Source organism: Pinus tabuliformis, chromosome 1_1, assembly GCF_031772625.1.
Source record: "Pinus tabuliformis cultivar Carrire ecotype Pingquan chromosome 1_1, CPIR1, whole genome shotgun sequence".
NCBI classification, from domain to species: Eukaryota; Viridiplantae; Streptophyta; class Pinopsida; order Pinales; family Pinaceae; genus Pinus; species Pinus tabuliformis.
Window position 1 is genome coordinate 368,606,635 of NC_142297.1, and position 144,179 is coordinate 368,750,813.

A 144,179-nucleotide genomic window follows, 5' to 3' on the forward strand; every position below is an offset into this window, starting at 1 on the left:
AGATGGAGCCAAAACTGCTCTTTGAGTGGGTTCATAGTGTTAACAACACTGATGCATGAAGTCTGGGAACACATTCACTTGTGGAAGATAATAGATGGGCAAGTTGGACTCCCAGATACCCATGTCATCAGCACCGCTTATGTGTTTTCTTTTTAGCTCACAAACGGTTTCTATGTGATATTTGTTGCTTATTTCAACCGTTTCTTTCATTTGATAATCCCTGTCAGCAAGGGCCAACCATTCTATGTTCTTATGTGGGGCATTCAGGGGTGCAATGTTTAATGCCACAGGGGCCTCCATTGCTTAGTTGTCACTTGGAGTTGAATTGTACTTGACTTTTGAACAAAGGTAACACTGAGCAGTGAATTTTGATGGATAAAGTAATTTGCAAAGAGAAAAGGGGTAAATTGGGTGAAACAGAGGTAAAATGCTGCTGAGAGAGGTGAAAAGGATGAGCTATAATGCAGTGGTTCGCCTTGCGAAGTGAGAAATGCTGGACAAAGGGTCTGAGCTAAAATGGTGCAGTGAGTACGGGAATTGAACGGATTTAGAGCCAGGACGCACCTCTGATAGACTTTTGGCTTAATTTTGCAGTTACAGGGAAATTGACTGGTTAATTTAAATTTTTAACAGTGGAGGACTCAAAACCAGGTTGCGCAGAGAAATGGTAAATACCTGGCAATTATGCAGCCGAGGGGGTGCTGACAATGGTGAATCCGCGGCGGCAGCAACCGAGGGTTGAAATTTCTGGAGGTTGGCGAAAACGACGTAAAATGGCATGCAGGCGGCAGAAAACTCTTCCAATGAAAAATGAGGAAAAACATGACTTTTGTGCGAAATATGGAAAAAAATCGATTTTTGGCACCTTTTTATGAATGATGTCAGCATGACATCATTGGGCAGGTCCGGGTATGGCGGAATGACGTGGTGGCGCGTGACTGGGCTGAGGTGGACGAGTGACGGGGCGGCCATGTCGGATTGATGGGTAAATGGGAGCTAACATGACTTGCTAACGTAACGCTGACGTGGGCTGGAAAGGAAAGGCGGTAAGCGGTTTTATTGGACCGCTTTTGGTACGGGCCCGGTATTTTTCGGAAGCCACCAGATACAATAAGAAACTGACATGCGCCCCAGGGAATACGTCAGCCGACTGACAATTTCGGGCGCTAAATGTCGGATGGCGGAGGTGGTCCGAAATCGCCGAGGACCGTCGGATGGGAGGGCCCAGATCCGACGGATGACGGACAGTGAAAATGCCAGCGCGATACGGCGGGACCTGGCGACACTTTTAATTATTTTTTTGTTTTTTGGTAAAATGCGCCGAGATATAAAACATTGGATAAATGGCTAAAGTGGGTTTTTGCAAAATTTATAAAACAATTGGGAGAAACATGAATTTACAATTTGTAAGGTGGGTTAGGGCTATTAAGTCAACCAAATGTTAATTTAATCCCCGAATACAGTATGAACATCAATTTACATTAGAATTCGACTTCATTATACTTTTAGACTTTAGGCTATATGGCTAAATTTCCCAAGGGGAGGATATATACACATTTTGGGATTTTTTGCATAAAAATGCTATAATAATAGGGGAAAGGGAAAAGTTAGGGAGTTATATAGTAAGATTAGAAGTTAATATGGATTTAAAGTGTGAAAGAAGAACTGAAGGCTAAGTTTAAGAAGTAAACTTAGGTTTGGAAGCATATGAAAGTGAGGAATGATTTTACATAGGAAATGTGGCTTTCTTGTGTGATGGACACCAACCCTTTGATTTGATGTTTCTCAAAAGAGAAAGTGATAGCAGGACTTTGTTGGGAAGAACCCAATGGTCCGTGGAGGGATGTTAGAAAGAGATTTTATGGGGACAAAGGGGAAATTAGACATGCTTCCATATTTTGTTATCAAAATGCTGAATAGACAGCTCTGTTCTTGCCATTATAAACTGTCTTTGTCAAGCTAACACATGAAGAAAATGAGGCTTTGGCAACCCCTGTCTACCTACCCACCTTAGTACCTAGCATTTTTTGTTACTTCAGGGAGGGTGCGCTTAGACTTGCAAACCCTCAATTGATCTTTTCTTTTTCTTTTCAAATGATTTGCTATCTAAACTACCCTTATCACTTCCAAGGGCCCAGATTAAGCAGTTGGGCGCCTTTGTTCTCTACCTAACTACTAATCTACCAAGCTTGAACTGTTTGGATAGATTCTTTTTGTCTATTCTATAACATCAATTTAAACATGGCATGATCCAGATTACACTGTTGGATCACCCAACAATAAGTAGGACATCAACAAATATGGTTTACAGATGTGTTTTTACACACAAATATGGTACCTTTACATCATCAAAGCAGAACATATTTGGAATTTCCCCTGCCAATCATGATATATGAAACCTATTGGTATAGGAGGCTAACAGTGGCTCCACTTGGGGATGGTTTTTCCATATTAAAGACCAAGAACAACATGTCAGAATGCCTTGGTCCTTGCCCTTTGCCAAAATCTCGAACTTTTGCTTTCTAGATGACCAAAACTGGAGCTTTGCAAGGCAAAACAAAAAATCTTGAAGTAGTACCTTTTCCCTTGATCATTCCCAAAATTTGCGAAACTGGAACTATATTTGCCTGCTGAAAATAAACTACTAAAAACAACTATTAATGTACAAGGCAGCCTTTGGTTATATACATGCAAAGTAGTCAAAATAGTGCTTTAACATTCGGCCATTTACAAGGCCCTCTTCAACCTCAGTGCCATCCAGATTTTTAAAAAAATATGTGTTGTTTCCTTGCACTGCTTGAATGAGAAAGGGCCCTCTCCAAAGGGAATCAAATTTGCCATGCTTTCCCTTGTCCTCTCTTCTTGAATCCCATTTAAGCACTCTATTCCCAATGAAGAAATCCTCTGCTTTCGTCCTTTTGTCAAAGATTTTCTTGAGTTTCTCTTGTAAAACCTGAACTCTGTTGTACACTTGGTCTCTAGTTTGCTGCAAACATATGGTTTGGTTAATTCTTCTTTGTATATCATTGGGCTCAGCTAGAACTTCTTGAAGTAACTTGATGACAGGAACCCCTAGTGATGAGGTAAACTTGGCCTCCATACCGTAAACCAACTCATATGGGTTGGTCCCAATAGATCTCTTGGTCGTCAATCTGTCTGCCCATAAGGCATTTACAAGCTTTTTGTGCCATTTTTTCTTGTTTTCCTCCAATATCTTCTTGATGATGTTAATAAGGCTCTTATTAGATGATTCAGCTAAACCATTGCCTTGAGGATAGTATGCTGTGGAGTGGCCCAAAGTGATATGAAACTTATGGCAAAAGTTGACCATTTTCTTGGATCTGAAGGCAGCAGCATTGTCTGTAATGATCTTTTCAGGGCAACCAAATCTAGACAAAATATTAGTTTCAAGGAATTGAATGATAGTCGAGTCATTTGCTTGTCTACATGGAACAACCTCAATCCACTTGGTAAAATAATCTGTGGCCGTTAAGATCCATTTGTGCTGACCTGAAGATGAAGGATGGATTTCCCCAATAAAATGTAAGCCCCATTGTTGAAAAGGCCTCTCTGCTGAAATGGGCTTAAGGGGTAATGGTGGCAATTTTCTTTTGCCTCAAATATCTGACACTTATGACATGAAGTAACAAATTTCTTGACATCTGCAAATATAACAGGCCAATAGTAGCCAGCCCTTAATATCTTATCCACAGTAGATTTCCAATACAGATGTCCTCCACAATCCCCTGCATGAAAATCTCTCATAACATTGCCAGTTTGATTCACAGTTAAACAATTAAGCAATATACCTTCATGATTTTTCCACAATAAGGCACCATCTGCAACACAAAATTTAGAAGCTTTCATTCTTAGAAATCTGCTTTTAGTTCTGGACAACCCTGGGGGAGCACACAGGTTTCGCAATATATAACAAATATCAGCATACCAGGGGGATTGTTCAAAGGCTATATTGATATGTGGAGTCGCCAGCTCCCGTTCATTGTCCAGTTCATTGATGTCTAAGGCTTGAAAGTTTGTTTCAAACATTAATTTGGCTAAACCCTGTCCTTTTATCAGCTTAGTGGGTTTTATCTCAATATCATACTCAAGAATGCTAGCAATCCACTTGCCTCTTTTTCCTTCTAGCCCTTCTTGAGTCAATATGTCTTTCACAATATCATTTGGCACAATAGTAGTGACATGAGAGTATAGAATATAAATTATAAAATATTTAATGGCCTTAACCAGGGCATAGGCCTACTTTTCCATGATCTGATACTTCAAGGGTGCATCTCTAAGGGCTCGGCTGGAAAAGGCAATGGGCTTCTCATTACCTTTCTCATCCTTCTGCAGTAAAACAACAGCGATAGTATGTTGGGAGGCAAAGGAGAAAATAATGAAGTCCCTATCAAATTGGGGGCTTGTCAGAACTAGGGTTTGTGTCAAGGCGATCTTGATGCCCTCAAAGGTCTGTTTGGCCTCCAACGTCCATTTCACTTTGGAATCTTTTTTCAACATGTGGTTTAGTAGCCTTATCAATTCTGCTAGGTTTGGGATAAATCTTCTTAAAAATTTGATTTTTCCCAAAAAGGCTTGCAATTCTTTTATATTTCTCCGTTGTGGGACTTCTAGAATGGCTTGAATTCTGTCCGGATCAATTCTAATTCCCTCTTTTGAAATAATATGACCTAGAAACTTACCCTCCTCTAGACCAAACAGAGACTTCTTGGGATTTAAGGAAATGTCATATTTCCTACATGTCATAAATATTTGCCTTAGATGTCTATGGTGCTCTTGGTCTGATTTTGAAAAAGGGGTGAGGTCATCAAGGTAAACAACTAGGAAATCATGTGTCTCCTTGGCAAAGGAAATATCCATTGCCCTTTGAAAGGTAGCTCCTGCATTTTTCAGTCCGAAAGGAATTTTGACATATTTAAATGTTCCCCATGGGGTTGTGAATGTTGTTTTATCCTGATCATCAGGGTGGACCAGGATTTGATTGAAGCCTTAAAACCCATCAAGTAATGAAATTCTTGAAGCCCCCACCACTCTTTGGAGGATGTGATCCATTTTGGGTAAGGGATAATTGTCTTTGAGGGATACTTGATTCAAATTTCTTAAGTCAACACAAAGCCTAATTTCACTTGTTTTTTTCCTTGTAGGGACAATATTAGAAACCCATTCTGAAAATCTAATGCGTGCTATAATACCTGCTTCAAACATTTTTTGTACCTCTTTCTCAATTAAAGGGAGAAGAATCGGATTAATTCTCCTTAGTTTATGCTTGAAAGGCTTTTGATTTGGTTTGAGAGGAATAGTATGTTGAATGACTGAAGTATCATAGGATTTTAAGTCCTCATAACTCCATGCAAACACATCTTGGAACTCTTTAAAGAGGTCAACATACTTTGGCTTCTGATCAGGGGGCAAAGACATTGATAGTTTTATTATCTTGGGTTTTGCAGTTGTTCCAATGTTGCATTCTTCAATGGCAACATTTAGGGGCTGCATCTTTGGTTTCCTAGGAATATCATTCGAGTCAAAAATGTCTTCCAAAGGAGTCAGGCCTGTGGGTAAAAAATTGTCTTTTAATTCTATAACTTCAGCCTCTGCTCCAGCTATTTCATCAAGATTGACTTGTTTAAGCTCTTGCACATTCTTGTTATCAAAGGTTGTTGGATGAAGTATTTGGCTTGCTGTTTTAGCTGATATAGTTGTTTGACCTTGATTGCTTTGTTGTTGTGAGTCATTTACAACATCAACATCAATATTTAAACCTGAAAATTCTTGTTGCAAAGTTAAAAAGTTGTTTATCTGTGTATCATCTTCAATTACTTTCCAGTCTTTGACATTGTTTGGGACAGAAGGTCTGTGCTTTATCTCAACTGTAAAACAATGGTTGCGTTCAAAGGGAAATTTGCAAGTGCTAGCAAACGTAGCCAGACTATGTGCATGAAGGTTATGAGTTCTGGAAATCTTACTAAGTTGGAATTCAGTAAAAGTGTTGAGTATTTCAGTAGCAGCAGATCTGTATGCTCTCAGTCTGTTGTCATTAGTGACAAAACTTCCTTTCATCTGTTGGATAATCATGTCAGAATCTCCCAGAATTGACACTTTTGTTGCCTGTCAGGATTTGATTAATTTGAGCCCTAGTAGGAGGGCTTCATACTCCGCCATGTTGTTAGTGCATCTGAAATTTAGCCTATAGGCACGACCCTCTGCATGATTGTTTTGCCTATTGTGGATCCATACCCCTGCTCCTGCTCCTAATCTGTTAACTAAGCCATCAAACTCAAGGTACCAAAGGATGCCTTGATCTTGGGCAGTATTAGGAGATTCAGTTGAATTTGGAATGGACAATTGAGATTCTTGTTTTTTATGTGATTTATCTTCTAAAACAGTCTCAAGGTTTTTGGCAGCTGACTGCTCAATTGTGAGTGTTTCTTGTTCCAGGACCAAAGGTTTATCATCAGCTATAGGGCAAGCATCATCATTAAACAGGATAAAAGAATCCATGTCAGAATGAATTGCATAAATAGGAACGTTTTGGTGTTTATCCTCACTACTCACCACATATTTCATCAATGTCTCCCTATACAGTCTCTGTGGTTGCCCAAAGACTGAAATAGTGGCATCGGACATGTCTAATTGAAGGGATCCCTGGAGTTTGGCTCCCCAGGATCTTGATAATAGCATCCCATATTTAGGTGGGATATCAACTACAACCACATCCATCAAGATGGTTTTGTTTGGGTATTGGACTAGAGAAACACACAAATCTTTGATTAGGCCCAAACATTTGACCTGGCTGGAGTCAAATGAGAATAAGTCCTTGTATGGTCTTGTAATGTCCAAGTTTAGTTTCTCCATTATAGATTTAGGCATGAGGTTATGTGAGGCTCCTGAGTCAAACATTGCATTATGCAAAATCTTGTCATGGATGTGTAGACTGACATAAAAGGGTAGGACACCTGTATTTATTGTTTTTCCATCAACTTCTGGTCCAAAAAGCAACTCAGGTGTGTCATCCAGTACATTAACATCATCTCTATTATCAGACATTTTAAGGGACTTTTCAATTTGCTGTTTATAAACATCATGTTTGGCGAGTTCTGAGAGAGGAATGGTTATCTTCAATTTGGCAATCTCTTCCTCAAGATCAAAGGGTTTTTCAGATTGAATTTTGTTTTTATGAGTAACAGACTTTTCTTTTTCAACTATGTTTTTAGTGACTTTGTCGTGATTATCAATTTCCTATTGGAGTATTTCCATTTTGGAAACTTTATGAGGGGTATTATCAGGGTTGTCCTGTGGAGAAGATGCTACCCACGGCTGCTTTTTTGCGGAAAATACCTTAGTCACATCTTATACTGTTACTTCTTTTGGGTCTCGATTTATTTTGTCAACTGTTTCTACAAGGATAGCCTTTTCCTTTATCATCTTGGGCTGTTTGGTATCCTTTGTTTTGGCAGGTTGAGGGACATCTATGATCTTGCTTCTTAACTTATATTGCTTGTGAGCTTCATAGACAGTTGTGTCATAGCCTTCCTTGAAGTCAAATGACTCCCCAGACTTGGTTTGAAACTGTTTGATATCATTATCCTCCTGGTCTTCTTGTGTTAGGAAAACCTGCTGCTCATCATTTAAGCCCATCAAGTTGATGTGAGTGTCATCTATTGGCTCATTTGATGTTGATGCTTCAGTAAATTTTTCTTGGAAGGGAGGTCTTATGTCTTGCTCCAGGCCAGCCCTACCAGCACTTGTGTTCTGGGTTTTCCTAAAATTTGGGTTCCTTGTAGTATTGGACTGTTGTCCTTCCCATGAAGCTCTTCTCTCTACACTTTCTACTCTGTCTCCTAGTCTTTGCATGCCACTGATAATAGCATCAAGCTTTTGCTCTAGGGCTGAGGGTTCTTCCTTAAAGGTGGTTCTTCTTTCCATTCTGGCCCTATTTCTTTTGGCAATTAGGTTGGCTTCTACACTAACAGCAACATTTTGCATGTCTGCAAGAGTTTGAGGGGCTCTTTCCTTTAGCTGGTAGGCCATATCTAGGTCAAATCCATCAGGGAATTTATACAAGGCAAGGTCGGGTGGAGGCCTTAAATTCTGTGGTATTGCATTGTAGACATTATTGAATCTTGCACAATATTCCAGGACAGTCTCCTTTGGGCCTCTTCTAGTTTTGTCATACTCAGCTAGTATGTGCAAGGGGTATTTCTTTTTCTCCCATCTGTTGGTAAAGGATTGATAAAGCTCATCAGGAGTAGTTATGGAATTTGCAACAGGATTGATAAAGCTCATCATCTATTTCATAATTCTCGAAATAGTCTTGCATTTTCTTGGTATGTTGAAGGGCTGTGGAAGAACCAGTGCTATCAAAATATGTGATTTTGGACTGGTAATCTTGAGGTAAAGCCCCAGGATTAGTAGGTAGTTGCAAGGGCGCATATCTATTAGCCATATTCACAGGAACAAAAGGAACTACAGGAACAAAGGGGACAACTGGAATAACGGGGATAATAGGAGTAACTGGAAAAGCAATAACTGCTGCAGTGGTAGTGGTAGTATGTGTAGGAAATGGAGGTGTAAAAGGAGTACTTTGAGATGTGGATGATGAGAAAGGGGAAGCAGGGGATGAACGAAATAAAACCTTGACAGGTGTTGGAACACAACTTGGGTTAACTGTTTCGGTAGTATTGTCTGCAAAATCTTCTATTTTCTCTTGCTTCCTTAGGATCTTTGGGATCAGGTTCGGATTTTCAAAAGCAGCAGAAGGATTTGGATCTAGGTTGGACCTTGTATAGCGAGAATTCGTTTTGGGAGCCATCTTCCGATTATGTTTTGGTATTTTCTGGGAGTGCTTTTAGGAGTAGCAAGGAACTGATCGAATTTTGAAACAGCTGTATAAAACTTAAGACTGAATAAAGATTGACTGACACAACTTTTATATACTCCTGCAAATGCAAAGCAAAAATAGTTTCCAAGGCTTTCTAGCTATCATTCAGAATTTATATACAGGAATAGGGAGAAAGCAGCAGTTCTAAAAAATTCGTTTATGCTCCCCAGTGGAGTCGCCAATAATGTTATCACTCAGGTTGTTCCCTTTGACTCCTAAGTGAATACGGTCGAGGTAACCACAAACCGATCTTTGGATTGCAGGTCCTAGCCTACCTGCAATCAGAGAGGGCTCTCTCTTTCTGATTTAGCTTTGTTTTGGGAATTTTAGGCTAGCTATGAAACACTAAATTTTGTTTGAAGTTTGGTTGAATGGTATCTTCTAAACAGGGGCATGCAATATTCAGAGAGTTTTATTCCATTGGGCAATGGGAGTCTATGATTGTATGTTGCTTGGAGTATGTGATAAGGATAGTGTCACTGCAGAGCCAGACAGGTATTCATGAAACAAACTTTAAATTTAAAGGAAAAACAGTCAGAACCCACACAATGAAAGGCAATGAAGATTTCTTTCACTGTGAAAATGAGAATAAAGGGTTGAATGCTATTCAAGAGCAATTAAGAATTCCTGAATAGATTTCACCATGGAAAAGTTAGAGTAAATGGGAGCATTTAAGAATTCCACATTTATAACTAGTTCTGAAGAAAACATAATTAGCAACAAAGATTGAGTTTAGGGTGCCTCAATGGACAAATCCTGAACTATTCTTTTTCTTTACTGCTAAGAGTACTAAACATATAACATAGATGGTTTCTGTAAACAAAGAAAAGACAAAACACGAGTCAGAGGAAACTTATTGCATCACAAGATAACACGGGAATCCTGCAGTAGCCAACAATCTCATCACAACATGTCCAAGCAAAGCCAAATTGAAAAGACCAACAACTTATTTTATTCAACTCTGAGAAGATACAGCAGAGCTCTCCAGAATAAAATCAACAATCCCAAATAAGTTATGTGTGGGGGTATATATACAAAAGTGTTTCACAAAATATCTGAAAGATGAGTCATTAGCTCATAACTTTCTTACCAACTTTTCAAAAATAGTAGATACAACAGTTATTTCCATTAAAATAGACAAACAACAACTGTTCATTTCTGTCAGAGTTCTTTGACTTTGCAACTAACTGGGTCCGCCGAGTGCTTTGCATCCATTTCGAGGAATTTCGCCTTTTGCTGCTTTATCATGGCGTGACTGCTTTAGCCCCGTCATCTACACTCTTTTTTTTTTGTGCCAAGTCACTATCCTTGTTATCCAGCTGCTCTTCCTATTGCCTCCCAGGTAGAATGAACATGTGAGTCATTTGAAAATGCTGACTCGAAATTGATCAAAAAAGACTATAAACAAAATTTGATTTATTAGAGCAATGTTTCTATCATGCCTCTCCACCAATCTTCAGTAGGCAATTGGTGTCTCTGTATTTTAATCAGAGTCTCATCAGATTCAGTATATTTGTAGTAATTTGGAGGTGCTTCAAAAAGGTGCTTGATCTCATGCTCAATAAAAAACAAATTTTCTAACTTCTCATAGAGAGTCTGCCCAGATGGGGGCCCTGTTTCCTCTGAAATGCTTGCAGATGCTGCTATTTGATTTGTTGCATAATTGTTGACCCTCTTGGCATAATGTTCATGTGATAATAATCTTCCTGCACTAGTTACCAGGCTGGGAAGACCTCTGTTATGAAATGCTGTGATTTTTGCAATAAATTCATTTACCTCTGTCTGCATTTCTTGACACCTTCTGTCCAATCTCTGCACATAATTTCTTAAGGTGAGCACCCTCTTTATTAGTAAAATGGTATCAGTCCTATCTCTGATACCCATTCCTGCTAGCTGAAGGCCAGTGCGATTATTAAGGAGTTGAATCATTCTGTTGGCTATTTCAGGCATATTCCCTAAGGATGCCCGGGCTCTTTGATTTTCTGCTTTTGCCTTGCTTAGGAGATCCATTTGCTCATGGATAGTTTCAATGGACTGCCATTGGTCTGTAATGGATTGACCAATGTTGGCCCACAGAATCTTCTTGATTTCACTTATAGTTTTATCCAGAATAAGTTCTTTTTCTAACTCCTTTATCCTTTTTTCAAGAGCTCTTATCTCTCTTACCCTTTCAGCCAAATTCTGCTTGGATTTGTCAGATTTTTCTTCAAGTTTGGCTAACTTTTCTTTAGCCTCTTTCAGTTCAGCCATCTGTACTTCTAGAGCTTCAAGCTCCTTCATCATATTCTGCATGCTGAGGCTGGGTACGTGTTCTGATGATGCTACCTGTGTTGTCACTTCCGATGCTGGTGCTGAGCCTGAAGGGCCTGCCTCTGAAGTTTACCCAGAGGGAGGAGCTGGTGGAGTTATTATTTGAGGAGTATCCTCAATATTAATGATTGCTGGTTGTGGCTGAGGTGCTTGCTCTTCTTGCCTTTGCTTTAGGGTCGCCTCCAAAGCACCCTCTGTCTCTATCAGCCTCTTATGTAGGGCTAAGAGCAAAGCAACCACATCTTCATCTTTCTTTTGCTGGACAACACCTTCAATCTGAGGGTGAAGGGTAGGTGACAACTTAATTTTCTTTCTCAAAGCTGCTATGTCTTCATCCTTTTTCTTCATTAATGCTTGCACACCCTTAGGGTCATTTGGATCATGTCCAAGCTCTATAATAATTTCTTCCAAGGACTTGATTCTGTTGTCCTTGGCTTGAGATGAAGCCTTCTCTAATTCTAACTGGGCAGTAGTATTTTGTAGAGAATTCTGCAATCTGTGTGCTAGTAGAGTTTTATCAGCCAATGTAGAATAGACCATTTCCCCTGTTTGCTTGTGTAGCTCGATCTGGTCCATGGGGTGGATGTCTTTGGCAAAAACTTCCAAGTTAGTTCTGATGTAGTATGCCACTGATTGAGGTCGCTGCATGGTAGGACTAAAATGACTGAGAATCATCTTTCCTTCTTGAATATCATAGGCTAACATGAGTCTCTCTTGATTGTTTGGTGCCATTCTGAGCAGCTGGTTATAGAGCTGGTATCTAACCGGCTCATTTCTTGCTTTTATGTCTGTGAACTGCTTTTTGATGCCTGATTCTGGTCTTGATTGTTTCCCTGAGCAACTGACCTCCCCTCCTTGCTATCTCTCTTGCTCCTGCTAAAAGGAGCTGGCTGATGCTTCTGCACTAGGAGGAACCATGCCCATAGTTTTTCTTTCAGGCATTTCCTCCTCAGAGAAAGGATTGAGTCTTTGCCTTTTCTCATTTGGCTGATTTGTTGAAGTAGTGAGAGGAGTTTCCTCTTGCCTATCTCTTTTCCTCATTCTTTCTTCATTTGCAGGTGTCTATAAAACTGTAGTTTCAACTGTTACCTCTTGCCTTGGAGGGATTTGCTCTTGGGTTTGCTGCTCTGTGGAGGTAGGTGCTTCAGCCATTTCTTCTTGCTGCTCTACTTACTGCTCCAAATTGGGAAGTGACTCCTCTTGTTGTACTTCTTTTCCTTTAGCTATGTTTGCTGCCTGACCAGTTGCTTTGGCAGACTGCTGGGGAGCAGTGGACGATGAAGCATCTACTCCAAGATGCCTAGGAGCTGGTGAGGAAACCTGTCCAAAATATTCCAAGTCAACTGCTTTTTCTAAATTATTAATTGCTCTTTCTGCTAATTCTTCTTCAGCATAATTCTCAACTAATGTGCCTTCTCTCCACTCTAGTTGGTTAGCACATTTTTCAATTTGAGGAATGCTAAAGTGGTCATAGCTGGCAAGCCTGTATTTAATTTTCCTAAGGCTAATGAAACGATTGGGATCATAAGGTGCCCAATAGAAACTTGTTTGCAGCAGGAAGCTCTTTAGGATCTTGTCTACCTCTCCCCAAGCCTCTTCCCTCTTATTAAATATGAATGGACCCAGTTGGTGCTTAATTTTCAGCTGTGCTTTCTTATTTTTGCTATGGAAATGTACCATGTCTTAATTGCCAAATTGCTGAAAGTATTCTATGGCAAAAAGTCTCATGGGAATGTACTTTGGCAATCTGTATGGGGCTAGCTCACAGCCATATACTCTGATTACTGTGTGGTCTTGGTAGAAGTACCAATCTCCAATGCTATAGTTCTTTGAAAGCTGAAGGAGCTTCTGCATTTCATCGGTGAGTCTAGGAGGAGGAGAACTCTGTAGCAGGGACAAGGCTGGATGAATGAATAGATCAATGAACTCACAATAGTTGTATGGAGAGTAAAAGATATGGTGACAGACTGGTGTCCAGAATATCACTAACCTCCTGTTTCCTTTTGCATCCAGCTTTTTAAGAAAAATTGGGAAATTGTCAGGCTGATTGTATAATATCAAATGATATATGTATGATGTATATTTGAATACTCTCTCTCTCTCTCTCTCCAAATTCATGAATTTCTCATGAATTCTATCAGCAATGAATGTGGCATAATCATACTGGATAGCAGGGGGCTGTCCTGGAGTAAACATGGATAGCATTACCAAGATTGTTTCATCCACATACTCACTGGTATTGTAACCCAGGATGTAGGATATCATATCCACTAGCAGCCTCCCTGTTTCATTGAACCAAACATGTAGACAAGGAGGAGCTTGCCGAGGCTGGTAATCTGGCTGCATGAACAACTGGCCAATCCTTGTGACCACTGAGCTGGGCAGTTTGGTACCTTGTTTGAGCAGAAAATTCATAGAAAGGGGCACGAGAGGTTTAGTTGGCTCAAAGCTTAGCATCTCATTTATGGATTGAGGAGTGATGTGAAATAAAATAGTCCCAGATGGAGCCAAAACTACTCTTTGAGTGGGTTCATAGTGTTCACAACATTGATGGATGAAGTCTGGGAACACATTCACTTGTGGAAGATAATAGATGGGCAAGTTGGACTCCCAGATACCCATGTCATCAGCACCGCTTATGTGTTTCCTTTTTAGCTCACAAACAGTTTCTATGTGATATTTGTTGCTTATTTCAACCGTTTGTTTCATTTGATAATCCCTGTCAGCAAGGGCCAACCATTCTAGGTTCTTATGTGGGGCATTCAGGGGTGCAATGTTTAATGCCACAGGGGCCTCCATTGCTTAGTTGTCACTTGGATTTGAATTGTACTTGACTTTTGAACAAAGGTAACACTGAGCAATGAATTTTGATGGATAAAGTAATTTGCAGAGAGAAAAGGGTTAAATTGGGCGAAACAGAGGTAAAATGCTGCTGAGAGAGGTGAAAAGGATGAGTTATAATGCAGTGGTTCGCCTCGCGAAGTGAGAAATGCTGGACAAAGGGTCTGAGCTAAAATGGTGCAGTGAGTACGGGAATTGAACGGATTTAGAGCCGGGACGCCCCTCTGATAGACTTTTGGCTTAATTTTGCAGTTACAGGGAAATTGACTGGTTAATTTAAATTTTTAACAGTGGAGGACTGAAAACCAGGTTGCGCAGAGGAATGGTAAATACCTGGCAATTACGCAGCTGGGGGGATGCTGACAGTGGTGAATCCGTGGTGGCAGCAGCTCAGGGTTGAAATTTCTGGAGGTTGGCGAAAACGATGTAAAATGGCATGCAAGCGGCATAAATCTCTTCCAATGAAAAATGAGGAAAAACATGACTTTTGTGCGAAATATGGAAAAAATCGATTTTTGGCGCCTTCTTATGAATGACGTCAACATGACGTCATCGGTCAGGCTCGGTTACAGTGGGATGACGTGGTGATGCGTGACTGGGCTGAGGTGGACGAGTGACGGGGCGGCCATGTCGGATTGACGGGTAAATGGGAGCTAACATGACTTGCTGATGTAACGCTGACGTGGGCTGGAAAGGAAAGGCGGTAAGCGGTTTTATCGGACTGCTTTTGGTACAGGCCCGGTGTTTGTCGGAAGTTACCCGATACAATCAGAAACTGACACGCGCCCCAGGGAATACGTCAGCCGACTGACAATTTCGGGCGCTAAAGGTCGGACAGCGGAGGTGGTCCGAAATCGCCGAGGACCGTCGGATGGGAGGGCTCGGATCCGACGGATGATGGACAGTGAAAATGCCAGCGCGATACAGCAGGACCCGGCGACCCTTTTAATTATTTTTTTGTTTTTTGGTAAAATGCTCCGAGATATAAAACATTGGATAAACGACTAAAGTGGGTTTTTGCAAAAATTTATAAAACAATCGGGAGAAACATGAATTTACAATTTGTAAGGTGGGTTAGGGCTATTAAATCAACCAAATGTTAATTTAATCCCCGAATACGGTATGAACATCAATTTACATTAGAATTCAACTTCATTATACTTTCAAACTTTAGGGTATATGGCTAAATTGCCCAAGGGGAGGATATATACATATTTTGGGATTTTTTGCATAAAAATGCTATAATAATAGGGGAAAGGGAAAAGTTAGGGAGTTATATAGTAAGATTAGAAGTTAATATGGATTTAAAGCGTGAAAGAAGAACTGAAGGCTAATTTTAAGAAGTAAACTTAGATTTGGAAGCATATGAAAGTGAGGAATGATTTTACACAGGAAATGTGGCTTTCTTGTGTGATGGACACCAACCCTTTGACTTGATGTTTCTCAAAAGAGAAAGTAATAGGAGGACTTTTTCGGGAAGAACCCAAAGGTCCATGGAGGGATGTTAGAAAGAGATTTTATGGGGACAAAGGGGAAATTAGACATGCTTCCATATTTTGTTATCAAAATTCTGAATAGACAGCTCTGTTCTTGCCATTATAAACTGTCTTTGTCAAGCTAGCACATGAAGAAAATCAGGCTTCGGCAACGCCTGTCTACCTACCCACCTTAGTACCTAGCATTTTTTGTTACTTCAGGGAGGGTGCACTTAGACTTGCAAACCCTCAATTGATCTTTTCTTTTTCTTTTCAAATGATTTGCTATCTAAACTACCCTTATCACTTCCAAGGGCCCAGATTAAGCAGTTGGGCGCCTTTGTTCTCTACCTAACTACTGATCTGCCAAGCTTGAACTGTTTGGACAGATTCTTTTTCTCTATTCTACAACATCAATTTAAACATGGCATGATCCAGATTACACTGTTGGATCACCCAACAATAAGTAGGACATCAACAAAAATGGTTTACAAATGTGTTTTTACACACAAATATGGGACCTTTGCATCATCAAAGCAGAACATATTTGGAATTTCCCCTACAAATCATGATATATGAAACCTATTGGTATAGGAGGCTAACAAGAAGATCGATGCTCCTAATGGAATGCAGATGATCGAGCTGAATGAGACACCTAAAAATGAAATGCAACAAAAGAGGTTTTGATCTCTGACAGAGGGCTGAACAGACCGACTCTAACATTGGCTCCAATGGGGATGGTAGCTCCTTGGAGGTGCCAAGAACTACAGATCTCTGGGAAAGATAGACAGTGCCTTTGTCCATTGGGCTATGGAGTCCATTATTTTGACAAATTAGCACAAGACTCTTGACTTATTTATTGACTGAAACTTGACTCAAACCGACTCAATTATGAAACCAAAATGACTGAAAAACTGACTCGACAAACTGAGCCCAAAACTGAAATCTTTCTTCAGAATTATAGCCTTCACTTCGGGCCCCAGACTAAAGAAAAGATCATAGCACACACTTGCAATGAAACTGAAATAAAATGGTATTTACAGTGACAATGTAAACAACAGAAACAACTCAGAAATGATACCGCTTGAGCAGCCGACCATTGACCGGCCCTCTTGGACAATCTTCCCTGTTCATCTCCTTCAGAAGAAAGGCATTCTAACCCCGATATGATGCAATCTTAAAGGGACCTTTCCAGAGATTTTCAAACTTACCGTGCTTGCCCTTTTCCACATTCCTTGCATCCCACTTTAGCACCACATCATCCAACTGAAATTTGTCTGCCTTTGCTTTTATGTCATAAATTTTCTTAATTCTTTCCTGCAGCTTGAATGTGTTTTGAAAAAATTCTTCTCGTGTCTACTCCAAATGGATCATTTGATTTAGTCTTCTCTGTATAGGATCATATTCACTACCAGCCTCCTGAAGAAGTTTGACTATCGGAGCTGCGAGAGAGGTAGGAAACACTGTATCAACTCCATAAACTAGCTCAAAGGGGGACATACCAATGGATTTCTTCTGACTCACTCGATCTGCCCAAAGTGCATGGACCAACTTCTTATGCCAACTCTTCTTGTTTATTTCCAGCAACGTTTTAATGATGTTGACCAAAGATTTATTAGAAGACTTCACCAATCCATTGCCTTGTGGATGATAAGCGGTTGAGTGCCCCAAAGTAATGTGATATTTATGACAAAACTCAACCATCCTTTTTAATTTGAAATCTGTTGCGTTATCAGTGATTAACTTATTTGTGCAACCAAAATGAGACAAAATATGATTCTCAAGGAATGAAATTATTACCTCATCTGTAGCCTTCCTAGTGGGAATTGCTTCGATCCATTTCGTGAAATAATCTGTCGCCGTGAGGATCCATCTATGCTAACCTGAAGAAGCAAGATGAATTTCACCAATGAAATCCAACCCCCACTGCTGAAAAGGGGCACTCACCTCAATGGGCTTAAGCGGCAAAGACTGTACTTTCTGCCTTCGTTCAAAAATATGACAGTTATGACAGCTCTTGACAGTCTTAAAAACATCAGCAAACAATGTCAGCCAATAGTATCCAACTCTCAAAATTTTATTTCTCGTTATTTTCCAAAAAAGGTGACCACCACAATCTCCTTTATGGAAATCCTCCATGACCTGCTTCACTTCTTCTTCCACCAAACAATTCAACAAAACACCACCGGGATCTTTCCAATAAAGTGCAGAATTCAAAATACAAAACTTAGCAGCCTTTAAATTGAGAGTTCTACCTTTGTTTCTAGCCATACCAGGTGGTGGGGACAAATTCTAAAGCACATATATGATATCTGAATACCACGGAGAAAGAAAAAATATTTCAGATACCTGAAGTGACGAACCTTCCTCATTCTCATTGGACATAGCAGCAATCAAATTTATGTCTAAGACATGAAACTTCGATTCAGCCATTAACTTGGGCAATCCCTGTCCTTTAACAAGCTTTGTGGGCTTTATCTCCACATCATACTCCAGCAAAGCTGCAATCCACTTGCCTCGTCTTCCTTCTGGATCTATTTGTACCAAAATATCTTTGACAGCAGCATTAGGAACATAAGCCAAAATATGAGAATGCAGAATATATACCCGAAAATATTTCAATTCTTTCACAAGTGCAAGGGCTTGCTTTTCAATGATGTTGTACTTCAAGGCTGCATCTCTTATAATTTGGCTAAAGAAAGCAATTGCTCTTTCGTGCTCATCTTTTTTTTGCATTAATAAAGCGGCCATAGTATGCTCCGAAGCAAATGAAAATAGTATAAAATCCTGAGTGTAATCCGGGCTGATTAGAACTGGAGCTGAAGAAAGAGCCAATTTTACTAGATTGAAAGATTTTATAGCCTCTTCACACCACTTCACTTGGCTGTCCTTTTTAATCATGTTTGTAATCTCTCTTAGGTGTTCAACAAGATTAGCCACAAAGTGACGTAAAAAATTCATCTTATTATTAAAAGATTGAATCTCCTTCTTGTTCCAGGGAAGGTCAATTTGCTGAATCGCCTCTACACGTGCTGGATCAATACGAATGCCATATTTTGAGATAATGTGTCCAAGTAGTTTGCCTTCATCCATGGCAAACAAGATCTTCTTCGGATTCAGTGACACACCATATTTTCTGCACTTTTGAAAGACAATTTTCAAACGATACACGTGTTCTTCATCTAAATTAGAAAACACTGTCAAATCATCAAGGTACACAACCAAGAAGACATCCTTCTCATTTACGAAAGCCATATCCATTGCCCGCTGAAATGTGGCACCTGCGTTCTTCAAACTAAAAGGCATTTTAGCATAATGAAAAGTCCCCCACGGAGTGGTGAATGCTGTTTTGTCTCGGTTGTCTTCATGGACCAAAATTTGGTTATATCCAGAATAACCATCGAGTAGTGACATACGAGATGCTCCAACTACTCGCTGAAGTATGTGATCCATTTTTGGCAGTGGATAATTATCCTTCAATGAAACTTTGTTGAGATTCCTAAAATCAATGCACAAATGAATCTCGCCTGTCTTCTTTCGTACGGGCACCAAATTAGAGATCTAATCAGAAAATCTGATGGGAACGATGATTCCTGATTTGTACAAGTTGTTTACCTCCTTCTCAATTGATGGCAACAATTTTGGATTTAGCCTTCTCAACTTTTGTCTGAAAGGTTTCTGATTAGGCTTAATAGGAATAGTGTACTGAATTATATTGGTATCATATGTCTTCAAGTTGGAATAGTCCCAAGCAAACACATCAACAAAGGATGACAACAAACTGATATATTTGGCCTTTACCTTTTGTGGTAATGCTTTGGACAGCTTTACCATCTTCGGATGTTCAGCTGTTCCAATATTCACCTCTTCAACTCCCTTCTCTATTGGCTGCAATGTTGGTTTGCGAGCTACATTATCGTGATCAAAGAGTTCTTCTAAAGGTATCAAGCCTTTAGGAATAATATTATCTTTAAGCTGCAACACTACCATTTGATTGATCTGCACATCATATTTTCCATCATCATGTTCTACATCAATTGAGGTATATTTAAGCTTACCTTTGTTTTGCAGAAAATCATCAATCTCCTCGTCATCTTGGAAAACTTGCCAATATCTCTGATTGTCCAGGACAGTCGGACGATGTTTCACATGGATTTCAAATTTATTACTTGAGTTCATAGGAATCTTCAAATTACTCGCCGCCTTAGCAAGTGCATCTGCAATACTATTTTGAATTTGAGGCACACACGTCAAGGTATAATCAGAAAACAACTTCAGGATATCTAGAACAACATTCCGGTATGCCCGCATCCAAGGATGCTTTGCTTGATATTCACCTTTGACTTGCTTAATCACCAATTTGAAGTCACCATATATAGCAATCCTCTTAGCATTCAACTTTCTTAGAATTTTTAGGCCAGCAATCAAAGCTTCATACTCAACCCCATTGTTTGAACAATCAAAAGCAAGCTTGTAAGAACATACCCGCACATTACTAGGCACTTTGTTCGGAGCAAAAAAAAGGACTGCATACCCAAATACTAATTCCAGCACCATCATTTCCCACTTCTCCATCGAAATCCATGGTCCACAGACCATCTTCCTCTTCTTCTAAGTGCTGAAACTCGGTTAGCTTTGTTTTTTCTGCTTGTTGTCGATTATCTCTATCTGATTGCTGAATAGTATTTTCCTGCTCTTGTCCTTCTTTCTTCAAAACTTCTCTGAAATTCTCTACTATTTCTGAAATATCATCTGCTACAACTAACTGACTATCAATATCATTGAAACTATCTGAATATAAAAAAAAGACTCTAAATCAATATGCACATAATTAATCGGATGATTAATTGGTTTCTCCTTGCTTGTAATCATGTATTTCATTTTTTGTTCTCGATAAAGTTTTCTCATTTGGCCAAACACATGAATCGTTGCATAGGAGAAATCTAGTTGTAATGTCCCTTGCAATTTTGCTCCCCAGGACCTGGAAAGAAGCATACCAAACCTGGGAGGAATGTCTGCCACAACAACATCCATCAAGACATTCTTCGTTGGAATTTGATCCAAACTTACAACCAAGTCTTTAATGAACCCAATACATCTCACCCTGCTAGAATCAAATGAATAAAGATCATGGTATTTCTTAGTGATGTCCAAACCCAACTTCTCCATAATAGCCTTCAGCATAAGATTGTGGGAAGCGCCGGAATCAAACATAACATTATGCAGCACATACTCATGCAATCTCAGACTGATATAAAGAGGATGCACATCACTATCTGGAGACTCACCATTTAATGTTGGTCCAAAAATCAGTTCTGGTTGATCATCTTCCACACTCACCATATTAGACATTGGGTCAAAATTCAAAAGTGTAGAGACTTGACCTCTATAATTGTTGTTCCTCATTAATTCAGTCAAGGGAATGGATACCTTCAATTTAGAAATTTCATTTTCTAAACTAAAAGCAGAAGTCTTTTCTACCTCTTTAGCTAGAACATCTTTTCTTTCAGCTTTATCCTTTGATACAATGGGCTGATTCACTCTTTCATTTGCTGGTGGAGACTTGCTAGGAGTAGGATCAACAATTTCCTTTCCTTTCTTTGGCACAACAGGTGGCTCATTCTTAGATGTTGGAATTTCCTTTCTCTTCTGGATTGGATTGATGGGGACATTTCTATTTCTAAGTGAATACTGACATTGCTGGACAGACAAAGCATTCATATAACCTCTCTGATACTCATCTGACTCCTCTTCAAGAGCTGTGTCATTTGCCAAGATAAAATCTGCATCCTTCTGTACAGCTGAATTTTCTGCATACTCATCATATTCAGTGATAAAGGTGGCATATCATCAGGAGTAGAGAAGTGATTTTCTTCTCCTATTACATTGTCTTCATCATCAGATTCGGGACCAACAAAATTCTGCTGAAGAGGTGTCTTTATTTGTTGTTGTTGTGGTGCCGATTCTTGTGCTCGCTGCTCACGCTATTTGATCCTGAATTGAGGTTGCTACTGGCCATGGAAATTAGGATTCCGAATCTGCGATTTAGGCTTATCAAGTGTTAACCTTTCAATCATCTTTTCTACCTTGTGGAGCACTTGGTCTGAGGTAGAAGCTTCTTCCTTTATTGAGACTCTCTTCTTAGCTTTCAATCTAGCTCTCTTGTCATTCAGATTTGCCTCAACACTAACGGCAATTTTCTGCATTTCTTCTAAGGTAGCCGGATCTCACTCTCTTAATTGATAAGCCATGTCCGGATCAAAACCGTCTGGGAACTTAAGAAAAGATGACTTTCTAGATGGCCTTAAATCATCAGGAATTGCATTATAAACCGCATTGAATCTAATACAATAGTCTTGCATGGACTCACCGACATTCCGCTTGATCTTGGTATATTCAGAAGTGATTTGAAGAGGATATTTCTTTACTTCCCAGCGATCCAAGAACTGTCTTTGAAGCTCTTCTAATGTGGGAATACTTCTAGCTACCAAAGCTCTGAACCATTTTCTTACCTCACCGCTGAAAGTTTGCACGAATAATCTCATGGTCATGTTTTCTGCATCAATCTCATGAAGATCGAAGAAATCTGTCATTTTTTCCACATGTTGCTGAGCTGTGGTACCATGAGGAGTGCCATCAAACAAAGGAATTTTACTCTGATAATCTACGGGCATGTCATCCAAAACTTGAGGCAGCGCGAGAGGTGCAAAATGAGTAGCCATTGCTCTTGGTGGATTTGCAATCAGTCTTGGTGAAGTTGGGGGAGTGGGTGCAGCTGATGTGTGAGGTGTATGAGGAGGTGTATGCGGAGGTGAAACAATCTTGGGTATTTTAGGAGTAGAAGGAGTAGATGGAGGTGATATGACTGTAGATTTTTTATCAGAAATAGTAGGCTGTGGGGGAAGGGTAGGAATGAAAGGAGGTTCGGTGGGAATTCTTGAACTAGACGCAATTGCGGATGACCCAAGGGTTGTAAAAGCAGTCTCTAAGAAATCAGCAATATTAGAATCCGTAATTGAAGTTTGGAGCTAGTTAAAAATGGAATCATCAATGGATTTATTAGCCCTTTCAGTTTCAAGATTTCGAACAAACTCAAGATTTAACACAGTGGAAGCGATAGTGCTTTCAGATTTGGTTTCAAACAAAGACAACTCAAACTACTCATCAAATTCTTGATCCTCAAGATACTCAAAATCAACAGGACATGGCTGAGCTTTCAACACGGGAATGATAGAACTTCCTTGGCAAACAATTCTTGGAATAAGGTTAGGATTTTCATAGACAGGAGGGGGATCAAGATCCAGATTTGCTCTTGTATGTCTTCTAGAAGCCAGTGTGTTATTATTTCAAGAAATCAAAGGGACATAAACAACTTGTTCAGCCTATCAAATTCTAAACTTATCATCCAAAATCTTAGAATTCTCAGATGTACTAGGGTGATTAGCATGTCAAGTGTCACGATTACAAGCTAGACTGGAGATTGAATGAAGCAGCGTTTATCTACTTCCGCTAATGTAAAGCAAAAGTGTTTCAAAGGCTACCTGGCATAACTTCAGGTTCCATCTGTAGCTTATAAAACAAATGACATAAACAAGCAAACCATTTTCATCCCCATTATGGTCGCCACGATGTTAGAGCCTAGATTTGCCTCAGGCTGAAAAGGCAACGTTTTAGGTCCACATCAAACCACGCTTAGCCTCGTAGCTAGCCGTACGAGGACAGGAGAGGGCTCTCTCTAGGTCAATCAGCAAAAGATAATCAATGGGGCTGGTGATTACTAAAATACAAACTAATTTTAGGCTAGGTATGAAGTGAAAGGATTTGATTTGATTTTTGAGGGTTTTTGTTGGAAAAAGGGAAAGGCAAAGTTGGCTCCAGGGATGAGGCCTAGTTTTTGCAGAGTTCTGATTGGGGCAAGGAAGGAAATCGTTTTGATACTTTGGATTGAATGAACGGATGGATCAGACTGGTGAGGGGCTAAGGAGGGCAAGAAGGTGTCAACAATCCTCCTCAAACAGATGAAAACATGTAAAGTTAAACAAAATTTCAAGGCAGAGCATAACAGTCCAATGAATTCTACCTCAATCACTCATTTGTTTAATTTCAGAAGAAAAGAGAAGGGAAAATGATACACATAAACATTAGTGAACTTACAATTACTTAGAGAAAAACACCATCAAAACATTGAGCCGCATAGATCCCAACAAGTGCGGCAAAACCCTGGTCTTTCCTTTGCCAAAATTGCAGAAATGAAATGTACAATGGAGTGCCAAGCAATCCCAAGTATCCAACCATGAAAATGACTGAGAAATTACATGATATAGACAAGCCTAACTACTTCCCATGCCTCTAGGGGTCGAGCTCATCATTCTAGGAGCTATTTGAACCAATTCTAAACAAGGAACTGAAATCTAGGCAATCAAACAACTTGCCCCTATATGCTAGGAAACTGATTCATTCATTTAATTTTCACTTTTTAGTGAATGAATCCTCTAGAACAAGTAAAAATGTTCCAATATTACATCATGGTTATCAAATTACATCATGAAAGATTAAGAGTAACATCAAAAAGAAAAACTGGTCAAAACTGGGCGAATTTCTGAGCTGAAGAGTGAAAATGAGGCCAAATTTCTCTATGCACCACGCCCAAATTCTCTATGCATCGCGCCACTTTGGAGCTGAATTTGAGGCCCTTCCCCAAGTCAAAATTGAGCCCAAGATAGCTTTTTGGAAAGCCCTACCTGTCTACTTTCCAACCCAAGTGGAATTTCTGAATTTGGATGTCATTTTACTCTCCAAAACATCAATCTCCCAAGGTTGCTTCCTGTGTGTCAAAATAAGGGCAGTGAGGTCATTTTTTGAGTGTTTTTGACCTCTTAAGTGCTCAAAACCTGCCAAAATTTCTTGGCCATGCACAAGAAACCATAATTTTTCATGCCAAATCCAAAAATTTAAAGTTTTTGAGATTTGGAGCCCTCTAGCAAAAGCAAGCGCCACGTGGCGCGGTGCACAGGGAGGCAAAACCTATTTTTTAGTGCAAAAAATTTCAAAATGCCAAAAATTTCTCCAAATTTCTTGAAATTTGGGTTGGACCTTATCTATCAAGTGTCATGCTAAGCCAAAGAATCTTCGGCCAATATCTGAAGAAGATCATGCTCCTTCTGCCTCTTTTGCTTCCTTATTGCCTTCTTTAATTTTGCGTTTAAGTTTCTTATTCGTGCCTTGCAAACCTTGTTCCGTGCCATGTAGTGGAAAGCCATGTGTCTCAGCAATAATTTGTCCTTATCGGACTTGCCCAGCCTATTAAGATCCCTGTGAAGCTCTGAAAAATTCACGAGAGATAAAATCATCCCAAGTGATGCCCTGTAATCCACGCTGATGAACCACCACAATCTTGATGAGAGCAAAATGATAAACACTGTTAAGTTGCTGCTGAGGGGTCTTGTGCTGCACAAGGGTGGTCATCCTTTCTATATTTTGACATATGAAATAAGGAATGTTCATCATCCGTACCTGCGTGAAATGCATCAGTAACCTGATGTGATAAGCATACAAGCGGGAGAACCGTCCCTCACAGCTGAAATACTTCATGATTAATTTCATTAGTGGAGCATATTAATCTTTAAGATATCGGAAAGGAAACACTCACTTGAGCTGCCTCAAAAAGCTAGGCTTGATGTACGGCTCATAGTTCTGCCGGTCAATTTTCTACCTCTTGTTCCATGGTTCTCCAATGTTTGGTATGCTAGTTGATAATGAAATGGAATCTGGTGTTAGTGTGAAAGTGACACCAGCTAAAGTGGCCTGATCAGCATGTAAATGCAGTACAAACAGATGAGCCAACTCATGATGAAATTGAACATTAGCAACTTTCTTACAAAACTCATAACATGACTGACGCTGGAAACAAGAGATGGCAAGATGGCAAGCCTGTAATTCAGTAAGGGTGGTTGTTTCTTCTCTGATATGTCTGCCACCTCTATGAGGCCTCCGAGGTGCATGTCCCTCCATGGGTGAGTCACTTTGGGTCCCCACTTCATAATCAGATGAATGACCGGATGACATAACTGCTAGTATACAAATTGGCTTGAAGAAACAAGTGCTGATGTATGAAAACTGTGTTGGACTGCCTTTTGGTGATGTGCTTGACCTCTGTCACCAAGGGGAAACAGTGAAACAAGGCACTGTTAGGGGAGAGGAAATTAGTGAGGGATTAGGGGCTATTGTGATAGTTTTTGTTAGGGAAATATGGGAGGGTTTGGGGGTTTATGTATAGGATTAGGAATTTTTGTATAGGGTTAGGGTTTGAGGTTTTGGGTTTGAGAATTTGGGAGAAGGAATTAATGAGCTTAGGGGGATAGGAAAACCTAGGAAATGATGAAAACAAGGGACAAATGGGATGAGGGAGTGAATTTTGGTGACAAAATCGTGATTTTAAAACCCTAGCAACAAGTCTCCTTGAGGTAATTTAGGAGGTAGGGTTTGATTTTGTTTGAACCATTACCATCCATCAACCACCATAGCCTAGCACAAAATTGGATGAAACACAAAGATGAAGCCTCTACCTGTCAAATTCGTGCAAGTCCTTGGCGATTTGGAGGAAAGGTTAGCAGTTTCGGGCATTTTAACTATATGTGCCACGCAGCATACCCAATGCACCGCACCTCCCCGGTGCGTCGCGCCTGTGTAAAATAACACTGCGTGTTCGCTCCCAGTGCGCCACGCCTCAGCAGTGAGCCGCGCCTCATGCTCAGTGCGTCGCGCCGTCGATTTACAACAATTTTTGCCCAATATCCTCACTTGTTCACAAAAATCGATTGGTGTTGCTTCCTCTTTGCTCTTGGAATGCAAATGAGCTTTCAAAACTTGGAGACATGTTTTATACATTGGCTTTTCAAATTAATTTTGCCAAAGGCCCACTTTCATAATGTTTTGGATTTACTTTATCTTTCAACTCTGTTTTTGGACTTTTTCACTGCTTTTTCACTTTGCAATGAGCGAAATGACCTGAGCTTGGCTTATCTTTGTAGGTGATGGAGCTTCTAGGCTAAGGAAAGAAACCAGGGTGCAGATGAAGGAATTTGCAATGACGAAAACAAAATTTACATGATTTTTGTACAAATAAGGCTAAATACTCTGTTTTTTCCTCAAAATAGAGTTTTGAGGAAAAACACATTTTGGAAAACTTGTTGATGAAATTTATTGATGTTGAAACATCCTAATGGACTACTGGCAATTTTTGAACACTCTGATACATTTTTTGACAAAACCCTAATAAAACCCTAGACCTAAGCAACCATGAAATGCTAAAGACAACTTATGCAGTTTTCAAGATAAAAAGACTATATATGTTTTCTTAAATGATGAGCCAGCAGGTAGATAACATGAGGGGAATGACTGACAAGGCCCTTCCATCATAAGATTGATGCTCCTAATTTAATGCACATGATTGAGCTGAATGAGACACCTAAAAAAGAAATTCAACAAAAGAGGTTTTGATCTCTGACAGAGGGCTGAACATACCGACTCTAACATCTTGATCATGTGATAATGAGTTGAATTTGAGCATGCGAGAAAAAAAACCAAGCACAAGGGAAATAATGATTCACTTTGCTTGATTAGAGGCACCAAGAAAGGATGAAAGATGAAACCAAGGTACACCATCCTTTGGACTACTGTCCTGGAATAAATGTGTTGATGTTAACAAAAGCAAGCCCACCAGATTTTAGGCAATTATGAATCCTCAACAAAGGCACAAGGATCATATTATTATGGCTAATAAGGACTAACACCGGGGATGATAATTGGAAGATATGGGGACTCGTGGAATTATGATTTACCTTGTCAGTGCATAACATGCAAGGTTGACCTCGTAGTGACTGACACAATTCCATAAGGGATGGTCAATTACTCAGACATAGGATTTTCCAAGTTACATGAGGATAGATGGAGGTCAAATATAAGAAAAATGGGATGAATGTGACACATAGGTGGATAATATATTGTAACATGATTCAATGGGACTTTGAACAGACTCCATAGATGTAGGGGTGACTCATCTCTAATGCTTTGAAGAAAGGTGACTATATGATGCTTCCACATGGGAAAGGCCCACAGTGTGCCATAATAGAATGAGTAAATAGTGATTACTCATGACAGAACTTGACTCATAATTCTAAAAGTTCAAAGGAAAAGTTGTATGAGAGTACATGTCACTCATACTAAGAGATTTGATTTAATGCACCAAAGTTAGACCTCATGGAAAAAATGGATTTGTGGCGAAGTTTGAAATTACGAGAAACATGGAGACCCTTTGTAGAGGTCGGTGAGGGAATTCCAACAGTGATGATGGTTTGTCGAACCAAGCAACCATTTACTCCTAATGGCCAAAAAAAACTAGAGTTTTTCCTATAAGAGGCTTCTTGCCCCCAATTCCAATTCATTTGTACATTGATTTGTTGGAGAATTTAGAGAAGAGTAAGAAGTACTAAATCTTGGTGAGCTTGTAGCAGAGTCTTAAGATTTCAAATCTATGACTTAGTAGGTGGCCTTACTTGTCTAGAAATGGCCTTAATGCCTCTTGAAAGGATGGTTTCTCATGAAGAATTTAGGAAAGAAGGTTGTCCATTTAATTTATGAAAAAGAAACATTATGTATGGAAAAGATACAAGTTAAAAGATGTTTATTTTTAAAATAGACAATATCTCCTATCTCTCTCTCATCCCAATCCCAAAATCAATAAGGAATATCATTTAAATTTAATGCCCCAAGCTACATTTTTAAGACATAGTAAGGATTCTTAAGAAAATTACCCAAAAGGTAACACAATTCTTGTTATTGTTAGACCTATGCATTAGGGATTTCTCTAACATCCACTTTAACAAGCATCTTTCCATGTGCTCAATATTCCCAATAAAAATAACATACTTTGTGGTGTTGATGAGTACTTTCTATTAAGTTTCTACTTTTATGGATCTTTGGGAATTCCTAAACATAAACTTCTTAGACTAAATAAGAAGCGATCAATTTGTAATATTCTCTTTTTTGTGGATATGCTTAAAGTGGACGGAATCTACCCATGCTATTTACCGTGGTAGTTTCCCATGGCATTGACCCATGGTATTTTCCTTCGCTTTTCGAGTGAAAATAATAAAATAATGTCTCTAGAGATTCAATGAAGCATATAAAAGGGGATAGGAGCCTAACAATGTAATCATCGAGAGTGATTTATCTATTTTTCTCTTGTTGAGAGCTTGTCAAGGCAAGTTCTAATTGATCCCAAGGATGAAAACCCCATGGGAGTAATTTCTCTAGTGGATCCATCGAGGATCTAAGATTGTGCTTCAACATCTTTAATTTCTCTGTTGATGGGAAGCCATACATGCCAAGGCACGAGCTTTAGTAGTGCTTCTGTGGGCATGTAATTTTGTTTATATTTATTTACATAAATAAGATGTTGCATTCTCAGATCTTTATTGTGTTGGGTGTTTTTACTGCAAGAATTTTATTAGAACACCTACAATGTACCAGAACGGATTAAAATTTTGATGATTGGGAAATTACAGTGGTATCAAAGTTGTGCATCCTACCGGCCTGAGGGTTTTATTGGAAAATTCTAAATTATTTGCAGGGTTATTTGGAGATTTCATGCAGGGAACTTTGGTGGAATTTATGCTCACGTTAGCCAACATTTCCATCTTCAATGGTATTTCGTATCATCCTAGTTGGTTCTATTTTTCGGTTGATTGGAAGGAGAATTTTCTGCATTATTTTGAGAGTTATTATTTTATTGCAAACAAAACAGAAAACAATACTTTGCCAAATTTTTTGATTCGAACTGGGTCTACTTTACCATATTTATCCATTCAAGTTTACGGGGTCGAGATCGAACCCCTATCAGATCTGAGGGTCTCTTTTCAATTTTATTGCAAGGTTGTGAGATTTGTTGTAGGAAGTTCTATCATCTTGACTATAATTTGATTATAGGTCTACAGAAATCCAACAGAAGAGTTCATCTCCTTCTAGTGGGTCAAACACCAAGGGCTCAAAGGCTAAATTCTAAGCACAAGTATCATATCAGATTATATCTGTTTCATTTCAAGATCAATGGTATGAATATATTTTTGTAATCTATATTGGAAAGAGGCTGGATCAGTTAAAGCTAAGGAGGAGAACTTGCCTTTCGATGCCATTTTTAACTTGCTCATAGATCTAAAGTGTCTCCTTGAAATAATTGTGGATTGATTTCATTGGAGGTAAAAGAGGTCAAATTGCAAAGGTTGGAAGGTCGAGTTTCTAAACTTCATCCCAAGGAAGAATATAAATTGTTTAGTCAAGCTCATCCTAGGATTGAGGTTGAACCCATAGCCAAACTTGGAGATTGATCACTTGGAGGCCACACTTCTCTTCCAAATACTGAGGGTTTCAAGGACCCTTGCTCCACGCATTTTCCAAAATTCTTTCTCTTGTAGTGTTTTCTTCTCTAAGATGTACGGAAAGAACCCACTTAAGACTGTGGATGATAAACAGTATCAATAATACAAATGGCTACGAAAAATTATAGATCTGCAACAAATGATAGAAACAAAACCTGTGAATGTCCTAATCTATGCCACAATCATAGTTAAACAACAAAAATAAACAGTAGTAACTCAAATAATCCAATGGAAACTATATATACAAAGAATAGATTTTATTATAACACTTGTGAAGGGAACAAATAAATGTTACCTGTCCCCCTCTATGGGATGGGTTCTTGGCTATCCTCAAACATTTTCATCTTCTTTAGAGTCTCTCTCCTCTACAACGTGAAAACCCAACAAATAAAATGTTTGAGCTTAACAGGAACTCAAATGGCAGAGAAATGGAGTGCATCACTGAAAATAATCAGAGTTACAATAGTGAGTGCGACAATGAAAATAGTCAAAAGTGAATAATGAATGGAAAACCCTTCTATTTATAACAAAATATTGAGTTATCCTCGAATAATGAGCAATAATAAAATATTATTAACTGCATTCTTGGAATAACCACTTGGAATATTTTATTGTATTTGGTTAGGAGGGAAAAAATATTTAAACTTTTATTTAGAAATAATAAACAAATAAATGATTTATTTATCATCTCAACAAATTGGTTAAGGAATAATAAATAAATAATGATTTATTTAATTTTTCCCAAGGGATTTTTCAAATTTGACAAGGAAGAATAATTGAACAATGGTTTAGTTAATTATTCCTAGAAGGAAATCAAATAAATAGTGATTTATTTAATTATTCTACATGAGTTTAATTATAAATTACTTAACAAAGGTGGTTTATTAAGTAATTTTTTAGTGAAAGAAATTTTACTATTGTAAAATTCACTTTACATGGTGTAGTTCGATCCATCTAGTAAATTAGGCTAGATGATCAATATTTTGGTGATAACAGATTTCCCCCCAATGTACGAGTGTTAGGCAGAAAACATATTACGGAGAGAGAGAGAGAGAGAGAGAGAGAGAGAGAGAGAGACCAATACAACTGAATCAGGATGATATGGACAGAGGGGGCATACATATACCCACCGAGACCTCAATGAGGCGGGGGAGGCATACATATACCCATCGAGATAACTTAGTACAAAAATAATGGTGTGCTGAGAAACATCAAACTGTGCAATGAAGTACATGCTGAATGGTACATGACATGTTGGCATAACTGAGTCAGAAAATAATACAATGTGTCCCATTTATATAATGCACATAGAAAAATATGAGCTAGGATTGAATATAATATGAACTGATTACATGAGATATAATGGCCCTTCCCTCAAAAAATGGGTTGGAGGTGTTAGCCTCCTGCTGCAGCAGGTTAATCATCTTTCATGATCGACATTTTTACATGCCAAATATGTCATACTATGCATGCTGCAATGATCCATATTTGCTACAGATGGCCAAAGAAGTGTCCATGAGAGTGTGCTAGTCTCACTGCCACTGCTGTGTTCCAATTTTGATAAGCAATCCATTTTTTGGTTTGAGGCAGTTTTTCAGTTGGAGGACTTCAAGCGAGGCATGTCTAACTCCTCCCTTCTTCCTTTTTCCCCAAGTCACTCACTAACCTCCCCTAAAGAGGTCAAGATCTGCTTGATACTTCTTAGTTTCATCATTCTCCATATCATTTGCCTTGGTGAAGATCTGCTTCACTCAAGGAATGTTCACACTTCTTCTATCAGTCATTTTCCCCCATTTGATACCCTAAGACATCATACTTAGTGGTTTTTCTCATCATTGTCATATTAACTATTAACTTTACTATGTAGCTCCCTATCTATTTCCCCTTCCCCTACTAAGGCTATGTATATTACTCCCCTATATACTTATCCCCTCCCCCTGGTTGAAAGATAACCATATACATCCTCGGGAATTACTAAGTGTATCAGAAACTCAGCAAGAACCCACACTGCCCTCCTCTAACCATCTTTCAGATGCATTTCAGACTCCTTCTGATGCATAAAGCCCTTCATCACTCTATAAAACCCCTCTAGTGCTTTTTGATTCCTTCACAAAGCATAAATTCTCCTTCACATGTTTAAAAATCACCCCTTTTATCTTGGTTTGCCTTTAGAAGGCATGAAACCCCTTTTGCCCACTAAACCCCTCTCAAAACCACATCACTTTCCTCTTAAGTGCCTTTGGACTCCTTTTCGGGCCATCGGACCCCTTCCGATGTCGTAGAGATCTATTCAAAGCACTTTCATCACCCCTTCGAATTCATTTACCTTTGCATTTTAATAAAATGCATGCTCCGATGAGAAAAGGCTCTATTTGTTCCCCCTCCGATGCGATTTCGATATCGGGAGGGGAAAGTGGCATGTAACAAACATATTTGGCATTTCTCCGAAGGCAGGTGCCCTCCCTCTGATGCGATATCGATGTCGAAGGTCGGGTGATAAAATGTGTTAACTCTATGGTGCATTGCCGAAAGCTCCGGGCCAGACCCAATTTCAAATAATAAAGGGCCTATATAGCTTTTCGGGTCCGATGGTGTTTCGGTGATTCTATGTGGACACTCCCATATCCCTGCCGATATGCGATTTAGCGCTAGCCGTCGGATTAGGCCCCCAGATCAATGGCCCTGATTTCATCGCAGCATTCCCCATGTATCGCTCTGACTGGTGGAGCCGAAATAATAATAAAGCATGGTATATTAGCATTTCGGGTCCGCAAACCAAATTCTTGTAAATCCACTGATATGACATCACCGATGGGCCAGAAGTGATTCCAAATAAAAGGAAGGGCCTATTGCATTTCGGGTCTGCGCAGTTTTGGCGATTGTTTATGTGCCACCCTATGGTCCGCCCCGATGCAATATTGCAATGAGATCTGGGCCGTTGGATCGGCCCGCGCCGGATCCAATGGCCAGGATTTAATGATTGCTACAGTGTCCACTTAAGCGCCAAATTTTCACAATTTCGCAGTGTTTTGAGAGCATTTTCATATTATGATAAAATGGCCATTGTCTAAGGTTTGTGTGCGGTGCTCCCGCCCGCCACAACCAATAAGGGAAATCATACATCCTTAAGCCATTTAGGATCGCTCCAAGCCCAGTTTTGCTCCAGGGGGCCAGTCTCGGCCTCGGCACAGTTGGCAACACTTTTTCCTCCTGTTTGCACCATTTTTCAAAAGTTTAAGGCTAGTTTTGATCGGCCAGAGCGCCGATAGCATTCCAAAGACCGCGGGAACCATTTGCAGCAGTGTTTTTTTTTTGCATTAATAGGTAGAATGGGGCGATGGGACAGTTTAAAGGGTATCAGTGATAAGAAAAGGCCCAGATTAAGTACCAAAGTAGATCAGGAAGTGGTAGGAAGTATCAGTGTTGCTTTTCGAAGAAGATGAAGGCAAAAGGGGCCCCAGCAGTTTCAGAAAGACATCATGGAGCTGTAATGGCTCGCCAACTTGCAATTATGGCCATTTAAGGCAGGAGGACTACTTGAAGACACAAAGAAGGGATTTTAAAGCTGATTTACTGCAAAGGCAATGTATGAAGCCACCTTTGGGCAACACTGCTCAGCCCATGCGCAGTTATCACACAGAGGACAACGCATGGCTCAAGGCACTCTTTCAGTCCATTTTTGATGCCAGCTACCCAGCTCAGCTGTTTTAATATGTTTTATGCATTTATTTCCAGCATAGATTAGGATCAATGACATTCACTGAACAAGATCTCTTTTGATCTACTTTCAGAGATATTTTTTGAGATATTTTCCCCCTTCACAGTTGTTCAAGGGAAGTCTGTAGCTATGTTCTTTATATACCACCCTCTGCACTGTTTTAAGGGTTGGTTGGTTGTATGACTCCTCTAGAGACTCGCTCTGTATCTGATATAATTTCTTTAATCAAAGACTGCTAAAAGCATGGAGGGTGGACTGTTTGATGTGTTGTTAATGGTTGAAGAGTGGATGATGGAATTCATGTGCTGCTATATGGATCAATAAGTGTCTCTCACCTCTGTTATCTCAATTTCATACATGCTTAAATCACAAAGCAAAAGATTGGCTTAGAATTTGCTTGACTGCACTCTATGCTCAGTTTCTATGGCTTCTTAACGTTTTCTTCTTGATTTAGGTATAAATATGAATTCCTTTCAGGCTCATGTTGGACCTATTTCACATATGAATGACTGTTGTCTAAGAATTCTTAGCTGCTCCTAGATAGAGTTCATTCATCTCCACTCTCCTAACCTGATTTAGAGACTCTTTGTTGCCTCTCATTCCTTAGCCTCCAATCCATCTCTTTTAGCTTGAATATTGTTTCATGAGCAGCTACCTTGCTCCTCATTCCTCTTGTGACCAAGAAAATGCACCAGCAGTCTCACTCCATAACTCCATGCCCAATGGTTTGAACTTATCATACTATGCATTGCCTCTCTACTTGAAAGCATCCTCCTTCCCACCAAACATAAACAAAACCCCCTTGAACTCATTAGCTAGCCTAATATCATCTTCAACAAAGCTAAATCATAAAGAGATACCCCTCTCTGACTGCAGGTAGGCTAGGACCTGCAGTCCAAAGATTGGTTTGTGGTTACCTCGGCCGTATCCCTTTAAGGAGCTTTAGGGACAACCTGAGTGATAACATAATGGCGACTCCACTGGGGACCTGAATCATTGGTTTATTACTGTAAACCCCCAATTTTGACCAGTTTGCCTTGTTTTCTGGAGAAAGTGTTCCTTTTCTTCAGAGCTTCTCATGTTTAGCTCTGATCTGTGACGGTGGACAGAGATCAGGCACTTCAAGGTTAATTCATCCACCTGGCGACTCCACATCATCCTCATAATAAAGACTCCACTGGAGAAATGAACCCAAAAGAGATATATGAGCAGATCAGGCTTTTGACCTGGATTACTATCCAAGAGGTCATGTTTTTTCTCCATAAAGTTTTGTTGTGTATATTGTATTTTAAAGACGATTCTATATCAGATTTTTATGTTTTTCCTTTGGAAAATCTTGTTGAAAAGCCTCCTTGCACATTAGAGCAGCAGTCTTCAAATGCTGTTGAAGATCATCATACAACCAAGGAGGAACCAAAAATAGAGCCCAGTCTTACAGTTCCTGTATATACTCCTGTGTCTCATAAAGTTCCTGATAGATATAAGCCTCTCATTTTGCCTCTTGTACTTAATCCTCTGCCTGCAAATCATCCTGAGTATCTCCCTAGATTTGATGGAGAGAATGGTATTACTGCCCAGAAACATATCCAGGATTTTGAAGACTATCTTAATATCTTTGAAGTGGAAGAAAAAGATGTTAGTCTTAGACTGTTTGCCCTTTCTTTGCAAGGCGAAGTTAGGACTTGGTTTAAAGCATTACCTGAGGCCAGCATCTCTAATCTTCAGCAGTGTTCCAAGCTCTTCCTTGATAGATGGATGATTAAAATCAATTTCCTCTCACTCATCAAAGAATAAAATCAGTTAGAAAGGCGTCCAAATGAATCTGTTCAGCAATTTTCTGATCGATTCAATCAAGTTTATCTTTCTATGCCTTTGAATATAAGACCTCCCCCTGATTTAGCTCTATTGCACTATCCTAGAGCTTTTGACCTAGAGATGGAATTCCGTTTGAGAGAAAGATGCCCATCCACTTTGAAACAAATGCGGGACATAACAGTGGACATGGAGGCAAATCTGAAGATGAGGGAAAAACAGCGCAAGGCAGAGCAAGAAGAAAGACTTCATAGTGTGTTACAAAAGTCAGAAGAAATGATGCAGTTGATCACAATGAAAGTAGAAAGTTTAGAGCGCCAGGACACATCTGTTGTGTAAGAGGAAAGTAGTGACATTCACGAACAAACCTACCACAAATCAGATGACATATTCATAGAGCCATATGTGAAGGAGGAGTCTCCTGATATACTATGTGAATATAATAGCTTCTCTTCTTTCAACTGTCTGCCCAAATATGATCTGTATGATGATGATTATGAGCCTAACGACCAAATCAGCCTTGCGGAGGAATCAGATCCTATTTTGGCAGGAAGCGAAGTTCAGGCTCAGCAGCTTGAATGTAATGATCAGCTTGCCCAGTTCAGCTATGAAGTAAAGGAGGAAAGCACAGAGAATTTTGATATCAGCGAAGGAACTTTACCTTTCTGTTTTGAATCTTTTCAATTTATTAAGGAGAACTATCATGCAATTAATAAGCATTTGTCAGCAAGTCTTGTTATTGACTGCCTGGAGGATGATCAAAATATAGTTCCAGATGCATCGCCTCTAATTTTGTAGCCCCGAAGAGCCATCAAATATCAGATTCAGGAAGACTCTGTAGCAGCACCTGAGCAAATAAATCGATTCCCTTCCCTGCCGCTTTGTTTTCAGCCATCTCAGGTATTTGAAGAAGAAGAGTAGCAACCTGCGCAGATCAGTCAGGTTCCAAATGAGCCTGTATATAATAAAGCGCAACCACCTTTGCAAGTTTTGAATGACCCATCTACTGGCAGGTAGAATAATGAAAGAGATCAACGCTCTTCTCCATTAGTAGGCTGCAAGGCTCAGTATCAAGTTGTTAATGATTTCTCTATTTCAAAGCATGATAGTTGTCCCAAACTTTTGTACAGTTCTTTATTTCGGCCCAGAAATTGTATATATATGTTGCAGGATAGTTTTGTACAGTGTTTAAACATAGCGAAGGAGGTCAGTAGCTTCCTGATCTTCTCAAAGATTAACAAAGCCATATCAAATTGCAAGATCTCAGTTGGTCTCACCAGCAAGCACAAGCAGCAAAGCCCACTCATGTTTTTATTGCTTAAGTGGCTGCATTGGCTATTTCACCTCACCTAACAGCAAAGTAAGTGCTGGTTAGGGTAGGTAGGTAGGTAGGATCAATAAGCTAGCCAAAAGGAATTTTGCAGAATACAGAAACAAATGAATACAAGGCAGTTTGACCTGCTGTTCTTGGCTTTTCACAAGGAAAAGCCATCCCCAAGTGGAGCCACTGTTAGCCTCCTGCTGCAGCAGGTTAATCATCTTTCATGATCGACATTTTTACATGCCAAATATGTCGTACTATGCATGCTGCAATGCTCCATATTTGCTACAGATGGCCAAAGAAGTGTCCATGAGAGTGTGCTAGTCTCACTGCCACTGCTGTGTTCCAATTTTGATAAGCAATCCATTTTTTGGTTTGAGGAAGTTTTTCAGTTGGAGGACTTCAAGCGAGGCATGTCTAACTCCTCCCTTCTTCCTTTTTCCCCAAGTCACTCACTAACATTCCCTAAAGAGGTCAAGATCTACTTGATACCTCTTAGTTTCATCATTCATCATATCATTTGCCTTGGTGAAGATCTGCTTCACTCAAGGAATGTTCACACTTCTTCTATCAGTCATTTTCCCCCATTTGATACCCTAAGACATCATACTTAGCACTTTTTCTCATCATTGTCATATTAACTATTAACTTTACTATGTAGCTCCCTATCTATTTCCCCTTCCCCTACTAAAGCTATGTATATTACTCCCCTATATACTTATCCCCTCCCCCTGGTTGAAAGATAACCATATACATCCTCGGGAATTGCTAAGTTTATCAAAAACTCAGCAAGAACCCACACTGCCCTCCTCTAACCATCTTCCAGATGCATTTCGGACTCCTTCTGATGCATAAAGCCCTTCATCACTCTATAAAAGCCCTCTAGTACTTTTTTATTCCTTCACAAAGCATAAATTCTCGTTCACATGTTTAAAAATCACCCCTTTTACCTTGGTTTGCCTTTAGAAGGCATGAAACCCCTTTTGCCCACTAAACCCCTCTCAAAACCACATCACTTTCCTCCTAAGTGCCTTTGGACTCCTTCCAAGACATAAGAATACCCAAATCATGTAAAAACCTTCAAAAAATTGAAAAATCCTCCTTTTCGGGCCATCGGACCCCTTCCGATGCCCTAAAGATCCATTCAAAGCACTTTCATCACCCCTTCGAATTCATTTACCTTTGCATTTTAATAAAATGCATGCTCCAATGAGAAAAGGCTCTATTTGTTCCCCCTCCAATGATATTTCGCTATCGGGAGGGGAAAGTGGCATGTAACAAACATATTTGGCATTTCTCCGAAGGCAGGTGCCCTCCCTCCGACGCGATATTGTTGTCGGAGGTCGGGCGATAAAATGTGTTAACTCTATGGTGCATTGCTGAAAGCCCCGGGCCGGACCCGATTTCAAATAATAAAGGGCCTATATAGCTTTTCGGGTCCGATGGTGTTTCGGCGATTCTATGTGGATGCTCCCATATCCCTGCCGATATGCGATTTAGCGCCAGCCGTCGGATCGGGCCCCCAGATCAATGGCCCTGATTTAATCGCAGCATTCCCCATGTATCGCTCCGACTGGCGGAACTGAAATAAAAATAAAGCATGGTATATTAGCATTTCAGGTCCGCAAACCAAATTCTTGTAAATCCGCCGATATGACATCGTCGATGGGCCGGACGCGATTCCAAATAAAAGGAAGGGCCTATAGCATATCGAGTCCGCGCAGTTTCGGCGATTGTTTATCTGCCACCCCATGGTCCGCCCCGATGTGATATTGCGATGAGATCTGGGCCGTTGGATCGGCCCGCGCCGGATCCAACGGCCAGGATTTAATGATTGCTACAGTGTCCACTTAAGCGCCAAATTTTCACAATTCCACAGTGTTTTGAGAGCATTTCCATATTATGATAAAATGGCCATTGTCTAAGGTTTGTGTGCAGTGCTCCCGCCCGCCACAACCAATAAGGGAAATCATACATCCTTAAGCCATTTAGGATCGCTCCAAGTCCGGTTTTGCTCCAGGGGACCAATATCGGCCTCAGCACAGTTGGCAACACTTTTTCCTCCTGTTTGCACCATTTTTCAAAATTTTAAGGCTAGTTTTAATCGGCTAGAGCACCGATAGCATTCCAAAGACCGCGGGAACCATTTGCAGCAGTGTTTTTTTTTTTTTTGCATTAATAGGCAGAATGGGGCGATGGGACAGTTTAAAGGGTATCAGTGATAAGAAAAGGCCCAGTTTCAGTACCAAAGTAGATCAGGAAGCGGCGGGAAGTATCAGTGTTGCTTTTCGAAGAAGATGAAGGCAAAAGGGGCCCCAGCAATTTCAGAAAGACATCATGGAGCTGTAATGGCTCGCCAACTTGCAATTATGGCCATTTAAGGCAGGAGGACTACTTGAAGACACAGAGAAGGGATTTTAAAGCTGATTTATTGCAAAGGCAATGTATGAAGCCACCTTTGGGCAGCACTGCTCAGCCCATGCGCAGTTATCACACAGAGGACAACGCATGGCTCAAGGCGCTCTTTCAGTCCATTTTTGATGCCAGCTGCCCAGCTCAGCTGTTTTAATATGTTTTATGCATTTATTTCCAGCATAGATTAGGATCAATGACATTAACTGCACAAGATCTCTTTTGATCTGTTTTCAGAGATATTTTTTGAGATATTTTCCCCCTTGACAGTTGTTCAAGGGAAGTCTGTAGCTATGTTCTTTATATACCACCCTCTGCACTGTTTTAAGGGTTGGTTGGTTGTATGACTCCTCTAGAGACTCGCTCTGTATCTGATATAATTTCTTTAATCAAAGACTGCTAAAAGCTTGGAGGATGGACTGTTTGATGTGTTGTTAATGGTTGAAGAGTGGATGATGGAATTCATGTGCTGCTATATGGATCAATAAGTGTCTCTCACCTCTGTTATCTCAATTTCATACATGTTTAAGTCACAGAGCAAAAGATTGGCTTAGAATTTGCTTGACTGCACTCTATGCTCAGTTTCTGTGGCTTCTTAATATTTTCTTCTTGATTTAGGTATAAATATGAATTCCTTTCAGGCTCATGTTGGACCTATTTCACATATGAATGACTGTTGTCTAAGAATTCTTAGCTGCTCCTAGGTAGAGTTCATTCATCTCCACTCTGCTAACCTGATTGAGAGACTCTTTGTTGCCTCTCATTCCTTAGCCTCCAATCCATCTCTTTTAGCTTGAATATTGTTTCATGAGCAGCTGCCTTGCTCCTCATTCCTCTTGTGACCAAGAAAATGCACCAACAGTCTCACTCCATAACTCCATGCCCAATGGTTTGAACTTATCATACTATGCATTGCCTCTCTACTTGAAAGCATCCTCCTTCCCACCAAACATAAACAAAACCCCCTTGAACTCATTAGCTAGCATAATATCATCTTCAACAAAGCTAAATCATAAAGAGAGAGCCCTCTCTGACTGTAGGTAGGCTAGGACCTGCAGTCCAAATATTGGTTTGTGGTTACCTCGGCCGTATCCCTTTAAGGAGCTTTAGGGACAACCTGAGTGATAACAGGAGGGAGGGTAGAACAACTGAAGAAGCCCTGTTGAACAAGGAAGGGATCTACAAAACTAAATGGATCATCTAAAGGAGATGTGCATGCTATGAACACTGTGATTGATAAGAACTGATCCCATTATAATTGCGGAACTACATCTAAGGTTGTAGCATAACAGGAATGCATCTGAGCATGTTGGGGGCTACCTGAAGGGCCACCTCCTCATGAAGAATCCGATTTTGAGAGGCGACGAAGTGACCGTTCTTGGAAAAATGGCTTCCTAGTGAAGTTTCAAATCATCCAAAACTGAGAAAGACTCATTATAGTACTCGATGAGAGATTTCCAATGATGTTGATGGTTCGTCAAGCTGAGCTACAGTTTGGTCGAAGCGGGCGACAGAAAAAATGTGGATTTTTCTATGAAAGGAAATTTTCCCTCCAATTGGAATTCATTTTTTAAGTGAGTTGTGGTAAATTTGGAGAGGAGGAAAAGGCCCTAAATCTTGTGGAGATCATAGCGGACAAACCGGCCATCAAAATCAAGATCTGCGACTTTTAGGTAGGTGGCCTTACTCATCTCTACAATTTCAGTTATTTATTTTGTGATTTTTGGCTCTTGGCAGCTCCCTGGGAGACCCTTGCTCCTCTTCACAGTCTAATCACAGATTTTGTGTCTAGAAGTGCAATTTGGATCACAGGAAATAGGTGAAAACCTGTGAGCTCACACTTTTTTGTCATAAAACTGTGATTTGGGGCTGAAAAGAGGGGTGGTTTGCTTGCTTGGTGGGGGTTGTAGGTTGATTAGTGTAGACCAGTGTTTTCTTCTCTCAACTGACAAGACATGTGGTGTTTTGTAGGCATGGCATAACTAAAAATCAATTGGTGTGAGTGAGACTTGGATACCCTCCGATCCGAGATTCAGATGGATTAGGGGGTTCGAAGGGCATTGGCTTGCTATGGGGTTCTCAACTTGGTATAGAACCCATTGATGAGGGCAGGTGAGCCCTTTCTACTGAGAATTGTGAGTTATTGGGATCCAGACCATGAGGTATTTCTCGTGGAGGGGCACAATATTGAGCTCACATTACAGGATATTTATTTCTTCATCAAACTTCCTCCCCTCAGAGTGGTGCAGGATATACATCTGGTGTTTCCTTGTGGGAGGAACATTACAAAGTTTGTGGAGCACCATTGTCCATAGGATGTGCATGTGAAGGGCACGACTATCCCAATTGGTGATTTAGACCAGCTAGAGACATACGTTGTTTCCGTAGCTGTGCTATGGGTCTTGGGCATCCATGCGTTCCACCACATCACTGGTGGGCAGATGATGTTGGTTGAGAGTGTTTTTGCTAAGACCCACTATGGCTGGGCCGAGATGATGCTGTCGTTAGTGAAACGATAGTTAATTCTATGCAGGTAAGCCATGACTATGTTTCTGGTACAATACTATGCACATTCTTCTTTGATAAGATACCCACCATCCTTCCTCATGTACAGATCTAATATGGGGGCCCACAGGAGCTGAGGATCCCCTACTGGGGGTAGCTACTACGGAGAGGAATATGGGGAGTCGGACGGGTATTCCAACCCATGATTTTTTCACATTGGGATCAGATGCCCCTCTAGATTGATGATTATCCTTATAGCGGGATGAACTATCAGGGAGATCTTGACTTGCCACTTTCACTCAGGCAAGCATGGGGACCAAACAGTAATTGTTAAGTTGCTATTTTTATGGTGCATTTCATATTTTTATCACATGTATATGGTACTAAGTGTAAAATATGTGGTACGCAGACATAGCACTGGTAAAACTGGCAAGAAATGCAGGACAAGCCGCAGCGCTATGGCTGTAGATTGGGGAACATCGTCATCTTGTCAGGGTCTAGAGGATAGTGTTCTACTTGTTTATCTACACCGTAGATGTGGGGTACTCTTGACCAGATTTTCTAAGCGTGAATGCAATGAGCTAGATGATCGATACATATATGAGTGTAACGACCCTCCCTTAGAGTGGAAAGGTATCATGCAGTGCATGGCGATGGCTGGTCATGCAGTACGTGATCTACGTGCAGGTGGGGTCCATTTTATTTTGATTTTTGTAACATGTTATGGGCATGTCGGATGTATTTAGAGCTATGGGCTCCAAACAGTTATATGATACATAATATGATTATGCATTCTTATATGACGATGATGGTTCGCCATGTGTTTTATTTATGGTTGTCCTCTATGGTATACATGTGATAAATTCCAATCTAGAATGTTATTTGCAATGGTATCTACATAGTTATTTTGGGCTCTAGGATCTTGACTAAAATTAATGGTTTCAAATTCACATACCAACAGCTTAGCACGCAGATATTTCTAAATATGACTTGGTTATGCACATGATACACACCATTCAATTGCATGACAAGTAACAAGGAATATAAGCGAACATGAAGATGAAGGATGCGATGAGAAAGGGAATCGACTAAAAAACCTATCACTGCATCATATTCGACCTGGTTATTGGTGGCAAATCCAATGCACACATCATTCGAAAGGACTAATGTATGCAAGGGGGTAACAATGGCCCCGGTTGTCAAGGATATATTCCTATAGAAGCGACTTGAAATATCAACATGATTGATATATGGTGTGGATGATGGATCCATCTAAAAGGTGCAAAAGACATCAGATGAGATGATGCATCCTACCTAACTTCATGACAAAAATAAAGACATGCAAATCAAAGAGATAAGCTATGAGAAAAATTTCTTTAGGTAGATTGCAATGGGATTATTAGGAAGGAATTGGCCTTTAGAATCCTCCAAAAGAAATTCCCCCTTGCCTAAGTGCAAGAGTAATTAGGGGTAGACATAGCTTCCATGATGTCCTCATCAAAATGGAAGATGAGCGGACAAGAGGAATATTGACTACATCATGCGACACGGTACCTAGTGCATCAACCTGAGAAAGAAGGTTCACATATGCATCATATGGAATGGTAGATGATGAGATAGTAGATGAAGGATCTACATATGTTGATACCTAGGATTCTGTCGAAAGAGGTTGAATAGCAGCATGCTCAGAAACCTCAGAAAGGATTGCCTACGAGGAACTCAAGGATGATGACAGGTAAAGGATATGGCCCGTGGTGTCCGTCTTCTTGACATCTGGGGAAGGGATCGCAATGGTGGGACCGGATTCCCCTTATTCTAGCTTACTATTAGTACAAAAATCTCAAGAAGAGGAGAAGGTGATCCATTATGAGTGGTCTCGTATTCGTGAAGTGCCTTAAGGAAATCACAAAATTTGTTGAGATGAGGGCAACAATGGGAGTAGTCACCATGATGATCACATAGGGCACAAGGGTGATTTTTGTGTAACGTTGTGAGTTTCTTGGGTGGACAAGGTAAGTTAACATGGACTTTATGGATATTTAACTCAGGGAACGTTTCATGAACCAAAGGTTTAAGATGAGGAAGCTTAGGACAATTATTGGTCGTGTGCCCCACAAATTTACACAAAGTGCATGAAGGTGACGACTTTGGGGTTTTGGGGACTAGAGGAGGTTGGGGAGCCTTGTCCTTAGGTTATTTCCTCTTAGCTTTTCCCCCCTGTCCAGATCACAATAAGGTCTTATCTGACCAGGAAGAATGCTTGTAGGGGGATCAATGTACCATACGGGGATCCCTAAAGTCATGTTAGCAAGGACCAATGAAGCCATGACAGAGACATAAAATATTGCAGGAGGGGGAAATAAGAAAGGTATTTAGCCTACAAGGTAATGTCTCGGCGGAACAACTCCTGGATGGTTGAGACTTGGAGGAACAGTTTGTGGGGGAAGATAGGAGAGGCACCCACAAATGGAGGAGGTCCTGGGGGGTGGATCTGGATGGCTCGGCTGGGATGGTAACTGCACGGTGCAGAGGAGATCGTTGTGGATCGAATGTACCAGACTGCTTGACGACAACCTATGATGTTGAAAGATTTAGGCTCTAAGATGAGAGGGGGAGGACCAGGGAAAGAACCCAACAACGAGGAATCATTATAGACTCTCAGTGAAACACCAATGAGAGGCATTGAAGACTTCTTATCTAACATTTATGAGATAACGGACTCGGGGGATGTCACGGATGCTGCCTCTTAGTAAGTCAACTGATCTATGGTAACAGTCTTCCCTTCATGGGGGAAGCACATCTTGCGTAAAATCGTAGATATGAAAGCTGACATGGCATATGTGTAAGTGGCATCAATAACCTCAATATCTACATGGACATACTTACCCGCAAGGGTCACTGGATAGTTGTGGTACATGCTAAGAGGCTATGAGGAGTGTCTGTCCCAAGCATGCAATGTCATGGTGGAGGGGGAAAACTCATGTGACTAAAGTTTTTTCCAAATGGTAGCAGACATCACACAGGTGGATACACCATCGTCAGTAATGCATCAGGAGATGATGACATTACGGACTCGGACTAGTACCTAGAAAGCAATGGAGCAAGGCAATGGGGGATGTTTTGATGTATCGACTGGGAAGAAAATCAAATGATCGTCAAATGGATCTACTACGCCCAAAGAAGTTATTAGAGATTTCTTTTGAGAAGTGCATGACTGGAGTACATCGAACGTCAACATGGCAGCAGGTGATTGCGCCAAGTCATCTATTATACTGTATGTATGGGCAACTCGGTTACAAGCCATGTTATGGCGTAAGGGTCCCTTTGGGATCTTGGGAATTTCCTCAGTTTCAGGTTGAGGGATCTGTAATGGAACATTTGATGTCATAAGAGGCTCAGTAGAAGCTTTGGATTTGGACTCAGAGGCAGACGAAATTGATGGCTTATCATATTGATGCGATCAAGTTTACAAGTTGATATTGGAGGGATTAACCTCATCACAGCTCATCATGAGGATCTGGTAGTCACTAGGACCAAAAGGTTAGGGAGGGTAGGCTGCCTGACCTGGGTGAGGTTGAGAAGAAACAAATCCTTGCTGATGGAAAGGATTTGTAAGCACTGTCGGTTGATATGGTGTAGGATTCTGAGGCAATTGTTGGCCTCTAGAAGTTGCTTGAGCTTCCCACATTTGGCGCATCTAGGGTAAGATAGCACACTCATGTGTATAATGACCATGTACACCACAACATGCACAAGGCTTGTTCATACAAATAGCCTTGTTTTTCTTGGGTTGGCTTCCTTGTTGCTGGTTGTTGGTGTTAGGCTGGCTCCCTTGGGATTCACTAGGTTGATTACCTTGATTACCCTCGTTACCCTTGTTACCATTGTTACCCTTCCCCTTATTATTTTTCTTCAAATTTTCAGGATTGGTTGCACTCTGCTGTGAAAACACCTAACCCTTAGGGGGCAGTAGCTGCGGGGTCTGAGGATGCATGGGAGGCTGCAGTGTTAATGCTTCATGGGCTGGGGTGCTTGACTGTTCATAAGGAGGAGCAACGGTTTGGTAGATAGGTTGGGGCCTTGAAAACAGGTTGCTAGCAAGAGGGGCATAAGTGTTGGAGGAACTGGTGCCCCCCTGTGGATGGCCATAACTTTGTTGAGTATATGGGGAAGGATGTGAAAGGGTTCCAATGATACCGTTGGCAACATGAGATTCCCCGGGTGCATTGGAACCTCCAGGACGGGGAAGGTTTTGAATGACAGTATAAACATAATTGGATTGCACATAAATTAGGTCATATCTCATAGTGGTTTGGAGAGCTTCTTCCTCAGTCTGAGGAAAATGGGACGCGGTATCTTTTCCAATGGGTGCTAAAAGGCTACAGAGAAACAAATCTAGATAGACACAGTCTTCGAAGTGTGGGGTACGACATGTGCTCCTCCTTATATGCCACTCTTGAACATGGCCGGGAAGGCGAGTAGCAAAGGACTGACGAATTGAGGTCAATATATTTTTACCAGTGTCGGATCAGAGAGGTAGCTAGAAATATGAGAGGAAGAATTAGCAAGCATCACAAAAATGGAATTAAATGTGGTGGGATAGTCTACATACCATTTTGTAGCATCTCTAGTGAGCATGTGTTGGAATAGACAAAAACGAATGAAGTCATCAGTAATGGAGTTGGATGAACACCACATGTGGAAGGAGCGAATATGATCAGTAGGATCCTTTGCAGAATTACCCTCAAACTTTGGGATATTTTAGGGAAGCTTAGTTGGCATAGCATGCCAACCAGCATCGTGGTGTATTGGGTTGTTTATCAACTGGCTAAAATCCAGTAGACTTAAGCCAGAAATAAAAGGGAGTATGCAAGTTTTCTGAACGATTCATGAGATTACTCCTCTAGATGTGATCATTAGGGTAGAAATGGAGCCAACACTAGGTTGGGTTCCTACATCAGTTATTGGTCCAAACATTGTGACAATATGTGGTGAAGGAGGCTCAAAATCAGATGAACTAGGAGAAGAGTCGGTACGGGGACTCAGAGGGCTATGAACTCGAACCTAGTGGGGAGGAGTAATATGCTTGAGTGGAAAATGGGGATGAAGCTATGAGAGTCTTTGTGACAAATGCCTTGGTGGCACAATGCTGGTAAGGCACATGTGACATGAAAATGGTGAAGGGAGATCAAAAATATGACTTTGTCTCGATGAGGGGAGATAAATTTATTATGTTCAGTCTTAGCTTGGGGGTGTAAACCAACCGCCCTTCACTTAAGGTGTGCTTGTGTGTGCAAATGTATTTATTGATTAAGCCCAGATCGTGTTCGTAAAAAAGAAAAAAGATTGTTGAAAATAAACTAAAATGAACAACAAAACCATTAACTAAACCCCACCCAAACTGAATTTTCAAACACTGTGCTGGTTGGTGGTGAAATCAACTGAAAACACACTAAAAATTTTAAGGGACCTAAGTGTCAGTGTGACTGGGATGAAATGACAATAGGCTACTGGAAAGTGGTGTAGCAACAACAAAAAACCAGAGAGGAGGATCGCTACAAAAAGATAGGGAGATGGATGTAAATCCTAGGGCAACCGATAGGACCCTAAGGCCAATGACCAAACAAGGTTTAATATGAAACCCTGAATGAAAACAACCTATCTTTGGAGATCTGAAAGAAAAGGGTACAGATCTGGAAAATATGGCTGAAAGTGCTAGAGAAACTCAGACTTCTTACTCAATTAAACTCCTATAAAGGTGGAAGCGTACTAGAAGCCCTAAGTGGATAAATTCCACTTTGACGAGTAAATCAGAGTAGATCAAGGCCTAAGCAAGATGAGACAGAGGTCAAACAACCCAACTCATAGCTCTCGACAAAACCCAGAAACAGATCTGATAAAAAACTAGAAGCACTAAAACCGCTGGTACTAAGCTATTTTTAGGGGGGATCATTGTTTTTGGGGTAAAATATGCACTCTAGACTCAAGATCACACTTTTTGGGCTAAAAAGTGTGATTTATGATCCTTGATTCCCGGTCGGAAAATCTGAGAAAAAACTATCGTCTCTGCCGCAACTCGTTCCTGTGACATGCGGAAAAGACTAGAAAAATTGCAGAAGTTACAAATTTGACATATCTAGGGTTAGAAAGCTAGTAAATAACATTAAGAGTCTAAATAAATAAGAAACCCTAACCTAAAAACTGAAGGTCACCCAAGTTTCTAGATCTGAAGTAAAAAACCGATGGAGTTTCCAATTTTGTTGTAGTGTTTTTGTCTCAAAGATGTATGAGAATAACCACTTAGGACTCCGGATGACAAACAGTTTGAACAATATAAATGCCTACTAAACATTGTAGATTTGGAGCAAATGATAGAAGTAAAACCTAGCAAAGTCCTCACCTATGACACAATCATAGTTAAACAGCAAAAAGAAACAGTAATAACTCCAATCATCCAATGGGAACCAGAGATACAAAGAATATATTTTATTATAACACCTATGAAGGGAACAAATAAATTTTACCAGTCCCCCTCTATGGGATGGGTTCTTTTCTATCCTAAAACATCTTCAGCTTGTGTAGACTCTCTCTCCTCTATAATGTGAAAACCCAACAAATAAAATGCTTGAGCTTAATGGGAACTCAAATGGCAGAAAAATGGTGTGCGGAAATGAAATAATAAGAGTTACAGCAATGAGTGCAACAACAAAAATAATTGAAAGTGAATAATGAATGGAGTCCCCTCTATTTATAACAAAATATTGAGTTATCCTCGAATAATGAGCAATAATAAAATATTATTAACCCCATTATTGGAATAACCACTTGGAATATTTTATTATATTTGGTCATGAGGGAAAACGTATTTAAACTTTTATTTAGAAATATTAAATAAATAAATGATTTATTTATCATATCAAGAAATTAGTTAAGGAATAATAAATAAATAATTATTTATTTAATTATTCCTAAGGGATTTAGTCAAATTTGACAAGGAATAATAATTAATTAGTGATTAATTAATTATTCCTAGAGAGAAATAAGATAATTAATATTTTATCTTTTCATTTTTCATAATTGGCTCAAATATGACAAGGAATAATAATTGAACAATGATTTAATTACTTATTCCTAGAAGAAAATAAAATAAATAGTGATTTATTTAATTATTCTTCATGGGTTTAATGATAAATTACATAACAAAGGTGGTTTATTAAGTAATTTCTCACAATGAAAGCAATTTTACTATGGTAAAATTGACTTTACATGGTGTACTTTGATCCATCTAGTAAATTAGGCTAGATGATCAATTTTTGGTGATAACACTTTCATCAAAAGGGACTGAGTTAAATAGGGAGAGAGGGCAAAATATTTTTTCTTTAGCAAGTGAATTTGAGGGCCATTGAGGATAGAACCAATAATCATAGGCATAGATTGCATCAAAACACTCTACTGAGATCGCTGAGCTATGGATCAGGTCAACAATGGCCTGATCCATCGTTTCACCTTCCATGAGGCACCTCACCACAAAAGGGAGTATTCAAATCACTATAGCAAGGAGGTCAGCCGAAAATCACGCAAACCCATCGAATCAATCGCATGGGACTCTACCACTGACAGAAGGGTGATGTTTCTTAGTAGCAGTGAAGGTCACGAGGAGGGTAATTTTGTGTGTTAAAATGAACATCAATCTATCTAATGAGTAGAGGTGTTAGATTGGTTTCAGCCTGTGATTCATTTCAATGGAAGGTGAAAGGGAGTATGAGTGTTGCATGCCAATTAGTTAATATAGCCTGAGCATTGGTCACATTGCCAAAACACTATCACAACAACTGCCTGAGCAGAGAAAGGAGTTGAGCGTCCCCATATCTGTTCCAGGCACAAAGAAGTGGACATAAACTATTATTTTTACCGTAGCGTCGGTCAAGGAGCCAACCAAGGTCCTCTTCAGGTGCATGCCAAAGTATTTGTTTTATTACATTAGATAAATTGATCTCGCTACATCAAGATCACTCACACATTAGTCATAGAGGCAAAGACACTGTGTTTTTGTGGAATTGAGTAAATTATGTTTCCATCAAAAGATTTCACGGTGGGTCACCATAATTAAATAAAGTAATGCTATACCTTTTTTAGTTATATAGTATGTTGCATTATGTGGTTGGATTGGTGTAGAGGTTTATCATTGTCGAATATATTCTGATGCCTATACATTTGAAAACTCTAACATCAAATTCAATGTCGCACATGATTCATTAATCACTCGCAAGGGCATAATTATTGGGTCCACGAACTCTTGATTAGCGTATGAAGATCTAAGTCTTTACCTGAAAAATGATTCTCTTTCCATCTAGATAGATTTTCTACTCAAAAATCTCAGTGTGGAAGCATGAAGGATGGCAAGTTATGGACTAAGCCATGTTTATAGTTTTGAAAATTTTGATTGGTTTTAGCATTTGACAAGGGGTTTGTCAAATTTTGGAGTTTGACGATAGAAAGGAGATTTTGTGTTATAAAAAAAAGGGAATAGGAAATGAAGGAGGTGGTACAATCATCTTACAATTACCAATCAAGTTTCTATTCACGTTATCTTGGGGCAAAATCCATTGAAGAATTAGTGTATTCATGCTTTGGTATGAGGGGAGATGGGACTTTCCCTAGAAAACACTTATAAAATTTTGGACAAAATTCTAGATAAAATAAAAGAAGCATGGAGTGTTTTCCTAGCAATGCCACTTTATAATAGAATAGCAAGTCTTTCTCAAAAATGGTCTATGCCATTATGCAGCAAAAATCCCCTTCGGAAGTGAAGGAAGGACAAGGAAGAGGATCTAAGTTCTTCACACTTGGATCTTAATTGCAACGAACAAAGTCAACCATAGATCTTTAGAAATTGGAGGAATTAGACACATGGCTCTTAGAGGTGGGGCGACTAGAATGGAGGAAACTCAGTTGGAATCTCAAGCCATCTATGCTTGCATTAATACAACCCAAAATCTCCGAGCATCCTTGTGAAGAGGTCAAGCTCACAATTGCTTCTTGTCTCGGCAAGATCATAGATTTAACATCCCGAGTATTGTCTTACAATATTGATCTTATGAGGGAGATATTGTAGTTGATAGTGGAAGGCCTTAAAGGGTTGAATAACATCATGCTTCCTACCTTTTAGAACCGATGTAGAAATTTTAATAGTCATTGTAGAATTCAACTTTGGCACATTCATACTGAATTTGGAATGTGATGAGTTGATCTTTCAGTTTCTCCATAAATTTTACACCAGTATTACATTAGCTCATTCAGACCATGTCAAAACAAGCATGCAAAAGATTGTGTCTCTATTATTAGAAGGCCACGCTCACATATGCAAGATACTAAGATGTAAGTTGTTGACCATTTGGAGGAAAGACCACAGGGATCCTATGATCTAGTCAAGAAGTTTTTCAGGAAAAACATAAAATTACTCAAAAGGGTGCTCACTACGAAGGAGTTGATAAGGATTGATGGAGGAAGCAAGAACAAAATATGCATCAATAATGAACTAAGGATGAGAGGACTATGCTTTATCTGCAAGGGACCTTGGGCCCTTAACCATTCATGTCCAGGTGATAAGAGGAAACAAGGGCAGATCATGAAGATTCATCCATAATTGGCTTCACCGGTTTTTAGTAGAGAACCTATGAAGGATCCAAGCAGACAAGTACAAATGGTGATCAACAACACCATGTTTTTGAGAGAAACTTACAGGACAGGTTGATGATAATCAATCAACTTGACAAAGTAAATCGGGAAAGGAAGGAGGGAATTCCTCCTGATGATGAGGTAGTTGAGTCTATAGATATCCAGGAGAACATCCATAAAGAGTATGGGCAATCAAGTATAGATAACATTCCACCAATACATCCATGTTTTTCAATCAAAGAGGGTGGATAACTTATCCCAACATGTGAAAAAGGCTAGGAAGAAAACATTCTAGGGGAACCAAATGACGAGCCAATAATAATAAACCGACATGATGAGCATGATCATGCAGCGTATCATGAAAAAAATAGTATGTAGGATAAGCCATTTCTTGTGGGTCAAACAAAGGTTCAAGTTAAAGTTGTGGTCATGGTACATCTGGTGCAGTCAAATATAGAGACATTCTGTAGGGCACGAGAATTTCTAGTAGAGAACTTTTGGGAAAGGATCATGCATTTCAAGATAGATCTTACGATGTTGAAGTAGAGATTCGAGGAAACTTGAGACATTATCTTACAGGGGAATAGAAAATTTGAGGACCTCATAGGGGTATGTGTTGAATCAATGACCCAGTTGTCTAGTGTTGAGGAACAACTCAAGTCCCTCACAAGGCAGGAAGAGGAGTACATTTGGGAGTTACAGAGCAGCCCTCTACAAGAGTACATAGATAAGGCTTGCAGCTCTACAAAATTGCCATTATACATTGGGGATAGCAAGGAAGAGTTATACAAATGGATCATGATGGGTGATCGGGTGGAGCAACATGAGTTGAGCATTAGGCAACATCAACATGGTAGATTTATTCCATCTGTAGGGATGCATGCATTATATTCTTCCCACAAGATGGATTTATGAGAGATTATGAGTTGGAACTCTATTGACAGGATACTCTTAGCTAAGGGCATATTGCAACTTGGGTCCTCAAGCACAAGCAATGATGGAGGGCTGAGGTGGTGTCATAACCAACATGTCTTAGGACTTAGGTGGCATTGGGATCTAGGAGAATCCATTGGGGGTAGGATTGACCAAAGGATTGTTTTGGATTCAGGTATCGAAGGATCCATTCATGATCATTTAGAATGGAGACATGGAATAACAGATTGGGTTGTATGGGATCTTGGTATCAATCTACAAATGTTTCTTTTGTGGATAGCAGTGGATTACCTGAGGGAAAAGGATCTTTTGGGGAGAGAATTTGTAATATCTATATATATATATATATATATATATATATATATATATATATATATATATATATATATATATTTGGATATGGTCAAAATGGATGGAATCTTCCCATGGTATTTAATGTGGTAGTTTCCCATGTCATTGGCCCATGGTATTTGCCTTTGTTTTTCGAGGGAAAACAATAAAATAAAGTTTCTAAAGAGTCAATCAAGCCTATAAAAGGGGATAGGAGAGTTATTTATCTATTTGGATTTTGTTATCAACTTGGCAAGGCTAGTTCTAGTTGATCCTAGGTATGCAAACCCATGGGAGTAATTTGTGTAGGATCCATCTAGGATCTACGATTGTCCTTCAATATATTTAATTTATTTGTTGATGGGTAGCCATACATGCCAAGGCACGAGCTTTAGTAGGTCTTGTGTGGGCATGTAATTTTGTTTCTATTTATTTACATAAAGAAGAGGATGCATTCTTAGATCTTTATTATGTTAGGTGTTTTTAGTGCAAGAATTTCATTAGAACACCTAGAGTGTACCATATCTCATCAAAATTTTGATGTTGGGATATTACAGGATTCAATCATGCAATATTTGCATGTTAGTGGAGCCCTATAAGCCAAGTAGACTTTCTTCATGGTTTTTCTAATATTTTGACAAAATTATCCCCATTCAACAATGGGGTTAGGGTCCATTGCAATTTATTCTTTTTAAATGAAATAGTCAATGAAGACTACTTCCATAATTAAGGATAATTTGTATAAGTTCAAAATATAGATCCAAATATGCATATACCAAATAAATTTCTAACATGCATGCATATATATAGAAGTGGATTACAAATGCTTCTTTTGTGGATAGAAATGGATTACCTGAGGGCAAACAATCTTTGGACGGGAGGATTTATAATATAGATATATATATATATATATATATATATATATATATATATATATATATATATATATATATATATATATATATATATATATATATATATATATATATATATATATATATATATATATATATATATATATATATATATATATATATGTAGATATTTGGATATGGCCAAAATGGATGGAATCTTCCCATGGTATTTAATGTGGCAGTTGCCCATGGCATTGGCCCATGGTATTTGCCTTTGTTTTTCGAGGGAAAACAATAAAATAAAGTATATAAAGAGTCAATCAAACCTATAAAAGGGGATAGGAGAGTTATTTATCTATTTGGCTTTTGTTGTGAACATGGCAAGGCTAGTTCTAGTTGATCCTAGGTATGAAAACCCATGGGAGTAATTTGTGTACTGGATCCATCTAAGATATACAATTGTGCTTCAATATATTTAATGTCTTTGTTGATGGTCAGCCATACATGCCAAGGCACGGGCTTTAGTAGGTCTTATGTGGGCATGTAATTTTGTTTTGTATTTATTTACATAAAGAAGAGGCTACATTCTTAGATCTTTATTGTGTTAGGTGTTTTTAGTGCAATAATTTCATTAGAACACCTAGAGTGTACCATATCTCATTAAAATTTTGACGATGGGATATTACAGGCTTCAATCATGCAATATTTGCATTTTAGTGGAGCGCTATAAACCAAGTAGACTTTCTTCATGGTTTTTCTAATATTTTGTCAAAATTATCACCATTCAACAATGGGGTTAAGGTCCATTGCAATTTATTCTTTTTAAATGAAATAGTCAGTGATCACTACTTCCATAATTAAGGATAATCTGTATAAGTTCAAAATATAGATCCAAATATGCATATACCAAATAAATGGCTAACATGTATGCATATAAGCGTAGTAGTTATATTTCTCATAATGCATTTTTAATGGGGGATTAGCCAAAAAATATATTCCATCATTCCCAACATAGCTTCATCTACAATATCTTAGTACGAAAGAAATAACCAAAATTGCTTCTCTATAAGGGTGTGAGAATATGGAAACTTTGAAAGGAAAGACAATTTCAAGAGGAGCGACTACTTTTAGGCGATAATGAGACAATAGGTGTCTTACTTGAATTCTTATTAGAGTTTTAAATATTGTGACGAGGGATTTTCACTGTTTTTAAGTATTTTTAGAAAGTATTGACATCTTGAAAATAAAAATAGAGATGTAGTTAGAGTAAAAATAATTGGGAAACAATCATGAGATGTCATGGCTTATTGAGGAGGACATCATAGCTTGCTTAGGAATATTTTTGAGTTTAGCACACTGATAAATAAATTCTAAAAAATGGTATTTTGGACAATAGCTTGGCAAGGCCACAATAAGTGGTGTCTAAGAGGAGTTATGGCCACAATGCGTGGGTGTCTAAGAAGAATAGCTCCTCTGAAATAGTACAGTGAGTAGTTGTCTCTTTAAAAGTCTATGTACATTACTTTTAATGTGAGGACAATAGCTTGGCAAAGCCACAATAAGTGGGTGTCTAAGAGGAGTTATGGCCACAATACATGGGTGTCTAAGAAGAATAACTCCTCTGAAATAGTAAAGTGAGTAGTTGTCTCTTTAAAAGTCTATGTACATTATTTTTAATGCGAGGACAATAGCTTGGGAAGGTCACAATAAGTATGAATCCTATATAAAGGATAAAGACTCCCCATAGAGATATATCAAGTCTTACTTTGTAATCGAGCTCTTCTCTGTTGGAGGTTTCCCCCTCGAAGAGGCAAGTGAACACTGCTTTCATCTCTTAATAATAAAATACTTCTTGTTTTTCTCATATTGTTCTATGTTCTGGGTTGCATTTCTTTGAATATTTGGTATTCTGGAATTTCTCGTAGGTCAAGAGCATAACAATTTATGAGTGGTGCATGGAGGCTTTTCCAATGGTTTTTAAAACTACCATTCTCCTTCAACATACCATGTGTGATTCAACAAGTGCAAGGTTATGTTATGATTGTGACACCTTGTTAATATTTGAAATATCTTGCAAGCTCTTCTTTGCAAAGTCTACAAGAATTTGATCATCCCATCACATTTGTCTTTCTATAATACTTCGTTTTACTTCCAACATGTGAATAGATTTTATTGAGACTTGTATATTGAAGATGCCAACGATTGACATGACTTTAATGGTGGCTTGTGCTAATAATTACAAATGATAGATAAGCTTACATAACACAATGCCTTAATTTGTAGATGAGATCATCAAGGCTACATTTATTCATGAAATTTTAAAAATGACTACAATACTTACAATCTCAAACTCCTTCCGAAAAAACAAAATCGTAGGGGTCAAAGGAAGGGCTTTATGAAACCTCTTTTCAACTTGAAACAAAATATAAGGAGGCAGGCCATAGGTTCTCCACTACCCCAACTTATGTTCAAATGAATGGTTTATAAAGTAGTATGAGAGATTCATCACAACTGATTTGAGGGGTGAACCCTCCAATTTTGAACTCAATTGTTTTTCCTTAAAAATATCTTCAATAGCCACCAAATATCTATAATAGTAATCTTATTATGAATCGAGCTAATATTATTACATGAAAACACTTGATACTAGATAAAACTATATACATTTTTAATAACATTAACCACCAAAAATACATTTCTAAAAGAATAATAAATAAAGTGATTCTATTAAAATAAATTCTCAAAAAAATAAAAAAAACATTAATTAACAAGACTACTAAAACCAAAATATCTTACATAGACAAACATATTATTATCTTACATAAAAAGACCTTATTATTAGTAATAATTAAAAAATATACCACACATACACTAGATTTTCCTTTGGAAGTATAGAGTTACATGTGATACATAAATTCAATGCAAGATTACCTTATTATTAATAATAACTAAAAAGTATGCCATAGAGACTAGATTCTCATATAACCATACTAGATTCTCCTTCCGAAGTATAAAGTGACATGTGATACCTAAATTCACATGGTAAAAGTCCACAAAGAAAAAAGGTTGCTTGCAAGATTATGCTAAAGGGTCAGTGATTCCCATGATAAAATAAAAGTTTTTGAACAGCCACAAATACTAAAAAAATCACATTTATGATTAAACACTTCAATCTCAAAAAGAATAACTCCTCTGCCCAACATGGCGTCCACAATATGTCATCCTCGTGACGCTGGTCTTTGCATGATTGATGATGTCATTCATGTAAATGGTTGGGAGTGTAGATGGTTTTCAAATCCGAGTTTGGAGTTCGACTACTTCTATATAAGGAAGGCTACGCAATTGTATTTCTCACCTCTTGCTTATGGAATTTGCCCTACTCTAGTTCTAGGTATGGTTGTATATTTCTAATCTATGAGATATCATTGATTTTCTCATATTCTATGTCCACGTTAAGCATTGATTCACAATAACTTATCAATGTCCACGTTATGTATTGTTGAAGTGAAGCCGTTTTTTTTGCAGAAGTGGGAATCTTGTTGCCTTCAAAGATGTTCCAGTTTCAATATTCGTAAGCCAACAACATGAAATATTTGCTACAAGTAGGGCATAATGTCAGCGGCGATAACTTAAGACAAAAAAAATTGTGTATTGTCTTATATATTGTCTTTAAGCAGGTGTCTCAAAAATTATTGTCTTAAAGGTTATTGTCTTAAAAAATATTGTCTCTATAAAGGGAGTATATAACACAACCATTATTGTCTCTTAGGAGACAATTTCATTTTTGTCTCACTGGAGACAATTTCATTTTTGTCTCTCTAAAGACAACACTTGGATTAGAGAAAATATGTCTTTAATACTAGCTATTATCTCTCTAGAGACCATAAAAATTTATTTAAAGATCACTTTTGTCTCTTTAGAGACAATATAAAACAATGAATCCAAAAATATATCATCATTGAAATAAATCGATATAAAAAATATTTAATTAAAAATGAACTACAAAATCATTGATTAATTCATGTTACCTACTAAAGCAGACGCTCTTCCATTGAGCTAGCACACTTTCAAAAATTATGTGAAGAGTTATGCCAATCCTTAAAATTACATTTATAATCATTGATTTTAAATTAAAGAAAAAAGTTAAAAGGTAAAAATTAGAAACTACGAACAAACCCAAACACCAAACCAAGTGAAGAGTTATGGCAATCCTTAAAATTACATTTATAGTTGTTGATTTTAAATTAAAGAAAAAATATAAAATTTAAAACTACGAACAAACCTAAACAGGATGTGGAAGCTCTAAAATTTGTGACCAAGGCATTGGTGTCTTTGCACACCCTTTTTTTAATGCACAGGGATCTCAGACAGGATAGCGTGATGAAGAACATTGAATCAGATGAGTGGTTTATAATATATTTTGAGGATGCCATTGGTGCACCTCAGATTTACCCTAATAATCTTAGTGGCCTGAACCATGCTCCTGAGATGTCTAGGGGTGTTCATGGGGTTAAAGTTGATGTGTGGAGTACTGGACACCTTATCAGGACAAGTGGGCTGAATGTGTCTGAGCTGTTAAGGAATTTACAGAATAGATGCTTGGAACAAGACCCAAATCAGAGACCTTCTGCTGCAGATTGCTATCATCACGTTCTTCAGTTGTAGTCTTCTCTGCCTAATTACTGAGATTAGACATTGCCAACCATGGTCAATTCTCAGTCCTATGTATTTCATTATTACTATTCATAGGATCCAGAATCACATGATTATTGAGTGTTGTATTATCAGAAAATTTGATATATCTAAAAAAGAACTTGCTTCAGATTGTACACAAGGAAGACACCCCTTCCTAGAATGCCATTATTTCACAATGGAAATCTCATGTAAATAGGCTGCAATGTTCATAACATTAAGATGTGTATCATAGCCTCGACACTTGATTCTAATGGAAATAAGCATATTTCCATGTTGTTCCTTGATAGGGGGATTTTTAAAAATGGGTGTTCTGGTTTGTAGCTTTGATATAATTCAATTTTTAATTCAATGAACTGCATGCTTATTCTATTAAAATAGAAACGATATGTTTCATAGTTTGGTGTATGCCACGCTAGAAAAATTGAAACAATAGCTCTCTCCCTTTTTTTCATTCAAATAAATTATATATAAAGAAAGCTTTATTTTTTTATGGTTTATGGTGAAGGGAAGATGATATTTAATGTTCAGTGTATCAAACAGTATTGAATGTTAAAGACCCTATAGTGAAAGGCAAAGCACAAAAAATAATTGAGGACTCGATTGTCCATAATACCCAACTGCAATTTACCCATGTAGAAGGCCCCACATAGTTGGACATCATATAATAACTAAAAAAAAAAATAACCTGAATGACTTGAATACAACTACCCCATGTAAAGCTAGTGATAGAACAACCTAGAGTGCACCAAGACATTTTCAATTCATTTGGAGACCAATTTCTGCAGTCTCAAGAATGAAAAAAAGTTTTGTAGTTGGCCCCCATTTCTAACATTCAACATAATAGGAGATGAATAGCCAAAAGAGAGTAGCTCAATGCACCCTTTAAAAATTTCACTTTGTTTTCCATTTTTTTCCATTATATAATATAGACATGTTATGCTCAATTGAAAAAATGATTCATCATCACTGCCACAACAAAATCTCACTGTTTCAATCCACTCCAAACTTATTTCATCAACTACATAGGTTTACACACATATGCATCTTATGATAGAAGAGAAAAAGGATCTGCTAGGTACTGGAAATGTTAGATTCAATCTCAGAAAGAAAATATAAAAGGAAAAAATAAAATCCAGAGCAGCAACATCGTTATATAAGTGAGGAAAGGGAAAACAAAAGTGATACAATGAATCTGGTTCTTCCTCAATTGAATGAATCTATGAAATTACAAATATGTAATGTAGGAATACTCTGATTCTCATCCAGAATCCAATTTAAACTCTATCCACTAATTCCTCCAAGAAAGCTTTAAAGAAACTAATAAAAATATGAATGTAAGAATAAGCCAACTGTCACCAACCATATAGGTAAGGCAGGTCTACCCTTCCCTAAGGGCAGGTGCCGAATAGAATTGCGAGCTTTTGCCATTATGTCCAACAACCTTGTTAGATCCTTTGGGGGTAGTGACTAGGCCGAGAGTACCCCAGGTGACCAGGCCACTATGACCTTATCATAAATGTGTAGACTGTAATTGAGACCAAAAGGGATCTAGTAGTGCGACATACTACATTGAGAGAGCCTCAGGTCACTAGGTCAATATGAACCTAATCATAAATAGGTAGACTATAACTGATCAAGAATTGTCACATAAAATATTACATTTGTTGAGCCCTGATCTTTACCAACTCATGCCCAAACAATAAATGGATATGGCAAAAAAACCGAAATAACTAATATGAGGATGTTCTAGTTTCAATTTTTCCTTGAAATAATTTGTCCGACACTATTGGAAAAACAATATATGTAAACCAATCAAAATTTCCATATCCAAAAGACTAAAAGAATATGAAGATGAAGTTTGGGTTTACTAACTAGCAAATGCTCTTTTGTGGGTGGAATTAATGTAGGAATACTCTGATTCTCATCCAGAATCCAATTTAAACTCTATCCACTAATTCCTCCAAGAAAGCTTTAAAGCAACTAATAAAAATACGAATGTAAGAATAAGCCAACTGTCACCAACCATATAGGTAAGGGAGGCCTACCCTTCCCTAAGGGCAAGTGCTGAATAGAATTGTGAGCTTTTGCCATTATGTCCAACAACCTTCAATCAATCCATAGATGCACCAATAAACCAAAAAAATAATAAATAGAGAAAGGAATGGGAAAAACGTTTTAAAAAAAAGATAAGAAAAAAACTAATTTAAAAATAAATAAATAAAATAAAATAACCCCAAAAAGCAATTTTCAAAGTGCATGAGAACTTACCTTCTCAAGCTCATCCTGGATTTCCTGCAACTTTTCAATGGAGAGAACAAACTCACTGCCTATGTGCTCTTCCTCTTCCCCTTTTGATCTCTTGGACTTATCCATCCTGCCCAGTCCTTCTGACCCAAAAGTCCTAAAAATCCAACATAGTTGAAGGTGCAGGTATAGAGGCGGAGAGGGAATGGTCCTAGCATTCATTATTACCTCCAGAAATGTTGCATGCTCCATCTTGCCATCCTTAATGAAGAAAACTTCCAAAGCTTAAAATTTAGATCCTATCATTCATTATTACATCTAGAAATGTTGCACACTCCATCTTGCCATCCTCAGTGAAGAAAACTTGAAATGAAATATTATCATTAAAATACCAAACAAGTTGTTGATTATTTTTTACTTCCACCTACAAAAGAGCATTTTCCAATCTAGGAGATATGTTTTGAAATAGTACCATTGGCAGTAGTGTGTGTGCTAAGCTACCAAGCTGCAATGGTGGCACCTAATTTACCAGGAATGAAACTTAGGAAAAGGACTCAAAATAGATGTGCATCTACATCCTATTAAACTAACAATATTTACAGTAAATAGAACTAATATCTCAACTATTTTCATATTTTATGATCTGTACCTGTAGAGGTCCAGTAGCTGTAAAACCAAAAGAGTTATTCTAAAGCTTCAAGCTGTAAAAAATTTGACTATCGTGCCATATAAGATTCCCATTGATCCGAAGGCCTTGACATATTGATGTTGCAAGAAAAATAGGCAATGGAGGCATGCACAAAGCATTAACCAAATATCACAAGTTGCTTTAATCAGGTTAAAGCTTATCATAGTAAATACAATTCACATCTAACAACAATAAAGCCAATTTTTTCCATTTTTTATTTACAAAATGAAATAGAATTGACTATCTAATACCCACCCAGAGCCTACTGCTCACTAATCTCTAGGGACAAGTGCATTGCCTAAACCTATCAAATAACCAAGAAGATCTAGGATAGGAGGTGGAGTTGCTGCTATGGGTACTGCTTTTGATTGAACATTGGGACATTTGGCAGGTGAAACATTGATTTCTATCTCAGTGGCTGATAATTCCTCATATGAAAGGTAACAGTTTACTTGCAAGTTTGGAGGTAACAAGCTACATTGGGAGGTAACAAGGTACAAGGTACATATGGAAAGACATATGGGAGGTTACCTGTACAAGCATAAAAAGTGCTTAGAAGAATATATGTGTGCTCTGACTTCTCAGCAACATCAAGGAAAGACTTAATTTCAAAAATAAATTCTTTAAGGATCTATGTACCTATTACTTACCACTTCAGATAGAAGTGTTGAGTGTGACCATTGCCAAAAAAACATATTATTATTAGGCATATTGGAAGAAAACTCCTTGAACTAATTATAAAATATAATACTTATACTAGAAAAACCTATACAAATGTAAACATCTTAAACAGTGAGAGATGAACTTAAGCCTTTTCACTGAAATAACTTACCACTTCTCTGGTATCCATTTTACAATCTAAACTAAATCCCAAAACTTAGAAGACTAACCATTCTTGAAATTCTTTACTTCTCATTCTCCAGCTCAAAATGGTGAGCCCCATGCTTGTGATCATAGGGCATAATAGAAATGGCATCCAACAATCCAAATGATGCCATCAACTGCAAATCCTTCTATGCTAAGTATTTATTGTAGCTTTTCTGGAGGATATAGAGCTTGTACCATGCATAAACATGATACATATGACTTTCTATTATCTAAAATATCTTTGTTAACTTTGAATAGTAGATTCTCATCATTTGAGGTTTAGGAAGATTGTTGACCATACACAAGGCCATGAATATCTTCTATAGAGTGAAAAGCTTCCTACATATCATATGCCATCTGTCATAAGAAATAGTATAAGGTAAAAATAATTTAAAAATAAAAATAATTTAACTCACAGATTCTATAGTAGGTTCATAAAATTTCTTTCAACCCAAATCTTCCTTTGCAATAGGGTATTCTCCAATAATTAATTCCTACAAGATCAAACTATATCAACCTTCCCATCTAGACAAATATAATCCTATATCTAATTCAATAGATAACATTTTAGATTTCTGGCCCCATTCGATAGTGATACCTTCTTAAAGGTGTGCCAAAAATCTACTCAACATGACATTATAACCATTTACATCATCGACAATATGGGTAAACTCCCAACCAAAGATAAATGGTTTCTAGAATATGATTTTTCTACACATTTCCCTCCTCCCATTTCACAATGGCAGCCAACAATCTAAATGATGCCATCAGCTACAAATCCTTCTATGCTAAATATTTATTGTAGCTTTTTTGGAGTATATAGAGCTCGTACCATGCATAAGCATGATACAAATGACTTTCTAATATCCAAAATATCTTTTTTACCTTTGAATAGCAAATTATCATCATTTGAGGTTTAGGAATCTTCTTGACCATACACAAGGCCATGAATATCTTCTATAGAGTGAAAAGCTTCTGCATATCATATGCCATCTGTCATAAGAAATAGTGTAAGGCAAAAATATATTAAAAATAAAAAATTTAGCTCACATATTGTATAGTAGGTTCATCAAATTTCATTCAACCCAAAGCTTCCTCTGCAATAGGGTATTCTGCAATAATTAATTCCTACAAGCTCAAACTATAACAACCTTCCCATCTAGACAAATATAATCCTATATCTAATTCAATTGATAACATTTTAGATTTCTATCCCCTATTCGATAATTTTACCTTCTTAAAGGTGTGGCAAAAATCTACTCAACATGACATTATAACTATTTACATCATGGGAAATATGGATCAACTCCCAACCAAAGATAAATGTGTTGTGCCTTTTTCCCATAAGCATTTATTAGCATACCCTTTTTAGTTGAGAGGAGATCCTTTGGATAGTGGGATACAATCTTTAGTTCTTGTGAGGGCATCTAAAAGTTTCCCTTGACAATTAACTGCTAGCATCTTTACAACAATTTTTGCTTACTGAATTGATACTTGTCTCAGGGGAGTTCTCCTTGAGGGTCTTTTGCCCAAAACTTTGCCTTAAGGTAAAAGTGTGTATACATTGTTGTATGTAATCTTGATCTTCCATATTATCAATACAAGAAGATACAGATCCACTAGTTGAATATGCAATAAGTGTGAAATTAGACAGCTCACGCTGTTCACATTTTGTGTTTTCATTGAAGTTGGCTGACGTTGCATGTTCTTCATCAGAATTTGTCCATATTTGTCCATACTATTGTATTTTCTTTTTCTACAGTATAACTTTCATCCACACTACCCCTTGAATGCGATTTCTCCTCATTCATTTCTTCAACCTTATCCTCATTACACATGATACTAGACAATCATCATTATAGTACATAACAACCTCTAGATATTATTGGTGAATAATTGTAGTTAATGGGTTCTCATGTGACAATTCCCAATACCAATGGAACAACATATAATTTGAATCACTCAAGTAATGAATCTCAATTTAACAACATTATAATATAATTACATTCTACCATAAATAGACATCAAGAATGCTTTGCCTTGTAGATTTTAGCACTGATGTATTCGATGGACTTATGGGAATGAAGGGAAATTGGAAAGCCAATCGTCTCCTACAGTTATGTATGCCCTCTTAGACAACCAATATTGAGCTCAAACTCACCCCAACAAAGGAAAATAATGCTCAAGGGAGAGGGAAACGACTCTAGTAACTAGAAATCCACCCAATAACGCTTAAGAACACTCCAGGTAAGGAGAGATAAATTCTTAACAGTCGTACAGAAACCAAATTAGAAACTCCTTGAGGAAATGCAACATCTCCATAACCGTGGAAATTGATCTCTAACTCAACAAGAAAGTGGATTATGAGTAACTAAGAGCTGATGCATTTCATAGAGAAATAATAAATCAAGAGTTTCTGAATGATGCTAATAGAAATTCAATGGAGACTTATTTATTTCAGCCATGAGCACAAAGGCAAGGAGCACATATAATATAACTAAGGAGTAAGAATGATGATAACTCATACACCATAAGTTTATTATATCTTAGGAACATATATTAGATGAGAGCCTAGCACATTTCCTTCATTGTCAAAAGACAGATGTCCATGTGAAAATTATCCCTCGCTCCATGTGAGACTATTGTAGCATAGATTCTATTGGAAAATGAAGGAATTGGTCATGGCAATGAAACACTGAATTGAGCTAGTTTCAGTGTTGTCCAATTAGGGCTATTACATCTTGTCACAGGCAAAGATTGCAGGACATTTCAACATTACAAAGGAAACAATCCAGGCATAGTCACTCTTTGTTTCATTAAGTCAAAGCTCATGGAGAATGATATCCAGGTGTTTTAGCATATATTCGACCCCTTTTGCATAGTAACCAAGAAAGTGAAAAAGCTTGAAGTCTGTAATCCAACTGGACAAGAAAAACTGAGGATAAAAAGAAGTCTACAACGCTTGAAGAAACCGAAGTCTGTGACTAAGCTGAATCTCAATCTAAAGCTATCTATTTGCAGAAGGATCTAAATATCTGTGGTAAAGAGTCAAGGGTTTGTTGTAGTAGCCAAAGATCAATAATAGAAGGCAAAGAGTTTGTGATTGGAAGTCAGTGTATTATAATAAGAGATTAAACCTACAATAAGGACATAAATTCATAAGCTGCTTCTGAATTTGACTAGGCAAGGACTGAACTATTGACCTTGACTTAAAGAGGAGGGCTAACTTGGAGGGACTCTTTGGTCTTGTGTTGGATATCTCATTTTGAATAAATTCAATAAGAGGAGGATTGTTGGGTTTTCCCCTATTGGGAGGTTTTGCCTTGCCCTGAAAGCCTAAATCTTTGTGTCTCGTACTTCTTTGTGTTCTTGGAAGAACAATTTTTGTAATCACTTGATGAAAGAGAAATATTAACTAACAAAGAAAATAATACTTATATAGGACTTTACTTCCAACTATGAAGGAATACAACGAGGACATAAAATTTGTAAATCTTAAACTTGGCTAGGCCATTGCACCTCCAAAAACCTGACTCATTACGCCATAAAATAGAAACCTTCTGTGGAAATCCAGAAACAAATGATCTAGAATGAATTATCAACCAGAATCAAGGGCCTTTACACTTTACATTTGACAATCTATTGCAGTATGAATATTGAGGTCACAACTATTCATTTATATTGTACTGTTTTTAGAAAGGATGATCATATTTTATATATTTTTCCTAGTAAGGCCTGCAATTCATCATTGCGAACTCTAACCAAGGTTTCATGTTCCTATTGTAATGAACAACAACTTCATTGCCAATCTCTGAACAGTCCATGCTAGGATTATATCCTAAACCCAGCACATGCCAAGACTTGTCCAAAGGATGGGTCAAGCCATAAAATGTTCAATCGAGGGAGTAGCGTTCCAAGCTTCCACAGCATTCTATCCTCATTCTGACATACAATAAAATAAATACTTATAAATAAAACAAAGAAAAACCCATTAAGTTTTCTAGCTCATTACTTCAGATTTACTTCGAATACTTTAAAGTAAGCATCACAGGAATTAACATAAATAAACCACACTACACACTTACCGTGTTCTGTCATGTATGATATATTCTAGTTATATCTTGTTTCTCCCATTCTTTGAGATCAAATACATTCATCCCATATGCCCAACCACAAGCATTAGGATCAAAGTGCCTGGCTATGTGCGGATTGGAAAAATTAAGGTATTTGTCAAACCAGCGAAAGCTTTCTCCACAAGTTTCCACTGAACCATTAACCTTTCTATGAAGATCTACTGACCACAAGGGCGTCAAATCTTTCTGCACCACAATATCATCATCCAAGAAAAGGATCTTGTCCATTTTGGGATAAACTTGTGGAAGATAGAAATGAAGATGATTTAACATGGATAAATATTTTAGATTTATATATTTCAAATTGGAGGAACGTGCTGAGAGTGTAGTCGAGTGATCTGCCTTGAAATAATACTCTTTCATAGTTGCAAATTTAAGTTGGCAAAGAACAGGGCAAAAGGAGGAATTGAGCCATTTAAAATCATCAACATTTTCTACATGTACCGTAGCTTTCCCTGGGGGATTAAGTGAAAACCACATTTTCATGGCCCCAAAATTTAACTTGTCCGTGATGAGATGAAATACATGTTTCTCAGATTCCTGCAAACACATGTAAATCAACTACAATGAGATCCAAATATTAAATGTAAAATGCAACAAAACTATGGGACATCCAAACTTTAGAGTAATTTAAGTTAATAACACTTCACCTTAGCATTCATGATAGTTGAATTCACAACCATAGATGCAGCCAATACATTGTCAGAAATTAATGCATAGTGATAAAGAGTCGAATCCTCCAACTTGTCCTTTTTAGGAAATTATCACATTTCAAGAGGAAGAATGTAATAATCTATGGTCAATCGCATGGACAGACAGTGCAGGCCCTTGGGAACAGACTTTGTTGCCACGTGACTTAAAAATTTACTTTGCCTTTCCAACGTCCTTACTTGCTCATCTGCAAACTGAAGCATGGCTTGCAACTTCTCTATTACTGTTGCACAGTAATAAAATTGTTCTCTAGCCTTGGATAGGACATGACCCATAGCCTTGATCTTCTTAGGTGCAATGAAATATTCATATCAATTATCGGTCATGAAAAAGAGAATGAAAAGCAGAAAGAATGACATACAGATTGCAACTTTAAAAGAAACAAAGGATATGAACACCAAATGCAAATGGAAGCACTTACCTCTCTTGACTTAGAGGTAGCCAATGCGAAAATCCATGGGGTAGTGTTCCAAGATTCCACAACACTCTATCCTCATTCTGACATACAATAAAAGAAAAACTTAGAAATCGAACAAAGACAAACCCATTAAGTTTTCTAGCTAATTACTTCATATTTACTTCAAATAATTTAAGGTAAGCATCATGGGAATTAACATAAATAAACCACAGTACACAGTTACCATTTTCTACCACTTGTGATATATTCCATTTATATCTTGTTTCTCCCATTCTTTGAGATCAAATACATTCATCCCATATGCCCAACCACAAGCATTAGGATCAAAGTGTCTGGCTATGTGCGGATTGGAAAAATTAAGGTATTTTTCAAACTGGCGAAAGCTTCCTCCACAAGTTTCCACTGAACCATTAACCTTTCCATGAAGATCTACTAACCACAAGGGCATCAAATCTTTCTGCACCATAATATCATCATACCAGAAAATGATCTTGTCCAGTTTGGGATAAACTTGTGGAAGATAGAAGTGAAGATGATTTAGCATCGATAAATATTTTGGATTTATATATTTGAAATTGGAGGAACATGCTGAGATTGTAGTAGAGTGATCTTCCTTGAAATAATACTCTTTCATAGTTGCGGATTTAAGTTGGTGAAGCACAGGGCAATAGGAGGAATTGAGCCATTTAAAATCATCAACATTTTCTACGTATATCGTAGCTTTCCTTGGGGGATTAAGTAAAAACCATATTTTCATGGTCCCAAAATTTAACTTGCCTGTGATGAGATGAAATGCATGTTTCTGAGGTTCTTGCAAACACAAGTAAAGCACCTACAATGAGATGTAAATATTAATGTAAAATGCAGCAAAACTGTTGGATTTCCAAACTTTATAGTATTTTAAATTAATAACACTTCACCTTAGCATTCATGACAGTTGAATTCACAACCACAGATGCAGCCAATATATTGTCAGAAAATAATGCATAGTGATAAAGAGTTGGATCCTCCAACTTGTCCTTTTTAGGAAATTTCGATTTTCAAGGGCAAGCAAGTAATAATCCATGGTCAATCGCATGGACAGACAGTGCAGGCCCTTGGGAATGGTCTTTGCTGCTAGCTGACCTAAAAATGTACTTTGCTTTTTCAAGGTCCTTATTTGCTCGTCTACAGACTGAAGCATGGCTCACAACTTCTTTGTTACTATCGCACAGTCATAAAATTGTTCTCTAGCCATGATCTTCTCAGGTGCATTGAAACATTCATATCAATTATCGCCATGAAAAAGAGAATGAAAAGCAGAAAGATTGACACACAGACTGCAACTTTAAAAGAAACAAAGGATATGAACACCAAATGCAAATGGAAGCACTTACTACTCTTGATTTAGAATCAGCCAATGTGAAAACTATTCCCTTTGAGGTAGATCAGAATCTGCATTAGCCTCACCCAATGTACGCTAACATTCTTTAATAAGAAGCATTAATTCATGGTATAAATCAAGATTATTCATAACCTGGGAAATGCTTGAATACACCCTAGCCATGATTATTTGGTCTCGCATCAATCTAATAGTGGAGTCAGAATTCTCGTTCTCAATCTCCCGCCTCCAAATGCTGTATTTTCCTAGGATAGCAGAATCTTCCTCCTTGGAACATTTAATTGTTGTGTTTTCAAGCTCAACTCATTTTTTTTCATCCTGCTGAATCAGCTCTGTTGACCTTTTCTTCCTCCTCTTTTGTCTCAATTGTTGTAAGCATTAAACTACTATAAATTAAAGCATACTATGCTAAAATCTAGGAAATATATTTTTTTTCTATTGGAGAAGTAACATTCAAAAAGGATTTTGGAAAATTATATAACAATTCCCTTTTCCATGAGAACAAAAAGTAGAGATCTAGTGCAGCAAAGAATTTTACCCTCTGCGAAACTTTTGTTGGACTTTCTTCAAGCTGCAAATGGTCTGCATTACAACAACCATTGTCCTGGGAGTTTGACTAGACATTACCTTACAGTAGGCTATCAACATCATAGATCAATTAACTAGGGAAAATCAGAACTTACCATCAAGAGCATTCTCTTTGACGTCTTGATGTTCACTTCCTGTGTCATCCTCTTGAAACCTCGTAAGAAGTTCTTCGCCAATGGAAGTTTTTTTCTACACCTCGTCATTCATTTTACCCCCCTCGGGATTTTCCTTGCCTTATTCATTAAAGATCACACCATCTTATTGCGAATGTAGCTTTTCTGAGCTGTCTCCAGAAGTCGTTTACCTCTGCTTGATGTACACCATTAGAAATAGAGATGCACCCCTGCCAATGTTAGTTTTCACTTCCTGCTTAATACAACCCTACTCAACTACATAGATAATCATCACATATGTTTCCTTACATGTTCAATAGAGAAAATAACCAAAATCTTCACCAATCGTACCTCAGAGTTAGTGATATCGCTTTGGTTTACTTTGGAGGGCTTTTCTAATACCCATGAGGAAGATAAACCATTCCATCCAACAATATTTAAGTTTAGAGTTCTCGAGTCCTCTGTGTTAGCTATTATGACATCAATCACCTACCTAGTAAATAAAATTTATTTTCAATTCTCTTCTCAATAGGGGAGAAATCAAATTTAAGATATCCAAATGCAGCAAGTTTCTTATACTTGCCTCCTTTAGGAAGAGAGAGTCAATGCTCTCTGTTAAACTCTGCTTTCTCCAGTCATCTGCCTATTCCTGTGAACCCCACAAATAAATAGATAAGAGTGATTTTAAACATATGACAGTGCTCCAGTATCCTCAATAATTCCTCTCTATTTCAATCTCCTCAGGTCGATTAAATTTCAGTTTAGGGACACTATTTATTTTCTGGGATTAGACTAACGTAAGTGCAAGTGCATTGCCCAAATCTTGAAAAAGAACAAAATGGCCATAGAAAAATAGAATTCGTTTTCAAGATGTCGAAAGAGAATACCATTCTAATAGATCCATCTCCTGAGAAGTTGTTCCCTGGTATTTTAAATGACAAAAAATGGATAAAAGGTCAGGTAGACAGAATTGATGGAGAAGAATATCTATAAAAATACTGAAACGATAAAAAGGGGGTTGCATTGCTATCATGCATATGCTAAGATAGAGATTTCATTACACATCAATAATAAAATGGTGTGTATAATATCTATCATTTGTTTTGGCCAATGTACTTTGAACAGTATGGGAACAGTGTGAAAATGATATGTATAGCAAAAAATATTTGGTGAACAAGATTGTCGTTGTGAATTGGGTCTAGGTTGGGTGGATTAGAACTAGTTTTAGCTTGAGTGATGAGAAGTGGATTTAGCCTTATGGATGGAAAGTGGGTCTGGCTTGGATAATGAGTGGACAGGAAGAATGATTGCCTTCCCACCCAGATTCAATTACCACAAGGTTCAGTTCCCATGAGTAAGATGTTGAACTGAACTCTTAACAAATATATTTTTATAATACCCATCCAACTTATGCAGAATCTATCGCACACTTAGTACCATCCTACTAAGAATGAGGGGTGCCCAGTGAATTCATTGAGTAGTTTCCCAATGAATTTACCAGTCATATCCATTTACTTTTGTTAAAAAATGGAAAGAGCAATATTATTTCATGCTATCGGGATGAACGGTTTCATTATCTTTGGCAAGGGAAATTACCCTAGGGGTAGTTGGTAAAACCTTTGCTCTTGCATGAGAGAGGTACAAACTTTGAATCTTTCTCCTGGTATGTATTGTACCATGTTAATGCAGAGATGGAGTTCACAGATTCACACAGATCAAATGAAAGGAAACCTATAAAGAGAACTCACAAAATGTCTGGAAAAATGCTAGAGGTGCTAAAATTTTGACAATAAGTGAGGAAAGTAAGTTTGATAACATCTGCGCCTTCAGATCCAACGAAAAAAGCTAAAAGGAAAATCAATTTCCAAAGTAGGTCCATGGGGTTTTGGTTCAATGGTTAACCGAGTGTGGTGAAGGCAAATCAAATTTCGAAGCAGGTCCATGGGGTCTTGGTTCAATGGTTAACCAGGGGTGATGATAATTCCCCACCAAGGCTCAAATCACATAAATACACTATTCAATGGGTTATCAATGAAAGGGATCTTTCTAAAATAGTATAAGATGACTACACTTCATTGTAATGGAGCTCCTGCTTGAATGTTGTAAGAAGTCTACAGTTCATTGTAATACTACCAGATTAAGAAAGGGCATGCTTGCCAATAAAGATAAATGAAATGTTGACCCACCCGAAAAAAGGAGACAGAAGCAACCCAACGAGGGAGGAGGGCAGGAAGAGGCTTATCAGCAATGGAGGAGGGTATGGATAAGCTTACCAGTGAGGGAGGAGGGAATGAAGAAGCTTACCAGTTGCAGATGTAGATGCGGAGTGACGAAACCTAGCTGCCAGAAAAACCAATGGCATGACCACAAAGATAACAAGGAAGCCCACCAAGGTTATTTGATGATGAAATCCCTAACCTCCCCATCCTCTATTTCTACCATGCTGGTAGCCCCGCCACCCTCGATTCCATACACCTTCACTTTTCACAGGCATCTTTAGCTTTCAACCCTAACACCACTTTTCTCCTTCTCCTCCTCCTAAACAGATATCTAGCAATGCAACCCTTCCTCAATCATAATCCTCTACATCAAACCCATATCATGGTTAGTGGAAATATATGAAGTCAGCAAAAACCAAAAAAACCTTATATCTCAAATATACTTCAGAGCATTTGATAGAAAAATTTACCAAAGGCATTACGAGATGGATAGATCAACTAATTTCATGCAGTTTTGAGAAAGAAAGGGACACTGACATGGTAAAAACCTAGATGAAAATGGGCATAGGGGCCAGAAGTATACATATTTGAGGGTCTCTATCTCTGTTAACCATTTTGGTTAAAAAACCAAAACATATAATTAAGGGAAACACATCATTCGGATTCAGATGCGAACATAGATGTTATTATTAATGGGGATCCTCACCAGTCTGGCTGACTGTTCATACACTATGACATAGGAAGAGGAAGAACAGGAAGGCAATGTTGGGTATATATGACGCCCCTCAACTTACTAATTTAACTGAGCAGGTATCGACTTGGCATGCCTTGCATTGAGGCATGTAAAGGTAAAGGGAATGCTAGGGGGCTAATTTGATGCAATGCAAGGGTGAATTATGCCTCCCTAAATGCACATCATGAGACTGTGTTTAAGATTCACAATTATGAAGTTGTGAGAATACTAGAGTGTAAGCACAAGAGAGAAGCTAAACATATTGCGATCTAACAATTAAAATGGTGACTTGTTGATTTATTTCTCATTCAGAATGAAGAGAAAAAATTTGATGATTGGGGGAGAGAAATGATGAGTGTTCTATTAAGTTAAGGAAATACATCGTTTTGAGGCCATGGATAGATCTTAATGGTCTGGGATGCCAGTGTTAGTAAAACCTTACCTAAATGCCTTATGACTGCCACATGGATGAGTGTTACACTTACATTATTGATGCACTAACCATAGGGATTTGGTATTATATTCATGGTTATGGGTGCTTACAAAACTGGGTTTTCATATACCTATGAAGTGAAAGGGAAGCAAGTACCCTTTCTTCAAGATAGGAGTAAGGCTGCAAGCTTTAAACCATCCAATAGAGAAAATTTTTGTTAAATAAAAAATTTTACACATCCTATGTCCATTAGTATGAACCGGTTTATAAACATAGTGTTTGATTAATGTCATAGCACTTCTAGAAGTTGTTTTGATTCTCAGAAAACATGTTGTATGTTGTCATCTACTTCGAATTTTTCACAGGAAATAGTTGTTCCTTTAACAAGACTTGAGTGTGCCAACATGGACTGAAGAAGAGGTTATTAGCATTGAAAACCCTCTTCTCAGATCAGTATGTCAATTTTAAATTTAGCAGAAATTGGTAATAAAACATATGATGTTCTAGAAGCTAAAAGACAGACAACACATGAATGTACAACTTCTTACCTCTATTGTTGTCATGTTTATCCTGCCCTGCCAGAATGGTATCAAAGTTAAGGTGAGGGCAAGGTATCAGAGCTAAGGTGAGGGCAAGCCCAAGCAAGGAAGAAAGAAATCACAAGAAGTTTTTTGACAACACTGACCTCCTTCCTCTTCAAAGATCAGTCATCGTGAAGCACTGAAACTCCTACTGCAAAATTCTAGGTTGCAAAGCCAGGAAGCTTTGATTTCTTTAGGGTCAAATCTTCTATTATGAAATCACCCTTGAATTGAATTTGGTTTGAAGATAGTGTCTCACTCAGAATTCCTTCTCTGTTGCAGGTTTATATAAAATCATATCTTAAGCTATAAAGTTCCTGGCATCTAAGCTCATATATATAATATTATTCTTATGCTCATTGACATGCCTTTGGCCTTGTATTAGGGCTTTGTCTATATCACAGAGAAGTATAAAAGGCTATAAAAGGTGAAGTATCCTTGGCCCTTGGACATCAATTAAGAGGGTTTGAAAAATAGTGTTCATGATTTTCCATTGGGTAGATGCTTATTGAAGGTAAAGGATCAACCTTTGTGCATCTCTGAGATTCTGGTATCAAACGATAGGGGGTTCATGCCAAATAAAGATCATTTCAAGGATCTTGAAATCTGAAACACAATGTTTTAAAATATCATTTAAATAGGTATGACTGTTATTGGTGTCTAAGACAAATGCATCTCAACATTTAAGCCTAAAGCCATCACTTTTTATATGATATTTACATCTTGGGTTTAAAAAACCTTTATATACTCTAATTAGTAATTTCTAGTACCCATGCTCGGTGCATGCTACACATTATTTTTCATGGCTGCCAAATTTTCATTCCATCAGTTAAAGCTAGGATAGAATCAGTCTTAGTCAAAGAAGTTTATTTTATTTGATGGATTCAAACTGACTTTAATTTAGTATGGTTTTTCCTCTCCTTTAATTTACTCCGGTTTCAATAACCATTAAATCTTCCAAAGATAGAAATTTGATAATAGAACTAGAGTCAGATAGAGGCTTACCTCTGTGAGAAATGGATACAGTCGAAAGTTATTTCCCAAGGCTTTGTGGGTTGACGGGCTCCATGAATTTTTTTTCCCTCTTCCTCAAATTTATCAACGGCCATTGTTGCAGCAACCTCAGAGGGGTTTTTATTGGCTGCGTTGGGGAAAATGTATGGTTCTGAAGGGGATGTCCAACAACTGAAGGTTTTTCATCAGTTAATCGAGTCCAGAATTTATGGAATAGGTCTATCAACCTCTTTCACTACCTTGGAGGAGAAGGGGACAACCTATAGAGAGAGAGGGGTAGTTTTTGGGTGACGGTGGAAAGGAAAAGCCATGTTTGAACCTTATGTGCATCTGTGGTTCCATAGCGAAATCGAGGAGCTGCACAAGTTCCAGTTAGGTGTCTCATTCCCTGCACAAAACCCAAACAATCCCCTGCCTCTATCAAAGTGGAAGGGAAAAATAGGATACTCGTAGCAAAATGTTGGTCTCCATTGCTGAAACCTCCTCCAGAATCCAAAAATTCATGGTTTGAACAAAATTGCTGAACAAAGATTGTGTCACCCACCTCGAAATTTTATTTGGTGACTGGTACATGGGAGACAAAATGTCTTAAATAAAGTTATTAAATTGCCATGGTATGTTTTAACAAGCTCTTATGAAAAATATATATATATATATCTTCTAATGCCTCTCAATGTCTTCCATGGGGAATTTTGATTATGATAAATTTAATAAATAAAATGAAATTTTAAGATGAATTCATGTAGTAGTGATTCAATGGAAGGGAATCATTTTTAAATGCTTTGGAAACTTTTTTTCACGATGTTTTTAGATATATTGATTTTCTAGATAGTTTCACCTTTTTCAAAGGGGGAAGAGGCGATAGTCTCTTGTAGTAGTGATTCAATAAAATGGAATCATTCTTAAATTTTTGGAAACCTTTTCCATAATGTTTTTAGACATCTACCCTTTTTCTAAAAAGTTTCACCACTTTCAAAGGGGCAAGAGGTGACAGTTTCTTGTTACTCTTTCACAAAAGGTGTCATGTCACTCCTTGTCAAAGGGACTAGAGTGACACGCTTCAAAATGTCACATTCTACCATGCTTTGAGTCCAGATTTTAAGCCAGTGAGATGGAAGGGTCTCTAAGCTTGTTTAGGTGTACAGTTAAAAATGAACATTTCACTGTCATTCTCATATTCAAATAAAATCTCATGGAAGAGCTCAGTGTTCTCTTTCTATCAATCTGATAAATAGTTTACATATGGAAGAGGGTTTGTCTTGGCTACAAACATGGACTATAAAGTATGGGCCAACAATAAAAATGTCTTTTGACAAATGTAGATCCTCCCAATCTCCCCCCCAGGAATATGCCTCAGTGCAAAATGGCTACATGAATCTTCAAAGGAAATTTAGGATGAATATTGTGCTCACAAGCTAAAGTTTCATGAACAAGAGATGGGAAAGGATATTGTTGGGACATTTAAGAAGAATTTAAAGCAAGATACGTAAGCTTAGAAACCCGAAGGAGAAACCCAAGATAAACATATGAGCTCTAACCCTCTTCCTGAGTCATCCAATGCTACTTCTTCACAAAAAGTCTATTACTGGTGTTGGTGGAAAAAGAAAAAAAGGAGAGGGATGCTAATGATAGGGAAGGGAGAGTGAAGATGAAATAGATGAGATCGACATTTCCCTAGGTAGACAACACCATTTCCCCTATCCCCCAAAATCTGTTTCCTCTTCTGAATGAAAGGCATATTACATTAAATATATAAATAATTATAAGCCATACATTTTGACGCCCTTGTACATTCTTTTTTATTAATGAAAAATCTTCGACTTATAAAAAAAAAAATAACACACTATACTCACACACAATGCAATAAACAAGCCCCCATTGATGTTATGCACTATTTTAAATGGGTTTAATAGCTTTGGATGCCTCTAAAAATCATAGTTGAATGTATATGATGTTAATGAATTTAACCAACAAAACATGCCTTTGACAATGGTAGCTAGACTTACACTCCATTTACTGCATTAAACAATCAAGTGAGGCTTTAATAATTGTAACCAAACATACAAGTTGTTGAACAAGTTAACCAACCTAACACAACTTTAATAGTGATAACCAAAATGTACATGTTACTAATCAATTGACCATTGTGTCATGCCTCTAACATGTGCAATTGAACATAAATGTTGTTGATGCGGTTTACCTATCTAACATATCTCCCACACTTGTAGTCCAACATACATGTTGATTCGGGTAATCTCCTAGATAATGTCAATGTCTAAGCTAATTGACCTTATATGTTGTTCATTGAGATGATTAACACATAGCTCAGTAAGCTGACCAGGTTGAAAAACCATTGGTTTTGTCATTGAACTAACATGCCTTTAATAGACACAACTAAATGTACATGATGTTACACCAGTAAACCATCATGACATGCCTTTAACAGTAGTAACAAAGTGTGTAGGTTCTAGATTGGGAAAACCAAACTAATATACCTATGATAATCATAATTGACGATACATGTTTGTTGTGATCAACCCTTCAAGTTTTCCCTTGCTTCGATACAAAATTAAGAATTCCATGCAACTCTCAAAGTAACTTTGATACACATACAAATTAAGTTTGTATTTACATGTTTGATTTGTGTTAAAGTGTTTCCTCTTTAAAGGTCACAGGATTCGATCCAATGGAAATTAAGGTATGTACACATCTATAGATTAAATAGTTAAATCATTGAATGGAGGGCATCCCTTGTCTCACAAACAAGGGGGTCTCATATGTCAACTTGGTAGCTACCTGCATTATAACTTAATATTAAATAATATTCTTATTTTTTCAATTAATATGAATGCTTCTAATATTTAATATATTGTTAAGGAGATTACCCCTTTACTAATTAGTGAAGTATTTAATATTGGATGAGAGAGTTGTAAGGCTGAAATTTTGGCTACCACAGGTTAAGTTTGGTGTTTGTATTATGTCAATGCAAAATTAGATTTCACACCTCTCCAGGAATCAATCAAAATCATTTGCACATACCAATCAAAGGCATTCAATAGATGATTAAAGAAGTGGTTGGTAGGAGTTCATTGTCATATCCATCCAAGGGTTTCCAAACTAGAGAAACAAGGGAATGTGTTTGATTTATGGACTAACATTTGAAAGATTGCTACGAGGAGAGGAGTTGGTGGGAGTCCTTATAATGAAAAGGACCTGCACCTCTTCGTTTATTTCTTAAGATAGGCTTGAATAAGTGATTATAGATATATGATACATATAATATGAAAACCACTCACAACATAACAATATTGAACATTTGCATGAGACATAACTTAATTTATTTTCAATATATTTTTTCTTTAAAAAAGGCAAGATATGCTAACATGATGTAATACAATGATTCATCAATATTGGGCACCAAACAAATGACTTGGACCACAGATGTTATCTACGATGAAAATCATCCACTATAAGTTATGATTATTAGGCACTCTGACACCTCTCATTTATGGTAACTCATTGAACATGCCCATGAAATTTTAGATCATTGGACATGGTTAACATGCTTTGGTTAACACAATCTAGTATGGTGTGAGGGCCTTGCCTACAATGCAAGCTTTCTAACACCCTTTACAACAACATTGCTTCACAAAAGGCATTTGAAATTGATTCATAATTTTGCCTTTGTATATGAGAAATAAACTAAATGTCACTTCTCCCTTATCCAAGATAATGCTCTTGATTACAAATTGAACAATTTATCATGACACTGACTTTCTCTCTTTGTGTGAACTTGCTCAATTAGCATCTAGATACCTTGTGAGACAAAACTCAATGTATGTATTTTATTTGGTATTGTGTCAATTATTCAATTTTTATTTCCTAATATTGTGTTAATGGCCTTCCAATGCATGGTCAATCTTGAATTAAAATTTTCACAGGGAAAATCCCAATTATACAATTTTGGCAATCAGAGGCACAATGTTGGGACAATGTGTATCCACCTTGGTGGACAATGGGGCAAACAAAATTTTTATTGATGCACAGTTGGAGTGTACAGGAATTCATAGATTGATATATATCCTGAACAACGTGGGCGAGAGAGGATTCCCATGCTTCACCTCAGTTGTCTTCTTGATTGTTGGTTCAATATGTTGAGGATATGGTTGATGGGACAAATGTTGAGGATATGGTTGATGGTTTGATATTGAAGTCAAAATCCTTCCTTGAACCTTTAGCCAAAGAGGTGTCTCCTAAAGTATCTCCAATAATATCCTATGAAGAGTCATAACATTTAACCTGAAATTATATCCCACCACGATCATCTAATAATTAATTGAAATAGCACTAAACCACAATTTAGGGATTGGGTGAATCATATGGTGGGACTATGCTAGTGGGAACCCTAAATAAATGACTTGAAAACCCCTTGATTTTCTACCTTGATGTCATTCATCTCCCAAATTTCTTGTTGGATACACAAGTCCTAGAAAACATGACAAGGAAGATGAGAGGGAGTTGATGAGGACATTAGGTTGTCCTAGAACATTATAAATTGCATCCACATGGATGAACATGGAATGGGAATTAAGGTCATAAAGTATACTAGAGTGTTCGACAAATAGGGTGCATCAAAATATTTTTCGAGTGTCCCAAAGGGAAATATACAATTCTTATCTCCTCTAAAATACAATATGCATTTATTGTGGTGATAGTAACCACAAGATTCTTAGAACTAGTGGTATAGTGTTTGGTCATGAATGAGTATGTGGAAAATAAATCTAAAGCTTTCGACTCAGTGGCATAAAATAGTTCATGGGGCCGAATCAAAATTTCAAAGGACATGTCAAGGATCTCTGGTAAAATGGGGTTAGTAGCCAAAGGATACCTTTCAAATAATTTAAGTAGAGTAGGGAATATTTAGAGTAGGCAAACTCAAGAAACCATAAGCAAGAAAAGGGGGAAAGTATCTAACAAATATGGTTAGAGTAGGCATCAAAATCCCCATCCTTGAACGAAATGGTGGTTTACACAGGGCTCATGAGAGAATATGGGATCGAGGGTAGATTGGCATGGTCAGAAAATGAGAGAAGGGTTTTATCTACTAAAGGAATATGGGATGGAGGTTATGTCTAAGTTCAACGAGGACTTTAGCTTTTTTGACAAGGATGGAGGTGGATGTATCTCAATGAAGGAGCTTGGGACAGTCATGTATTCTTTGGGTTGAACCCTCAATGTATATTGGAAGTGCTCCAAATGTTTTATATTCAATAATATAGTGCCAAATACAATAAACCACAAAAAGTAGTTCTAATCTATCTGTAAATGGAACATATTAAATACACCATTCCAAATTCATTTTACTCTAGAGAACCCAAGAAATAGATGATTTTGGCTATCCATCGCCTCCATATAGATTAAACAACAACCAGGTCCACTCTATCCTTTAAGAAACAGATTGTACCATGCCAAGATGAATCCGGAAAGATACATTTACTGATATTCTTAGGCAGAGCGAAAATATGAGGCCAATATACAGAGATGCTCTAAAAGACTGCTCGAACTAGAGTCAACTTGCCTCCTAGGGAGAGCCTCTTGTGTGCCCATGATAAAATTATACAGTGGATTTTCTCTATAATTCAGCTCCAATCCTTAATTCCATAACAATCAGGTTGGAGCATAAATCTAAGATATTTAAAATCTGCATCCAATGCAGTGTAGATAACACCAAAAATATGATAAATCTCTAGTACCAATGCATCATCTGGGTAAGAATAAATCATATGAGATTTAATATTATTAGTAAGGGGTCCAAAGATCAATCAAAAGAGGTCAACCTACCAAATAGTAACACATCATCGACAAAACTCAAAGGAGTAACTGTGACTTGAATACCTACACACATGCAGCCAAAATCACATTTAATCCATCTACCTACACACCTGCAACCAAAATTACTGCCCTTGTGAATTTTGTGACTAACTCTTTGAAATTCCTATCTTTTATCCTCAACGTCTTCTTCTCGCAAAAGTTGTCATAGATATTTTGAAGTAGGCATATTGTCTACTAACGAAAATTCTGTAATTTGCCTCCACCATCCTTGTAGAAATTATGGTGTAGAGTTGCAACTACTCATGAAGTTTTAATCAAAATCATAAGACACAAGCCTACTCTACTACTCTCCGGAAGTTAATTCACAATTTAGAACCAAAATTTTGTATGTGCAATAAGAAATAACACACATGCACAAAAAAAATTTCCTAAGGAAAGAAATATGCTAAAAACCCAAATGTCTGTTTGCACTTATATGATCAATAGAAATGTATTGCAATTTATTTTCTTAACTGAGCATAACCTACAAGTGAATAACCCATCTCTCTGCTCACTGAGAAGCTCTAAGCTAGACTTAGTAAATTTCTACCTCTGCATGAGCCCATATTTCCTTGTGCAATTCCTTGAGAAATTAGGCCCATATTATTTAGGAATTTTTACAAAATGGATTGTGAAATTCCTTATAGAAATTTTGAATAATATGACACATATTCACAGAGATTATCCTGATCATACAATTATAAGTGGAACATGTATAATACATAATCTCCTCTACGTTGATCATCAAATTTACAGAAGCAGAAACATTCACAGGCACACATAGAAGCATCAATCACTCATTAACACAGTATGTATCCCGGGGAAAGCATCTCGCTAAAAACCCCAATTATCTGTATATTATATTGATTGAATCATGTAACATTACAAAGTACAATGCTTATCACAAGCAATCCAATACCAGCTCCACCTGTTACACACAATACAGCTCAGATCTGATCTCCAAATCTATTCCACTGCTTGTCTGCCTCCACTGCTCAATACCTGCTCAAGAACTGATGAGAATGGCTCACCAAACTCGATTTTCACCTGCAAAATAGTCACTCACTCTTTGTGGACGTGAGCAAAGGCTAAAATGTGGGCAAAATACGTGAGCAAACTCATTGGCATACTCAATCCCTTGATTGTGCAAGATCTGATGCACAACTATAGTCACAACTGATAGCAATCTGATTCTCTACCACTTGTCCCTGTTGAACTGAACATGCACTGACATGCAACTGAGTTAACTGATGTATTCTTTAGTTGTATTATGAGTTAATAATTAGTTTAAAAACTCATCATTAGTCTATCTGCGGTTAGACTAACTACAACTAGTTTAACTAAGTCAAACTGAACACAACTCCATCAACTGTACCTCCAGTCCACTAAACTCAACTCACTTGAGTTCTAACTGAAGGCATGCATGCAACAACTCAACTGACTCATAAGAAAAGCGTATTTCCTTCTGACAGCTGCATGTGCCACCTCTGTAGCTCAAACTGAAGTGCTCCAAGAGAATAAGATCAAGTTTATAGTCCAAATATTATTGTGAGATAATAATATTTGACTTTTCTATTTTTCACAGCCAGTCTAAAAATAGTCTTTGATCACTCACACTGTGATCACTCACACTTTCATCAAAAATAGAAGTCCATCTATTTTTTCCCAACTTGATCAATCATCCATAAACATAGACATGATCCATATGTCTAAAAATAGACATAGTCTAAAAATAGACTTGCGCCAAAAATAGCCTGCGGGCCCACTTAGTGAAGGCGACTCTTTTCACTAAGCTGCATCATCTTGTTGCAATCTCAACAAGAATTTCTTGTTGCACACTTTTCAACACTCCCTCTCAACAAGAAAGGCTTCCTCTCAAACCCGATCCTGTAACTCTGGAATGTTCTCCATGCAACACATCTGGCTGGTCCACTTGCTCTGTCATCAAAGTCTCTGACTGCTATTGCCTCTGTCGACTGAAACTCTGCATCTCTGTGCTCTTCAGTATCTGACTGCTCTAGCCTCTGTCACTTTGATCTCTGACTGCATCCGTGCTGCTGCTGGTTCTATCTCCCAGCATTGCATCCGCACTACACCTCCCAACTGACCTCCCTGTTGGGATAGAAACATCCTCTGATGCTGAAGCTCTACCTGCTGCTGACAAGTGTTCCCTCTCTGACATCTGCGCTACTGCAACATCTCCATGCATCTCGCACCATTGCACACCTCTCTGTGCCACCTAGCACTGTGCAAAACACTTGTGCCTCTCGCATTGCTACAGCGTGCTAGCTATGCGCTGTCCTGGGATTCCCTGCACTGTCGCTCTCTCTGCCGCTCCATCCACATCTGTCTCTACCCAATCAGTCAGTTCCTGCTACTACACATCGGGGCTCCCGTAGCAAGGTCTCATCCAAGAGGTTGGGTACCTCAAGGATCCTGCCCCTCCTCCTTGGGACAATCAATCCACATCACCCCACCTCCTACCTGGAGGTATGGCTGCATGCGATCCCTCATCCCACCTGGCTTGAAGTTTCCCCCTACTGGAGGTCTCTGGATGAGTAGATGTCTCTACTCGATCTCCTCTCAGCTTCCCCTGTTGTGGCTCCTCCACAATCTCCTGAAGCTGTTGCACCAATCGTGGCTCCTCCACAATCGTCTGAGACTTCTTCTGGCTCTGCATGTTGAGAGGTAATATACGCTCCCTCTCAACCACCAAGTCTCCATCAGTTGCCTTGCTGCTCAAGGCTTTGCATGCATCTTGAACCTCAAGAGCATACAGGTTCTTGACCTGTGAACCAATCTTCTTCACCTGTCTGGTGATGATGTGTCTAAGGAAAACCTTTCCCTTGCTGAAGACTACATCATAGCCTCTGTCTTCCAGCATCGTGATTGACACCAAGTTTCTCTTCAGTCCTGGTACATACTTGGCATCGGTCAAGGTAAGGCGAGCTCCATGCTCCCTCTGAAACATAACCGTGCCTACACCTGAGACACTATACTTCTCATCATTACCCATCCCTATGAGTATCTGGAGATCTTTCTCCTCCAAAGTACTGAACAAACTTTTGTCACCGGTCATGTGGAAAGAAGCTCCACTGTCAAGAAACCAACCACTTCCCATCATGGATGAAACCATGCATGCGAAGAGTGTGAAGTCCAACTCAAACTGTGAAGCAAGTGAGGCTGCCTCACCTTCAGATCCTTCCCCGGATCCCTTCTTGGACTTCTTCTTTGGGCAATTAGTAGCATAATGACCCAACTCATGACAATGAAAGCATCTCACCTTCGCCTTGTCAACCTTCTTCCCATCATTGGAAGAACTGGATTCGGAAAGAGAAACCTTCTTCTTTCCCTTCTTCGCCTTACTCGCTAAGGCACAGTTCTCCTCATCATGCATAGATGAAGAACTGTCTCTGGTGCTCCGTCTAATCTCCTCCTGCATCAAATCTGACCATGGTCGTTCCCAATTTGGCAGTTTCTCCCTTCCATTCACTGAGTCCTGGTAGCTATGCCAACTCTTAGGAAGGTCAAGGAGTGCTAGACTCACCATCCTCATCCTGACAGTCACCCCCACACTTCCCAGCTCATCCCGGCATTGGATGAACTTCGTGAGTTACCTGGGCATACTGTCTCCATCCTGAAACTGAATGTTTCTGAGTTTTATCTCTTGCTTTGGAATTAAATTCGAATTCCACCAGCACAAAACTCAACCGCTTCCGATCTAGAATTCGTGAGAACAAAGTATTTCTTGTACAGAGATCGACTATATGGGCATTCACCGGATATCTCACCTTCCAAAAGAAGGATGAATCCAGAGGCTACCTGGCCCGATTACAGACTCTGCCTGAAGAAATAAATTGTAAACACTTTCTGAATAGTAGATCTGATGATCAATCCTCGCTTGATATCCTGTAAAAATCTCTTCTACAAATCAAGCAGCTCCGATACCATGTAGAAATTTTGAATAATATGACACATATTCACAGAGATTATCCTGATCATACAATTATAAGCGGAACATGTATAATACATAATCTCCTCTACGTTGATCATCAATTTACAGAAGCAGAAACATTCACAGGCACACATAGAAGCATCAATCAAACTCATTAACACAGTATGTATCCCGGGAAAAAAGCATCTCGCTAAAAACCCCAATTATCTGTATATTATATTGATTGAATCATGTAACATTACAAAGTACAATGCTTATCACAAGCAATCCAGTACCAGCTCCACCTGTTACACACAATACAGCTCAGATCTGATCTCCAAATCTATTCCACTGCTTGTCTGCCGCCACTGCTCAATACCTGCTCAAGAACTGATGAGAATGGCTCACCAAACTCGATTTTCACCTGCAAAATAGTCACTCACTCTTTGTGGACGTGAGCAAAGGCTAAAATGTGGGCAAAATACGTGAGCAAACTCATTGGCATACTCAATCCCTTGATTGTGCAAGATCTGATGCACAACTATAGTCACAACTAATAGCAATCTGATTCTGTACCACTTGTCCCTGTTGAACTGAACATGCACTGACATGCAACTGAGTTAACTGATGTATTCTTTAGTTGTATTATGAGTTAATAATTAGTTTAACAACTCATCATTAGTCTATCTGTAGTTAGACTAACTACAACTAGTTTAACTAAGTCAAACTGAACACAACTCCATCAACTGTACCTCCAGTCCACTAAACTCAACTCACTTGAGTTCTAACTGAAGTCATGCATGCAACAACTCAACTGACTCATAAGAAAAGCGTATTTCCTTCTAACAGCTGCATGTGCCACCTCTGTAGCTCAAACTGAAGTGCTCCAAGAGAATAAGATCAAGTTTATAGTCCAAATATTATTGTGAGATAATAATATTTGACTTTTCTATTTTTGACAGCCAGTCTAAAAATCGACTTTGATCACTCACACTGTGATCACTCACACTGTGATCACTCACACTTTCATCAAAAATAGAAGTCCATCTATTTTTTCCCAACTTGATCAATAATCCATAAACATAGACATGATCCATATGTCTAAAAATAGACATAGTCTAAAAATAGACTTGCGCCAAAAATAGCCTGCGGGCCCACTTAGTGAAGGCGACTCTTTTCACTAAGCTCCATCATCTTGTTGCAATCTCAACAAGAATTTCTTGTTGCACACTTTTCAACATTCCTAAGGTTGATCATCTAATTGTATGCAACACCTGTACACTCAAGGCTAGTCTACAGTTGATGTTACACTACCTTGGAATCTGCACCACAGCTGGCGAACTTGAATTCTCCATGCATTAGCTATTTTGGGTTGATTGATTAGTTAGCTGGATGATCACTGAGTTTGACTGAAGTCCCACTGCACAATTGGCCTTCCACTAGTTCCTCAAGTAGTTGGAACTAGTTTAACTTAAAATAACTTGAGATAACTGACTTTGATTGCTACAAATTAACAATCATACATGCTTAACTGAACTATAACTCCTCCAACTCGAATTTACTGTGTAAACTAGGTGACACAAGCCATGTCACACAAGTTAACTACATCCAAGCTATCTATTGATGTTGAAATTCAATTTTTCTCAATTTAATCAAGGAAAAATCAAATTGAGAATTTCTTGCTACATTTTTTAAGACTCCCTCTTTGCAAGAAAGGGATTATCAACCACCCCTATCCTGCACCTAAGGAATTTGCCTCTAGACACAGCCTCATAAATGGTGATATTGGATATATATATATATATATATATATATATATATATATATATATATATATATATATATATATATATATATATATATATATATATATATATATATATATATATATATATATATATATATATATATGCTTGGATTGATCATGAAATATAAGATTCTCAGAGAGATTGATGCAACTTTGATTATCACAATTGGATCCATCATTTGACCAAATAGTCCAACAAGTATCTTTCTCATCCATATCGCCTCACACGTTTCTTGACTTGCAGCCATGTATTATGCTTTTGTCTAGCTAAGCACCATAGATCTTTACTTCTTGTCATACCAAGAAACAACTACAAACCCAACACTAAAAATTACACTTGATGTACTCTTTCGTTCTAATGGACTTCGTGCCCAACTTACATCTGTGAAGCCGCACAACTTCACTCCCTCTGCTCGTAAATACCATAGCCCAAACTGGGTAGTTTCCTATGAGGTACTGTAAAACATGCTTAGTTTCCTTCCAAAATAGTTTGGTTGACCTAACCATAGCGTGTCTTAGCTCATTGACTGCACATCACATATTTGGTCATTTGCTCACAAGATACATGAGTGGACCCACTAGCTGTCGATAAATGGTAGCATCCACTTCAGCTGAAGCGTCATCCTCCTTCCTCTAGTTGTTCGTTAGAGGTGTTTCCATGGGTTTACAACTCTCCATGCAGAATCTCTACAGTATCTCATTTTCATATTTACTGTCAGAGACAAATAATTACCGATCACCTTGTCATACTTCCAACCCAAGAATGTAGTGCATGAGACCCATGTCCATTTAAAATTCCCTTGCAAGGTCCTCCTTGCAAGATATGATCAACGTCTCATCACTAGTTAAAATAAAATTATCAACATATAAGACAATAATAAGAAATTTACCTTCTATCCATACGTGATGAGGTTTACATCTAGTTCACTTATGGTGAAGCTCAAACCGGTGAGATAACTATTGATCTTGGTGTACCAAGCACGAGGTGCTTGCTTGAGATCATACAGTGCTCACTTGAGTTTGCACACATGAGACGCTTGATAAAATGTCTCAAAACATTTTTGTTACTCTATGTACACCTCCTCCTTAATAACCCCATTCAAAAATGTTGTTTTTACACCCATCTGGTGGATATTCCACCCCGTCTGTGTAGCGAGACGAAGAATTGATCTAACGGATGAGTAGCTTACTACAAGAGAAAATTTCTCCTCATAGTCAATTCCCTCAACTTGAGAGTACCCCTTGGCCACAAATATGGCGTTATACTTCCCTATTCTTCCGTTTGTTGCCTGCTTCACCTTGAAGATCCATCTCAAACCCACTATTGATTTATATGTTGTTCTTGGGATCTTTTGCCAAACACGGTTTTTTGTAATGGATTCACATTCGTCCACCATTGCATCAACCCATACAGGTCTCTCTATTTCTTCCTCAAAATATGATGGCTCAATCTCTATAAGCTCAGTCATAAGAGCCATGTCGCCAGTGTACCTCTCAGGTGACCTCCTTTGCTTACGCAAATTTGAAGGATATCCCACATTCTCCCTCGCATCCTGCACAAGTCTATCAACTTCCTTACTTCTTTTTCGGCCTTCTCTAGAGGTTTTTCTTTAGTGAATGTCTCCACTCTCTGCTCCACAATTTTTGGTTTCTTTATAACTTCTTGAGGTTCCTCTTTTTGAGCTAAAATATCATCTTTTGGTGGCATCTAAAGCCCCCTCTCAAGAGAGCACCACATAGATTTCTCCTCATCAAAATTTACATCCCTTCACATGATAGCAAGTACACATGTTAGTTGTGGGGAGTTTTTGTGTAACCCACAAACACCCCAAATTTTGTTGTTGACTAAAGCTTCTTCCTTAATTCTTTGGAGACATGACAGTAAACAGAGGCTCCAAAAATCTTGAAGTGTGACACATTCGACTTTCTTCCCGAGAAATCCTCCTCGAGTGTAATATCATGCCAAGAATTTGACGAGAACTTCAGTTCTACAAACAAACTATTGTATTGCATGCCTCAACCCACAAATGCAGAGGTAGGCCTTGGTCATGCAACATCACCCTTGTTGGTCCCAAAATCCTATGGATATTTCTCTCAACCACCCCAGTCTGATGCGGATTGTGGGGTGTTGTCAACTCTTGTCAAACGCCTTCTTTCGCACATAAATTTTGAAATTCATTCAACACATACTCACCTCCATTATTGCTCCCGGGAGCCTTCACCTTCTTGTTGGTTTCTTTCTCAAACAGTGCCTTGAATTATATGAACTTGGAGAATGTCCCATCCTTCTTCCACATGAAGAGATCCGACACTTATGTGAGAAGTCATCAATAAAAAGGACAAAATATTTGTGTCGGGAAGTGGAGGCTATAAAGAAAGGTCCACAGACATCAAAGTGGATCCTTTTTTGGACTGCATGTGCTTTTTTGTCCCAATCATGAAATTTAGAGTTTATGTAGTTCCCTAAGGTACATCCTTTGCATAAATCCTGCTGCTCAAGTGCTCTTTTAGGGAGGCTAGTGGATATTTGTTATATACTATTCAAGTTTCCATGATGCAAATGGCCAAGGCTTATGTGCTAAAGTTCACCTACATCATGGCCCTGCACTTTCTCTTCCTTCGCTTTTAATGCAACACAATCTTCCACATCTAATTTATATAGATTCTTCAAAAAAACCTCGATCTTCTTCACTTGTCTTGTGGCTATATGTCTCAGGAATGTTTTTCCTTTGTTGAACATCACGTCATAACCATGATCTTCCAAAACTGCAACAGAGATGAGATTTTTCTTTAGGCCTACAACAAAAATGAAATCCTTGAGCCTGAGAGGGGATACTGACTCCCTTTGAAAGTTGACTATACCAATATTGGTCAAGTTGTACCCTCTGTCATCCCCTAGCTTGATGTACATATGGAGATCTTTCTCCTCCATGTCACTGAAAATTCTCTACACACTTTCATGTGGAACAATGTACCTGAGTCCTAGTACCACACATTCCCCATCACTATGTTGGACATGCATGCGATAAGGGTAAATTCAAGGTCGAACTATGAATCCAAGGTTTCACCCACTGCTCCTCCTAAGGTCTTCTTACTTGCCTCTTTCTATGGGCACTTCGTGGATTCTAGTTTGGTTTGAGATTTCTTCCCCTTTTCCCTTCTTTCCCTTTCTCTAGTATTCTCTAGTATTCTGCCTTATTTCCTCTTGGACCAAATCGTACCATAAGTGTTCCCAACTCGGTAGTTTCTCCCTCCCGTTCACTTAATCTTGATAGGTATGACAACTCTTGGGAAGGCCTAGAAGGGATATTCTTACCAAGTCATCCTTTGAAAGAGTAACACCAACTCCTGCAATCTCATCATGAAATTGTGTGAAACTCCTCAGATATTTCAAGGTGAAGTCATTCTTCTACATCTTGATATTTCAAATTCTATCCTTGAGCACCAACTTTTTGTGGTCACTACTATTCTGGAATAGATTTGTGAGTGCCTACCACATTCCATAAGCATTTTCTTTCCCATGGAGATTGCTGACAATGTGGTCTAGTACCCCCTCCAATATTATTATCTACACCTTGGCTACAACTTTCTTTGACTGAGCAAGGTTTTGCGCATCAGATTCTACTCGTTTTGTAAAATCTCTCTTGATGTATTCTAGCAATCCATTGTCATCGAATACTTCCTCCATGCAATCCTTGCAGTTAATGAAATTAGAGTTTCCTTCCAAGGAATACTCTAGCCTCAGCCCACTGAAGGTCATATTTTTAGTTCCTAAGATATCTTGCTACATTGAACAACAAATTCGAACCTCCTGAGAAACAAATTCAAATTCATGCTCTAATGTGAATCCTGCTATGATACGATGTAGAAATTATGGTGTAGATTCGCAACTCATCATGAAGTTTTTTAAAAATCATAAGACACTAACCTACTCTACTACTCTACGAAAGTTAATTCATAATTTAGAACAAAAAATTCAGACATGCAATAAGAAATAAAATACATGCACACAATATTTTTAGTGGGGAAAGCAATCTTCTAATAACTCCAATGCCTTTGTGCATCAATTTTATGAATATAGATGCATTACAATTGATTTACACAACTGTGCACAACTCGTAAGTGAATAACTTATCCCTCTGCTCACTAAGAATCTAAAACCCAAACGTTGTCAATTTCTACCTCTGCTTGAGCCCCTATTTCCTTGTTCAATTCCTTGAGAAATTAGGCCCCTATTATTTAGGTTTTTTCCAAAATGGATTGCACAATTCCTAATGTTGATCATGTGACTGCATGCAACACCTGTACGCTCAAGACTAGTCTACAACTAATATTAAATTACCTTGGAATCTCCACCATAGTTGGGGAACTCGAATTGTTTGCATGCACTAGCAATTTTGGGATGATTGATCACTTAACTAGATGATCATTGCATTTGACTGAAGTCTCACTGCACAACTAGCGTTCTGCTAGTTCCTCCAACAGTTAGACCTACTTTAACTGAAAACAACTTGAGATAACTAACTTTGATTGCTACAAATTAGAAATCACACATGCTTAATTGAAATCTAACTCCTCCAACTTGAATTGATTGAGTAAAATGGGTGACACAAATCATGTCATGCAAGCTAATTGCATCCAATTTGTCTGTTGATGTGGAAATTCAAATTTTCTTAGTTTAATCAATGCAAAATCAAATTGAGAATTTTTTTCCACATTTTTCAACAATCCTTCAAGTGAATCTAATACATGTTTCCAATCTAGCACAATAATTTTCTAATAACAACAACCAATGTATATAAGTAGCGTTCAAAATAAATAAAATGGTAAAAAAGCACATATTAAAACACAATCGATGTAGGCCCCGAAAAGTACTCCAACTATGTTACCACCCATTAATGTTCTTCAAAAGTGCCTCCATTGCTCCTCTCATGACAAACACCTCTGTTTTCAGCCTCCATCGCCCTAAATCCCATTATTTTTTGTCAACCTCCAACACTCTACTTCCCGAAGAAACCATCAATAGCATAAAGACGAACCCCTAATCCTTTACCATTTTTACTAGCGCATCATATTGAAAATTTTAAGACAAAAGATTTGTTTTGTCTTAAAAAATTGTCTTAATATTCCCCTCCTAGTAGTCTAGAATGCAACGACATACTTTAGGAAATTGGTTCACTAAATTATTGCCTAAGGTAAAAGAAGGTTTAAATATGTAAAAACCTATCCTACATGGTTCATTTTGATCAACCTAGTAATACATGAATAGGTGATCATTTTTTGAGTGATAACAGATTGTTGCCCAACATAAGAGTTTGAGGAGCACATCATATGATGGAAATATGTTTTAGTTTCACTTTCACAAGACACTGAAGGGAAGTCATAGGGAGAGAGAGAGATCACTCATGTAATGGGAAGGAGTGAAGTTGGATGGGGTGAAACCTACCTGTGAGATAATAGTTTCCTTTATTGATGAGTACAAGATCTCAATAAGGCAGGGGAGATATACCCATACCTACGAGATAACCAAGTACAAATGATAATGGTGTGCCTAACAATCTAGGTATGAGGTGCATAGTACATGATACATGATATGCTAGCATCAATGGGGCAAAAAATGATACAATGAGATAATGATCCCCATATACATAATTTCCACGAATATAGTGGCCAAGATTGATACAATTAAGTATGTTTACTTGAGGACATGAGACATAATTCCCCCAAGTTGGTGTGGTGAAGGGGGTGGGGGGGGGGGGGGAGAAGATCACAACAAAAGAAGCCCTAATGAAAAGGAGAGGTATTTAAATATCTCAATGGACCATTTTACATAGAGGTTCATGTTGTGAGTTATGCAATCGACAGAAAAAAAGCCATTCAAATAAAAATAACTTCTTATGAGGCTAGATGATAATTTTCTGACACCTAGGTATGTGAGGGGCTACCGGAAGGGACATCCCCTCACGAGGTCTAGAACATCTCACACACACCTCAGAAAATCTAGGAAAATCTGCTAGATCACTAAACCACCAAGTGTATGTTTCTTAATCGTGTGATAATGAGTTGAATTTGAGCATGCGAGAAAAAACCAAGTAAAAGGGAAATAATGATTCACTTTTCTTGATTATATGCACAAAGAAAGGATGAAAGATGAAAGCAAGGTATACCATCCTCTAGACTACTCTCCTAGAATAAATGTGTTGATGTTAACAAAAGCAGGCCCACCAGAGTTTAGGCAATTATGAATCCTCAACAAAGGCACAAGGATCATAGTATTATGGCTAATAACAACTAACACCGGGGTCGATAATTGGAAGATATGGGGACTTGTGGAGTTATGATTTACCTTGTCAGAGCATAACATGCAAGGTTTACCTTGTAGTGACTGACATAATTCCATAAGGGATGGTCAATTACTCAGACAGAGGATTTTCAAAGGCAAAAGAGGATAAATGGAGGTCAAATATAAGAAAAATGGGAAGAATGTGACACATAGATGGATAATATATTATAACAGGACTCAATGGGACTTTGAACAGACTCCATAGATGTAGGGGTGACTCATCTTTAATGCTTTGAAGAAAGGTGACTATATGATGCTTTCGCATGGGAAAGGCTCGCAGTGCGCCATAATAGAATGAGTAAATAGTGATTACTTGTGACAGAACTTGACTCATAATTCTAAAATGTCAAAGGAAGAGTGGTACCAGAGTACATGTGACTCATATTAAGAGATTTGATTTAATGCACCAAAGTGAGAGCTCATGGAAAAAATGGCTCTGTGGAAAAGTTTCAAATTACAAGAAACATGGAGACCCATTGTAGAGATCGGTGAGAGAATTCCAACAATTCTGATAGTTTGTCAAACTGAGCTACCATTTACTCCTAATGGCCAAGAAAAAACTAGAGTTTTTCCTATAAAAGGGCTTCTTGCCCCCAATTCCAATTCATTTGTACGTCGATTTGTTGAAGAATTTAGAGAAGAGTAAGAGGTACTGAATCTTGGTCAGCTCATAGCTGATTCGTTGGATTTTGAATCTTTGACTTAGTAGGTGGCCTTACTTGTCTAGAAATGGCCTTAATGCCTCTTGGAAGGATGGTTTCTCATGAAGAATTAAGGAAAGAAGGTTGTCCATTTAATTTATGAAAAAGAGACATTACGTATGGAAAAGATACAAGTGAAAAGATGTTTATTTTTAGAATAGACAATATTTCCTATCTCCCTCTCATCCCAACCCCAAAATCAATAAGGAATATTGTTTAAATTTAATGCCCCGAGCTATATTTTTGAGACATAGTTAGGATTCTTAAGAAAATTACCCAAGAGTTAACAAAAATCTTGTTATTGTTAGACCTATGCATTAGGGATTTCTCTAACATCCACTTTAAAAAGCATCTTTCCATGTGCTCAATATTCTCAATAAAAATAACATACTTTGTGGTGTTGATGAGTAATTTCTATTAAGTTTATGCTTTTATGGATCTTGGGGAATTCCTAAACATAAACTTCTTAGACTAAATAAGTAGCGATCGATTTGTAATATTCTTTTTTTGTGGATATGCTTAAAGTGGAAAGAATATACCCATGGTATTTACCATGGTAGTTGCCCATGGCATTGACCAATGGTATTTTCCTCTATTTTTCGAGTGAAAACAATAAAATAAAGTCTCTAGAGATTCAATGAAGCATATAAAAGGGGATAGGAGCCTAACAATGTAATCATCAAGAGTTATTTATCTATTTTTCTTTTGTTGAGAGCTTGTCAAGGCAAGTTCTAGTTGATCCCAAGGATGAAAACCCCATGCGAGTAATTTCTCTAGTGGATCCATCAAGGATCTAAGATTGTGCTTCAACATCTTTAATTTCTCTATTGATCGGAAGCCATACATGCCAAGGCACGAGCTTTAGTAGTGGTTCTGTGCGCATGTAATTTTTTTTATATTTATTTACATAAATAAGATGCTACATTCTCAGATCTTTATTGTGTTCGGTGTTTTTACAGCAAGAATTTTATTAGAACATCTAAAATGTACCAGAACTGATTAAAATTTTGATGATTGGGAAATTACAGTGGTATCAGAGCTGCGCATCCCGCCATCCTGAGGGTTTTATTGGAAAGTTCTAAATTATTTGTAGGGTTATTTGGAGGCTTCTGGTAGGGAACTTTAGTGGAATTTATGCTCACCCTATCCAACATTTCCATCTTCGATGGAATTTCGTATCATCCTAGTTGGTTCTATTTTTTGGTTGATTGGAAGGGAAATTTTCTACATTATTTTGAGAGTTATTATTTTATTGCAAACAAAAGAGAAAAAATTACTTTGCCAAATTTTTAGATTGGACCTGGGTCTGCTTTACCATATTTATCCATTCAAGTTTACGGGGTTGAGATTGAATCCCTATCAGATTTGAGGGTCTCTTTTCAATTGTATTGCAAGGATGTGACATTTGTTGTAGGAAATACTACCATCTTGACTATAATTTGATTACAGGTCTATAGAAATCCAATGGAATAGTTCATCTCCTTCTAGTGGGTCAAACACCAAGGGTTCAAAGGCTAAATTCTGAGTAGAAGTATCATATCAGATTATATATGTTTCATTCCAAGATCAATGGTATGAATATATTTTTGTAATCTATATTGGAAAGAGGTTGGATCATTTAAATCTAAGGAGGAGACCCTGCCTTTTGATGCCATTTTAACTTGCTCATAGATCTAAAGTGTCTCCTTGAAATAATTGTGGATTGATTTCATTGTAGGTAAAAGAGGTAAAATTGCAAAGGTTGGAAGGTCGAGTTTCTAAACTTGATCCCAAGGAAGAATATAAATTGTTTAATCAAGATCATCCTAGGATTGAGGTTGAACCCATAGCCAAACTTGGAGATTCATCACTTGGAGGCCACATTTCTTTTCCAAAGACTGAGGGTTTCAAGTGTTCTTCCTCCATGCATTTTCCAAAATTCTTTCTCTTCTAGTGTTTTCTTCTCAAAGAAGTACGAAAAGAACCCACTTAAGACTGTGGATGATAAACAGTATCAATAATATAAATGACTACTAAAAATTGTAGATCTACAACAAATGACAGAAACAAAACCTATTAAAGTCCTAATCTATGCCACAATCATAGTTAAACAACAAAAAGAAACAATAATAACTCAAATAATCCAATGGAAACTATATATACAAAGAATAGATTTTATTATAACACCTGTGAAGGTAACAAATACATGTTAGTTGTCCCCCTCTATGGGATGGGTTCTTGGCTATCCTCAAACATCTTCATCTTCTTTAGAGTCTCTCTCCTCTATAATGTGAAAACCCAACAAATAAAATGTTTGAGCTTAATGGCAACTCAAATGACAGAGAAATGGAGTGCATCAGTGAAAATAATTAGAGTTAGAGTAGTGAGTGCAACAATGAAAATAATCAAAAATGAATAATGAATGGAAAACCCTTTTATTTATAACAAAATATTGAGTTATCCTTGAATAATGGGCAATAATAAAATATTATTAACCCCATTCTTGGAATAACCACTTGGAATATTTTATTTTATTTGGTTAGGAGGGAAAAAATCTTTAAACTTTTATTTAGAAATAATAAATAAATAAATGATTTATTTAATCATCTCAACAAATTGGTTAAGGAATAATAAAACAATAATTATTTATTTACTTATTCCCAAGGGATTTTTCAAATTTGACAAGCAATAATAATTAATTATTCCTAGAGAAAAATAAGATAATTAATAATTTATCTGTTGATTTTTCATAATTGGGTCAAATATGACATGGAATAATAATTGAACAATGGTTTAATTAATTATATCTAGAAGGAAATCAAATAAATAGTGATTTATTTAATTATTCTGCATGAGTTTAATTATAAATTACTTAACAAAGGTGGTTTATTAAGTAATTTTTCACACTGAAAGAAATTTTACTATTGTAAAATTTGCTTTACATGGTGTAGTTCGATCCATCTAGTATATTAGGCTAGATGATCAATATTTTGGTGGTAACAGATTTCCCCCAAACGTATGAGTGTTAGGAGGAAAACATATGACCGAACTGTGTTGTAAAGACACAATCACTACACAACAAAGTGGAGAGAGAGAGAGAGAGAGAGAGAGAGAGAGAGAGAGAGAGAGAGAGAGAGAGAGAGAGAGACCAATACAACTGAAGCAAGAGGATAGGGATAGAGGGGGCAAGACCAATGCAAGTCACCTTTTATGTTGTGGTACCAAACATCAATGAGGCGGGGGAGGCATACATATACCCACCACGATAACTTAGTACAAAAATAATGGTGTGCTGAGAACATCAAACAGTGCAATGAAGTACATGTCGAATGGTACATCACATGTTGGCATAACTGAGTCAGAAAATAATACAATGTGTCCCATATATATAATGCACTTGGAAAAATATGAGCTGGGATGGAATATAATATGAACTGATTACATGAGATATACTGGCCCTTCCCTCAAAAAATGGGTTGGAGGGAGGGTAGAACAATAGAAGAAGCCCTGTTGAACAAGGAAGGGATCTGCAAAACTAAATGGATCATCTGAAGGAGATGTGCATGCTATGAACACTGTGATTGGTAGAAACTAAACACATTATATTTGCGGAACTGCATCTAAGGCTGTAGCGTAATAGGAATGCATCCGAGCATTTGGGGGGCTACCTGAAGGGCCACCCCATTATGAGGTCTCAAACATCTCACGCACATCTATGAACCACTGGTACAATCTGTTGCATCACTCGACCATCGAGTGTATGGATCATGACATGAAACAACAAGTCAAAGGGCAATAATGAGTCCCTCTACTCGATCCAAAGTGCTGAATAAGAATGGAAGATGGAACCAAGATAAATCGCCCTCTAGGTCGTTCTTATGGAATAAATGACCTGATGTCGACAGAATAGGGCCCACGATAGGTGAGGCAATGAGCATCCTCAACTAAGGTATGAGGGAAAATAGTAATGGGACTAATGGACTGACACCAGGTATAATGGAAAATGAGGGATTAAGGGACAAATAGATGACTTCCCTTGTCGGAACATAAAGTGCATGGTTGACCTGGTAGCAACTGACTCAACTCCGGATGGGATGCGAATAGTATGACTGGAGGCCAAAATGGGCAAGACAAGATGAACAGTATCAAAATATGGATGGAATACTATGATATGATATAATGGGATATGAAACAGACTCCATGGATGCAAGGGTGACTCATCGCGGATGCTCTGAACAAGGGTGACTCGATGACGCTGCGACATAGAATAGGCTTTGTGGGGACCATGAAAAAATGAGTAAATGATGGTTACACATGATGAAAATTGACACGTGAGATGACAAGTTCCAAGGGAAGGTTGTCCCAAATTACAAGCATTGCATATGAAGAAATCCGATTTTGAGAGGCAAAAAGACTCATTATAGTACTCAATGAGAGATTTCCAATGATGTTGATGGTTCGTCAAGCTGAGCTACCATTTGGTCAAAGTGGGTGACAGAAAAATTGTGGATTTTTCTATGAAAGGAAATTTTCCCTCCAATTGGAATTCATTTTTTCTGTGAGTTGTGGTAAATTTGTAGAGGAAAAGGACCTAAATCTTGTGGAGATCATAGTGGACAAACCGGCCATCAAAATTAGGATCTGCGACTTTCAGGTAGGTGGCCCTACTCATATCTTCAATTTCAGTTATTTATTTCATGATTTTTGGCTCTTGGCAGCTCCCTGGGAGACCCTTTCTCCTCTTCACGGTCTAATCACACTTTTTCTACCTAGAAGTGCAATTTGGATCATGAGAAATAGGTGAAAACCTGCGAGCTCAGACTTTCTGGGCATAAAACTGCGATTTGGGGCTAAAAAGAGGGGTGGTTTGCTTACTTGGTGGGGGTTGTAGGTTGATTATGTAGACCAGTGTTTTCTTCTCTCAACTGACGAGATATGTGTTGTTTTACAGCCATGGCAGAGCTAAAAATCAACTGGTGTGAGTGAGACTTGGATACCCTCTGATCCGAGATTCAGATGGATCGGGGGGTTTGAGGGGCATTGGCTCGCTATGGGGTTCTCAAGTTGGTAGAGAACCCATTGATGAGGGTAGGTGAGCCCTTGCTATTGAGAGTTGTAAGATATTGGGATCCAGACCATGAGGTATTTGTCATGCAGGGGCACAATATTGAGCTCACATTATAGGATATTTATTTCTTCACTAGATTCCCTCCCCTCAGAGTGGTGGGGGATATACATCTAGTGTTTCCTTGTGGGAGGAACATTACAAAGTTTGTTGGGCACCATTATCCAGAAGATGTGCATGTGAAGGGCACGACTATCCCGACTGGTGATTTAGACATGGTATAGACATTTTTTGTTTCCGCAGTTGTGCTACGAGTCTTGGGAAGCCATGCGTTACACCACATCACTGGTGGGTAGATGATCCTAGTTGAGAGTGTTTTTGCTAGGACCTACTATGGGTGGGCCGAGATGATGCTATCATCGGTGAAATGATAGTTAAGTCTGTGCAGGTGAGCCATGACTATGTTTTTTGTATAGTACTCTGCGCATTCTTCTTTGAGAAGATACCCACCATCCTTCCTCATGTATAGATCCGATATGGGGGCTCACAGGAGCCCAGGATCCGCCACTGGGGGCAGCTGCTGTGGAGAGGAGGATGAGGAGTTGGACGGGTGTTCCAACGCATGTTTCTTGCGTATTGGGATCAAATGCCCCTCTAGCTTGATGATTATACTTATAGCAGGATGACCTATCAGGGAGATTCTGACTTGCCACTTTCATTCAGGCAAGCATGGGGACGAAACGGTAATTGTTAAGTTGCTATTTTTATGGTGCATTTCATATTTTTATCACATGTATATCGTACTAAGTGTAAAATATGTGGTATGAAAACATAGCACCGGTAAAACTGGCAAGAAATGTAGGACGAGTCGCAACGGCTGTGGTTGCAGATTGGGGAACATCATCATATTGTCAGGGTCCAGAGGATAGTGTGCTACTCGTTTATCTACACTGTAGATGTGGGGTACTCCTGACTAGAGTTTCTGAGCATGGATGGCATGAGCTAGATGATCGATACATATATGATTGTAACGGCCTGCCCTTAGAGTGGCGAGGTACCATGCGGTGCATGGCGATGGTTGGTCATGCAGTATGTGTTCTACGTGCAGGTGGGGCAGAGCCTTTGGTGCGTGATCGTTCGGATAGTGAGTAGATATGGGGACATGTGTGTTCCTTTGATTTTGATTTTTGTAACATGTTATGGGCATGTTGGATGTATTTAGAGCTATGGGCTCCGAACACTTATATGATACATAATATGATTATGCATTTTTATATGACGATGATGGTTCACCATGTGTTTTGTTTATGGTCGTATTCTGTGGTATACATGTGATAAATGCCAATCTAGAATATTATTTGCAATGGTATCTACATAGTTATTTTGGGCTCTAGGAACTTAACTAAAAGTAATGGTTTCAAATTCACGTACCAACAGCTTAACACAGATATTTTCTAAATATGACTTGGTTATGCACATGATACACACCATTCAATTGCATGACAAGTAGCAAGGAATATAAACGAACATGAAGATGAAGGATGCGATGAGAAAGGGAATCGACTAACAAACCTATCACTGCATCATATTCGGCCTGGTTATTGGTGGCAGATCCAATGCACATAGCATTCGAAAGGACTAATGTATGCAAGGGGGTAAAAATGGCCTAGGCTATTGAGGTTATATTCCTAGAGAAGTGACTTGCACCATCAACATGACCGATATATGGTGTGAATGATGGATCCATCTGAAAGTTGAAAAATACAATAGATGAGATGATGCATCCTACCTAACTTCATGACAGAAATAAAGACATGCAAATCAAAGAGATAAGCTGTGAGAAAAATTTCTTTAGGTAGATTGCATTGGGATTATTAGGAGGGAAATGGCCTTTAGGATCCTCCAAAAAATATTCCCCCTTGCCTAAATGCAAGGGTAATTAGGGGTAGACATAGCTTCCATGATGTCATCATCAAAATGGAAGATGAGTAGATGAGACAAATATTGACTACATCATGCGTCGCGGTACCTAGTGCATGAACCTGAGAAAGAAGGTTCACATATGCATCATATGGAATGGTAGAAGATGAGATAGTAGATGAAGGAACTATGTATATTGAGACCTAGGATTCTATCGAAAGATTTTGAATAGAAGCATGCTCAGAAACATTAGAAAGGATTGCCTATGAGGAACTCAAGGATGATGACATGTAAAGGATATGGCCTGTGGTGTCCATCATCTCGACATCTAAGGAAGGGATCACGATGGTGGGACCAGATTCCCCCTATTCTGGTTTGCTATTGGTAAAAAAATCTAGAGGAAGAGGAGAAGGAGATCCATTATGAGTGATCTCATATTCACGAAGTGCCTTAAGGAAATCACAAAATTCGTTGAGATGAGGGAAAAAATGGGATTAGTCACCATGATGATCACACAGGGCACAAGGGTGATTTTTGGGTAATGTTCTGAGTTTATTGGGTGGACCCGATAAGTTAACATGGAATTTTGAGATATTTGACTCAGAGAATGTTTCATGAACCAAAGGTTTGAGATGAGGAACCTTAGGACAATTATTGGTTGCGTGCCCCACAACTTTACACAAAGCACACAGAGGTGATGACTTTGGGGCCTTGGGGACTGGAGGAGGTTGGGGAGCCTTGTCCTTAGGTTCTTTCCTTTTAGCTTTTCCCCCTGTTGAGATGCTTTCGCAACAGGAGTGGGTTTCTCTTGAGGTTGTGATGGAACTAATGTAGTGGTAGGGGCCATAGAGACCAGTTGAACCAGGGTCAGAGCACGATAAGGTCTTAGCTGACGATGAAGAATGCTTGCAGGGGGATCAATGTACCATATGGGGATCCCTAAAGTCATGTTAGGAAGGACCAACGAAGCAATGACAGGGACATAAAATATTGCAGGAGGGCGAAATAAGAATGGTATCTGAACTGCAAGGTAATGTCCCGGCGGAACAACTCTTGGATGGTTGAGACCTAGAGGAACAGTTGCTGGGGGAAGAGAGGAGAGGCACCCACAAATGGAGGAGGTCCTATGGGGTGGATATGGATGGCTCGGCTAGAATGGTAACCACATGGTGCGGAGGAGCTCGTTGTGGATCGAATGTACTAGACTGCTTGAGGACAACCTGTGACGCTGGAAGATTTAGGCTCTAAGATGAGAGGGGGAGGACCAGGGAAATAACCCAACAATGAGAAATCTTTATAGACTCTTGGTGAAACACTAGTGAGAGGAGTTGAAGACTTCTTACTCAACATTGATGAGATAATGGACTCATGGTATGTCACAGATTTCGGCTCGTAGTAAGTCAACCGATCTATGGTAACGATCTTCCCTTCATGGGGGAAGCACATCATGTAGAAAGTCGTAGATGCGATAGCTGACATGGCATATGTGTAACTACAACCAAAGAGAATGTTGTAATCTAAAGGGGCATCAATAACCTCAATATCTACATGGACAGTCTTGCTCGCAAGGGTCACTGGATAGTTGTGGTACATGCTAAGAGGCTAGGAGGAGTGTTTGTCTGAAGCATGCAAAGTGATGGTGGAGGGGGACAACTCAGGTGACTAAAGTTTTTTCCAAATGGTAGCGAACATCGCATAGGTGGATGCACCATCATCAGTAATGCATCAGGAGATGATGACATTACGGACTTGGACTAGTACCTAGAAAGCAACGGAGCAAGGCAATGGGGGATTTTTTGATGTATCAACTAGGACAATAATCAAACAACCATCAGAAGGACATACTACGCCCAAAGAAGTTATTAGAGCTTTCTTTTGAGATGGGCATGAATGGAGTACATCTAGCTTTGACATGGCGGCAGGTGATTGTGCCAAGTCATTTACTATACTATATGTATGGGCATCTTGGTTAGAAGCCGTGTTATGGCATAATGGTACCTTTGGTATCTTGTGAATTGCCTCAGCTTTAGGTTGGGGGATCTGTAATGGAACATTTGATGTCGTAATAGGCTTAGTAGAAGCTTTGGTTTTGGACTTAGTGGCAAACGAAGTTGATGGCTTATCCTATTTATGCTGTCGAGTTTGCAAGTTGATATCGGAGGGATTAACCTCGTCAGACCTCATCATGAGCATATGGTAGTCACTGGGACCAGAAGGTTGGGGAGGGTGGGCTGCTTGACCTGGGTGAGGTTGAGAAGAAACAAATCCTTGTTGAGGGAAAGGATTTGTAAGCACTGTCGGTTGAGATGGTGTAGGATTTTGAGGCAATTGTTGGCCTCCAGAACCTCCTTGAGCTTCCCACATTTGGCGCATCTGGGTAAGATAGGACACTCATGTGTATAATGGCCATGTACACCACAACATGCACAAGGCTTGTTCGTACGAATAGCCTTGTTTTTATTGGGTTGGCTTCCCTATTATTGCTTGTTGGTGTTAGGCTGGTTGCCCTAGGATTCACTAGGTTGATTACCTTGATTACCTTGGTTACCCTTGTTACCAAATTACCCTTCCCCTTATTATTTTTCTTCAAATTTTGCGGTTTGGTTGGACTCTACTATGCAAACACCTGACCCTAAGGGGGCAGTAGCTGTGGGGGCTGAGGATGCATGGGAGGCTGCGATATTAATGCTTGAGGGGTCGGAAATGGTTTGGTAGATAGGGTGGGGCCCTGAAAACATGTTGCTAGCAGGAGGGGCATAAGTGTTGGAGGAACCGGTGACCCCCTGTGGATGGCCATAACTTTGTTAAGTATATGGGGAAGGATGTGAAAGGGTTCCAAAAATATCGTTGGCAATGTGAGATTCCCTCGGTGCATTAGAATATCCAAGATGGGGAAGGTTTGGAATGATGGTATAGACAGAACCAGATTGCACATAAATTAGGTCATATCTTAGAGCGGTTTGGAGAGCCTTTTCCTCAGTTTGACAAAAATGGGACGTGGCATCTTTTCCAATGGGTGCTAAAAGGCTCCTGAGAAACCAATCTAGATAGACACGGTCTTTGAACTGCGGGGCACGACATGTACTCCTCCTTCTATGTTACTCTTGAACATGGTCGGAAACATAAGTGGAAGAGGACTGATGAAATGAGGTCAATATATTTTTACCAGTGTCGTATTGGAGAGGTAGCTAGAGATATGAGAGGAACAATTTAACAAGTGTCACGAAAATGGAATGAAATGTGGCGGGCTAGTCTACATACCATTTTGTAGCGTCTCTAGTGAGCGTGCATTGGAATAGCTGAAAACCAATGAAGTCATTGGTAATGGAGTTGTATGAACACCACATGTGGAAGGAGCGAACATGATCGGTAGGATCCTCTCCAGAATTACCCTCGAACTTTGGGATATTTGAGGGAAGCTTAGTCGACATAGCATGCCAAGCAGCATTGTGGTGTATTGGGTCATTTATCAACTGGTTAAAATCCAAGAGACTTGAGGCATCCATAAAAGGGACTATGGGAGTTTTCTGAACAGTTCATGAGAGTGCTCCTCTAGATGTGATCAGTAAGGTAGAACTGGAGCCAACACCAAGTTGGGTTGCTACACCAGCTGTGGGTCCAAACATGGTGACAATATGTGGTGAAGGAGGCTCAAAATTAGATGAACCACGAGAAGATTTGGTATGGGGACTCAAAGAGCTATGAACTCGAACCCATTACGGAGGAGTAATATGCCTGAGTGGAAAATAGGATGAAGCTATTAGAGTATCTGTGACAAACGCCTTGGTGGCACAATGGTGGTAATACACATGTGACATGAAAATGGTGAAGGGAGATCAACAATATGACTTTGTCTCGATGAGGGGAGATAAATTTATTATGTTCAGTCTTGGCTTGGGGGTGCAAACCAACTGCCCTTCGCTTAAGGTGTGCTTGTGTGTGCAAGTGTATTTATTGATTAAGCCCAGATCATATTTGTAAAAAATAAAAAATATTGTTGAAAATAAACTAAAATTAACAATAGTAAATGAACAACAAAACCATTAACTAAACCCAACCCAAATTGAATTTGCAAACACTGTGTTGGTTGGCGGTGAAATCTACTGAAAACACACTAAAAATTTCAAGGGATCTAAGTGTTGGTGTGACTGGGATGAAATGACACTAGGCTACTGGAAAGTGGTGCAACAACAAAAAAAAACCAGAGAGGAAGATAGCTACAAAGAGATATGTAGATGGGTGTAAATCCTAGGGCAACTAATGGGACCCTAAGGCCAATGACCAAACAAGTTTTAATATGAAACCATGGATGGAAACAACCTATCTTTGGAGGTGTGAAAGAAAAGGGTACAGATCTGGAAAATATGGTTGAAAGTGCTGGAGAAACTCAAACTTCTTAGTCAGCTAAACTCCTCCTATAAAGGTGGAAGCGTACTAGAAGCCCTAAGGGGATAAATTCAACTTTGACGAGTAAATTAGAGCAGATCAAGGGCTAAGCAGGATGGGATAGAGGTCAAACAACCCAACACATAGCTCTCGACAAAACCTAGAAACAGATCTGACTAAACCATGTTTATAGTTTTGAAAAGTTTGATTGGTTTTAGCATTTGACAAGGGGTTTGTCAAATTTTGGAGTTTGACCATAGAAAGGAGATTTTGCGTTAAAAAAAAAAGAAAAGGGAATAGGAAAGGAAGGAGGTGGTACAATCATCTTACTATTACCAATCAAGTTTGTATTTACCTTATCTTGGGGCGAAATCCATTGAAGAATTAGTGTATTCATGCTTTGGTATGAGGAGAGATGGGACTTTCCCTAGAAAACACTCATAAAATTTTGAACAAAATTCTAGATAAAATAAAAGAAGCATGGGGAATTTTCTTAGCAATACCACTTTATAATAGAATAGCAAGTCTTTCTCAAAAATGGTCTATGCCATTATGCAACAAAATGCCCATGGGAAGTGAAGGAAGGACAAGGAAGAGGAGTAAAATTCTTCGCACATGGATCTTAATTGCAACGAGCAAAGTCAATCATAGACCTTCAGAAATTGGAGGAATTAGACACATGGCTCTTAGAGGTGGGGTAACCAGAATGGAGGAAACTTAGTTGGAATCTCAGGCCATCTATGCTTACATTAATACAACCCAAACTCTCGGAGCATCCTTGTGAAGAGGTCAAGCTCACAATTGCTTCTTGTATCAGCAAGATCATAGCTTTAACATCCCAAGTATTGTCTTACAATAATTATCTTATCAGGGAGATATTGTAGTTGATCGTGGAAGGCCTTAAAGGGTTGAATAACATCATGCTTTCTACCTTTTAGAACCGATGTAGAAATTTTAACAATCATGGCAGAATTCAACTTTTGCACATTCATACTGAATTTGGAATATGATGATTTGATCTTTTAGTTGCTCCATAACTTTTACACCAGTATTACATAATCTCATTCAGACCATGTCAAAACAAGCATACAAAATATTTTGTCTCTATTATTAGAAGGTCATGCTGACATATCCAAGATACTAAGATGTAAATTGTTGACCATTTGGAGGAAGGAACACAGGGATGCTATGATCTAGTCGAGAGGTTTGTCAAGAAAAACATAAAATTACTCAAATGGGTGCTCGCTACGAAGGAGTTGATAAGGATTGATGGAGGAAGCAAGAACAAAATATGCATCAATACTGAACTAAGGATGAGAGGACTATGCTTTATATGTAAGGGACCTTGGGCCCTTAACCATTCATGTCCAGGTGATAAGAGGAAACAAGGGTAGATCATGAAGATTCATCCATAGTTGGCTTCACCGGTTTTTAGAAGAGAACCTATGAAGGATCCAAGTAGTCAAGTACAAATAGTGAGCAACAACACCATGTTTTTCAGAGAAACTTATAGGACAAGTCGATGATAATCAATTAACTTGACAATTACTAAAGCAAGAAAGGAAGGAGGGAATTCCTCTTGATGATGAGGTAGTTGAGTCTATAGATATCTAAGATAACATCCATAAAGAGTATGGACAATCAGCTATAGATAACAATCCACCAATACATCCATTTTTGACAATCAAAGAGGCTGCACAACTTATCCCCACATTTGAAAAAGACTAGGAAGAAGACATTCTAGGAGAACCAAATGAGAAGGAAATAATAATAAACTGACATGATGAGCATGATCATGTAGGGTATCATGACAAATATAGTATGCAAGATAAGCCATTTCTGGAGGGTCAAACAAAGGTTCAAGTTAAAGTTGTGGTCATGGGGCATCTGGTGCAGTCAAATATAGAGACATTCTGCAGGGCACAAGAATTTCTAGTAGACGACTTTTGGGAAAGGATCATGCATTTCAAGACAGATCTTACGATTTTGAAGTAGAGAGTTGGGGCAGCCTGAGACACTTTCTTATAGGAGAATAGAAAATTTGAGAACCTCATAGGGGTATGTTTTGAATCAATGACCTAGTTGTCTAGTGTTGAGGAATGACTCAAGTCCCTCATAAGGTAGGAAGAGGAGTACATTTGGGAGTTATAGAGTAGTCCTCTACAAGAGTACATAGATAAGGCTTGCAGCTATACCAACCTGCCATTATACATTGAGGATAGCAAGGAACATTTATACAAATGGATCATGATGGGTGATCGGGTGGAGCAACATGAGTTGAGCATTAGGCAACATCAGCATGGTAGATTTATTCCATTTGCAGGGATTCGTGCATTATATACTTCCCACGAGATGGATTTACAAGAGATTATGAGTTGGAACTCTATTAACGGGATACTCTTAGCCAAGGGCATATTGCAACTTGGGTCCTCAAGCACAAGCAATGATGGAGGGCTGAGGTGGTGTTATAACCAGCATGTCCTAGGACTTAGGTGGCATTGGAATCTACAAGAATCCATTGGGGGAAGTATTGACCAAAGGATTGTTTTGGATTCAGGTATCGAACGATCCATTCATGATCATTTAGAATGGAGGCATGGAATAACACATTGGGTTGTATGGGATCTCAATATCAATATAAAAATGCTTCTTTTGTGGATAGAAGTGGATTACCTAAGGGCAAACAATCTTTGGGTGGGAGGATTTGTAATATGTATATATTTGGATATGGTCAAAGTGGATGGAATCTTCCCATGGTATTTAATGTGGCAGTTTCCCATGGTATTTGCCTTTCTTTTTCGAGGGAAAACAATAAAATAAAGTCTCTAAAGAGTCAATCAAGCCTATAAAAGGGGATAGGAGAGTTATTTATCTATTTGGCTTTTGTTGTGAACTTGGCAAGGCTAGTTCTAGTTGATCCTAGGTATGAAAACCCATGGGAGTAATTTGTTTAGTGGATGCATCTAGGATCTACGATTGTGCTTCAATATATTTAATTTCTTTGTTGATAGGCAGCCATACATGCCAAGGCACGGGCTTTAGTAGGTCTTGTGTGGGCATGTAATTTTGTTTCTATTTATTTACGTAAAGAAGAAGCTGCATTCTTAGATCTTTATTGTGTTAGGTGTTTTTAGTGCAAGAATTTCATTAGAACACCTACAGTGTACCATATCTAATTAAAATTTTAATGTTGGGATATTACAAGATTCAATCATGCAATATTTGCATGTTAGTGGAGCGCTATAAGCCAAGTAGACTTTCTTCATGGCTTTTCTAATATTTTGACAAAATTATCACCATTCAACAATGAGGTTAACATCCATTGCAATTTATTCTTTTTAAATGAAATAGTCAATGAACACTACTTCTATAATTAAGGATAATTTGTATAAGTTCAAGATATAGATCCAAATATGCATATACCAAATAAGTGGATAACATGCATGCATATAAGCGTAATAGTTATATTTCTCATAATGCGTTTTTAATGGGGGATTAGCCAAAAAATATATTCCATTATTCCCAACATAGCTTCATATACAATATCCTAGTACGAAAGAAATAACCAAAATTGTTTCTCTAGAAGGCTTTGAGAAGATGGCAACTTCGAAAGGAAAGACAATTTCAAGAGGAGCGACTAATTTTAGGAGGTAATGAGACAATAGGTGTTTTACTTAAATTATTATTAGAGTTTTAAATATTGTGACAAGGGATTTTCATTGTTTTTAAGTATTTTTAGAAAGTATTGACATCTTGAAAATAAAAATAGAGATGTAGTTAGAGTAAAAATAATTGGGAAACAATCATGAGACATCATGGATTACTGAGGAGGACATCATAGCTTGCTTAGAAAGATTTTTGAGTTTACCACACTGATAAATAAATTCTAAAAAATTGTATTTTGGACAATAGCTTGGCATGGCCACAATAAGTGGTGTCTAAGAGGAGTTATGGCCACAATGCATGGGTGTCTAAGAAGAATAACTCCTCTGAAATAGTATAGTGAGTAGTTGTCTCTTTAAAAGTCTATGTACATTATTTTTAATGCGAGGACGATAGCTTGGCAAGGCCACAATAAGTGGGTGTCTAAGAGGAGTTATGGCCACAATACATGGGTGTCTAAGAAGAATAACTCCCCTGAAATAGTACAGTGACAAGTTGTCTCTTTAAAAGTCTATGTACATTATTTTTAATGCGAGGACAATAGCTTGGGAAGGTCACAATAAGTATGAATCCTATATAAATGATAAAGACTCCCCATTGAGATATATTGAATCTTATTTTGTAATCGAGCTCTTTTCTGTTGGAGGTTTCCCCCTTGAAGAGGCAAGTGAACACTACTTTCATCTCTTAATAACAAAATACTTGTTGTTTTTCTCATTTAGTTCTACGTTCTAGGTTGTATTTCTTTGCATATTTGGTATTCTGGAATTTCTCGCAGGTCAAGAGCATAACAATTTATGAGCGGTACATGGAGTCTTTTCTGATGGTTTTTAAAACTACCATTCTCCTTCAGCATACCACGTGTGGTTCAACAAGTGCAAGGTTATGTTATGATTGTGACACCTTGTTAATCTTTGAAATATCTTGCAACCTTTTCTTTGCAAAGTATACATGAATTTTATCATCCCATCACATTTGTCTTTTTATAATCCTTGGATTTACTTCCAACATGTGAATAGATTATATTGAGACTTGTATATTGAAGATGCCAACTATTGACATGATTTTAATGGTGTCTTGTGCTAATAATTACAAATCATGGATAAGCTTACATAACACAATGCCTTAATTTGTGGATGAGATCATCAAGGCTACTTTTATTCATGAAATTTTAAAAATAACTACAATACTTACAATCTCAAACTCCTTCCTAAAAAACAAAATTGTAGCAGTCAAAGGGAGGGCTTTATGAAACCTCTTTTCAACTTGAAACAAAATATAAGGAGGCAGGCCATAGGTTCTCCACTACCCCAACTTATGTTCAAATGAATGGTTTATAAAGTAGTATGAGAGATTCATCACAACTGATTTGAGGGGTGAACCCTCCAATTTTGAACTCAATTGTTTTTCCTTAAAAATATCTTCAATAGCCACCAAATATCTATAATAGTAATCTTATTATGAATCGAGCTAATATTATTACATGAAAACACTTGATACTAGATAAAACTATATACATTTTTAATAACATTAACCACCAAAAATACATTTCTAAAAGAATAATAAATAAAGTGATTCTATTAAAATAAATTCTCAAAAAAAAAAAAAAAAAACATTTATTAACAAGACTACCAAAACCAAAATATCTTGCATAGACAAACATATTATTATCTTACATAAAAAGACCTTATTATTAGTAATAATTAAAAAATATACCACACATACACTAGATTTTCCTTCGGAAGTATAGAGTTACATGTGATACCTAAATTCAATGCAAGATTACCTTATTATTAATAATAATTAAAAAGTATACCACATAGACCAGATTTTCATATAACCATACTAGATTTTCCTTCGGAGGTATAAAGCCACATGTGATACCTAAATTCACATGGTAAAAGTCCACAAAAAAAAAAAAAAGTTTTCTTACAAGACTATGCTAAGGGGTCACTGAGTCCCATGATAAAATAAAAAAATCACATTTATGATTAAACACTTCAATCTCAAAAAGAATAACTTGTCTGCTCAACGGGGCGTCCACAATATGTCATCCTCGTGACGCTGGTCTTTGCATGATTGATGATGTCATTCATGTAAATTTAATACATGAAAACTTCAAAACTTGACCCTGGTTGGGAGTGTAGATGGTTTTCAAATATGAGTTTGGAGTTCGCCTACTTCTATATAAGGCAAGCTATGGTTTTATATTTCTAATCTGTGAGATATCATTGATTTGCTCATATTCTATGTCCATGTTAAGCATTGATTCACAGTAACTTATCAATGTCCACGTTATGTATTGTTGAACTGAAGCTATTTTTTTTTGCAGAAGTGGGAATCTTGTTGCCTTCGAAGACGTTCAAGTTTCAATATCCGTAAGCCAACAAAATGAACAATTTGGTACAAGCAGGGCATAACGTCAGCGGTGATAACAACAAGGTTGACCGAAACAGCAGCAAGATCAGCGAAAAAAGCAGCAAGATCGATGACAATCCTGTCGTCAGCAACAATAACAACACCAAGAAAAACAACACCATGAATAACAACAACAAAGGTGGCGGCAACAACAACCTGATAAATTTGTAGAGCAACTTATGACACCAGGTAATGGCAACTTAACTAGAGAAACTTATACTAAGTGGCTTTTTATTTCCTCTCTAAAATTTATGCACTATATGCACAAATATGTCATTGTTAATAATTTTGGCATTAAATATGTCATGAATTTCCTTAGGGTTAATTACATTGTTATTGCATGGCAAGTATGGGAAAGAATAAATGCAGTCGAAGATTATTTGTTTATCTAAGACTGACTATGTGTTGATATATACTTAGTTTAGATCCAAATAGTCTACTTATAAGGCATTCCCATATCAATTCAAGGTTTTGGTTAAGTACATTATTATTGCATGCCGGGTATGGGAAAGAATAAATGCAGTCTAAGATTATCTGTTTATCTAAAACTAACTATGTGTTGATATATAGTTAGTTTAGAGCCAGATACTCTATTTACTTATAAATAGAAGAAGATGGATGTTGGGATATTCTAATTCTGATTTATGTATGAGAAAAACCTACCTGCCTGGTTACTTTGTTTTAATGATTTTATGGTTGGGTTGTGATATCTCCTAATAAGTAGTTAATTGAATAATTAATTAAATAAACAAATTAAATAAAAACTTATCAATCAAAATTAAATTTAATGTATATATTTATTTAAATGTATCTAATTAAATTTAAGTGTACTTATTGTTACATACTTATAGATATTTATGTGATATCTTGTTTCATATTTCTTCAGTGCAGTACATGTAGTTAAATATTTCTTCAGTGTAGTATATGCACAAATATGTCATGGTTAATGATTTCGCTCTCTTTTTTGTCTACACAAAGGCATCATCGATTTCTTTTCTTTTGGTTTTGGTTAAGTACATTATTATTGCATGGCAGGTATGGGAAAGAATAAATGCAGTGCAATATTATCAGTTTATCTAGCTAGGACTCACTATGTGTTGATATACAGTTAGTTTACACTACTTCATAATGGAGGGTTTTAAGACAATATTTGAGACAATTTTTGGGTAAATTGTCTTAACTTAAGACAAAAAAAATTATGTATTGTCTTAAATATTGTCTTTAAACTGGTGCCTCAAAAATTATTGTCTTAAAGATTATTGTCTCAAAAAATAGTGTCTTCAATATTATTGCCTTGAAAAATATTGTGTTAAAGTATATTGTTTTAAAGATTATTGTCTTAAAAAATATTGTCTCTATAAATGGAGTATATCACACAACCATTATTGTCTCTTAGGAGACAATTTCATTTTTGTCTCACTGGAGACAATTTAATTTTTGTCTCTCTAAAGACAACACTTGGATTAGAGACAATATGTCTTGAATACTAGCTATTGTCTCTCTAGAGACGATAAATTTTTTATTTAAAGATCACTTTCGTCTCTTTAGAGGCAATATAAAACAATGAATCCAAAAATATCTCACCATTGAAATAAATCGATATAAAAAATATTTAATTAAAAATGAACTACAAAATCATTGATTAATTCATGTAACCTCCTAAAGAAGATGCTTTCCATTGAGCTAGCACACTTTAAAAAATTATGTGAAGAGTTATGCCAATCTGATAATCATTGATTTTAAATTAAAGAAAAAAGCCAAAAGATAAAAATTAAAAACTACAAACAAACCCAAACACCAAACCAAGTGAAGAGTTATGGCAATCCTTAAAATTACATTTATAGTCGTTGATTTTAAATTAAAGAAAAAACATAAAAATTAAAAACTACGAACAAACCCAAAGAGGTTGTGGAAGCTCTGAAATTTGTGACCAAGGCAGTGGTGTCTTTGCACACCCTTTTGTTTATGCACAGGGATCTCAGGTGGGATAACGTGATGAAGAACATTGAATCAGATGAGTGGCTTACAATAGATTTTGAGGATGCCATTGGTGCACCTCAAATTTACCCTCATAATCTTAGTGGCTTGAACCATGCTTCTGAGATGTCTAGGGGTGTTCATGGGGTTAAGGTTGATGTGTGGAGTACTGGACACCTTATTAGGACAAGTGGACTGAATGTGTCTGAGCTGTTGAGGAATTTATAGAATACATGCTTGGAACAAGACCCAAAACAGAGGCCTTCTGCTGTAGATTGATATCTTCACCTTCTTCAGTTGCAGTATTCCATGCCTAATTACTAAGATTAGACATTGCCAACCATGGTCAATTCTCAGTCCTATGTATCCCATTATTGCTATTCATAGAATCCATAATCACATGATTATTAAATGTTGTATTATCAGAAAATTTGATATATCTAATGAACAACTTGTTTCAGATTGTACACAAGGAAGACACCCCTTCCTAGAATGCCATTAGTTCACAACGGCGATCTCATGTAAACAGGCTGCAATGTTCATAACATTAAGTTGCGTATCATAGCCTTGACACTTGATTCTAATGGAAATAAGAATATTTCCATGTTGTTCCCTGATAAGGGGATTTTTAAAAATGGGTGTTCTAACTTGTAGCTTGGCTATAATTCAATTTTTAATTCGATGAACTGCATACTTATTTTGTTAATAGAAATGATGTGTTTCACAGTTTGGTGTATGCCATGCTAGAGAAATTGAAACAACAGCTCTCTCCCTTTTTTTCATTCAAATAAACTATATATAAATAAAGCTTTATTTTTTTATGGTTTATGGTGAAGGGAAGATGATATTTAATGCTCAGCGTATCAAACAATATTGAATGTTAGAGACCCTGTAGTCCAAGGCAAAGCGCAAAGAAGGGCAGATGATATTTAATGTTCACCGTATCAAACAATAATGAATGTTAAAGACCCTATAGTGAAAGGCAAAGCACAAAAAATAATTGAGGACTCAATTGTCCATAATACCCAAGTGCAATTTACCCATGTAGAAGGCCCCACATAGTTGGACATCATATAATAACTAAAAAAAATAATAACCTGAATGACTTGAATACAAACATCCCATGTAAGACTAGTGATAGAACAAACCAGAGTGCACCAAGACATTTTCAATTTATTTGGAGACTGATTTCTGCAGTCGCATGAAAGAAACAAAGTTTTACAGTTGGCCCCCATTTCTAACATTCAACATAACTGGAGATGAATAGCCGAAAGACAACAGCTCAATGCACCCTTTAAAATTTTCACTTTGTTTTCCATTTTTCCCCATTATATCATATAGACATGTTATGCTCAATTGAAAAAATGATTCATCATCACCGCCACAACAAAATCTCACTGTTTCAATCGACTCCAAACTTATTTCATCAACTACATAGGTTTACACACATATGCATCTTATGATAGAAGAGAAAAAGGCTCTGCTAGGTACTGGAAACTTTAGATTCAATCTTAGAGAGAAAAAGTAGAAGGAAAAAATAAAATATAGAGCTGCAACATCGCTATATAAGTGGGGAAAGGGAAAACAAAAGTGATACAATGAATCTGGTTCTTCCTCAATTGAATGAAACTATGAAATTACAAATATGTAATGTAGGAATACTCTGATTCTCATCTAGAATCCAACTTAAACTCTATCCACTAATTCCTCCAAGAAAGATTTCCAGCAACTAATAAAAAGACGAATGTAAGAATAAGCCAACTGTCAACAACCGTATAGGCAAGGCAGGCCTACCCTTCCTTAAGGGTAGGTACCAAATAGAATTGCGAGCTTTTGCCATTAAGTCCAGCAACATTGTTATATCATTTGGGGGCAATGACTAGGCCGAGAGTATCCCAGGTGACCAGGCCACTATGACCTTATCATAAATGTGCAGACTGTAATTGATACCAAAAGGGATTTAGGAGTGCGACATACTACATTGGGAGAGCCTCAGGTCACCAGGTCAATATGAACCTGATCGTAAACAGGCAGACTATAACTGATCAAGAATTGTTGCATTAAATATTACATTTGTTGGACCCCGAGCTTTACCAACTCACACCCAAACAATAAATGGATATGGTGAAAAAACTGAAATAGCTAATTTGAGGATGTTCTAGTTTCAATTTTTCCTTGAAATAATTTGACCGACACTATTGGAAAAACAATATATGTAAACCAATCAAAATGCCCATATCCAAAAGACTGAAAGAATATGAAGATGAAGTGTGGGTTTACTGAAAAACCACTCTTTTCCTCAAACCCACTCTTAAGGGCTATAACAAATCATTCTCAAGCAGTGCATGAACAAGCAAAAATTCAATCAATCCACAGATGCACCAATCAATCAAAAAAATAATAGATAGAGAAAGGAATGGGAAAAATGTTTCAAAAAAAGAAAAGAAAAAACCAATTTAAAAATAAATAAATAAACTAAAATAACCCCAAAAGCAGTTTTCAGAGTGCATGAGAACTTAACATCTCAAACCCATCCTGGATTTCCTGCAACTTTTCAATGGAGTGAACAAGCTCACCATCTATGTGCTCTTCCTCTTCCCCTTTTGATCTCTTGGACTTGTCCATCCTGCCCAGTCCTTCTGACCCAAAAGTCCTAAAAATCCAACAGACACGAAGGTGCGGGCAGAGTGGCGGAAAGGGAATGGTCCTAGCATTCATTATTACCTCGAGAAACATTGTACAGTCCATCTTGCCATCCTCAATGAAGAAAACTTCCAAAGCTTAAAATTTAGATCCTATCATTCATTATTACATCCAGAAATTTTGCATGCTCCATCCTACCATCCTCAGTGAGGAAAACTTCAAATGAAATATTATCATTAAAATACCAAACAAGTTGTTGATTATTTTTTACTTCCACCTACAAAAGAGCATTTGCCAGTCCAGGAGATATGTTTTGAAATAGTACCATTGGTAGCAGTGTGTGTGCTAAGATATCAGGCTGCAATGGTGGCACCTAATTTACCAGGAATGAAACTTAGGAAAGGGACTCAAAATAGATGTGCATCTACATCCTATTAAACTAGCAATATTTACAGTAAATAGAACTAATATCTCAACTATTTTCATATTTTATGAACTATACCTGTAGAGGTCTAGCAACTGCAAGACCAAAAGAGTTATTCTAAAGATTCAAGCTGTAAAAAATTTGACCATCACGCCATATAAGTTTCCCATTGATCTGAAGGCCTTGACTTATTGATGTTGCAAGTAAAACATGGAATGGAGGCCTGCACAAAGCATTAACCAAATATCAGAAGTTGCTTTAATAAGGTTGACACTTATCATAGTAAATACAATTCACATCTAACAACAATAAAGTCATTTTTTCCATTTGTTATTTACAAAATGAAATGGAATTGACTATCTAATACCCACACAGAGCCTACTACTCACTAATCTATAGGGACAAGTGCATTGCCCAAACCTATCAAATAACCAAGAAGATCTAGATTTGAGTTGGTGCTATGGGTACTGCTTTTGATTGAACATTTGGACATTTGGCATGTGAAACATTGATTTCTATCTCAGTGGCTGGTAATTCTTCATATCGAAGGTAACAATTTACTTGCCAGTTTGGAGGTAACAAGGTACAAGGTACATATGGAAAGACATATGGGAGGTAACCTGTACAAGCATAAAAAGTGCTTAGAAGAATATATGTGTGCTCTGATTTCTCAGCAACATCAAGGAAAGACTTAATTACAAAAATAAATTCTTTAATGATCTCTGTACCTATTACTTACCACTTCAGATAGAAGTGTTGAGCATGACAACTGCCAAAAAAAATATTATTATTATACATATTGGAAGAAAACTCCTTGAACTAAGCATAAAATATAATACTTATACTAGAGAAACCTATACAAATGCAAACATCTCAAACAGTGACAGATGAACTTAAGCCTTTTCACTGAAATAACTTACCACTTCTCTGGTATCCATTTTAGAATCCAAACTAAATCCCAAAACTTAGAAGACTAGCCATTCTTGAACTTCTTTCCTTTTCATTCTCCAGCTCAAAATGTTGAGCCCCATGCTTGTGATCATAGGGCATAATAGAAATGGCATTCAACAATCCAGATGATGCCATCAGCTGCAAATCCTTCTATGCTAAGTATTTATTGTAGCTTTTCTAGAGGATATAAAGCTTGTACCATGCATAAGCATGATACAAATGACTTTCTAATATCTAAAATATCTTTGCTAACTTTGAGTAGTAGATTGTCGTAATTTGAGGTTTAGGAATAATCTTGACCATACACAAGGCCATGAATATCTTCTATAGAGTGAACAGCTTCCTACATATCATATGCCATTTGTCATAAGAAATAGTACAAGGCAAAATTATATTAAAAATAAAAATAATTTAGCTCACAGATTTTATAGTAGGTTCGTGAAATTTCGTTCAACCCAAAGCTTCCTCTGCAATAGGGTATTCTCCAATAATTAATTCCTACATGATCAAACTATATCAACACTCCCATCTAGACAAATATAATCCTATCTCTAATTCAATAGATAACATTTTATATTTTTGGCCCCCATTCGATAGTGATACCTTCTTAAAGGTGTGCCAAAAATCTACTCAACATGACATTATAACTATTTACATCATGGGCAATATGGGTAAACTCCCAACCAAAGATAAATAGTTTCTAGAATATGATTTTTCTACACATTTCCCTCATCTCGTTTCACATTTCCCTTATCCCATTTCACAATGGCAGCCAACAATCCAGATGATGCCATCAGCTACAAATCCTTCTATGCTAAGTATTTATTGTAGCCTTTTTGGAGTATATAGAGCTTGTACCATGCATAATCATGATACAAATGACTTTCTAATATCCAAAATATCTTTGTTAACTTTGAATAGGAGATTGTCGTCATTTGAGGTTTAGGAATCTTCTTGACCATACACAAGGCTATGAATATCTTCTATAGAGTGAAAAGCTTCCTACATATCATATGCCATCTGTCATAACAAATCGTATAAGGCAAAAATATATTGAAAATAAAAAATTTAGCTCACATATACTATAGTAGGTTCATCAAATTTCATTCAACCGAAAGCTTCCTATGCAATAGGGCATTCTCCAATAATTAATTCCCACAAGCTCAAACTATATCAACATTCCCATCTAGATAAATATAATCCTATATCTAATTCAATGGATAACATTTTAGATTTCTAGCCCCCATTCAATAATGATACCTTCTTAAAGGTGTGCCAAAAATCTACTCAACATGACATTATAACTATTTACATCATGGGCAATATGGATAAACTCCCAACCAAAGATAAATGTGTTGTGTCTTTTTCCCATAAGCATTTATTAGCATACCCTTTTTAGTTGAGAGAAGATCCTTTGGATAGTGGGATACAATATTTAGTTCTTGTGAGGGCATCCAAAAATCACCCTTGGACAATTGACTGCTAGCATCTTTACAACAGTTTTTGCTCACTCACTTGATACTTGTCTCAGCGGAGTTCTCATTGAGGGTCTTTTGCCCAACTCTTTGCCTTAAGGGAAAAGTGTGTATACATTGTTGTATGTAATCTTGATCTTCCATATTATCAATACAAGAAGATACATATCCACCAGTTGAATATGCAATAAGTGTGAAATTAGATAGCTCAAACTGTTCACACTTTGTGTTTTCATCGAAGTTGGCTGATGTTGCATGCTCTTCATCAGAATTTTTCCATATTTGTCCATACTGTTGTATTTTCTTTTTCTACAGTACAACTTTCATCCACACTGCCCCTTGAATGCAATTTCTCCTCATTCATTTCTTCAACCTTATACTCATTATACATCATACTGGACGATCATTATTCTAGTACAGAACAACCTCCCAATATTATTGGTGATTAATTGTAGTTAATGGGCTCTCATTTAATGATTCCCAATACCAATGGAACAACATATAATATGAATCACTTAAGTAATGAATCTCAATTTAACAACATTATAATGTAATTACATTCTACCATAAATAGACATCAAGAATGCTTTGCCTTGTAGATTTCAGCACCCATGTAATTGATGGATTTATGGGAATGAAGGGAAATAGGAAATCCAACGATCTCCTACAATTATGTATGGCCTTGTCTTGTACCTACGGCCTCTTAGACAACCAAGATTGAGCTCAAAATCACCCCAGAAAATGAAAATAATGCTCAAGGGAGAGGGAAACGACTCTAGTAAGTAGAAATCCACCCAAGAATGCTTAATAACACTCCAGGTAAGGAGAGAGAAATTCTTAAGAGTTGTACAGAAACCAAATTAGTAGCTACTTGAGAAAATGCAACATCTCCAGAACTATGGCAGTTGATCTCTAACTCAACAAGAAAGTGGATTATGAGTAACTCAAAGCTGATGCATTTCATGGAGCATCAATCATTCAAGAGTTTATGAATGATGCTAATAGAAATTTAATGGACAGTTATTTATTTCAGCCATGAGCACAAAGACAGGGAGCACATATAATATAACTAAGGAGTAAGAATGATGATAACTCATACACCATAATCTTATTATATCTTAGGAACATATATTAGATGAGAGCCTAGCACATTGCCTTCATTATCAAAAGAGACATGTCCATGTGTAAATTAACCCTCACTCCATGTGAGACTATTGCAGCATAGATGCGATGGGAAAATGAAGGAATTTTTCATGGCAATTAAACACTGAATTGAGCTAGCTTCAGTGTTGTCAAATTAGGGCTATTGCATCTTGTCACGGGCAAAGATTACAAGACATTTCAACATTACAAAGGCAAGAATCTAGGCATAGTCACTCTTTGTTTAGTTAAGTCAAAGCTCATGGAGAATTATATCCAGGTGTTTTAGCCTATATTCAACCTCTTTTGGGTAGCAACCAAGAAAGTGAAAAAGCTCGAAGTCTGTAATCCAACGGGAGAAGAAAAAATGAGGATAAAAAGAAGTCTACAACACTTGAAGAAACTGAAGTCTGTGACTAAGCCTAATCTTAATCTAAAGCTATCTATTTGCAGCAGGATCTGAATATCTGTGGTAAGGAGTCAAGGGTTTTTTGTAGTAGCCGAAGATCAGTAATAGAAGGCAAAGAGTCTATAATTGGAAGTTAGTGTATTATAATAAGAGACTAAACCTGCAATAAGGACAAAAATTCAGAAGCTGATTCCGACTTTGACTAGGCAGAGACTCAACTATTGACCTTGACTTAAAGAGGAGGGCTGACTTGGAGGGACTCTTTGGTCTTGCGTTGGATATCTCATTTTGAATAAATTCAATAAGAGGACGATTGTTGGGTTTTCCCCTATTGAGAGGTTTTGCCCTGCCTTGAAAGCCTAAATCTTTGTGTATCATACTTCTTTGTGTTCTTGGAAGAACAATTTGTGTAATTACTTGATGAAAGAGAAATATTAACTAACAAAAAAAAAAAAAACTTATATAGGAGTTTACTTCCAACTATGAAGGAATACAATGAGGACATAAAATTTGTAAATCTTAAACTTGGCTAGGCCACTACACCTCCAAAAGCCTGACTCATTAAGCCATAAACTAGAAACCTTCCATGGAACTCCAAAAACAAATGAATTAGAATGAATTATCAACCAGAATTAAGGGCCTTTACACTTTACATTTGAAAATCTATTGCAGTATGAATATTGAGGTCACAACTATTCATTTATATTGCATTGTTGTAAGAAAGGATGGTCATATTTTATATATTTTGTCTAGTAAGGACTGCACTTCATCATTGCCAGTTCTAACCAAGGTTTCATGTTCCCATTGTAATGAACAACAGCTGCATTTCCAATCTCTGAATAGCCCATGCTAAACCTAGCACATTGCAAGACTTGTCCAAAGGATGGGTCAAGCCATAAAACGTTCAATCTAGGGGGTAGTGTTCCAAGCTTCCACAACACTCTATCCTCATTCTGACATACAATAAAAGAAAAACCCATTAATTTTTCTAGCTAATTCCTTCAGATTTACTTCGAATACTTTAAAGTAAGCATCACAGGGATTAACATAAATAAACCACACTACACACTTACTGTGTTTTTCCACTTGTGATATATTCCAGTTATATCTTGTTTCTCCCATTCTTTGAGATCAAATACATTCATCCCATACGCACAACCACAAGCATTAGGATCAAAGTGCCTGGCTATGTGTGGATTGGAAAAATTAAGGTATTTGTCAAACCAGCAAAAGCTTTCTCCACAAGCTTCCACTGAACCATTAATCCTTCCATGAAGATCTACTGACCACAAGGGCATCAAATCTTTCTCCACCACAATATCATCATCCAAGAAAAGGATCTTGTCCATTTTGGGATAAACTTGTGTAGAGAGAAATGAAGATGATATAGCATGGATAAATATTTTGGATTTATATATTTCAAATTGGAGGAACATATTGAGAGTGTAGTCCAATGATCTGCCTTGAAATAATACTCTTTCATAGTTATGGATTCAAGTTGGTGAAGCATAGGGAAATAGGAGGAATTGAGCCATTTAAAATCATCAACATTTTCTACATGTATTGTAGCTTTCCCTGGGGGATTAAGTAAAAACCATATTTTCATGGCCCCAAAATTTAACTTGTCTGTGATGAGATGAAATACATGTTTCTCAGATTCCTGCAGACACATGTTAATCACCTACAATGAGATCCAAATATTAAATGTAAAATGTATCAAAAATGTTGGACTTCCAAACTTTAGATTAATTTAAATTAATAACACTTCACCTTAGCATTCATGACAGTTGAATTCACAACCACGGATGCAGCCAATACATTGTCAGAAAATAATGCATAGTGATAAAGAGTCGGATCCTCCAACTTGTCCTTTTTAGGAAATTATCGCTTTTCAAGAGGAAGAAAGTAATAATCTATGGTCAATAGCATGGACAGACAGTGCAAGCCCTTGGGAACAAACTTTGTTGCCCCCTAACTTAAAAATTTACTTTTCTTTTCCAAGTTCCTTACTTGCTCATCTACAGACTGAAGCACAACTTGTAACTTCTTTGTTACTATCGCACAACGATAAAATTGTTCTCTAGCCTTGGACAGGACATGACCCATAGCCTTGATCTTCTCAAGTGCACTGAAACATTCATATCAATTATCGATCATGGAAAGGAGAATGAAAAGCAGAAAGATTGACACAGAGACTGCAACTTTAAAAGAAACAAAGGATATGAACACCAAATGAAAATGGAAGAACTTACTACTCTTGATTTAGAAGCAGCCAATGCGAAAATCCAGGCGGTAGTTTTCCAAGCTTTCACAACACTCTGTCATCATTCTGACATACAATAAAAGAAAAACTCAGAAACTGAACAGAGAAAAACCCATTAAGTTTTCTAGCTAATTACTTCAGATTTACCTCAAATACTTTAAAGTAAGCATCACAGGAATTAACATAAATAAACCACACTACACACTTACCATGTTCTGCCACTTGTGATATATTCTAGTTATATCTTGTTTCTTCCATTCTTTGAGATCAAATACATTCATCCCATATGCCCAGCCACAAGCATTAGGATCAAAGTGCCTGGCTATGTGCGGATTGGAAAAATTAAGGTATTTTTCAAACCAGCGAAAGCTTTTTCCACAAGTTTCCACTAAACCATTAAGCTTTCCATGAAGATCTACTGATCACAAGGGTGTCAAATCTTTCTGCACCATAATATCATCATCCTAGAAAAGGATCTTGTCCAATTTGGGATAAACTTGTGGAAGATAGAAATGAAGATGATTTAGCATGGATAAATATTTGGGATTTATATATTTCAAATTGGAGGAACGTGCTGAGAGTGTAGTCAAGTGATCTACCTTGAAATAATACTTCATAGCCGTAGATACAAGTTGGCGAAGCACAGGGCAATAGGAGTAATTGAGCCATTTAAAATCATCAACATTTTCTACATGTATGGTAGCTTTCCTTGGGGGATTAAGTAAAAACCACATTTTCGTGGCCCCAAAATTTAACTTGTCTTTGACGAGATGAAATACATGTTTCTAAGGTTCCTCCAAAGACAAGTAAATCACCTACAATGAGATTCAAATATTAAATGTAAAATGCAGCAAAACTGTTGGACTTCCAATCTTTAGAGTATTTTAAATTAATAACACTTCACCTTAGCATTCATGATAGTTGAATTCACAACCACAGATGCAACCAATACATTGTCAGAAAATAATGCATAGTGATAAAGAGTTGGATCATCCAGCTTGTCCTTTTTAGGAAATTTCACTTTTCAAGGGCAAGCAAGTAATAATCCATGGTCAATCGCATGGACACACAGTGCACGCCCTTGGGAACAGTCTTTGCTGCCAACTAACTTAAAAATGTACTTTGCTTTTTCAAGGTCCTTACTTGCTCATCTGTAGACTGAGGCATGGCTCGCAACTTCTTTATTACTGTCGCACAATCATAAAATTGTTCTCTAGCCTTAGATAGGACATGGCCCATAGCCTTGCTCTTCTCAGGTACAGTATAACATTCATATCAATTATCGGCGATGAGAAAGAGAATGAAAAGCAGAAAGATTGACACACAGATTGCAACTTTAAAAGAAACAAAGGATATGAACACCAAATCCAAATTGAAGCACTTACTACTCTTGATTTAGAAGAAGCCAATGTGAGAAGTATTATCTTTGAGGTAGATTAGAATCTACATTAGACTTGCCCATTGTACGCTAACATCCTTTAATACGAAGCATCAATTCATGGCATAAATCAAGATTATTCCTAGCCTGGGAAATGCTTGAATACACCCTAGCCATGATCAGTTGGTCTCGCATCAATCTAACGATCGAGTCAGAATTCTCATTCTCATTCTCTCGCCTCCAAATGCTGTATTTTCCTAGGACAGTAGAATCTACCTCCTTGCAATGTTTAATTGCTACGTTTTCAAGCTCAACTCATTTTTCTTCATCTTGTTGAATCAACTCTGTTGACCTTTTCTCCCTCCTCTTTTGTCTCAATTGATGTAAGCATTAAACTACTATAAATTAAAGCATACTATGCTAAAATCTAAGAAATATAAAATTTTTATATTGAAGTAACATTCAAAAAGGATTTTGGAAAATAATATAACAATTCCCTTTTCCATGAGAACAAAAAGTAGCGATCTAGTGCAAAAAATAATTTTACAGTCCAAGAAACTTTTTTTGGACTTTCTTCAAGCTGCAAATGGTCTGTAGCTATGTTACCAGAAACGGGACGACGACCACCGTTTCTGCAGAAAAACGCATTAGAAACGAGACGGTACGGAAAACGCCGTTCCCAACGTCGTTCTGAAATGGATCAATTTTTCTTACAACAGTGTTATGCCACCAGGTTTAGTCATCACCGGTTTGTCCTCGGTTACATCTTAGAAACTCCGGTTAACTCTCGTCCCAAAAAAGCATTGCGCAAAATGCACGGCATGCAGAAAGACAACTAGTTTCATTTTCCAGTTGCGCAGCTTAGAGGAACAATTTAGGATGAATAATTTTTCAATGATTGAAGTAATGATTTGGTTTTTATTTTTAATGTCAAAAGTTTAATATCTTTAGTTTCGCTCTGTATAGATCATGAATTGAAACTGTGAAACCTGCAAATCTGTGACACCTGCAAATCTGTAATGTCTATCTAATGACAAAATCTTAGTTGGGCGCTATTAATTATGTTAGATAATTATTGAATAAAATCGTTGACGGTCTAATAGGTATGTCTCTGAATGGAAGAAGACGAATAATTTAACCCCCAACAATTTTCTGGAATGAATCAGATGGTCATTCTATAACCAGGATTTTTACTTCTTATTATAACCAGCAATCCTCTGTACAAGCTGATCACAGATCTTTCCCCATCTGTCCACCTATATACACAAATCTATGGTTCCCAACAGAGAGCAATCCCCACTCAACATATACTTAAAAGGGAAGATGACATTTCTAGGTATTTAGTTACTTTCATTAAATTGTTAATTTGTTGTTGGTGTTTTGTTTTGTTTTGTTGCATGCTAAAGCCAATAGTTTATTGTTGAATTTTTGTTAACATAATATAATTGCTAGGAAGAAGGATGGGTTTGGAATACTTGGTATTTTAGTAAATGAGTTTTTAAAGAAATTTAATGCTTTTTCTCTCTCCTCGTTTCTTGAATACGAAACCTCAAAATTGTGTTTCTCGTCTCATTATCGTTTCTCGTTTCCTTTCCCGTTCTCGTTTCTGGTAACATAGGTCTGCAATACAACAACCATTATCTTCGGAGTTTGACTAGACATTACCTTACAGTAGGCTACCAACATCATAGAGCATTTAACTCGGGAAAATCAAAACTTACCATCAAGAGCATTCTCTTTGACGTCTCGATGTTCACTTCCTTTGTCATTCTCTTGAAACCTCGCAAGAAGTTCTTCGTCATTGGAAGTTTTTTTCTACACCTTGTCATTCATTTTACCCTCCTCAAGATTTTCCTTGCCTTCTTCATTGAAGATCACACCATATTGTTGTGAATGTAACTTTTCTGAGTTGTCTCCAGAAGTTGTTTGCCTCTACTTGATGTACACCGTTAGAAATAGAGAAGCACCCCTACCAATGTCATTTTTCACTTCTTGCTCAGTACAACCCTACTCAACTACGTAGATCATCATCACATATGTTTCCTTACATGTTCAATAGAGAAAATAACCAAAATCTTCACCAATCGTACCTCAGAGTTAGTGATATTCCTTTGGTTTACTTCAGAGGGCTTTTCTAATACCCATGAGGAAGATAAATCATTTCATCCAACAATATTTAAGTTGAGAGTTCCCAAGTCCTCTGTGTTAGCTGTTATGACATCAATCACCTGCCCAGTAAATAAAATTTATTTTCAATTCTCTGCCCAATAGCGGAGAAATCAAATTTAAGATATCCAAATGCAGCAGGTTTCTTATACTTGCCTTCTTTGGGAAGAGAGAGTCAATGCTCTCTGTTAAACTCTGCTTTCTCCAGTCATCTGCCTGTTCCTGTGAACCCCGCAGATAAATAGATAAGAGTGATTTTAAACATATGGCAGAGCTCCAGTATCCTCAATAATTCCTCTCTATTTCAATCCACTCAGGTTGATTAAATTTCAGTTTAGGGACACTATTTATTTTCTTGGATTAGACTAACGTAAGTGCAAGTGCATTGACCAGATCCTGAAAAAGAACAAAATGGCCATAGAAAAATAGAATTGGTTTTCAAGATGTGGAAAGAGAATACCATTCTAATAGATCCATCTCCTGAGAAGTTGTGCCTTGTTGTTTTAAATGACAAAAAACGCATAAAAGGTCAAGTAGAAACACTTGATGGAGAAGAATATCTATAAATTTACTGAAACGCTAAAAAGAGGGTTTCTTTGCTATCATGCATATGATAAGATCAAGATTTAATTACACATCAATAATAAAATGGTGTGTATAATATCTATCATTTGTTTTGGCCAATGTGCCCTGAACACTGTGGGAACAGTATGAAAATGATATGTGTAGTAGAAAGTAGCTAGTGAACAAGATTGTTGTTGTGAATTGGGTCTAGGTTAGGTGGATCAGAACTGGTTTTAGCTTGACTGACGAGAAGTGGATTTAGCTTTATGGATGGAAAGTGGGTCTGGCTTGGATAATGAGTGGACGGGAAGAATGATTGTTATCCATCCCACCCAGATTCAATTCCCACAAGATTCAATTCCCATGAGTAAGATGTTGAACTGAACTCTTAAAAAATATATTTTATAATACCCATTCAGCTTATGCAGAATCCAGCGCACACTTAGTACCATCCTACTCAGAATGAGGAGTACCCAACAAATTCACCGAGCAGTTGCCCAGTGAATTTACCAGTCATAAGCATTTCCCTTTGTTAAAAAATGGAAAGAGCATTGTTATTTCTTGCTATCGGGATGAATGGTTTCATTATTTTTGGCAAGGGAAATTACCCTAGGGGCAATTGGTAAAAGCTTTGCTCTTGCATGAGAGAGGTACAAACTTTGAATCTTTATCCTGGTAGGTATTGTACCGTGTTAATGCAAAGATGGAGTTCACAGCTTCACACATATCAAATGAAAGGAAACCTATAAAGAAAACTCACAAAATATCTGGAAAAATGCTAGTGGTGCTAAACTTTTGACAATAAGCGAGGAAAGTATGTTTGATAACATTTGCGCCTTCAGATCCTGCGAAAAAAGGCAAAAGGAAAATCAAATTCCAAACTAGGTCCATGGGGTTTTGGTTCAATGGTTGACCGGGGGTGGTGAAGGCAAATCAAATTTCAAAGAAGGTCCATGGGGTCTTGGTTCAATGGTTAACCGGGGGTGATTATAATTCCCCACCAAGGCTCAAATCACATAAATACATTGTTCAATGGGTTCTCAATGAAACAGATCTTTCTAAAATAGTATAAGACGACTATACTTCATTGTAATGGAGATCTTACTTGAATGTTGTAAGAAGTCTACACTTCATTGTAATACTACCATATTAAGAAAGGGCATACTTGCCAATAAAGATAAATTAAATGTTGACCCAACCCAAAAAAAGAGACAGAAGCATCCTAACGAGGGAGGAGGGTAGTAATAAGCTTACCAGTGAGGGAGGAGGGCATGAAGAAGCTTACCAGCAGGGAGGAGGGAAGGAAGAAGCTTACCAGTTGCAAATGTAGATGCGGAGTGACGAAACCTAGCTGCCAGAAAAACCAATGTCATGACCACAAAGATAACAAGGAAGCCCACCACAGCTATTTAATGATGAAAACCTTGGCCTCCCCATCCTCCATTTCTACCAGGCTGGTAGCCCTACCACCCTCCATTCCACACACCTCCTCTTTTCACAGACACCTTTAGCTCTCAACCCTAACACCACTTTTCTCCTTCTCCTCCTCCTAAACAGATATTGAGCAATGCATCCCTTACTCAATCATAATCCTCTACATCAAACCCATATCATGGTTAGCAGAAATATATGAAGTCAACAACAACCAAAAAACCCTTAGATCTCATATATAGTTTAGAGCATTTGATAGAAAAATTTACCAAAGCCATTACGAAATGGATAGATCAACAAATTTCATTCAGTTTTGAGAAAGAAAGGGACACTTACATGGTAAAAACCTAGATGAAAATGGTCATAGGGGCCAGAAGTAGACAGATTTGAGGGTCTCTATCTCTGTTAGCCTTTTTTGTTAAAAACCAAAAACATATAATTAAGGGAAACACGTCATTCGAATTCTGACAACACTGACCTCCTTCCTCTTCAAATATCAGTCATCGTGAAGCACTGAAACTCCTACTGCAAAATTCTAGGTTACAGATCCCAGAAAGAAAATGAGATCAAGGCCCCATCAATCAAGCATCTCTAGGATAGACCTCTCTGTCAAATTGTTGGTCAAATGATCTATATCTAAGGCCTTTTCTCATGACTACAGCTAGGAAGCTTTGGTTGCTTTAGGGTCAAATCTTCTATTATGAAATCACCCTTGAATTGAATTTGGTTTGGAGATAGTGTCTCACTCGAAATTCCTTCTCTGTTGTAGGTTTATATAAAATCATATCTGAAGCTATAAATTTCCTAGCATCTAAGCTCATATATATAATATTATTCTTGAGCTCATTGACATGCCTTTGGCCTTGTATTAGGGCTTTGTCTGTCTCACAAAGAAGTATAAAAGGCTACAAAAATAGTGTTCGTTATTTTCCATTGGGTAGATGCTTATTGAAGGTAAAGGATCAACCTTTGTGCATATTTGAGATTCTGGTATCAAAGGAAAGGGCCTTCATGACAAATAAAGATCATTTAAAGGATCTTGAAATCTGAAACACAATGTTTAAAAATCTCATTTAAATAGGTATGACTATTATTGGTGTCTAAGCCAAATGCATCTCAACATTTCTTCTCATATCAACTCATTGAGGCAATCAGGACACACATGTGGGTTTAGCCTAGAGCCATCACTTTTTATATGATTTTTACATCTTGGGTTTAAAAAACCTTTATATACTCTAATTAGTAATTTCTAGTACCCATGCTCGGTGCATGCTGCACATTGTTTTTCATAGCTGCCAAATTTGCATTCCGTCAGTTAAAGCTAGGATAGAATTAGTCTTAGTCAAAGAAGTCTATTTTATTTGATATATTCAAACTGAATTTAATTTACTATGGCTTTTCCTTTCCTTTAATTTACTCTGGTTTCAATAACCATCAATTCTTCCAAAGACATAAATTCAATAATAGAACTGGAGTCAGGTAGAGACTTACCGCTGTGAGAGATGGTACAGTCGAAAGTTCTTTCCCAAGGCTTGGCGGGTCGATGAAATCCATGGATTTTTTTCCCTCTTCCCCAAATTTATCAATGGCCTTTGCTGCAGCAGCCTCGGAGGGGTTTTTGTTGCTTGTGCTAGGGAAAATGTATGATTCCTACGGGGATGTACAACAACTGAAGCTTTTTCATCAGTTACTCGAGTCCAGAATTTCTGGAATAGATCTATCAACCTCTTTCATTTCCTTGGAGGAGAAGGCAACAACCTATAGAGAGAGAGGGCCATTTTTTGGGTGACGGTGGAAAGGAAAAGCCCTGTTTGAACCTTATGTGGGTCTGGGGTTCCATAGCGAAATCAAGGAGCCACACAAGTTCCAGTTAGGTGTCTTGTTCCCTACACAAAACCCGAACAATCCCCTGGCTCTATCAAACTGAAAGGGAAAAATATGATACTCGTAGCAAAACGTTGGTCTCCATTGCCGAAACCTCCTCCAGAATTCAAAAATTCATGGTTTGAACAAAATTGTTGAAACCTTCCCCAGAATTCAAAAATCCAAGGTATGAACAAAATTGCGTTGCCCATTGTTCTTCTTCCATTCTTGAAAACTCCTCGAGGGTGCTCCTTGAGGGTTTGAACAAAAATGGCAATGCCCACCTCGAAATTTTATTTGGTGACTGGTACGCAGGAGACAAAATGTCTTAAATAAAGTTATTAAATTGCCATGGTATGTTTTAACAGGCTCTTATGAATATATATATATATATATATATATATATATATATATATATATATATATATATATATATATATATATCTTATAATGCTTCTCAATGTCTTCCATGGGGAATTTTGATTGTGATAAATTTAATAAATAAAATGAAATTTTAAGATGAATTCATGTAGTAGTGATTCAATAGAATGAAATCATTTTTAAATTCTTTGGAAACATTTTTTCAAGATGTTTTCAGATATATTTTTTTTCCCAGACAGTTTCACCTTTTTTAAAGGGGGAAGAGGCGATAGTCTCTTGTAGTAGTGATTCAATAAAATGGAATCATTCTTAAATTTTGGAAACCGTTTTCCATGATGTTTTTAGACATTTACCCTTTTTCTAAAAAGCTTCATTACTTTCAAAGGGGCAAGATGCGAGAGTCTCTTGTTGCTCTTTCACAAAAGGTGTCATGTCACTCCTTGTCAAAGAAACTAGAGTGACACGCTTCAAAATGTCCCATTCTGCCATGGTTTGAGTCCAGATTTTAAGCCAGTGAGGTGGAAGGGTCTCTAAGCTTGTTTAGGTGTATAGTTAAAAATGAACATTTCACTGTCATTCTCATCTTCAAATGAAATCTCATGGAAGACCTCAGTCTTCTATTTTTATCAATACGATAAATAGTTTACATATGGAAGAGGGTATATCTTGGATACAAACATGGGCTATAAATATTGGGGCAGCATGGGACAGCAATAAAAAGGTTTGTTGACAAATGTAGATCCTCCCAATCTCCCCCCCAAGAATAAGCCTCAGCGCAAAATGTCTACATGAATCTTCAAAGGAAATTTAGGATGAATATTGTGCTCGCAAGTTGAAGTTTCATGAACAGGAGATGGGAAAGGATATTTTTGGGATGTTTAAGAAGAATTTAAAGCAAGATACGTAAGCTCATAAACCCCAAGGAGAAACCCAAGATAAACATATGAGCTCTAACCCTCGTCCTAAGTCACCTAATACTACTTCTTCACAAAAAGTCTATTATTGGTGTTGGTGGATAAAGAAAAAAAAGGAGAGGGATGTTAATGATAGGGAAGGGAGAGTGAAGATGAGATAGATGAGATCGACGTTTCCGCTAGACAACGCCATTTCCCCTATCCCCCAAAGTCTATTTCCTCCTCTTAATCAAAGGCATATTACATTAAATATATAAATAATTATAAGCCATGCATTTTGATGCCCTTGTACATTCTTTTTGATTAATGAAAAATCTTCGACTTACAAAGAAAAATAACACACTATACTCACACACAATGCAATAAGAAAGCCCCCATCGATGTTATGCACTACTTTAAATGGGTTTAATACCCTTGGATGGCTCTAACAATGATAGTTTAATGTATATGATGTTAACTAATTTAACCAACAAAACATGCCTTTGACAATGGTAACTAGACTTACACTCCATTTACTACATTAAACAATCAAGTGAGGCTTTAATAATTGTAACCAAACATACAAGTTGTTGAACAAATTAACCAACCTAACACAACTTTAATAGTGATAACCAAAATGTACATCTTACTAATCAATTGAGCATTGTGTCATGCCTCTAACATGTGCAATTGCACATAAATGTTGTTGATGGGGTTGACCTATCTAACATCTCTCCCACAATTGTAGTCAAACATGCATGTTGATTCGGTTAATATCCTAGATAATGTTAATCAAAAATACATATTAATATACAACCTAACATGTCACTAATAGTGACAATGGAACATGCATGTCAATGGCTAAGCTAATTGACCTTATATGTTGTTCATTGAGATTATTAGCACATAGATCACTACGCTGAACAAGTTGACAAACCATTGGTTTTGTCATTGAAATAACATGCCTTTAATAGACACAACTAAATGTACATGATGTTACACCAGTAAACCATCATGACATTCCTTTAACAACAGTAACAAAGTGTGCGAGTTCAAGATTAGGAAAACCAAACTAATATACCTATGATAATCATAATTGACCATACATGTTTTTTGTGATCAACCCTTCAAGTTTTGCCTTGCTTCTATACAAAATTAAGCATTCCATGCAACTCTCAGAGTAACTTTGATACATATACAAATTAAGTTTGTATTTACACGTTCGATTTGTGTTAAAGTGTTTCCTCTTTAAAGGTCACAGGATTCAATCCAATGGAAATTAAGGTATGTACACATCCATAGATTAAATAGTTAAAGCATTGAATGGAGGGCATCCCATTTCTCACAAACAAGGGGGTATCATATGTCAACTTGGCAGGTACCTACATTATAACTTAATATTAAATAATATTCTTATTTTTTCAATTAATATGAATGCCTCTAGTATTTAATATATTGTTAAGGAGATTACCCCTTGACTAATTAGTGAAGTATTTAATATTGGATGAGAGAGTTGTAAGGCTGAAATTTTGGCTACCACAGGTTAAGTTTGGTGTTTGTATTATGTCAATGCAAAATTATATTTCACACCTCTCCAGGAATCAATCAAAATCATTTACACATACCAATCAAAGGCATTCAATAGATAGTTAAAGAAGTGGTTGGTAGGAGTTCATTGTCGTATCTATCTAAGGGTTTCCAAACTAGAGAAATAAGGACATGTTTTCGATTTATGGGCTAAAATTTGAAAGATTTCTACGAGGAGAGGAGTTGGTAGGAGTCCTTATTATGAAAAGGCCCTACACCTCTTTGTTTATTTCTTAAGGTAGGCTTGAAATAAGTGATTATAGATATATGATACATATAATATGAAAACCACTCACAACACAACAATATTGAACATTTGCATGAGACATAACTTGATTTATTTTCAATATATTTTTTCTTTAAAAAAGGCAAGATATGCCACCATGATGTAATACAATGATTCACCAATCTTGGGCACCAAACAAATGACTTGGACCACAGATGTTATGTACAATGACAACCATCCACTATAAGCTATGATTATTAGCCACTTTGACACCCCTCATTTATGGTCACTCATTAAACATACTCATGGAATTTGAGATCATTGGACATGGTTAACATGCTTTGGTTAACAGAATCAGTATGGTGTGAGGGCCTTGCCTACAATGCAAGCTTTCTAACACCCTTTACGACAACATTGCTTCAGAAAAGGCATTTGATATTGATTCATAATTTTGCCTTTGTATATGAGAAAGAAACTAAATGTTACTTCTCCCTTATCCAAGATAATGCTCTTGATTAAAAATTGAACAATGTATCATGACATTGCCTTTCTCTGTTTGTGTGAACTTGCTCAATTAGCATCTAGATACCTTGTGAGACAAAACTCAATTTATGTATTGTATTTGGTATTGTGTCAATTATTCAAGTTTTATGTCCTAATATTGTGTTTATGGCCTTCCAATGCATGGTTAGTCTTGAATTAAAATTTTGACATGGAAAATCCCAATTTTAAAATTTTGGCAATCATAGGCACAATGTTGGGATAATGCGTATCCATCTTGGTGGGAAATGGGGCAAACATAATTTTTATTGAAGCACAGTTGGTTGAGTGTAGAGGCATTCATAGATTGATATATATCTTGAACAACATGCACAAGAGAGGATTCCCATGCTTCACCTCAGTTTTCTTCTTGATTGTTGGTTCGATATGTTGAGGATATGGTTGATGAGACAAATGTTGAGGATATGGTTGATGGTTTGATATTGATGTCAAAGTCCTTCCTTGACCCTTTAGCCAAAGAGGTGTCTCCTAAAGTATCTCCAATAATATCCTATGAAGAGTCATAACGTTTAACCTGGAATTATGGCCCACCATGATCATCTAATATTTAATTGAAATAGCACTAAACCCCAATTTAGGGATTAGGTGAATCATATGGTGGGACTATGCTAGTGGGAACCCTAAATAAATGACTTGAAAACCCCCTGATTTTCTACATTGATGTCATTCATCTCCCAAATTTCTTGTTGGATACACAAGTCCTAGAAAACATGACAAGGAAGATGAGAGGGAGTTAAAAAGGACATTAGGTTGTCCTAGAACGTCATAAATTGCATCCACATGGATGAACATGGAATGGGAATTAAGGTCATAAAGTATACTAGAGTGTTAGACAAATAGGGTGCATCAAAATATTTTTGGAGTGTCCCAAATGGCAATATAGAATTCTTATCTCCTCTAAAATACAATACACATTAATTGTGGTGATAGTAACCACAAGATTCTTAGAACTAGTGGTATAATGTTCGGTCATGAATGAATATGTGGAAAAGAAATCTAAAGCTTTTGACTCACTGGCATAAAATAGTTCATGGGGCTGAATCAAAATTTCAAGGGACATGTCAAGGATTTCTGGTAAAATGGGGTTAGTAGCCAAAGGATACATTTCAAATAATTTAAGGAGAGTAGGGAATATTTAGAGTAGGCCAACACAAGAAACCATAAGCAAGGAAAGGGGGAAAGTATCTAACAAATATGGTTAGAGTATGCATCAAAATCCCCATCCTTGAATGAAATGGTGGTTTACACAGGGCTCATGAGAGAATATGGGATGGAGGGTAGATTGGCATGGTCAAAAAATGAGAGAAGGGTTTTATCTACTAAAAGAATATGGGATGGAGGTTATGTCTAAGTTCAGGGAGGCCTTTAGCTTTTTTGACAAGGATGGAGGTGGATGTATTGCAACAAAGGAGCTTGGGATAGTAATGCATTCTTTGGGTCGAACCCCCAATGTATATTGGAAGTGGTCCAAATGTTTTATATTCAATAATCTAGTGCCAAATACAATAAACCACAAAAGAGTAGGTCTAATCTGCCTATAAATGGAACATATTAAATACACCATTCCAAATTGATTTTACTCTGGAGAATCAAAGAAATAGATGATTCCAGTCATCCATCGCCTCCATAAAGAGTAAACAACAACCAGGGCCACTCTATCCTTTACGACACAAATTGTCCCATGCTAAGATGAATCTGGAAAGATACATTTACTGATATTCTTAGGCAGAACAAAAATATGAAGCCAATATATAGAGATGCTTTGAAGGACTGCTCAAACTAGAGTCAATTTTCCTCCTAGGGAGAGCCTCTTGTGTGCCCATGATAAAACATACAGTGGATTTTCTCTCTAATTCAGCTGCAATCTTTAATTCCATAACAATTAGGTTGGAGCATAAATCTAAGATATTTAAAATCTGCATCCAATGCAGTGGAGATAATACCAAAAATATGATAAATTTTCAGTACCAATGCATCATTTGGGTAAGAATAAATCATATGAGATTTAATATTATTCAGAAGGAGTCCAAAGACTAATCAAAAGAGGTCAATCTACCAAATAGTAACACATCATCGACAAAAATCAAAGGAGTAACTGTGATTTGTCTACCTACACACATGCAGCGAAAATTGCATTTAATCCATCTACCTCCACACCTGCAACCAAAATTACCGCCCCTGTGAATTTTGTGACTAATTTTTTGAAAATCCAATATTTTATTCTCAACGTCTTCTTCTCACAAAATTTTTCATAGATATTTTGAAGTAGGCATATTGTCTACTAACGAATATTCTGTAATTTTCCTCCACCATCCTTGTAGAAATTATGTTGTAGAGTTGCAACTGCTCATGAAGTTTTAATCGAAAACAGAAGATGCAAGCCTACTCTACTGCTCTCCAGAAGTTAATTCACAATAAACCAAAATTTCATACATTCAATAAGAAATAACACACATGCACACAAAATTTTTCCTAAGGAAAACAATATGCTAAAAGCCCCAATGTTTGTTTGCACTTATATGATAAATAGAAATGTATTGCAATTTATTTTTTCAACTGAGCACAACCTACAAGTGAATAACCTGTCTCTCTTCTTACTCAGAAGCTCTAAGCTAGACTTAGTAAATGTCTACCTCTGCTTGAGCTCATATTTCCTTGCGCAATTCCTTGAGAGATTAGGCCCCTATTATTTAGGAAATTTTACAAAATGGATTGCAAAATTCCCAAGGTTGATCATCTAACTGTATGCAACACCTGTACACTCAAGGCTAGTCTACAGTTGATGTTACACTACCTTTGAATCTCCACCACAGTTGGGGAACTCAAATTCTTCATGCATTAGCTATTTTGGGTTGATTGATTAGTTAACTGGATGATCACTAATTTTGACTGAAGTCCCACTGCACAATTGGCCTTCCACTAGTTCCTCAAGCAGTTGGAACTAGTTTAACTGAAAATGACTTGAGATAACTGACTTTGATTGCTACAAATTAACAATCATACATGCTTAACTAAACTAGAACTCCTCCAACTCAAATTTACTGTGTAAACCAGGTGACACAAGCCATGTTACACAAGTTAACTACATCCAAGCTGTCTATTGATGTGGAAATTCAGTTTTTCTCAATTTAATCAAGGAAAAATCAAATTGACAATTTCTTGCTACATTTTTTAAGACTCCCTCTTTGAAAGAAATGGATTATCAACCACCACTATCATGCACCTAAGGAATTTGGACTTCCCTCTTGACAAAGATTTTGTCAAAATGTCAACATCTTACTCCTCTATCAGAATGGAATGTAGCAACATCATCTGCCTCTAGACACAGTCTAGTAAATGGTGATATTGGATATCTATATGCTTGGATTGAACATGAATATAAGATTCTCAGAGAGATTGATGCAACTCTTATTATCATAATTGGGTCCATCATCTGACCAAATAGTCCAACAAGTATATTTCTCATCCATATCGCCTCACATGTTTCCTGACTTGCAGTCATGTATTATGCTTCTGTCTAGTTGAGCATCACAGATCTTTGCTTCCTTTCGTACCAAGAAAAAACTACAAACCCAACACTAAAAATTACACTTGATGTACTCCATTGTTCTAATGGACTTCATGCCCAACCTGCATCTGTGAATCCACACAACTTCACTCCCTCTACTCATCTATACCATAGCCCAAACTGGGTAGTGCTTGTGAGGTACCATAAAACACGCTTAGTTTCCTTCCAGAATAGTTTGGTTGACCTAACCGTAGTGTGTCTTATCTTGTTGATTGCACATCACATATCTGGTCATGTGTTCACAAGATGCAAGAGGGGACCCACTAGTTGTCGATAAATGGTAGCATCCACTTCACCTGAAGTGGCATCCTCCTTCCTCTAGTTCTTCGTTAGAGGTGTTTCCATGGGTTTAAAACTCTCCATGCAGAATCTCTGCAGTATCTCATTTTCATACTTGCCTTGAGAGACAAATAATTACCCATCACCTTGTCATACTTCCAACCCGATAATGTAGTGCATGAGAGCCATGTCCATACGTGATGAGGTTTACATCTGGTTCACTTATGGTGAAGCCCAAACTAGTGAGAAAACTATTGATCTTTGTGTTTACACCCATCTGGTGGATATTCCACCCCATCTGTGTAGCGAGACGAAGAATTGATCTAATGGATGAGTACCTTACTACAAGAGAAAATGTCTCCTCATAGTCAATTCCCTCAACTTGAGAGTACCCCTTGGCCACAAATCTGGCCTTAAACTCCCCTATTTTTCCGTTTGTTGCCTGCTTCACCTTGAAGATCCATCTCAAACCCACTATTCATTTATATGTTGTTCTTGGGATCTTTTCGCAAACACGGTTCTTTGAAATGGATTCATATTCCTCCACCATTGCATTAACCCATACATGTTTCTCTATTTCTTCCTCAAAATAGGATGGCTCAATCTCTATAAGCTCAGTCATAAGAGCCATGTCACCAGTGTACATCTCAGATGACCTCCTTTTCTTACACAAATTTGAATGATATCCCACATTCTCCCTCGCATCCTGCACAAGTCTATCAACTTCCTTAGTTCTTAAATAGGGAATCCATATAGGTGAGGATGGTTTTAGATACAGGAGGAATGACCTGTTGAAGAGTTTTGAGAACCCAACGTTTCGGACTACCAAGTGAGTCCATCATCAGGGGACGCGACAATAGATAATCTTCAATCTTAATGATGTATCCATGAGCCGGGTTTAGGGTATATATATCTAGGTTATTAAAGAATGATGTGAGAACTTAGGTCGGCCAATGAGTTTATTTATTTATTTAAGTATTTTATTTTTTACTTATTTTTTATTATTATTTTATTATTATTATTATTTAATTTAATTAAATCAAAAATTAATTGTTTTGAATAATGATAATTGTTTTGAATAATGATAATTGTTTTTCTGCCTTCTTTGGAGGTTTTGTTTTAGTGAATGTCTCCACTCTCTACTCCACAATTTGTGGTTACTCTACAACTTCTTGAGGTTCCTCTTTTTGAGCTAAAATCTCATCTTTTGGTGGCATCTGAAGTTCCCTCTCAAGAGAGCACCACATATATTTCTCCTCATCAAAATTTACGTCCCTTCACATAACTATCATTATGAGTGATGGCAAGTACACATGTTAGTTGTGGGGAGTTTTTGTGTAACCCACAAATACCCCGAATTTTGCTGTTGACTAAAGCTTCTTCCTTGATTCTTTGGAGACATGGCAGTAAATAGAGGCTCCAAAAATCTTGAAGTGTGACACATCCAAATTTCTTCCTGAGAAAGCCTCCTACGGTGTAATATCATGCCAAGAATCCGATGAGAACTTCAGTTCTGCAAAAAAACTATTGTATTGCATGCCTCAACCCACAAATGCAGAGGTAGGCCTTGGTCATGCAACATCACTGTTGTTGCTCCCAAAATGCTATGGATATTTCTCTCAACCACCCCAGTCTGATGTGGATTGTAGGGTGTTGTCAACTCTCGTTGAACGCCTTATTTCGCACATAAATTTTTAAATTCATTCAACACATACTCACCTCCATTATTTCTCTAGAAAGACTTCACCTTCTTGTTGGTTTCTTTCTCAAATAGTGCCTTGAATTCTAAGAACTTGGAGAATGTCCCATATTTCTTCTGCATGAAGAGATCCAACACTTATGTGAGAAGTCATCAATAAAAAGGCCAAAATATTTGTGTTGGGAAGTGGAGGCTATAAAGAAAGGTCCACAGACATCAAAGTAGATCCTTTCTTGGACTGCATGCGCTTTGTTGTCTCGATCATGAAATTATGATTTTATGTACTTCCCCAAGGTACATCCTTTGCATACATCCTGCTACTCAAGTGCTCCTTTAGGGAGGCTAGTGGATATTTGTTGTATACTATTTGAGGTGCCATGATGTAAATGGCCAAGGCGTATGTGCTAAACTTCACCTACATCATGGCCCTACACTTTCTCTTCCTTAGTTTTTAATGCAACACAACCTTCCACATCTAACCTATATAGATTCTTCACACAAACCTCGATCTTCTTCACATGTCTAGTGGCTATGTGTCTCATGAATGTTTTTCCTTTGTTGAAGATCACGTCATAACCACAGTCTTCCAAAACTGTAACAAAGATGAGATTTTTCTTTAGGCCTACAACAAACATGACATCCTTGAGCCTGAGAGGGGAGCCTGACTCCCTCTGAAAGTTGACTATACCAATACTAGTCATGTTGTACCTTTCATCGTCCCCTAGCTTGATGTACATATCGAGATCTTTCTCCTCCAAGTCACTAAAATGTCTCTACACCTGTCATGTGGAACAATGCACCTAAGTCCTAGTACCACACGCTCCCCATCACTATGTTGGACATGCATGTGATAAGGGTAAAGTCAAGGTTGAACTATGAATCCAAGGCTTCACCCACTACTCTTCCTAAGGTCTTCTAACTTGCCTCTTTCTATGGGCACTTCCTGGCATAGTGCTCGTATTCGTGACGATGGAAGGATTTAAATTTTGACAAATCTTTCTTCTTTCTCCCTTGGTTGGATTCTAGTTTGGTTTGAGATTTCTTCCCCTCTTCCCTTCTTTCCCTTTCCAACCAATGAAAATTTTTCTTCATCCTTGCCCTTGGATGAGGTCCCATCTCTAGTATTCTACCTTATTTCCTCTTGTACCAAATCGTACCATAAGTGTTCCCAATTCGGTAGTTTCTTCCTCCCGTTCACTTAATCTTGATAAGTATGCCAACTCTTCGAAAGGCCCAGAAGGGATATTCTTACCAAGTCATCCTTTGAAAGAGTAACACCAACTCCTACAAGCTCATCATGAACTTGTGTGAACCTCCTCAGATATTGCAAGGTAAAGTCATTCTTCTACATCTTGATATTTCAAAGTTTATCCTTGAGCACCAACTTTTGTGGTCACTACTATTCTAGAACAGATTTTTGAGTGCCTACCACATTCCATAAGGATTTTCTTTCCCATGGAGATTGCTGACAATGTGGTCTCATACCCCCTCCAATATTATTATCCATACCTTGGCTACAACTTTCTTCGATTGAGCAAGGTTTTGGGCATCAGATTCTGTTGGTTTTGTAACATCTCTCTTGATGTATTCAAGCAATCCATTGTCAATGAATACCTCCTCCATGCGATCCTTGCAGTCAATGAAATTAGAGTTGCCTTCCAAGTAATACTATAGCCTCAGCCCGTTGAAAGTCATATTTTTAGTTCATAAGAGATCTTTCTACATTCATAAACAAATTTGAAATTCATGCTCTAATGTGAATCCTGCTATGATATGATGTAGAAATTATGGTTTAGATTTGCAACCCAACATGAAGTTTTTTCAAAATCATAAGACATAGACCTACTCTACTACTCTACGAAATTTAATTCACAATTTGGAACAAAAGATTCGGAAATGTAATAAGAAATAAAATACATGCACACAATATCTTTCGTGGGGAAAGCAATCTTTTAATAATTCCAATGCCTTCTTGCATCAATCTTACGAATATAGATGTATTACAATTGATTTTCTCAACTGTGCACAACCCGTAAGTGAATAACCTATCCCTCTGCTCACTAAGAAGCTCAAATCCAAACTTTGTCAATTTATACCTCTGCTTGAGCCCCTATTTCCTTGTGCAATTCCTTGAGAGATTAGGCCCCTATTTTTTAGGTTTTTTCCAAAATGGATTGCACAATTCCTAAGGTTGATCATGTGACAGCATGCAACACTTGTACACTCAAGACTAGTCTACAACTAATATTAAACTACCTTGGAATCTCCACCATGGCTAGGGAACTCGAATTGTTTGCATGTACTAGCAATTTTGGGATGATTGATCACTTGACTAGATGATCATTGCATTTGACTGAAGTCTCACTGCACAACTATCCTTCCACTTGTTCCTCCAACAGTTAGACCTAGTTTAACTAAAAACAACTTGAGATAACTGAATTTGACTGCTACAAATTAGAAATCACACATGCTTAGCTGAACTCTAACTCCTCCAACTCGAATTGATTGAGTAAAATGGGTGACACAAACCATGTCATACAAGCTAGTTGCATCCAATTTGTCTGCAGATGTGGAAATTCAAATTTTCTCAATTTAATCAAGGCAAAATCAAACTGAGAATTTCTTGCCACATTTTTCAACAATCCTTCAAGTGAATCTAATCCATGTTTCCAATCTAGCACAAAAATTTACTAATAACAACAACCAATGTATATAAGTAGCATTCAAAATAAATAAAATGGTAAAAAAACACATATTAAAACATAATTGATGGAGACCCCAAAAAGTACTCCAACTATGTTACCACCCATTAACATTCTTTGAAAGTGCCTCCATCGCTCCTCTCACGACGTACACCTCTATTTTCAGCCTCCATGGCCCTGAATCCCATTAGTTTTTTTCAACCTTGATCACTCTAGTTCCCGAAGAAACCATCAATAGCGTAAAGATGAACCTATAATCCTTTACCTTTTTTACTGGCACATCATATTGAAAATTTTAAGACAAAAGATTTATTTTGTCTTAAAATTCCCTCCATGTAGTAGTCTAGAATGCAACGACATACTTTAGGAAATTGGTTCACTAAATTATTGCCTAAGGTAAAAGAAGGTTTTAATATGTAAAAACCTATCCTACATGGTGCATTTTGTTCAACTTAGTAATACATGACTAGGTGATCGTTTTTTGGCTGATAACGGATTGTTGCCCAACATAAGAGTTTGAGGAGCACAATGTATGACGGAAATATGTTTTAGCTTCACATTCGTAAAACACCGAAGGGAAGTCATAGGGAGAGAGAGAGATCACTCAGGTAATAGGAAGGAGTGAAGTTGGAGGGGGTGAAACCTCCCTGTGAGATAAAAGTTTCCTTTATTAATGAGTACAAAATCTCAATAAGGCGGGGGAGATATACCCATATCTACGAGATAACCAGGTACAAATGATAATGGTGTGCCTAACAATCTAGGTCTGAGGTACATAGTACATGATACATGATATGCTGGCATCAATGGGGCAAAAAATGATACAGTAAGATAATGATCCCCATATACATAATTTCCTTGAATACAGTGGCCAGGATTGATACAATTAAGTACGTTGATTTGAGGAAATGAGACATAATTCCCCCACGTTGGTTTGTTCAGGGGGGGGGGGATCACAACCAAAGAAGCCCTGATGAGTAGGAGAGGTATTTAAATATCTCAATGGACCATTTTAAATAGAGGTTCATGTTGTGAGTTATGCAATCGGCAGAAACAAAGTCATTCAAATAAAAATAACTTCTTCTGAGGCTAGATCATAATTTTCTGACATCTAGGTATGTGAGGGGCTACCTGAAGGGACATCCCCTCATGAGGTCTAGAACATCTCACGCACACCTCATAAAATCTAAGAAAATCTTCTAGATCACTAAACCACCAAGTGTATGTTTCTTGATCATGCGATAATGAGTTGAATTTGAGCATGCAAGAAAAAACCAAGTAAAAGGGAAATAATGATTCACTTTGCTTAATTAGAGGCACCAAGAAAGGATGAAAGATGAAACCAAGGTACACCATCCTCTAGACTACTCTCTTGGAATAAATGTGTTGATGTTAACAAAAGCAGGCCCACCAGAGTTTAGGCAATTATGAATCCTCAAAAAAGGCACAAGGATCATAGTATTATGGCTAATAACGACTAACACCAGGATGATAATTGGAACATATGGGGACTTGTGGAGTTATGATTTACCTTGTTAGAGCATAACATGCAAGGTTGACCTCGTAGTGACTAACACAATTCCATAAGGGATGGTCAATTACTCAAACGGAGGATTTTCAAAGGCACATGAGGATATATGGAGGTCAAATATAAGAAAAATGGGATGAATTCGACACATAGATGGATAATATATTGTAACAGGACTCAATGGGACTTTGAATACACTCCATAGATGTAGGGGTGACTCATCTCTAATGCTTTGAAGAAAGGTGACTATATGATGCTTCCACATGGGAAATGCTCGCAGCGCGCCATAATAGAATGAGTAAATAGTGATTACTTGTGACAGTCACTCATAATTCTAAAAGTTCAAATGAAAAGTGGTACGAGAGTACATGTGACTCATATTAAGAGATTTGATTTAATGCGCCAAAGTGAGACCTCGTGGAAAAAATGGCTTTGTGGCGAAGTTTCAAATTACGAGAAACATGGAGACCCATTATAGAGATCGGTGAGAGAATTCCAACAGTGATGATAGTTTGACAAACCAAGCTACCATTTACTCCTAATGGCAAAAAAAAACTAAAGTTTTTCCTATAAAGGGCTTCTTGCCCCCAATTCCAATTCATTTGTACATTGATTTGTTGGAGAATTTAGAGGAGTAAGAGGTACTAAATCTTGGTGAGCTCGTAGCAGAGTCATTGGATATCGAATCTATGACTTAGTAGGTGGCCTTACTTGTCTAGAAATGGCCTTAATGCCTCTTGGAAGGATGGTTTCTCATAAAGAATTAAGGAAAGAAGGTTTTCCATTTAATTTATGAAAAAGAGACATTATGTATGGAAAAGATACAAGTGAAAAGATGTTTATTTTTAGAATAGACAATATCTCCTATCTCTTTCTCATCCCAATCCCAAAATTAGTAAGGAATATCATTTAAATTTAATGCCTCGAGCTACATTTTTAAGACATAGTTAGGATTCTTAAGCGAATTACCCAAAAGGTAACACAATTCTTGTTATTGTTAGACCTATGCATGAGGGATTTCTCTAACATCCACTTTAACAAGCATCTTTCCATGTGCTCAATATTCTCAATAAAATAACATACTTTGTGGTGTTGATGAGTAATTTCTATTAAGTTTCTACTTTTATGGATCTTGGGGAACTCCTAAACATAAACTTCTTAGACTAAAAAAGAAGCGATCGATTTGTAATATTATTTTTTAATGGATATGGTTAAATTGGATGGAATCTACCAATGGTATTTACCATGTTAGTTGCCCCTGGCATTGACCCATGGTATTTGCCTTTGTTTTTCGAGTGAAAACAATAAAATAAAGTCTCTAGAGATTCAATGAAGCATATAAAAGGGGATAGGAGCCTAACAATGTACTAACAATGTAATCATTGAGAGTTATTTATCTATTTTTATTTTGTTGAGAGCTTGTCAAGGCAAGTACTAGTTGATCCCAAGGACAAAAACCCCATGGGAGTAATTTCTCTGGTGGATCCATCGAGGATCCAAGATTGTGCTACAACATCTTTAATTTCTCTGTTGATGGGGAGCCATACATGCCAAGGCACGAGATTTAGCAGTGCTTCTGTGGGCATGCAATTTTGTTTATATTTATTTACATAAATAAGATGTTGCATTCTTAGATCTTTATTGTG

At 37.6% G+C, this 144,179-nt stretch overlaps 2 pseudogenes; both read right to left on the reverse strand.

The window, feature by feature from the left end:
• Positions 1-65,682: 65,682 nt before the first annotated feature.
• Positions 65,683-120,793, reverse strand: LOC149213148 (polygalacturonate 4-alpha-galacturonosyltransferase-like; annotated as a pseudogene).
• A 959-nt stretch (positions 120,794-121,752) lies between these two features.
• LOC149213149 (polygalacturonate 4-alpha-galacturonosyltransferase-like) lies at positions 121,753-123,466 on the reverse strand (annotated as a pseudogene).
• Between the last annotated feature and the right edge of the window lie 20,713 nt (positions 123,467-144,179).